This window comes from Heloderma suspectum, chromosome 7 (genome assembly GCF_057233095.1).
Source record: "Heloderma suspectum isolate Gila_16-S chromosome 7, 16-S_ref, whole genome shotgun sequence".
Lineage (NCBI taxonomy): Eukaryota > Metazoa > Chordata > Lepidosauria > Squamata > Helodermatidae > Heloderma > Heloderma suspectum.
Window position 1 is genome coordinate 47,960,376 of NC_139464.1, and position 127,305 is coordinate 48,087,680.

The window sequence follows — 127,305 nt, forward strand, 5'->3', positions numbered from 1 at the left end:
CAGAAGGAAACAGGAAGATGCTATCGTAGGCCAGGGACTGATCCAGCTGAGCCAATTTCCGAGCGGTTGCTCAGATCACATGGCTGAACTCACTAAAGTCGATACATCTAAAAGGCCTGAACAAATAGGAACGTCTTCACTTTCTGCAGAAACAAAAAGGAATAGCATCAAATGAACCTCACTGGAGAGGATGTTCCAGAGACTGGTGCAACAACGGAGAGCCCCCATGTCCAATCACCACCTGCCTTACCTCTGGCGGTGGCGGTGGCGGGAATGAGGTAGGGCCCCAGAGGCTGCTCTTTGCTCTTGGGCAGGCTCACGTGGAACAAGACAGTCCTTTAAATAGCTAAATGGTCCTACGCCATTTAGACCTTTAAAGGGTAAAAGCAGTACTCTGAATTGTGCTCAGAAACAACAGACTGGGAGCCAGAGTAGCTCTTTCAGAACTGGCAATATATTGTTGTGAGATTGCCGTCTTTTAATCTGAATAAGCCAAATGCTGTGGTTTTGCTCTACAACAGGGGTGCCGATCAGCTGAAGGGGTCATCTTCTCTGCCCAGCATTGAGAGAGGCTGGGCAGAATGTATTTATTTAAAATTATTATTAGGCTGTTTATGTATCTTTCTGGGAGCTAATTGCAGGGCTGCCTCAAGGTGTTTTAGCGCCCCAGGCAATGCACAATTTTGGCAGCCTCTCATGCCACCCTGCTAGTTTCTGAACAGCATAACATGTATTCAAAAGGGGAAAACCACAAGTTTCCTGGGATATTGATTTCTCCTATTTTAATTTCTTCAATGTTACATTTATCAGTGTCACTGTATTGTAAGGTGCTTTAAGAATCTGTAAAAATGTATTGTAAAAACTACATCCTACCACTGTGAGAATAGCAAAACTCTATAAAGTCTAAGTATTGTCTCTTTGTGTAACTATCAAAAATAGATTTTATCCCTATCGTGATGGAGCTATCACATTCAACAGTACCACAGTAGGTTACAAACAAACTCATGCCTAACATTTGAAGTTTTATTCTATAATGCTGCAATGACAGTAATATGCATATTCCCACACGTTTTAGGAATAGATTAAGCAACATGTAGCTTGAAGCAAATGTCATTTTAATTAATACCTACTGAACATCTGCATCAAGGTCTACATACAAAAATACATACATATAGAAATAAAAGCACCGAAATGAGTGAGGAATGAAGATTTCCTAAAATAATGTCTTTAAACTTGTAATTGCATATTTTTTCCTTTCAATATAAACTCGATGGGTAACTCTATGGCATCAAAGTGCAAATGGCACTCCATGGTGACCAGCACTACCCTTCAAATCTTGAATACTGGAACAGCAGAAGCATTGAATGATGATAGGACAACAATCTTCTAAAATATATGCTATTAAATATAGCCACTGATCACAGATCAGTACATCTGAATGCAACACCAGCCTACTGAATGAGCGTCATTTAGATTCCAGCAGTAATTTAAACTCATCATTGAAAAGCAGGTGCAAATCAAGGGACACATGCAGGAACTTTTAGCAGGAAGCTAGAGTACCTTTTTCATGGGATAAGAAAGGCTACAGCATTTAGGGCTTTTCCATTTGGAAAAAAGGCATTTAAGGACAGACATGATAGAGGTTTGTAAAATAATTCATACCTGAAACTGAAGAGATTTAACTGCCCTACTACAGATCATGAACCTTTGGAGTATAATGAGCAAATCTCTCCATTTGTTTCAATATTCTCAATCCAAATGAGTATTTTCCCACAACTGATAGAATATGCCTTTTCCCTGCATCACACTTCACTTTAAAATAAAAGTGCAATCTAAGAAACCACATACTAAATCCATACAATTAACGTCATCAGTGTTTCAAGAGAGATATAGGGGGAGGAGCAGAATGTCTTAAAACAGCCCCTGCACCAGCAGCAGACTTTTCTGCACAAAGCCAGCCTGGCTCACCCCACGCCATTAGGCGCCTGCGGCATCTCTGCTGGCTGCCTGGCTCCCTCCCTGCCTGCTCCCATCCCACTGAAGAGTAGTCGCCTAGCCGGAGCGAGGAGTGAGAGCACCGCCTCCTCGCATGCTGTGGCCGGAGGGTATGCTTGAGGCGTCTCCCTTGCCTACCCCCAGCGGCGGCCTGGACACTACAAGTTAGAATATGGTTAGGAGGGTTTTTTGTTTTTTATAACAGAGATCTTTCTAAACTTTTTTGAATGAGAAAAGCCACCAGAGCTTACAAGGCAATGCACCCCACCTGCCATTTAAAAAAGGAGACCACCACTGCACAGAGTAAGCTATTTGCTCTTCACTGGGTAAAAGAGATTATGGACTGTTTTGGCAGTTCACCCCACTGACCTTTAATAAGAAATTGTTTTCTGCTGGACACATCTTGGTCCTGTTTTTTCCTGCTGGCTGGGAGGAAGGAGATCTTCATATCATTCCACTGTCATAGATCATTACCTGGTTAGGTTTATGCTCAGCAGCATCCCAGACTTCCACACGGGTGGGGGGACCTAGTAAGATGGACAACCCCAGGATACTGATGGATTCAAAAGATTTTCTGATGTATCTTGAGGATTTTCCTCTCACGCAAGCTGGCAATCCTACTGAAGCCTTGGTTGATCTTTGGAACTGGGAAATGGCCTGGGCAGGCGATGCAATTGCTTCTGAATGTCCTCTCCCTTAGCATGGAGCTAAGTTAGCTCCTTGGTGGTCGAAGTGGCTGACAGCAATGAAATGACAAGGAAGATGACTAGAGCAACAGTGCTGGAAGTTGGGTGATTAATATGATAAAACGCAAGTTAGAGTCTACACTGTTATGGTGATGGTGGCAACAAAATTGTGCTTTCCCACCACCGTTGCATCTCCTCAAAGACAGCCAGTAGAGCTGTTCCAAATAGTTAGAAGCAGGGGTGAGGAAATAATTCATTTGCTTGGCATTTTAATGTGAACTTCCTTAATTTTGCATGTGTAAATCAATACATGAACCAAAACTCATTATCCTTTGAAATACGCAAGTCTCCAAATTTTGAAATTGAGTTCTCCAATCAAAAAATGTGTACAAAAATGCACATATTAGTGAAAATAACATTCAAAAATGTATTATATAGGAAAACTGCTTGCAAAAGAAGTGTATATTAGGCAAAATTGCATACAAAAACATGTGTATTAGGGGAAATGTGCATGAATTTTCAAATAAAAGTTTACAACAAGACTTCTCAACTTTCAGGATGAACTAAATTTAAGATGGAGAATTTTTCCAAAGTTCAGGATGAGCTGAATTTATGAAAAAACCAAAATTGCCCATCCTGAGTTAGAGGTCTTTTACATCTTGGTTCACAAAGTGGAGGTGAGGTCTGCTTGGTAGCCAGATGTGACCAATTTGTGAGGCATTTTGTGGATAAAGTCTCTCATATCCATTCTGACCTAGAAGTGGTACTGGTGATGCCTTGGCCGTTGGCCTATTGTGTCCTTTGCTCCTCATGCTGTTTAACATCTTCATTAAATCATTGTGGGATGTTATTTAGGGTTTCGGTGTCACCAATATATGAGTGACACACAAGTCTCTCTTTTTTCCATCTTGTTCTAGGGAAGCTGTTAAGGTCCTGAACCATTGCCTGGTAATGGTAATGGACTAGATGTGAGCTAACTGAAACTGAATCCAGACAGAAAAGAGGCATTCTTGATCAGTAGAGTTGACCCAAGAATTGGGGTTCAAACTGTGTTGGATGGGGTGGCACTCCCCTTAAACACACAGGCTTTTAGTTTGGAGGTTCTTCTGGAACCAACCTTGACCTTTGATGCTCAGGTCTTGGCAGTGGTGAGGAGTGCCTTTTCTCTGATGAGTCTGGTGCGTTAATTATACCCACTCTCGGAGAATGCAGACCTGGCCGGGGTGACACATACTTTAGTTATGTCATTTCTGGATTATTGCAATGCACTTTACATAGAGCTGCCTTCAAAGAGCATATGGAAACTACAATTGGTCCAGAATGTAGTGTACTGACAGGGGCTGTACATAGGGAGTATGAAGCTCGGCTCCTCTGTTGAGACAGTTGCACTTGCTTCCAATTTGTTTCTGGGTACAATTTAAAATGCTGGTGATGACCTTTAAAGCCCTTAACCCAAGACTATCTTGCTAATCAGAACCAACCACACAAGACTCCGAAGGTTAAAAACCCAGTAGTTTATTTCAAAGTATAAATCTCAGGCTTGTCAGACAAAACCCCACTACAGTTAACACGTATACAGACACTAATCTACAATGCATACAAAAGTTAGGGAGAACTTGCCATGGCCCTGCTTAAACTGGACTTTTTGGTACGTCCTACATTATTTTTATGTACATGTTTATCTGCAGAAGAAAAAAATCAGAGTGCAAGTTTATAGAAAGGGTTTTGTAGCAGTTTATTTGCCAGTGGCTGATAAATTATTGAAGTCCAACAAGTACCCCAAGATTTGGCTGTCCAGTTATTTTATTTACAGATAAAACTTCAACTTAGACAGCACTTAAAATATATTTTCAAACAGGAAAATCCAGCACAGTAAGGTACGAAACCAATACATGTGCTTCAAAATATTGATTAGATCCAATGATAAAAGAACATATTTTAATTTGTACTCTTATCTACTTGTACATGTTACTCTCCTCAACATAAAACTGGTTACAGGAAGGATGGGATAACCTGTTTGTAGCAATACCAGAAGGCCATTTTCTGTATTGCCAGAACATTGGTGCCCAGTTTTCACAAAACCCAAACACAAAAGAGAAAGAAGTATCTTCAATATATCAAGCTTTCATTTTCAAAATCTGGGTATTTTTGCCATTGACTGAATGAGAATACTAAAGGAGTTCTAAGGTGGCATCATCCCAACTTTGTTTTGTACTGTGGTTGCAGTTCTCCTAGCTAATACTGTGATGTGGTTATTCAGGGAACAAGGCTATTGACACACTGACCCTAAATGTAATGGAGATTATATGGTCACAGACCACTTAGACAAAGAGCCTTAAATGAAAGGATGAACCAATGTGATTTATTGCAATACAACATGTATTCTAATCACAGCAGCTTCCCTCTTTGCTCCCACAGACATCAATAGCTTTGTCACCATTTCCCTCGAGTCCTTTGTGTGCAACGTATACCTTCAGAAGCACAGTAATTGCTGCAAATATGCTGAAATTCAGCCAAATATCAATCCTTGAGACATGCAGCATACTTCCTGATATATTCAAAGTTCTTAGAATATTTGCCAACATGCTTGAGGACCCTATCTTCTGCCATTAAGTTTGCAGTATAGAAAACATGTATTATCCCCCCTCTCCCTTTCAAGTCTCCAACCCACAAGTTGTTCAGGTTCTACCTGAAAAGGCTTTCTAGATGTACTCAGAGAAATAAAATGGAAGATACAAGCAAGTTAACCATGGGGGTTCAACAGGAATTTAGAAGCAACTGTCCCTTCACTTTCTCATTTTTGAACAGTGAACATCTTTCACTTATCCTTTCCTCTGAAATGGAACTTGCTACTAACCAAATAAGGGTAGGTAACCTGGTGCCCTCCAGATGTTTTTGACTACAATTCCCACTAAATCCCAGCCAGCATGGCCAATGGTCAAGGATTATCAGAGCTGTAGTTCAAAACATCTGGAGGGCACCAGATTGCCAACCTCTAAACTAGAAGATGGATTCTCAAGTATTAAAGACAAAGAACACAACATTGATGTAATACAGATGAAAAAACATACTTCAGTTTCACATTTAATAGCAGTAAAAAACAGAATTTTCAAGCATGGGCCAGCCATATACTGCAGTAAGGAAAGCGAAGTGAAAAAAAATACTGACACAATACAATATGGACAAAGAAAACCTATTTGCCCACTCTGTCCTAAGATCTTCAGAAAATATCTCCTCTGCCCAATCTACAATATGCTGAGTGGGATGCACAATTTCTCAATGAGCACAGAGCAGTAAAAACACAACACCTTTGCAGTTTGGTGTTGTGAAATCTAGTTTAGCTTATAATACTTTGATAAAAAGGAAATATTATTTTCCAATATCTGTTGTAAGCAGATGCTCAGATCTGTAAACTCAGATCTTTTCTTTGGAGCAAAAGCAAAGGAATACGGCACCACATACAAGGCCATAAGGTCCCAAAATGTAAGCTCTTGCTGACAGCTCCATTCAAGCCATTATTTCTGACATCCCCTCTCTGTTGCCTTACATAATTTGCCAGGCATATCCATTCCGCTTCATAAAGTGTGGTTCCCCTCTATGCCCCCTACCAGTTTCAGTTCACAAATCTGAAGACAAAACTATGCTGTGAGGTACACTGGTTGGATCTAACTTAACGAAACCTGTAGTTGGCACCTGTCACAAGTTTGTTTAATTGAAAGTGGAATGATATCCAATCCTGGAGGCAGAAAAACAGTAAGCAACTGCAAAGGTGTAGTTGCTAATATTTTCCCTCTCTCGAACAAAGGGCAAGATGTACGAAGCATGTAGGTGTAGTTTTCCCAGCCCAAGATTCACATTCTTTTGGAGGGTATATTTAGGGAATGTTTCCAATTCTGCTTTGTAGCAAGTTCTTGAATGATCTCTGGCTGCCTTGGTTTAAAAACAGGAATGGGGAACCTGTGGCCTTCCAGATGTTGTTAGACTACAACTCCTGTAAGTCCTAAGTATTGGCCATGCGGGCTGGGGCTATTGGGAGCTGTAATTCAACACTATCTGGAGGGCTATGGGTCTTCTACTCCTGGTTTTAAATATATGACTTACGTACCCCATCCAAAAGAGCTAACACACCCTTTGAAACACACGTCCTTTTCAGCTGCGCTCAGGCTTGACTTTATTACCCAAATACAATAAAATGGAAGAGGAAGAACCCATTTTTCCAGCAAGACCCAATGCAGATAGTAAACTAGCAAGACCCAATGCAGATAGTAAACTACATCTTTGGCTACATACAACTGGGATTGCGGGGGTCAACAGCAAAGTGGTAAGCCCCTAGTTTTTCACACACACACCCAAATACATTTTTGTACCAAAATGCTCCACCCATAGATTTTTAGTACTCTTCCAATGGCAGGTGACTTTTTTAGTATTACAATCAACCCAAGTAGAAGTCGCCCAAATATATTCTATAAACTGAGAAAAAAGTTATCTTAGTAGTGGCTCCTCTAGAGAGCTCCTTGGTTGCGTAAATATCAAGCTTCTAGCAAACAGGCAAACTAAACAGTTTTGTTTCTGAAGGTGATAGCACCACTGCTAAGCAAATGAGGCAAACTGATTGCATGTCAGCTGTCTGCTACTTGAGACTGAGAAATTCTGCACAAAGAGCAAGAACAAAATTCATCTGGCTCAAAGATAATTCTTGATTAGAGCTATTAGAAAGATAAGCCAAAAATCCACAGGAAAGACTCCATGTCGCTCAAAAGGAATGTAACGTAGATGAGGACACAAGGTGTACCATATATAAAAGTTAAAGGAATTTTACTCCATGTATGTTCTCACAGAAACAGAATTAAAACCCTGTATTCCCAAAATACACAGTATCAACACGCTCCAGCCTGTCCCTCCCCTGAAACTTATATTTCAGTTTCAACTCTATCACTTCAAAGTAGGACGTTTTAGGAAGTGCTGGACCCTGGGCCAACGAGTGGGAAAAGTTGCCACCCACTGCCTGCCGGAGATGATGAACCAGGAAGACAATAGATGTGCTGCTCTCCTCTGGAAGACGGCATGGTGCAGCTTTCTTCTATGTCCATGTCAGGTGTGGCTTAGCTGTTTGTTGGGCTCTAGCTCTTGATGGGATGGTAGAAGGTGGAGGTACTATTCTGTTGCCTTGACTCAGCCAGTGAAAGAATGAAAGGTTGTATTTGAATATTTAGTTGATTGCTTTCGTCAAGGGACCTTATCAGGTTGGCCTTACATAGCACCCCAAATGTTTATCTGTGTGAGGAGACTGAGGTCTCTTATGCCACCAAGATCACTTCTGGAGAGTCTATAGTGCACACCAACTTCCCAAGAAGAACATGATGCAGCCAAATACTTTCAATGTGACCCATCTTCACAGATTAATCAGAACAAGTAATTTAAACATTGACTTGAATTATTTGGGAATTAACTTAGGAAGGCTGGGTACTATACTTCTTGGGAGTCTGGAAGGAGAGGTTATGACATTCTGGGGCTAGGAAGAGCAGAAAAATGAAAGAGGGCAAAAAAAGTAAGAACATACAAGTGTGATTGTATTTATTTGTGAAATTATTGCTTAAGGCACAAATTAAATTTTCTTTTAAAAGAGAAGGATCATAAGAGGAGGATCAGGAAGCTATTGGAGGAAATGCAAATGTTCTACAAACCTGTTCTGCCTGGCTTCAGAATGCTCCCTCGTTCTGGTGGCAAGCACTCTGTAAACTAGCCAGAGGATTGCTCACTCCCCTCTTTCTCACTTGAGTAAGTAGACTCACATACATTCCTCGAGAATTGAATACACACAAGGTCCTTTGCCTTTAGAAAGCAGGTGATAGCTTGTAAGGTAAGACTGGTCACAGCTACAAAATAAAAGAAAGCAAGACCCTGAATCCTAGCTTCCCTCCTAATGTGACCGTTGAACACTCCTCCTCTGCCCTTGTGTCGGTGATTGATATTCCTGTTCAGCCCACTGAGACAAATCAGTATGATGTCAAATTCCCAAGACTTAGGGTCTCACTATTTAACTGGTAGAGCAGCTTGAGAGGGGAGGACAGAGGACTTCATACTTCAAGGCTTCATCAGAAATACAGGCTGTCCCACTGCAGGCTAGGGATTTATTTTGGTTTTGGTTATAAGTTCTGTAGTGTATGACATAGCTGTCCAAAATAATCCTGCAGAAGGGATTTTACAGTGAATTTCATGCATGAGAACAAACCCAAAACCAGAGTAAGCCACAACTGTGGAGCAAGAATGGAAGCCTTCAAAGTCTCAAGTTTAACTGCTTTGGGAAGCAATCACATCTGTTGACTGGGGATCACAAAAGGGTCCAAACCGTCCATAGATGTCTTTAGCGCGAACTGCAAAATAGTATTTGCTGCCAGACACAAACTGAGTAAGTGTGCATGCCATAGGCAGGGGGAGGGCTTTTACTTCCCCAATCTTTTTCCATTGAGAGGGCACAGTGGCACTGGGGTCCTCATGGTATGCATACAGATGATAGCTATCCACACTGGCACAGCTCCGGTCTACTTCCAAAACACTCCAGGATAGCACTATGCCATTTTGACTTTGTACACGTGCTAACTTCAGGTGGGGCTTCTGAGGCAGAGAGGTGTTGGCAGCTTCAGGAGGCAAGCGTGATGGCTGTGGGGCCTCTGGCAGTGGGGCTGGGTGCACAGGCCGCAATGGCTCCTGAGGAACAGAGAAGAGGTACAGTGAGGGTGGCAGTAGACGTCTCATCACCCTGTTTTCAAAATATGTATTTTATCAACCAAACAATATGTGCATTCCCAAGGCCAAGAACAATTTCCAGATCTCAACAAGTATTGAATTAACTTGGAGCCTAGCAGGCCCAAACAGACAATGATGTACTCTTACGTTTCAAGTCAAGAAGATTAATCCAGTGCTGCTTTTATTGTTTTTATTGGTCTCTTTGATATTATTGTTTTATGACTGTTGATCATATTGAACACTTCAATAAAAGGCAGGATAAAAAAAACAGAAGTAAAATAAATACAAGTATGTCTATTTAAGTAGAGACAGTCCAGTCCGGCCAGTCCTAAATGGCTAAAGGATATTCCTTGTAAGTGATAGTATGTATGACAGAAGATGGACAGAGATATCCTTGTCTGAATGTTCACCCCAACAACTGGATAAGGGTACTTACTGAATGCACTTGAGGTGGCCGATGATGCACTGTGAGCTGAGGCCCTCCAGATCCCAAGGTTAGCCCATTGTTAACAACATATGTTGTTGTCTGAGGCATTCGCACTGTCACACCTATAGAGATACAAAGGGAAAGACATCTGTATAAATATGTTTGTGCCTTATTTTCTGGACAGCTGTTGTTGCAAATCATGCTGTTATAAACAACGTAATTGTCTGATCCTGAAAACGTTGTTGTCTCCCCTCTAAATAAACTGGTGCACCATTTAAAAGTGTCCTCCATCTGAGGGGGTGTGTGTGTGTGTGTGTGTGTGTGTGTGTGAAGATCTACTCATCTTCCTCTCCATGAGATGGTGGAATCTTGAATTGAAACTGAGACAGTCTTCCCCCTCTGGATAGCATGTCATGTTTTGCTAGACCCACCTTCCCTCCGAGGAGTAGTAGTTAACTCTTTGTTACCAGCTCTCAGGCTGGCTGAATACGAAGGAACACTTTTGTCATGAGGGGGTAAAGTGCGTCATTGCTAAATGAGCAGAATGCTGACACTACACATAACTCTAGAACAGGGATGGAGCAGGATTATTTACTCACATAGTAGGCAGCATATTTTAAGATGTTAATATATGATACCCGAACAGGGTCTCCACTCCATTCCATTCATATTTGTCATCTCTAGCTTTTATTAGGGTCATTTCAAACATTACAGATTAAGAGAATATACCACATGTGTGTAGGCTGCACATCATCACAATGTCTGAAGTGGTGACACAGATCTATTCCGTGCATATTTAAGTGGCAGGAACCAGTGGCCACAGTACTGTGTACAGCTATTACAATATGATGGTGCACAGTATGCTCTTATGCCCCAATTCAGGAAAATATACGTATGTACAGATACATATCTATACATGTGCCAAACTTCCATCTGCATTGCAATGTGCATCCAAATTTGAATGAGATTTGGATGCACATTGGTATCTGTATTGCACATTGTTGGCTGGGTTACATTTCTCTCTCCAATTCAATGTCTACTCTCTCACTACCAGTCATACACAACTCCTTTTTGCATATTTGTGGTTTTAATGTTCTATATATTTTAAATTGTTGTATTCTGTGTTGTTTGGTTTTAATTTTTGTGAACCGCCCAGAGAGCTTCGGCTATTGGGCGGTATAGAAATGAAATAAATAAATAAATAAATATGACTACAGTTGGAGATCTATCACAGGAAGTAGAATTAAAGAGTCCCAAGCTTTCAGTTTTAGACATTTCTAGCTACTGTGTTATATAGTACAACACTTCTATAAGGTGTGACTTCCCCAAAACATAATAATAGAAGTCATATGCAAAATATAATCAAATAGCAGTGGATCCTCAGCTGCATGATGTATTCCTGATGTGGTTATTAAGGGTGAACGATATCATCAATGTTACAAATGATTTCATTTCACAGATCTGATGGAAGCTTACAGAGCAGTGCACTAATCTCTATTTGTTGTATGTTCATAATGAATTGATTGTGGTTTTCTGTATTACAAAGACCTTTCAATAAAAACAAAAAACCCTAAGTCATATTTGTTATTAAAGTATTTGGGCTTGCTCAGACAGTCATAAATTGCTCCATGCAAAGTATCACCGAGGACATTGTCATATGGAGGAAACATGTGACCCAGCATATTCACAAATACAGCTGATGCTCCAGGAGATAAGAAAAACCATACTGCTGCACTCATGGATTGCTGCCAGGAAGTGTCAGCTATATTTGAGGATGCACGAGGTCACCTATGACTTCCTATAGGCAGCTGCACTCCTGTGGATACTTGGGATATTTTACATTGTGTGATTTGCGGTATCACAAGTTGATAAAGATGGGGATATAGAAAAGCCATTTAAAAAAGAAAATAAAGACACTAGCAGCATACGATTATAAGCTTTTACATATGTCAAAAGCCTTAGGGAATTCATATTTAAATAAGAAGATCTACACCTTGCAAAAACAAGAACAGAAGGTCAGACACCCTTAGCACAGAGCTTAAGTGACACCTAAAGCCAAAGAGGCCAACACACTGAACACCAGTTGAAATCATCACTCATCTGTCTCCTTTAAAGACATCAGAAGACATTGCTCAAAAGTAAAATGTTTCACTAGCTGCAAAGTAATAATGAACTACATGCAAAGCAAACATGCAGTAACCACCATATCAACATTATCACCACTTTCTAGATAGAGCATTTTTACTAGTCTTGCACATGGTGAATTTCACCCTGTTCTGATATTTTGTATCACCAGAGCTCATCCAAAAATACATACCTCTGGGAAAACAGCAACTCTCTCCCCTAAATTTTAGATCACTATCACCAATGGTTTTTTAAAAAAACTAATAACTTAACAAAAACCTGGGATTGGTCCCACACTTCTGTGATATTTTAAGAATATATCAAATAAAAATCCTACCAGATTCTGCCCACAGAGTACAAAACTATCAATGAGAAAGACTGCTTACCTGAACTTTGTGGGTTGACCTGCCTTAAACTAGGGCTCTGCATGACAGTGGTCCGCACAGGATTCTGCCCTGACGGTGCAGGAAGAGTAGTATAGACCACTTGATGGTTAGCAGGAGCTCTTGGTACTGGGAGCCTGGCAGCAGCCTGAGTCACTGGACGATGCGTTACATTCACAGTTGTCTGGGCTAGAAGAAATGTAAAGTTGCAATAACCAGGAAATATAAATCTGCAATGACCAGGTGTTCTCAGTCTAGAAAGCATACAGTGCAGAAAATGGAAGCATAGCAATTTTTCATAATACTCGACTGCATTTGTCTTTTAGTAATGGAATTTACTGAGGAAAATAAAAAGTAACACAGTAAGAGTTGGCATTCAAATTATTTAGTATGTACAAGAAAACCACTACTGGACTTCACACCATATAGGTCAATTTGATATAGAGTTTTCTCATTAGTGAATGCCCAGTGATCCACCAGCTTCCATCAGGACTAACAGGGTTCTCGCTATAATCCCCCCACCCCTTCACACACACACACACACACACACACACACACACACACACACAGCTTTCTGAAACTTGAACTGTAACTAATTCACTTTAGTAATGAATGGTTAGAAAATCCTCAGATATAGGTGAGCATTCACAGGGTGGGTCACCAAATAATTTTTCTCTCATTATCCCCTTGAGGCAGCATTCCAGTGCAAGATATAATCTTGCATTATACTGCCATGAAAAATCCTGTATTTCTACATTTATATGACTACCTGCAAAATCTGCATCCCAGTTCACAAAATCTGCATTCAAGTTAGCCCTTCTATACTGAACCAACACCTTTTTCTAGCTTATGTAAGTCTATTTCCATAGCTATACACCAGAAGGCCTACCTGGCCTGAGTATAAGAAAAATAATTGTTGCCTCCAAATATGGTCAGAATGATCCCTTGAACAACCCTCTCTTCTACAGCAACAGTGCTCAACAGCAAACTTCAAAAAGCATTTTACCAGCTCAAAAAAGAGTGAGGTTACCTGTGGGGAGAACATGTATGGTGGTCTGCGAAAGGCCACTTGTTGGCGCACCTGCTTGTTGGAGAGGGTTTGTCTGTATCGGCTGCAGGGGACGAGCTATAGACTGAGTTGACAGGGCCATTCCAGACATGTTAGATTGGTTCTGTTTCCTGCCATCTGCTTAAAACAACAAAAAATCAATATACGATTATGGACAACACAAACAAGAAGCAGGAAAAACAAGTCATTTCACATCCTTCTGCCATTCCACTCCAAATGACTTCCTAGACAATGCTTGCTTAAATAGTCTACTCCAACACAGGTTCTCATTTTACACTTTTTTTTTTTTGCTATGCGTAAGGGAAAAACATCCATGAGAGGTTCTTACCTGTTTCATTTTAGAGAGGATCAATAGTGGATTGACAATTATGAGAACCTAGTCTAGAATCTATTTAAAATAACTGAAGTTCTCAAGAAATGGTGTGCCAACTGCCCTACACAGAGTAATAATACAGAACCTAGCAAGATACTTTGGTTACAGTTCTGCATCTAATTATATATATTTAAGCTGGTTGATTTCAGTGGGACTAAAATGTACATTGCTGTAAGACCATATCTGTAAGTATTAAGTAATTCTTATCTTCTTGGATACAGCTCTACATGCGCCTCCTTTTTTTGGGTTTTCTGTTGTTGTTCAGTCGTTCAGTCGTGTCCGACTCTTTGTGACCCCATGGACCATAGCATGCCAGGCCTTCCTGTCCTGCGCTCTCTCCCGGAGCGTGCTCAAGTTCATATTCATTGCATCCGTGATGCTATCTAGCCATCTCATCCTCTGCCGTCCCCTTCTCCTTTTGCCTTCAGTCTTTCCCAGCATCAGGGTCTTTTCCAGGGAGTTTTCTCTTCGCATTAGGTGGCCAAAATATTGGAGCTTCAGCTTCATTATCTGTCCTTCCAATGAGCACTCAGGGTTGATTTCCTTTAGGATGGACTGATTGGACCTGCTTGCAGTCCAGGGGACTCGTAAGGGTCTTCTCCAGCACCACAGTTCGAAAGCATCAATTCTTCGGCGCTCAGCCTTCCTTATAGTCCAGCTCTCACAGCCATACATTACTACTGGGAAAACCATAGCTTTGATTAGACGGACCTTTGTCGGCAAGGTGATGTCTCTGCTTCTTACTATGCTGTCTAGGTTGGCCATAGCTTTCCTCCCAAGGAGCAAGCGTCTTTTAATTTCATGGCTACAGTCACCGTCTGTGGCGATCTTGGAGCCCAAGAAAGTAAAATCTGTCACTGCTTCCATTTCTTCCCCTTCTATATGCCAGGAAGTGATGGGGCCAGATGCCATGATCTTAGTTTTTTTAATGTTGAGTTTCAAACCAGCTTTTGCACTCTCCTCTTTCACCCTCAACAAGAGGCTCTTGAGATCCTCTTCGCTTTCTGCCATTAGGGTGGTATCATCTGCATATCGGAGGTTGTTGATAATTCTCCCAGCAATCTTAATTCCGACCTCTGATTCATCCAACCCGGCATTTCTCATGATGTACTCTGCATATAAGTTAAATAAGCAGGGTGACAATATGCAGCCTTGTCGTACTCCTTTCCCAATTTTGAACCAATCGGTTGTTCCATGTCTGGTTCTTACTGTTGCTTCTTGACCTTCGTACAGGTTTCTCAGGAGACAGGTAAGGTGGTCTGGTACTCCCATCACTTTAAGAATTTGCCACAGTTTGTTGTGATCCACACAATCAAAGGCTTTAGCGTAGTCAATGAAGCATAAATAGACGTTTTTCTGGAATTCTCTTGCTTTCTCCATGATGCAGCGAATGTTGGCGATTTGATCTCTAGTTCCTCTGCCTCTTCGAAACCCAGCTTGTACTTCCGGTAGTTCTCGGTTCGCATACTGCTGAAGCCTAGCTTGTAGGATTTTGAGCATCACCTTGCTGGCATGTGAAATGAGTGCAATTGTACGGTAGTTTGAACACTCTTTGGCGTTGCCCTTCTTTGGAATTGGAATGTAAACTGACCTTTTCCAGTCTTGTGGCCACTGTTGAGTGTTCCAAATTTGTTGGCATATTGAATGCAGCACTTTAACAGCATCATCTTTTAGGATTTTAAATAGCTCGGCTGGAATACTGTCATCTCCGCTAGCTTTGTTGTTACTAATGCTTCCTAAGGCCCACTTGACTTCACTCTCTAGGATGTCCGGCTCAAGTTCAGTGACCGCACTATCATGGCTATCAGGGACATTCAGATCTTTCCTGTATAGTTCTTCTGTGTATTCTTTCCACCTCTTCTTAATCTCATCTGCTTCTGTTAGGTCCCTGCCTTCTTTGTCCTTTATCATGCCTGTCTTTGCACAAAACGTTCCCTTCAGATCTCCAATTTTCTTGAAGAGATCTCTAGTCTTTCCCATTCTGTTGTTTTCCTCGATTTCTTTGCATTGTTCATTTAAGAAGGCCTTCTTGTCTCTCCTTGCTATTCTCTGGAACTCTGCATTCAGTTGGGTATATCTTCCCCTTTCTGCCTTGCTTTTCGCTTCCCTTCTTTCCTCAGCTACTTGTAAAGCCTCATCAGACAGCCACTTGGCTTTCTTGCATTTCTTTTTCTTTGGGATGGATTGAGTTGCTGCCTCCTGAACAATGTTACGGACCTCCGTCCATAGTTCCTCAGGCACTCTGTCTATCAGGTCTAATCCCTGAAATCTATTCCTCCCCTCCAATGTATATTCATCAGGGATATGATTTAGGTCATACCTGAACGGTTTAGTGGTTTTCCCGACGTTCTTCAATTTAAGCCGAAATTTTGCAAGAAGCAGCTCATGATCTCAGCCACAGTCAGCTCCAGGTCTTGTTTTTACTGACTGTATGGAGCTTCTCCATCTTTGGCTGCAAAGGACATAATCAATCTGATTTCGATATTGACCATCTGGTGACGTCCATGTGTAGAGTCGCCTCTTGTGCTGTTGGAAAAGAGTGTTTGCTATGATCAACGTGTTCTCTTGGCAAAACTCTATTAGCTTTTGTCCTGCTTCATTTTGTACACCAAGGCCATGCCTGCCTGTTATCCCGGTGATTTCTTGACTTCCTACTTTAGCATTCCAATCCCCTATGATGAAGAGGACATCTTTTTTTGGTGTTAGTTCTAGAAGGTGTTGTAGGTCTTCATAGAACCGATCAACCTCAGCTTCTTCGGCCTCAGTGGTTGGGGCATAGACTTGAATTACTGTGATGTTGAATGGTTTGCCTTGGATTCGTACTGAGATCATTCTATCATTTTTAAGATTGTACCCCAGTACTGCTTTTCCCACCCTTTTGTTGACTATGAGTGCTACTCCATTTCTTCTAAGGGATTCTTGCCCACAATAGTAGATATGATGGTCACCTGAATTAAATTCGCCCATGCTTGTCCATTTTAGTTCGCTGATTCCCAAGATGTTGATGTTCAATCTTGCCATCTCATGTTTGACCACCTCCAGCTTACCTTGATTCATTGATCTGACATTCCAGGTTCCTAAACAATATTGTTCTTTACAGCATCAGATTTTCTTTTCACCACCAGACACATCCACAGCTGAGTGTCCTTTCGGCTTTGGCCCAGCCGCTTCACTCTTTCTGGCGCTACTTGGAAATACCCTCTGCTCTTCCCCAGTAGCATATTGGACACCTTCCGACCTGAGGGGCTCATCTTCCGGCGTCATATCTTTTAGCCTTGTGATACGTTCCATGGGGTTTTCTTAGCAAGAATACTGGAGTGGGTTGCCATTTCCTTCTCCAGTGGACCACATTTTGTCAGAACTCTCTGCCATGACCTGTCCGTCTTGGGTGGCCCTGCACGGCATAGCTTATGGCTTCACTGAGTTACGCAAGCCCCTTCGCCACAAATGCTGTGCTATATACTGGGTTTCATACGTCTTTGGTATTCACCTTTACCTTTGATTAGTTGAATGCCACAAACACTCTCACTAGAGCCATTCTTAGCAAAAGCCTAAGATCATATGGGGAACTTTCAGGGACATCTGCCAAAATTGTGGTTGCCAGCACATGATTTCATCATCAAGGACAGGGGAAAGGATAGAAAGTTTGTCAGACAAGCAGTAGTACTGTTGAATATATCAACTGATTTTTAATCCAGAAAGTAAGCTGTAACTACTCTTAGCGACTGACTTACTAAGTCCTCTTTTTGCACTTCCAACGTAATGTCTAAAGGAAGAATGCAGCACATCCCCTCGTGCTTGAAACACATGTCCAGGCTGCAAGTACAGAAAACACATCTCACTGCATGGAGATGTGTAAATTCCTGCTTTAAAACATTATACCAGAAAGAGAAGAGCAGGAAATATAAATAAGTACTTGAGTGGCCCTTGCTCTGTCCCATTTCTAGGTAACATCTAAGCTGCCCACGGTATTATGTCTTTATTTCATCATGTTCAACCTCCAGAACCTTAGCCTAAAAATCTGGATCAGTATATGCCATTCGTTCTATTTAAAGCATTTTAAAGATTTCTGCTAATGTCTTACACAGGTATTTCAGAAGGGTGGCCATGTTAGTGTGTTGCAGCAAATACAACAAAGTCATGTAGCATCTTCAAGACTAACAAGTTTATTATGGCATAAGCTTTCATGAATTAGCATCCACTTACTTCATCAGATGAATGAAGTGTTATCCTCAGTACGGAGGTGTGTGCATGCGCACTATAACACGAACACACACGCACACACTCAGTATGTCTACTGAGGATAATACTTCATGCATCCATGAAAGCGTATACTTTTATTCATTCATTTAAAACCCTATATGGTTCCGGCCCAGCCTATCTTAAGAAGCGCCTCCAGCAGCACCAGACAGGCTGCTTAACAAGATCAGCCTCGGATGGCCTTCTCTGTCCCATCAGCCAGGACAGCTAGACTGGTGGGGACGAAGGAGAGGGCCTTTTCTGTGGTGGCCCCCACTCTGTGGAACTCCCTCCCTAGGGAACTCCGCCATGCCCCCTCTTTAATGAGCTTCCGTCGTGCATTAAAAACGTGGTTGTTCAGGCAGGCATTTGGGGTGGGTTAGGGTATTTTAGAAAATGTTTTTACTGTAGAATTTTATTGTTTTAAACTGTTTTATTGTATGTTGTACATCGCCCAGAGTGGCTGGGTGACCAGCCAGATGGGCGATTAATATATTTAATAATAATAATAAAAAAAATATTTACTTACTTACTTACTTATTTAAATTTATATTTATTAATCACCCATCTGGCTGGTCACCCAGCCACTCTGGGTGATGTACAACAATAAAAGCAGTTCATACAATAAAATTCAACATTAAAAGCATCACATTTCTAAAATTACCCTAGCCCACCCCAAATGCCTGCTTGAAAAACCACGTTTTTAATGTGTGGTGGAAGCTCATTAAAGAGGGGGCATGGTGGAGTTCCCTAGGGAGGGAGTTCCACAGAGTGGGGGCCACCACAGAGAAGGCGTATCTGGTGTTGCTGGAGGCACTCCTTAAGATAGGCTGGGCCGGAACCGTATAGAGTTTTAAAGATCAAAACCAATACCTTGAATTTGGCCCAGAAAACAACTGGCAGCCAGTGCAGCTCCTTCAGCACCGGAGTGATGTGATCTTGCCGGCGGCTGCCTTTAATGAGGCGAGAATTTGTCAGTCAACGCAACAGGACTCTTTGTTGTTATAGGACGGGGCAGGCAACCTTTATCAGGCTGTGAGTAGATTTGGCAATTTGAGAAACTGTCCTGGGCACCACAACAAAATGGCTGCCATGGGAGGCATGGCAAAGGACAAGTAACCTGCCCCAAAGACTGGCTGGGTCAACATGCTGCGGCTCATCATGGGTGCAAAGTTGAATATATAGCCCCCACTTGGGTGTTGTTGTGTCATGCGAGCCTGGTGAGCATGGTTTATGTGAGGGTTAAACAAAGCTCCCATAAGTTTACAACAGACTGTGGGTTACCTGAGGGTTGTTTAACCCTCGCATAACCCATGCTCATTGAGTTCACCCAACACTGCAACCCCCAAGCAGGGTTTCCATATTCAAAACAGTGATCGCCCAACCCCACTAAGTACAAGGCAGAGGTAGAGGTTGAGCCTCACCACACAAAAGAACTCCTTTGAACCCAGTTTTCAGCAGCAACAGAAACCATTTTCACAGAAATTGCAGCTGCCAGTAAGAAAACATGGAGGGTGTGTGTTTTAAGCGGGTGGGGGGAGGGCACCTTGGCAGGCCACAAAGGGTGTGGCCTACCCTGTTATAGGTATTTCAGTAATTTAAGAACTAGCACATTGCGTAGATCATATTGCTAGTATCCATGGTAGAACTGCTCTGGAACACATTTAATTTGAAAGTTTAAAACTAACTTAACTTTAATAGTATTTTCTGATAAAATAATTCTATCTTTGGCAGTTATCACCTTCCAATATATCCCATTCATCAGCTCCAACTAGCCAAGTCCCATCATGGCTCAAGCTTATATTCTCACTTACCTTGAGAAGAGCCATCATCTTCATCATCCAATGTAAGATCAATTACTCCTCCTGCAGCACTACCTGTGGCTTTTCCACTCTGAAAGACAACCGCGCCCCTAATTTTTAATTTATGACATTTTTCTGTCCCCTTCCTAACAGAGTGCTAAAAGTGGCATACAGTGGTTTGGATCCAGACTAGGTTACTCATGTTTTAGTTTCAATAGGCCTACACTGTGTGTAACTTAGGGTAAAATCCAACGTTGTACGAGTGATGAGGCTGTCTCCTCCTCTCCTGCCCCCTGCATCCCCGCTACCCCGCAAATCTGCTCCACAGGGTCCCCTGGCCTTCCAGAACGGATTTTAAGGGCGCAAAGGGAAGGGTGTGGTGAGGAGGAAGAACTCTCCCCTCTACATTGTTGACAGAAGCAATTACGTCAGCAGAAGGACTGAATTGGATTCCACCCTTAATCAGGATCCAACCCAATAACACCTAAAACTTTCAAAAATCAGCTTCTATCCATTATCTTCTAAAGAACGGGGGAAGAACCTCATGGCCGGGGGCCAAATATAGCCTACCTGGGTTCTCTAGACCAGGAGTCCCCAACCCCCGGGCCGCGGACCGGTCCCGGTCCATGGCCTGTTAGGGACCGGGCTGCAGTAGGGGTGTGGGAACCCCCCCTTACCTTGGGTCCGTGGGGGGGGGAGGGGGAGGCGATCCGTCCCTCCCCCCCACTCCGGAATCCTCGCCAGCCCTGGCCGGCTCCGCTCCGTGACGAGTCTGCGGAGCTGCCGGCCGGCTCCGGCCCTGTTCTTTGCAGTAATAGCCTATTACTGCAAACAACAGGGACGTAAATGGCATCCGCTATGCAGATGCCATTTGCGTCCCAGCGGCTGGAAGTCCTCCCCCAGACGGCAGCTCTGCGGACTGGCCACAGAGCGGAGCCGGCCAAAGCCGGCGAGGATTCGGGGCGAGGGAGGGATGGATCCCCCCCCATAAGGGGGGTTCCCACACCCCTACTGCGGCCCAGTCCCATCCACGCTCCGGTCCGTGGAAAAACTGTCTTCCACGGACTGGTCCCTGGTCCCCAAAAGGCTGGGGACCGCTGCTCTAGACGGCCATGCCCCTTTCCATGGCCCAACCCCCTTTCCCCCAACCACCATTCACTGGGTGGGTTCCCAACTTTTGTGCAGCTACTCCTCATTCTAAAAGGTTGAAATGAAACTCAGGCTTAGTTACTGGCAGTAAGAGCTTTAAGCTACAATATGCTGGTATTTTTTGTATTTGGGGCCCACCCCTTTTGCCTTCAACCCTACCAAGAGCTTATCTGAAATTGAATTTGGCCCTTAGGCTGGAACAGGTTCTCCACCCCTTTTCTAAGAGGTTATGAATTGTTCAATGCTGCAATATCGAAGGCATTATTATGGTCAATGAAGCAGCCAGTTCTCCTGGAAGCTCAAAACCACAGACTGAACTTGGGACTGGTTCTACGGGGAAACCACGCTGCACTATATCTCCTCATGGAATCCATTAGGTTCTGGGATACAGCTGGGAAGTCCTATGTATTATCCAAGGGGCTGGGTGGGATGGGGAAAAGGGGCATGTCATGGGTTAGGCACCAAGGAGACTGGGCAAGCCCCACCATCACAATCCTGCCTGCTCATGGGCATTTTGGGTATTGCAGCTTCTACTCCTACTTCATCTCCGTTGTTTCAACAAACTAAAACGGCTGTCACCAGGATTCAATACAACTGCTGGTGGAGACCACATCTGCATCTTTTTGTGGTGAGAACTGAACCTACGCTCCCCTTCCCTCATTGCATTACATTGCTCTTCCCTGTTGAGCTCCAGACTGCTCACGCTTCATTACCTTCTGTGAGTTTGTTATTTTAGCATGCACCTTTCCTTATCCAGATGGGTTCCTTTTCCCTCCCTTGCAAAATGCTTGTTTCCCCTCACACAAACATCAATACAAACATATACAATACAATACAATACTGTTGACATTGTTCTGAACATTTTTTTCTTAGAATGCTTGGTACTTCAGCAGGACCAGAAAATTTCTACGGTGTGTGCGTATTCTACATGTAGGTCTCTGTTGTGACTGGAATGGCACTCCTTGCTTTTCTGTCTGATTCTGTTTCTATCACAAGGGTCAGTTTACTGCTGGCTGTAGATTCAAACTCCTGTCTGAGGGGACCACTGGAAGAGATGGCTGTGATTAGGTGTGCTGCAGTCTTTTACTGGGAACATGCTTGTGCATTTTGTTCAGGAGACATGGACTGGGTTTTATGTATGTATGTAATTTAAAACATTTGTTTCCTATCTGCCCTTAGGATCTCAGGGTGGCATACAGATAAAATAAATTTAAACAGTGTAAAACAATAATTTAAATAGCTAAAAACTATTAAGTCATTAAGCTAGCTAATACCAATTTAAAATCTAAAACAATAAAACAGTTAAAACAGTGTACAAACTCAGGGAATCCAATTAGCCCCCAGAAACTTTGGTAAAAAGCCATGTTTTAACTTGGCGCCAAAATGAAACTAGTGTCAGTGCCAATTGGGGCCTCCAAGGGGAGGGCATTCCACAACTGGGGTGCCACAGCAGAAAAAGCTCTCTCCCACGTCCCACCATAGTGTATGTTTTGCACTGGGGGGATGCACAGGAGGGCTTCTCCAACAGATCTCAATCCTCAGACAGGCATATATAGGGGGAGGCGCTCCTTCAAATACTGAGGTCCCAAGCTGCTTAGGGCTTTAAATGTCATCATTAGCACCTTGAATTCCGACCGAAAATGTATTGGTAGCCAGTGCAATTCCTTTAAGAATAGTGTTATGCGATCTTTACGGGATATTCCAGTCAACAGTCTAGCTGCTGCATTCTGCTACAACTTCCAAGTCATCTTCAAGGGCAGCCTCATGTAAAGTGCATTGCAGTAGCCTAATGAGGAAGTTACCAGTGCGTGCACTACTGTGGCTACGTTATCCCTGTCCAGGAAAGGCCATAGCTGGCAGATCAGCCGAAGGTGGTTGGCTGAGATTAAATAAATAAGATTAAATAAATCTTATTTAATGCATATATATATATATATATATATATATCAGTTACATTATTAAAAAAATTATCTCTAAGGGGTTTTGTGATAGATTAGTGCCCTAGCAGAGGCTGTGCACTGATTGGTGGATTCCTTGCATGGGTACTATAAAGGCATTTGCACACAACATCATGATTGGTGGGTGTTGGTGGAATTGCCCAGGATGAAGTGGCAGTGGCTTTTGGTGTTGCGCCATTATCTCGTTTCTACTGGTATCTTTTTGCTTTCTGTTTTGCTGCCAGGAGTGCGTGGGATCATGATTATGCTATGCTGTAAAAAAAAAAAAAAAAAAGCAGGACTGTAAAAAGTCTAAAAGTCACTAACTGGCTAGACCACTTTGCAGAATCTTTCTTAATTTCCAGTGGAACAGTTCTTCTTAAACAAATCCTCACAGTTAACATTATCACCTACTTATCTGAATGGGTCTTTCATATTTCATTTTTTCCACTACATATTCTTATTCCCAGAAATACTGATTTCTTTCAATTAACTTTATAGCCAAATAGTTTTTGGAAAGTATCTGTTAACTTGTTAGTTATATTTATCTATATTGAAGACCGACTAGTACTTTTGCATACACTGTATACCTAGTGTGCAATTATTAATTTTTTGTATTTAGTTACCTTCTTGCATGTATGTCTATGGCTAATTGCTCAATTGCTACAGCAAACTGAAGAATTATTAGCCTCGTACTATCTCAAAATAGTTCCCATCACCAGGATTTTAAACTATGTCGGAGGGAGCAATCCTATGGCCGCTAGTCAGCGGCTAGACGGCCATAGGATATGTGGTTTTCTGGGAACCGACCTTGCAGCCCGCACTCCAAGGTTGGTTCCTAGAGAACCAAACTTCCCCCCGTTCTGTGCTGCCTCGCAGGCAACGCGGAACAGCCTCGTGCTCCGCGCTCGGAAGAGGAGTGTGGAGCGGCCAAAATGGGGCGTTCTGGGGTGGTGTTCCAGGGCGGGGACAGTGGAAATGCCGGTATGACACATCCTATGTGTCGTCCGGCAGCCTCCTCCCCTGCTCTGCCTTTCCGCAGCTATACAGCCCAAATCAACTGTCTAATCGCAAATGCAGGGTAGGAAAGGCACGGAGGGAATGATCCCCTCCGTGCTTCTCCTGCCCTCCACTGGATAGGTGGTCACCTCCGAGTTCGGAGGCAGCCACCTATCCCCACAGGAGTGCGCCCTAAACTTCAAAGAGTAGATAGAATTTTTAAAAATATTGTAGTTACTCTCTACTCAATCAAATGCTTTATTGGCATCAAAAATAAAGCAAACATTTCTCAGCTCCTAAAATACATTACAGAAAGTTGATTAGATCCCATATTTTCCAGACAATGCCTGCATTGGGTCCTCAACTGTATTATCTGAAGAATAATGGTACTATTATTGACTGCTACTCCACATAAACAAAAATAGATTCTGTTTGAGATTAAATCACTGTTATATCTACACAAGTTTTATCACATCATAATATAATTATATATTAGGCACAGCTAATCAAACCTAGTCAGATTCTATTCCCACTTCCTACACATTTTAAATCAAATTCTTTGTAGTCCAAAAGCTAAACATTTTATACCATTTTTAAGGTTGATGTTTGAGACACAAAAAGTTAACCCCTTTAACAAGGAAAAGAATCTTTGGTAGTACACTCGTCCTAATAGTCATTATTTTCATTAGCCAAGATAGGCCCAACTTAACTCTATTTAACTTGACCATCTTTAAATATATATAAACAACAATTGCGGATGTTATGAACTATATTTCACCCCTCTCATACCACTTAAATCCAAATCTTACTGTCATTTTGTTTCATCGCCTCTCCAATTTTAATACTCAATAACTCAAATTTAACAGATATCTAAAGACACTATTCATCTGTAGGTAATCTAATTGCAGGCTTACGTCTCTATTAGTAATGTACAGTGACAACCTGTCTAATTCCTTATAGGAGTTCAATTTTTCCTGTAAATTTGCCATTAGTGAATATTCTCACCATACTTATATTGTAAATGAAACATTTAACCTTTTTTTTTGTTAAACTACTAAACTTTTATGTTCAAAAGGATGGGCCACTCCATCTACTTAAATGCATTCTCTGCATCTAGAAAAATGAAGCAGGTGTCTCCTTTTAATTTGGTATATGTAACTCTGAATGGAAGAAATCCATCTATTGCTGAATTGCAACACTGACAGGGTGCAATCCAGTCAAAGTAAAGGACTTTTAAATCCCACTGATCTTAACTGGAGAGTTAGGTACATGCTGAAATGTTTCCTGCTGAAGTCAATGGAACTTAAAAGTGCTTAACCTGGTTGAATCATTCTCATCCCTGCATATAAAAACCTGTATAATGTTCATGAAGCTTTTTTATGTTCTCTTCTCACCAACCTTGCAACCAAATGTCTGTGAGGCTTATCACCTTTCTCAAAGTATCTATCTCACTTGAGTTTGTTCTTCATTATTATGAATTGTTCTTCAAATTATGAATACACTACAAATGTAATGAGCAACAGCATTCAAATTGATTTGCTGAATTGGAGAAAAGTGAAATAGGTCAGATTTATATTTCTGTGGATAGCACTTTGGATTCGTACAAAGATGAATAAAAACCAACCTACCTGTGAGGCAACCTCAGATGCTTTCTTGCTTGCTGAAATATCTGCTGGTGGCAGTGGAGGTGGTAGCAACCTGGATGTCTGACTTTCTGAAGGGGGCAAGAAACAACTTCATCAAATTGTCTAATTAAACGAATATGCTTTACAATACATATATTAAATTTAAGAGCAATCAGTGCCAACACTTTGAGAGCTGCAAATTGGAGGTACTTTCTAGTTTAATGCCAATATTTTCACTAGAATATTTCAACTAACAGCAGCAGATGAGTGAATCACTTATGGTGAAGAGAATTCTAGTGTGAAACACTCAAATTCAGGTTACTTTAAAATCAACATGTTCCTCTTGTAGTAGAGAACAATTCTCTGTATATATAATTCAAGCACAGTGGGCATATATAACTTACCAACTCTAGGTACAGCTGTGGAGCTTGTTTCAGAAGGAGCCGTACTGCTGAAGGCCGACAAAGGGATCTTCATTTGTATAGAACTCCTATTGGTAGGAGGAGTATACACCCCTGAAGTATTTACAGTAGCCAAAGTAGTCCTTGTGGCTTGTGGAACAGGATGTGCTGTTGAGACAGCCTGCACAGCTAGAGTTGTTCCTATTGAGCAGCCAACACTGGCTGGAGAGTTCCTCTGAATGCTAGAGCTGGGTACAGAAGGGCTGTTGTTTGGTTTTGCTGAATTAGCTGATGACAGAGACAATGGGGTTTTGGTTAGGTTACCAACATTAGATTGGCTTTGTACAGGTATAAATTCAACACTTCCTGATTGCTGGTTAGTAACCAAGGTACCAGTATGGCCTTGTAGGAGCTGAGGCTGGGAGGACATTGCAACAGGTACATGCAATATTACTGGCAAGGATTGCAGTGAAACAGACATTGGCTGTGTGTTGCCACCAGCCACCTGGCTAGTGCCAACTACTGTTGCTGTATTAGCTGCAGGAAGAACAGATGTTGTCAAGGAGCCAGAAGTCAACGGTGCAGAGGTGACTGGTGTTTGCGGTTTGGGATGTCCAATGACTGGTGTCTGAGGAGTGGTAAGAGTAGTTGCAGACACTACAAAAATGCAGAAGATAAATGTTTTACAATTCTGTACCAAATGAGCCATTTCAGTTAACACAGTAGTAAGAAAATGAGATATGCAGTATTAAATGATTATTTCGTCAGGGTAAGCAACACCTATATGGTGCTATTTTTTATTCATACAATATGCTATGTTAAGCCTGAATCAACAGGGCTGGCCCAAGACATTTTGCTGCCAGCTAATGGAAACAGCTGTAGCACTCCCCCCCCCCCCCGCAACAATGTGCACAGTACCCAAGGCCACCCAAGTTATTTTGACACCTGATGCATCTTCAAAAGATTAAAGTTGCATTTCTATATTTTTGGACCACATTGTTCAGTGTAAAACCAGTGTAACTTGTAGTCTTCCAGATGTTTTGGCCTACAATTCCTATGATCCGTCACTATTGGCTACGCTAGCTAGGGATGATGGGAGTTGTAGGCCAAAACATCTAGAGGACCACAAGTTGCCCACCCTGGCAAAATGTAAAACCTGACATTATTTGGTGCCATTATTTGGTGCCATTATTAGACTTAAGTAGGAGAGTGGTATCTGCTCCTACTCTGATACATGTATCGAAGAATTATATCAAGACTTACTTTTATATTTTCTATTTTAAAAAGCATATGATACAAGAAAAAAGTTAAATATGTATCTGAGATGGGAAAAGGGTTTTACCTGTAGTCACAGGAGACTGAAAAGTATCTCCTACGTTTCTCTTGGACTCCAGCATCTGTCTCACTGTGCCGGCATTTCTATGGAATAAAGATTCATGTTAGCTGTACCAATCAATGGAGGTGTAGCAATGAGCAGTACAGGAGTCCAGAGAAAAACTAAATTCTAGATCATTTATTACTAGCCACTTATTCTAGAGTCCCATTCACAATAGCACTGGGCTCCCCAATTTATATAAATTTATATAAATAGGAGTCTTAAGTGGAATTCCTAAACAATACAGAACAAAACTATTCATGGCTCTAAGAACTCATATTCTACAGGAGGGATTACTTTTGCTGACCACACAAGAACTGATAAAAACAGTTTTTAACAGCAGGAGAGAGAGAAGGGCACAATATTTAAGACATGAAAAATAAGGCACTCACCAATCTATATTGTATTTTTAATGCAACATTTGTCATTCCAAGCACAACTAAGGACAGGTTTCCACAGTAGAAAGTGCTGTAGCTATAATCTCAAAGCTTACCGATATGCCACACTGTTGATACTGCCTGTGTCACCCATTGCTTTTCCTGGGGAATGGGGCGTGTTTTGTAGATTCTACAAAGTGACACAAGTAAATGTGAGACCTATGTTCTAAAAGTCATATTTCATACACAATCATTCTATCTACTAGGCATACCCTTCTGCTTTTAGAAACTCCAAAACTTATTCTGTTGCTTTGTTAAGTACATTCATGATGCAATGTAATTTTCTCTCCTCCTTCTTGACCCGATATCCCAATTCTATATATAGACTGGAGAAAGAAATGGCAACCCACTCCAGTATTCTTGCCAAGAAAACCCCATGGAACGTATCACAAGGCTAAAAGATATGACGCCGGAAGATGAGCCCCTCAGGTTGGAAGGTGTCCAATATACTACTGGGGAAGAGCAGAGGGTATTTCCAAGTAGCACCAGAAAGAGTGAAGCGGCTGGACCAAAGATGAAAGGACACTCAGCTGTGGATGTGTCTGGTGGTGAAAAGAAAATCCGATGCTGTAAAGAACAATATTTTTTAGGAACCAGGAATGTAAGATCAATGAATCAAGGCAAGCTGGAGGTGGTCAAACAGGAGATGGAAAGACTGAACATCGACATCTTGGGAATCAGCGAACTAAAATGGACAAGCATGGGCAAATTTAATTCAGGTGACCATCATATCTACTACTGTGGGCAAGAACCCCTTAGAAGAAATGGAGTAGCACTCATAGTCAACAAAAGGGTGGGAAAAGCAGTACTGGGGTACAATCTTAAAAATGACAGAATGATCTCAGTACAAATCCAAGGCAAACCATTCAACATCACAGTAATTCAAGTCTATGCCCCAACCACTGAGGCCAAAGAAGCTGAGGTTGATCGGTTCTATGAAGACCTACAACACCTTCTAGAACTAACACCAAAAAAAGATGTCCTCTTCATCATAGGGGATTGGAATGCTAAAGTAGGAAGTCAAGAAATCACCGGGATAACAGGCAGGCATGGCCTTGGTGTACAAAATGAAGCAGGACAAAAGCTAATAGAGTTTTGCCAAGAGAACACGTTGATCATAGCAAACACTCTTTTCCAACAGCACAAGAGGCGACTCTACGCATGGACGTCACCAGATGGTCAATATCGAAATCAGATTGATTATGTCCTTTGCAGCCAAAGATGGAGAAGCTCTATAAAGTCAGTAAAAACAAGACCTGGAGCTGACTGTGGCTCAGATCATGAGCTGCTTCTTGCAAAATTTCAGCTTAAATTGAAGAACGTCGGGAAAACCACTAAACCGTTCAGGTATGACCTAAATCATATCCCTGATGAATATACAGTGGAGGTGATGAATAGATTTCAGGGATTAGACCTGATAGACAGAGTGCCTGAGGAACTATGGACGGAGGTCCGTAACATTGTTCAGGAGGCAGCAACGAAATCCATCCCAAAGAAAAAGAAATGCAAGAAAGCAAAGTGGCTGTCTGATGAGGCTTTACAAGTAGCTCACGAAAGAAGGGAAGCGAAAAGCAAGGCAGAAAGGGGAAGATATACCCAACTGAATGCAGAGTTCCAGAGAATAGCAAGGAGAGACAAGAAGGCCTTCTTAAATGAACAATGCAAAGAAATCGAGGAAAACAACAGAATGGGAAAGACTAGAGATCTCTTCAAGAAAATTGGAGATCTGAAGGGAACGTTTTGTGCAAAGACAGGCATGATAAAGGACAAAGAAGGCAGGGACCTAACAGAAGCAGATGAGATTAAGAAGAGGTGGCAAGAATACACAGAAGAACTATACAGGAAAGACCTGAATGTCCCTGATAGCCATGATAGTGCAGTCACTGAACTTGAGCCGGACATCCTAGAGAGTGAAGTCAAGTGGGCCTTAGGAAGCATTAGTAACAACAAAGCTAGCGGAGATGACAGTATTCCAGCCGAGCTATTTAAAATCCTAAAAGATGATGCTGTTAAAGTGCGGCATTCAATATGCCAACAAATCTGTAACACTCAACAGTGGCCACAAGACTGGAAAAGGTCAGTTTACATTCCAATTCCAAAGAAGGGCAATGCCAAAGAGTGCTCACACTACCGCACCATTGCGCTCATTTCACATGCCAGCAAGGTGATGCTCAAAATCCTACAAGCTAGGCTTCAGCAGTATGCGAACCGAGAACTACCGGAAGTACAAGCTGGGTTTAGAAGAGGCAGAGGAACTAGAGATCAAATCGCCAACATTCGCTGCATCATGGAGAAAGCAAGAGAATTCCAGAAAAACGTCTATTTATGCTTCATTGACTACGCTAAAGCCTTTGATTGTGTGGATCACAACAAACTCTGGCAAATTCTTAAAGTGATGGGAGTACCAGACCACCTTACCTGTCTCCTGAGAAACCTGTACGAGGGTCAAGAAGCAACAGTAAGAACCAGACATGGAACAACCAATTGGTTCAAAATTGGGAAAGGAGTACGACAAGGCTGCATATTGTCACCCTGCTTATTTTAATTATATGCAGAGTACATCATGAGAAACGCCGGGTTGGATGAATCAGAGGTCGGAATTAAGATTGCTGGGAGAATTATCCACAACCTCCGATATGCAGATGATACCACCCTAATGGCAGAAAGCGAAGAGGATCTCAAGAGCCTCTTGTTGAGGGTGAAAGAGGAGAGTGCAAAAGCTGGTTTGAAACTCAACATTAAAAAAACTAAGATCATGGCATCTGGCCCCATCACTTCCTGGCATATAGAAGGGGAAGAAATGGAAGCAGTGACAGATTTTACTTTCTTGGGCTCCAAGATCACCGCAGACGGTGACTATAGCCATGAAATTAAAAGACGCTTGCTCCTTGGGAGGAAAGCTATGGCCAACCTAGACAGCATAGTAAGAAGCAGAGACATCACCTTGCCGACAAAGGTCCGTCTAATCAAAGCTATGGTTTTCCCAGTAGTAATGTATGGCTGTGAGAGCTGGACTATAAGGAAGGCTGAGCGCCGAAGAATTGATGCTTTCGAACTGTGGTGCTGGAGAAGACTCTTACGAGTCCCCTGGACTGCAAGGAGGTCAAATCAGTCCATCCTAAAGGAAATCAACCCTGAGTGCTCATTGGAAGGACAGATAATGAAGCTGAAGCTCCAATATTTTGGCCACCTAATGCGAAGAGAAAACTCCCTGGAAAAGACCCTGATGCTAGGAAAGACTGAAGGCAAAAGGAGAAGGGGACGGCAGAGGATGAGATGGCTAGATAGCATCACGGATGCAATGAATATGAACTTGAGCACGCTCCGGGAGAGAGCGCAGGACAGGAAGGCCTGGCGTGCTATGGTCCATGGGGTCACGAAGAGTCGGACACGACTGAACGACTGAACAACAACAACAAATATCTGGTTTTTGATGCTGCACTGGTACAGCAGGCTAGTATACACCTATGCTCAGGAGTAACTTGCAGGTGCAAAAAGCAGATAAGAGCTGGCACTGGAATTGTCATACTTTGTATGACACAAACTTTGTGTTAGGAAGTATGCACATTATCACCCATTAGCTAGCTATGGCTAAACACCCACTGAGACCTTCCACTGATTAAGACAGGGGTGTTGAACCTCTTTCAGCATGAGAGCAGAATTCCATTTTGGAGAAGCTCTTAGGGGCTGCATTTCAGTAGTGCAGGGCCAGGGGGCAAAAAACCCACCATATTTTAGCTTAAAGTTCTTTCTGCCGGCAACTAAGCCTTAGGAGAAGCCTTCAATCTTTTAGTATGGGGAAAACTGCACAAAACCCAGGAAATCAGCAAGCAAGTGGTAGTCCCCCAAAAAGGGGTAGGGCCATCTAGGAAACCCCAGAGGGCCAGATTGGGACCCCAAGCCTGAGGTTCCGCAACCCTGGATTAAGAAGTTCCTAAGACTTACTACAGCATTCATATTCTACTCAAGCCCAAGATATTCTGCTTCTTTTAGAAAACATTTTCTAAATGGCTTGGGACCCAAATATCTGTAGGAGTATCTCTATACTAGCCTGTCTGTGAATTAACATTGTTACAGAAGGCTCTTCTCCAAGTACCACGGGTACATTATGTGTCAACAAGGAACCTTCTTGGTTGTGGCACCCCAACGTTCCCATGGAGGTGTGACTGGCATCAATGTTGCAGTTGTTTCAGCACCAGCTCAAAACCTTTTTGTTTACTAAGGCATTTTAATTGGTTGATTTTTGTCTGTTCTGTTGTATTTGCTGTCTTGATCATGATGTGGTGGTTTTAGTGTATTATTTTAATTTATATTTGTACATAGCCCAGGTATCTGCAACAATGAAGGGTAGTTTTAAAATGTGTAAATAAATAAACAAATAAGAGAGAATTAAAGTGTTTCTAGTAGCTTTACTAAATTAACACAAACCCCTCCCCACATAAAGAATCCACCCCTAGTATTTTGTCAAGACGTGTTTTTCATGAGAGATAAGATAACATTTCAACAAAGTCCAAGGTGATCACCAAGATAATTATCTTGTTCTAAATAGTAAATCAGCAAAATAATTAAAAGCTCTATCCTTACTTCTGGTCTTTTCTTCGAGTCCTCTCTGGCTGCTCCAAAACGTTTTGTCAATCTTGCAATTTTAGCCTCAAAACAAGGGAAAGAAGGCAGAGAAATCAGATATGATAGCAGTAAGTCTTCAGTTCAGTTTATTGTGTTGATATGGCTAACTGCCAAAGCAACAAAAGCTTAAAACATCAAGAACAAAAACTGAACAACTACAATAAAGATAAATACAATTTCTCATTTACAATCTTTATAGAAAATCATTTATCACTGATAAGGAACTCAAGTCTTCCTTACTATAGGCCAGTACTGAAGCTTCCTAAAAAGGATGGAGTAACAGTTATTTCTAATGTCCTGATAAAGCAATCAGCTTAGTAAGTACCAATTTAAAGACTTCACAAACTTCTCACTGTAGACAGCATCTCTCCCCATATAGTACTTGCCTGTAATTGACCTTTTACACTTTGCGGAAGTGCAGAGTAAGCGCTTTTTAATTTGCAGTGTATCTTATCCATGACTGGATTTACAATATTAAAGTCACTGCAAAAACCTGGAATTATGTATTTCTGCCATATGGTTGTTAACTTATTGTCTTCTAGGTGTCTTATTTGTAACCAATATTCAATTATCACAACACAGGCCTTTGCAATCAAGGGGCTTTTTTAATTCCTGAGAAAAGGATGATGGAGCTCCCAAGATAAATTTATTTATTTTATAAACTGCGCCCTCCAGCTACAGACGCAATGTACAATACAAATTAAAACTTCTCATAAAGCCACAAAACACAAGGACTCCCCCCCTCCCGCCCCCAATACAATGAAATTTTGGAGTGGCATTAAAATTGAAGAGTGACAAAACATTATTCAGCAATAACAGCCCAATGGAACAGAATGGTCTTTACTGCCCATATAAAGGCAAATAAGGAAGGAACCAATTTCATGACCTTTGGGCAAGCCTTCAATAATCAGGGTGCTGCTACCAAAGTGGCCCAGCCTGGAGTACCCACCCACCTAGCTTCTCTAGGTAGCAAGACATATGGTAAAAAGCCATGTTTTTACTTGCCGCCAAAACGGGACCAATGTGTGCACCAATTGGGCCTCCAAGCGGAGGGCATTCAACAAGTGGGGTGCCACAGCAGAAAAGGCCCTCTCCCATGTCCCACCATAGTGTATGTCACGCACTGGTGGGATGCAGAAAAGGGCCCCTCCAACAGATCTCAGTCCTTGGGCAAGCATATATAGGGAGAGGTGCTCCCTCCAATATCGAGGGCCCAAGCTTATTGGCAGCCAGTGCAATTCCTTTAAGCAGGTGTTATATAATTTTTATGAGATGTTCTAGTCAGCAGTATAGCTAGCTGCAACTTCCAACTCACCTTCAAGGGCAGCCCCACATAAAAGTGCACTGCAGTAGTCTAATCAGGAAGTTACCAGCACATGTACTACTGTGGCTAGGTTATCCCTGTCCACAAAAGGCTGTAGCTGGTGGATCAGCCAAAGCTGGCCCCAAGTACTCTGGGCCATAGAGTCCACTTGGGGCTCCAGTGACAGGGATGGATCTAGGAGTACTCCCAAGCTATGCACCTGCTCATTCAGGGGAGTGCAACCCCATCCAGGACAGGTCACTTACCCACTTCCCAGTCTCAGGAACCACCAATCCACAGAGCTTCTGTCTTGCCAGGATTTAGCTTTAGTTTACTGGCCCTCATCCAGCCCATTATAGCCTCCAGTCACTGCTCCAGTGCGGGGAGGAATCCAATGTAATGCTTTACATTGGATTCCTCAAACAACTTTGAGTTGTAGCCAACGGTAGCCACTCCGCTGATGGAAGACGTCCACCAGCAGAACGGGGAGGGGGGCAATTTTAATCAATAATGCGTCCTTGTTGCAGACCCCGCACTCCCCCAAACCTGATCTGCAGAGGATGTTTGGGGGATGCACAGTGGGATACAGGCGAAGGGCGAATCCCTGAAAGTCACCTCCTTCCCTATTCCACTGGTGGATGTCTTCTGTCAGTGGAGTTGCCACCACTAGATACAACCCTTTATTTCCTTTTGCTGGCAGCAAGCACTGTGTTAAAGCCAAGGAAAAAATTACATCTGTTAATAGGAACCTTATCTTTCAATGATGAAAAAACACTCTGAAAAACAACCCCATGAAGTCTCCATGCATACATACCTGTAATTCGGTAAGGACAGTTTTGTGCCTTTTGCTACATTCAATCTTATCTACTCTGGTTTTCAGATCTGCGAGAGTTTTATCAAACATTGCACACTGCAGGGCACTGAATTTCTCTTCAAGAAACTGATGGATGACCTGCAAAAACACATATCAAGATTCATTTCTAAAATTGCTATTTTACATACAGTATAGTCAATATATAATTATCATCATCCAATGAAACTTTAATATTTAAACAAAACTAACAAGAATTTAGATTTTTGCTACTCCATTATGTACTTCAAGGAATCTATGAAAAATCTGTCTTAGAACTTAATGTTTGCAATTAAATGAGGGCATTTATTGCATTTCATTTTCAATCCATGTCAATGGTTCTGGAGGCAGACCGGCCCTTGTTTTCTTGTGATGTGTAAAGGTCAGCAATCTGGAGAAACATCTAGCATGCACATTAAAAGGATTGCTGTTTAGAGCACAAGATCTTACTGAAGGATAGCTATTTGTATAATAAACCACAATGTGGGTTACATTGTGCTTTACATTGGCTTTGAGACAATAGAGCTGCAGCCCTATGCACATGTGCATGGAAGTACGTATCACTGAACTCAGTGGAACATGTGCCTGAGTAATCAGAGTTGTGCTCCATGTGCCCTTGCAATGATAACTTGTGCAGTCCTAAAACAGATATAGTTAATAATATACACAACTGTAGCATTTGTTATGCTCACTTAACATTCACATCTTAAAACTGAAATGCTCTGATCTGTTTCCATCTGAACTGAAATGCATCTATAAATGAATGGTTCTTCCCCTATAAAGGGCAACAACTTGTAGACCAAGTATTTGGATTCTGACATGCTCATGCTCTCTGGTGGAGCGCAACTACCAATACTGGAAACAGCTATCATCTTGGGTTGATAGCCATTAACTTTAGACATATATACTCTTCCAAATGTTTTTTTTTATTTGTTCGTATGCCTGATTTTAGGTTCCCTTCTGTTTTCACTGAATAAACTTCTTCTTGTAAAAATACTGCCGAGTTGTACCTTAGGACAGTGGTCTCCAAAGTGGGGTGCACAAGATAATCCATTGAGGTGCACACGCTGCCTGATAATTGAGCAGCCTCCTGCTGCCCTGACGAGATGCCACTGTGAATGATGATGGTGCAGGCTGGGATGGGAGCCGCAAGGGAAGCTCCATGGCATTTCTCCCTTGGCTCCAGTCCTATCCTGCCTCTGCCACTGAGAGCAACTGTGCCAGTCTCTGCCAGGCACAGCAGAGGAAGGCGCAGTTGCTTGCTTGGCCATGGCACCAGAACAGCTGCCATCCTGCCAAAGGAGAGCAAATTTTAGCTTTGGTGTTTTAAATCTGTATTTTAAATCTCTGCACTGCTGCTAGGTTTTATTCTGGTTGTACTGTTATACTGTGGTTTTAACCTTTCATATTTATATTGTTTTATACTGTGCTCTGTGGTTTTAATTTTTGTGAACCGCCCAGAGAGCTTTGGCTATTTGGAGGCATAGAAATGAAACAAACAAACAAACAAAATGTGTCCCATATTTGCTGACCTTTCCTGTGATGACAAGTGGCTGTCAGTAGTATGCTACCTAGCAGATATTTTTGAAAAAATAAACACACTTAATCTGCCCCTTCAAGGTAAAGGTGACGTTTTAACCATGAGTGAGAAAGTAACTGCTTTTCGAAAGAAACTTGTGCTATGGAGAGGCCATTTTGAAAATGGAAGTTTGGAAATGTTTCCATCAGTATGTGATTTTGCTGCTGAAACGGTCTAAGTATATCACCTATAAAAACTCTCATATCTGCACACTTAAACTTGGAAAAGGAAACTTCTAACCTGTTTAAAAATGTTCCAAACAAAGTTTTAGTGGGTTTTGAACCCACTTCTTTAAAATATAAAAATGCAACACCTTCCAATTTGTTCGCAAGAACAACTGATTGACATCGGGGAAGATGGAAATTTACTAGCCGCATTTCAAAGAAAACCTTTGCATAATTGATGGATAGTACTGAAAAATGAGTACCATGATTTAATAAGCACAAGGCAATGATGCACTTCTATTTGGATCTATGTATCTTTGTGAGGTGTCTTTTTCAGCTATGATAGCCATTAAAACCAAGTATCGAAATAAACTGAACTTGGAACCAGACCTTCAAAACACTATACCAAAGTGTTATACCAAGATTTTAAAAAATAATGAAGCATATTCAATCTCATCGCTCTCACTAAAAATATTAATAATATTTTAATGAGAACAAAAAGGTTTTTTTATACCGTTAATAAATACATTATTTTTAAAATATTATTTATCTTATCTTTATCTCATCCTTTTTAAAGTTCTATTTTTGTGTATGTTTTATAATGTACATAATACATTAGTACAGTAGTACATGTATATCATTTATAAATAAATATACATATATTGGGGGTGCTTGCTCAAAATTTTTTTATTCTGATGTCTGCGTGATCAAAAAAGTTTGGAGACCACTGTCTTAGGAATTCAGAAGCTTTGGCGTAAACATATGCAACCCAGTGAGAGCAATCCTATGTCCCCTAAACAGTGTCCGGGGGTGGGTGGGTGGGGAAGGATAGTTCAGATACCTGGATCCAAGATCAGAGAGAGCACTCTGACCTTAAACCCAGGAGTCTGAGCTCCCTGCTCCCTCTCAGCCAGTGCAGAGACAACTACACTGGCGACCCTGGAGAGGACGGAAAGGGGGCATTCCCATGGGCGGGGAGGGGACTGCCTCTGTCCCATCTCCTTCCCAACACTTCAGCTAGATGGGCTAGCAAAAATGCAGTGCGGGGGAAGCGTAGAGCCAGTGATTGCCTCTGCCACTCCTCCCGCTCTGCATTGGATGCCCGTCAGCCTCCAAGTTCAGAGGCTGACAGGCATTCAGATAGGACTGCACCCTTAATCTGTTTACTGCAATTTAGATAAACTGGGAGTCCGTAGATTAAACAGAAAATGGATACAGCCACTTCACATCAGTAGTGTTCCCATAGTATCCTTAACATCCTGGAGTTAAATATAGTAAGCCACCCTGAGTGTGGTGCTGGCATAAGAGTGGGTCAACCAATTCCTGTTCTCTTGTGTTAAGTCAGTGTCTGAAGCATAATGGTGTAACTACAGTAGTCCCTGAATCACCGATAGATAGCACTATGTATCAGCAAATAGTAGCCAAGGTAAACAGGGGTGATCCAACTTCAGTCTTGCACGGTCTGCTATTTTCTGAAAATTAGAATCTCCATGGTTCACTGATGAATTTTAAAGGTACAAATCAAGAATGCACACTGAGGATCTCTTAACAAGTCATAACTAGTGTCACGGTATCCTTAAGGAGGCAGGAGTGTGACCACCCCTAAAGAAGCCTACTCTGGACCCAGTGGTATTAGACAACTACCGGCCAGTTGCAAATACCCCTTTCTTAGGGAAGGTACTTGATAGGGTCATGGTGGAACTACTGCAGGCACTCTTGGAGGATACTGATTATAGGGAGCCATTTCAGTCTAGGTTTTGACCTGGTTATGGGACTGAATCAGCCTTCGTCGCCATGATGGATGATCTTTATTGAGAGGGACAGGGGGAGTGCAACCCTGTTAATTCTGTTTGATCTCTCATCGGCTTTTGATACCATCGACTATGGTATCCTTCTAGATTGACTCTGTAGGATGGGTACTGGAGGTACTGTATTACAATTGTTCCAGTCTTACTTGCGAGCTGATTTCAGACAGTAACATTGGGTGACCTTTCCTCGGCCCCTTGGCGATTGAGCTATGGGGTTCTGCAGGGTACCATCTTGTCCCCAATGTTGTTTAACATCTATATGAAGCTGCTAAGAGTGGTCTTTAGGGGTTTTGGAGCAAGTGCCATCAGTATGCTGATGATATACAGCGCTATCTCCCTGTGACATCTGAATCAGGTCAGGCTGTGCAAGCTTTGGATCAGTGCCTAGACTCAGTAATGGGCTAGATGAGGGACAATAAACTGAAACTGGGCAAGATGGAAGCCCTGTGGGTGAGTGGTTCCCAAGTCTGGGAGATAGGCTCTGGATGGGCTTGCACTCCCTCTGAAAGATCAGGTTCGTAGTCTGGGGGTAATCCTAGATCTATCATTATTGCTGGAGGCCCAAGTGACCATGGCAGCTCAGAGTGCCTTTTACCAGCTTTGGCTAGTCGCCACCTATGGCCTCTCCTGGACAGCGATAGCCAGACTGCAGTGGTACAGGCGCCAGTAATCTCAAGACTGGATTACTGCAATGCACTCTATGTGAGGCTGCCCTTAAGGCTGCTCTGGCTTGGATGGCGTTAGGAGCACGTAACTCCTTTGCTGAGGGAACTGCATTGGCTGCCTATTCGCTACTGGGCCAGGTTTAAGGTTTTGGTACTAGTATATAAAGTCTTAGACAACCTAGGACCAGGATATACGAGAGGGCATTGTCTCTCCCATCAACCTACCCCGTCACTGAGGTCATCAGAAGGCATGCTCCTGGTGGTTCCACATGGACCTATGGCCCGATTAGACTCCACCTGGAGAAGAGCTTCAGTGTGGTGGCCCCTTTCTATGGAACTCCCTGCCTCTGAAGGTCAGGCAGGCTCCAACACTGTGTGGTTTGCAGCACCTCCTGAAAACAGCTTTATTCCAGGCCTTCCTTGACTGACCAGCCAAGGTTTTTATCAGAATTATGTTTTTTAAAATAACAATTTTTAATATGGTATTGTATTTCTTCTATCTTTTAATCATTTTATCTTTTATTGTTCACCGCTCCAGAACCTGTTTAGATGTGGAGCGGTATATAGATCCAGTAAAGAAATGAATACAATAAAATAAAAAATACTGTAACAGTTCAAGGTCCACATGCAGTACAATACTATGCATATGGGACTAGGTAAGTCCCACTGAGTTCAATGAGACTTACTCCTTAGGATGTGTACTTAGGACTGCAGTTTTAATCCAACATTCTTTGCAAGAATTCCAGCAACAAGAAGACACTACGCGATCCACCAGAAATTGGCCAGTGATCCATTGTCTACCCTGTGCCCATCCCTGATACAAAGGGCCAAAAAGGGGAATTTACTGCCCAGTCATTAAACAAAATAATGATAGTATTAAATATTGGAGTAGCCCAATATTCTTCTTCTTCTTCAGTGGGAACACAGTAACATATCCAATCAATAGTTCTGTTTTACTCATTCAGCGTAAGCCAGTCACATATTTTAATCTTCTAAACAAAGTATCCTGAGAGTCTGATGAAGCTGGAAAAGAAAGGGAGAAAGTGCTACTAATTAAAAGGCAAAATATCTATAGCAGAAGAGGAAAATCAACGCTACCTTCTCTAGCTTCTGATGAACATCCCCTCTGGCTGTAATTTTTACTTCAAATTCTGCTTCATATTCTTCTCCCATATATCGACGGCGTTTAGAATGGACATTGTCCATATCCTCTGACTTGGAACGCTTTCTTCTTGAGGCCTCACCTAGAAGTTATTTATTTTTATTTAATAGATTTCTGGGCCGTCTTTCACAATTATGGTGTTTCTAAGGCAGATTACAATATAAACACAAATAATTCAATATCACAAACAAATCAGGAAATTAGAAAAAAGCAAAAAAGGTCATGGCTCTCTCTCCCCAAAATGCAGTTGGTAAGATACCTTATTGACCACAAGGATATTCTCTGTGGCAAATAACTAATAAACTGATGGATATCAGGACTGAAATAGTAGGGAAGATGCCTTATAAGACAAGACTTTTGAACATATATGCTCACTAAAATTAAACTGGAAACATAATGGATACAGCAGTAGTTATCCCCAGCATGCTTGGAAAGTTGGAAGTGAATTGTGAGCTCTTAGGATCAGTAGGATCACTAGGAAATGCCTATCAGCTTGAACAAAACAGGGCCATCCAAACATAAGGCAATGGTTTCTACATACTCACAAGATTGCCTAGAAACACAGATATAAGTTCTAAATAAAAAGTAAAACAACCTGACATAGATCTGTGAGATTCCAGGACATATGGAATATTGAAGTGTCAGTTGGGGAGTTGAGAGGGAGAAAAGTAAATGAGCTTATTCAAATCCCTTAGCAGCTTATATGAAGAACTGGGGTGGGGGCGAGAGATTCATAACATGAGGTTGAAAGACCACCCTCCCTGCACTATAGGGTTAGGGCATTTCAGGAGGAAGGAAAGGAAAAAGAACACCATTATCACTCTGGAGGACTCCTGCTATACAGGTATAAAATACTTACATTTTGGGCTGGCAGCTAATCCAGACCTGAGCCCTTTAGTACTATACAGCACAGCCAGGGAAAGTTGGGGGCTGAGGGGATAGAAAGATATGTCCCTTTTTCCTTACCCCTCACTTCACCCCAGGAATGAACAGACTACAAGGCTCCTGTTCCAGGCTGGCTAGGAACCTGGACAGAAGCACTCCTATTAAGGAATGCTGCAACATTTATTGAATATTACACTTAGATATACTGCTTTCAAACACAGTTTGAATACAGGAATAGAGCAATATAATTCCTTTCACAGCAATATGATTCTCTCATCTTTGCCATACATACCTCTTTCTGGAGGCCTCTCTTCCTCCTTGTCATGTTCCTTTTCTTCCACTTTGTCTAGATCTTTTTTTTCCTCCTCTTTATCTTCTGTGAGAAAGACAAACCTTATTTTACCTTATTGAGCAAACCCACCGCCCTGTCCACCCCAAGTTTGTGTTTAAAAGGTCTTGACAGTTACTTCTTTGGGTGCATCAGTTCACTTCCTATCTGTACAGTTGCATGCACAGAAGAAATAAACTGAATTTTTGGTTTAAAAAACTCTATGACATTAAGCAGTTACATTTTAGCATTACTTCTTCGAACAATTAAACCACCACATTTTTGTAATATTTCACTTTTCATCAGCGCTGGCACAAGCTCTCCTACCACCTGAAGCAGGAGAGCGCACACGCCACCTAGCTACCTTGCTGTCATGTTGCTGTCACACCCCACCTGTTGGTATTGCCTAGTTCTGAGGAGTCCTTTCTCACTGCCTGGATGTGGAGTACTGGAGATCACCTTGCTGCAGGTGATCTCCCAGGACACCTCTCATTCAGAGCAGCCGCCTGTCCTCTGTTAGCTCTGGATAAATTCCAGAGGATGGACAGCTGCTTCAGAGGAGAGGTGTCCCAGGAAATTCCCTGCAGGATTCTCAGCACAAGCCAGAGGGCAGGTGGCTGAAAGTAACTATCCATCTTCTGTTTTGCTCTGAGGGGATCCTCAGAGAAAAACAGAGGATGGGCAGCTGCTCTGGTGAGCCCCCATCAGTCGCTCACTCGCTGTGGCATTTGTGTGACGCTTGTTCTGAAGAGCCTGACTTTCCCACTACAGCAAATGCCACAGTGGGAAAGCAGCTAACGGGTTCTCCAGAGCACCCAATGGCGGCAATGGCTATGAGCCCTCCTGGCGGGGGTGGAACAGTACGCAATTAGCCATTCCTGTGCCTCCTGAGGTGGACTGGGCCTGGTTCTCATTTAACACTCAAATTACTGGATATATTCCAGTGCTAATCACTGGGATAATGGCACATTTCTTTTCAAGTTTCAGGTCTCTACCTAAAAGCTTCAGCAAGATAAAATTCCAATTGTGTGTTTATGTTAGTATTTGAGGAAGGATAACACTAAAAGCATACCTTTCACTTGAAACAAAGAGATGGCAAAGATCTGTAGATTTTTTATTTATTAAATCTTATTTCACAATTAAGGATGACCTATTAAAAGAACCCTGTAAGGTCAGGCTGCAGCTACAAATCTAGTTTAGATCCTCTTAACTACCTTGCCTTTGAGCTGCCAAATGTCTTGAAAATAAGACATGCAAAATCCAGAATTCATTCTCCTACATTAGAAGGTCAAGAGAAAAAAGAAAGAGGGCCCTGTCTGATGCAGTACCAAGTGGCCCATTTTGCTTATTATTGTGAAGTATTTGAAGATATGCAAATTTTATGCCCAGCAATAATGCAGTGATATAATCCCAAAGGAAGGGGGAGAAACATGAAAATCACAGAATCTTTTGCTATGTTAGAAGCAAGATGATGATCAAGGGAGGGGTACACCTGGCACTTAGGGAAGTTAGTGAATTGTTAATAGGTGATGGAGAGAAAGCAAAACTACTCAACTCCTATTTTGTCTCAGTCCTCTCCCACAAGGGGAGTTGTGTTCAATCTGGGATAAGAACAAATTATATACAGAGGGAATTTCAGCCCAGAATGAGGAAGGACACAATTAGAGAGCATTAAGCCACTGTAAACGAGTTCAAATCTCAAGGGCAAGATGAATTATATCTTTGGGTGCTGCAGAAACTTGTGGATATTATTTCAGAGCCACTGTCTGTAATCTTTGAGAACTGCTGGAGAAGAGGTGAGGTGCTGTCTCCATCTTCAAGAAGAAGGAAAAAGTAGATTCAGAAAACTACAGACCAGTCAACTGAGGTCAAAACCGGGCAAAATCCAGTCAGTTTGTGAGCATCTATGTGGAAAATACATATCTCTGCACAGAAATAAAGGAGGATGAGCTTGGTACCCCCATCGAGAGCATCTGGATCAAAATAAATGGAGCAAAGAATAAAAGGAACACGGTGGTCGGAGTCTACTACCAGCCACCCAATCTAGGAGAAGACGAGGATGAAACTTTTGAAAAGCAAATAGCCAATGTTTTCAGGAAGCATGATGTAGTAGTAATGGGGGACTTCAATTTCCCCGATATTTGTTGGGAGACACATTCTGCAAAACATGGCCCCTCCAGGAAATTCCTGACTTGTGTGGCGGATAACTTCCTCCTACAGAAAGCAGAGGAAGGAACTAGAGGATCAGCTATCCTTGACTTGATCCTAACCAACAGAGATGACTTAGTGGAGAAAGTAGCAGTTACAGGAACCTTGGGGGACAGCGACCATGTTGTACTTGAGTTCTTGGTCCTAAGGGAAGCAAAAGCTGAGTGTAGTCAAACGCACACCCTGGATTTTAGGAAAGCTGATTTTAATAAACTCAGAACAATGATCAGTAAGGTCCCATGGCAAGCGACGCTAATGAGAAAAGGAGTCCAAGATGGGTGGGAGCTTTTAAAAAAGGAAATTCTCAAGGCACAATTACAAACAATTCCAAAAAGAAGAAAAGGTGGAAGACAACAGAAGAAGCCAGTGTGGCTTCACAAAAAGCTTAGGGATGACCTGAAAACAAAAAAGGACACATAAAGGAAGTGGAAAGGCCAAGTAACAAAGGAAGAGTACAGGCAGGTAGCACAGAATTGCAGGGATGGCGTCAGGGTTAAAGCTGAGAACGAGTGAGGTTAGCGAGGGATGCGAAAAACAACAAAAAGGCTTTCTTCAGCTACGTGCATAGTAAAAGGCAGAGGAAAGAAATGGTTGTTCAGCTATTAAATAAGGATGGCAAAAGGATAACAGATGACAAAGAAAAGGCAGAGGTGCTTAATTCCTACTTTGGCTCAGTCTTCTCTGGAAAGAGGGTCTATGAGCCCCCTGGCAAAGGCGAAGTACAGGCTGATGGAGCAGGACTGCTGCTTGAGATTGAGATATGCTTGAGATGACAGGTATATGGTCAAGGAACACCTAGAGTAATAAAGGAACTGGAAGCCCTATGAAGAGAGACTGAAAGAACTGGGCATGCTTAGCCTTGAGAAGACTGAGGGGAGATAGGGTAGTGCTCTTCAAGTACTTGAAAGGTTGTCACAGAGAAGAAGGCCAGCATCTCTTCTCGATCATCCCAGAGTGCAGGACACAGAATAATGGGCTCAAGTTACAGGAAGCCAGATTCCGGCTGAACGTCAGGCAAAACTTCCGGACTGTTAGAGCAATACGTCAATGGAACCAATTACCTAGGGAGGTAGTGGGCTCTCCCACACTGGAAACGTTCAAGATGAGGCTGGACAAGCCATCTGTCAGGGATGCTCTGACTTGGATTCCTGCATTGAACAGGGGGTTGGATGCAATGGTCTTGTAGGCCCCTTCCAACTCTACTACTCTATGATTCTATGAAAAGAACCAAGGTGTCTTAGTAGATCACATGCTGAATATAAGCCAGCAGTGATGCAGCAGGAAAGAAAGCCAATGCAATCTTGGGTTCCATTAACAGGAGCATAGTGTCCAGATCACAGGAAGTAATAGTTCCACTCTATTCTGTGTTAGTCAGGCCGCATTTGGGACACTGGGTCCAGTTCTGGGTGCCCAATTTTAACAAGGATACTGGCAAGCTGGAATGTGTCCAGACAAGAGCAACCAGGATGATGAGTGGTCTGGAAATCAAGTCCTCTTAGGAACATTTGAAAAAGCTGGGTATGTTTAGCCTGGAGAAAAGAAGATTAAGGGGAGACATGATATAGATCTTCAAATATCGAAAAGGCTGTCATGCAGAAAATGGAGCAGATGTTCTCTGTTGCTCCAGAGGGCAGGACTAGAATCAATGGGTGGAAATTGCAGGGAAGCAGATTTTGGCTTAACATTAGGAGAAACCTCCTAACATTGAGAGTTGTTCAGCAGTGGAACAGATTGCGTTAGGAGCTGGTGAGTTCTCCTTTGATGGAGATATTTAAGCAGAGGCTGGATAGCCATCTGTCAGGGATGTCATAGCTGCAATGTGCAGTACAGGGCCTGCACTGAACAGAGGGTTGGACTAAATATTCCCAAGGTCCCGACCAACTCTATGATTCTATCAAATGCCTTCCTTTTCCATCATATACAGTAAGGCAGGGATGGGAATAATTCCAGTAGCTGCTTGAAGTGCACTTATTATCAGAAAGAAATTCTACAAGTCCAGAGAGACTGGTCCATATATTAGGGACATAGTGGAACAAAACAGAACATGCCTGCCTTGTCACCATACCAAAGAAGTTACTTGAGAGAAGGGAGGCCTGGACCAATCTGTACAATCACTCCCCTTCCCACAGAGGTAGAAATAAATTGGGCAAGTTGTGCATATGTTTGTACACACATATGTCTGTCTCACATATGTTTCCCTAACCAAGGAGGGTGAGCTAATATATAAAGAAAGCGATGCACGTCTGCTTAAGGCTGGAGAGACTCCCTGCCAAGAATCCTAGTAAAACAAAACTAAAAGAAGTTGAGGGATAGACTGAAGATTCTGTTATTATTGCCCAACCCCAATCTCCACTCCCCTGGCTGAGATAATTAGGAGGACCTTAGGTTTAGTTTTAAGGTTATTCAATTTTTGGGTATTTAAAAAGGGTCTGTGTTGAGAGTTCTATATGGATCTGGCAGTGATTAAATGACTAACAAAGTAAAGACTTGCCCCACAGAGTGATGAATTTGTAGGTAGGTCACACTCTGAATTGTTATAAATAGCTACTGCCTTGAAGACAGCTGCCAGAGGGGCAGCAACAATTTGGGTGAATCCTATGGTGGGAGCTGAGGCCAAGGACCAGAAATTCTACTTGGCTGGCTGGATCCCTAGTTAATCTATAGCAGAGACACCAGTGGTAGTTGGAAATGCTGGGGGCGGGGTGAGATCGTTTACATCCCATCCAGCCTCTATGTCCCTAAGAATAGCCACAAAAGGAAAAAAGGACTGAACTGACAAGTTAAGCTAAGGAGCCCGAATTCTGTCATTCAGCTGAGGTGAGGGCAACAACACCTGGCCACAAGTATCTCTTCCCCTTTTTGTCACTTAGGAATGTAAGAGCCATGCTAGATCATGCTAGTGGCCAACTAGCTGCCTGTGGGAAACTCACAAGTAGGACATGAGTGCAATAGCGCCCTTCCATTTCTGTTCCCCAACAACTGGTATATATATATATATACGTGTACTGCCTCTGATCCTGGAGTTAACATATAGCCATCAGAAATTGTAACCATCATTAGCCTCATCCTCCATGAATTTGTTTAATTCTCTTTTAAACTCATTCAAATTGGAGGCCATCGCTACATTTTGTGGTAGGGAATTCCACAGCTTAACTATGCGCTGTGTGAAGTACTTCCTTTTATCTGTCCTGAATCTCCCAGCTTCATGGGATGAGCTTGGATTCCAGTATTATGAGAGGGGGAACACCTTTCCTTGTCCACTTCCTCCACACCATGCATAATTTTATACACCTCTGTATATATACTGTATACTGTAACCTTTCCTCATAATGGAACTACTCCAGCCCCTCGATCATTTTAGTTATCTTTTTCTGCACCTTTTCCAGCTCGACAATATCCCTTTTTGAGGTGCAGTGATCAGAACTGTACTTAATATTCTAAGCACCATAGGTTTGTATGAGGGAAGTATGATATTGGCAGTTTTATTATCAATTACTTTTCTAATTATGCCTAACATGGATTTTGCACTTTTCTCAACAGCGACACACCGGGTTGACATTTTCAATTAACTGTCCACCAAAACCCAAAGATATCTTTCTTGGTCAGTCAACACTCATATCCCATCAGTGTATATGTGAAGCTGGGATTTTTTGCCCCAACATGCATCACTTTACACTTGCTTACACTGAACTGTATTCACCATTTTGATACCCATTCTCCCAGTTTGGAGAAATCCTTTCAGAACTCTTTGCAGTCCATTTTTGTTTTAACCGCTCTAAATAATTTTGTGTCAGCAGCAAAGTTGGTTACCTCACTGCTCACTCCTAATTCCAGATCATTTATGAGCAAGTTGAAAAGCATTGTCCTCAATACAATCTTTGTGGGACCCCCCTGTTTACATCCCTCCATTGGGAAAATTTACCATTTATTCCTACTCTCTGCTTTCTGTTCTTTAACCAGTTACTGAACTGCAATAGATCAGTTCTCTTATTCCATGACTGCCAAATTTGCTCAGGAGTCTTTGGTGAGGGACTCTGTCAAAGCCTTTTGGAAATCCAAGTAAACAATGACTACCAGATCACCCCTGTCTACATGTTTACTGATACTCTCAAATAGCTCTAAAAGGTTATTGAGACAGGATTTACCTTCGCAGAAACCATGTTGATTCTTTTTCAGCAGGGCTTGTCCTTCTATATGCTTGCTAACATAATATTTAATAATGCTTTCAACCAATTTATTGGGAACACATGTAAAACTAACTGGCCTGAAATTAATCCGTTTCAAAAATCCTTTTACACTGGCTATTCTCCAGTCCTGGTACGGAGGCTGATTTAGGCATGTTACTTACTTTTGTTAGAAGATCAGCAATTTCACATTTGAGTTCTTTAAGAACTCTAGGATTAATAACATCTAGGCCCAATGATTGATTAGCTTTCAATTTGTCAATAATGTCAAGAACGTCATCTTTGTCACTGTGATTTGCCTCAGTTCCTCAGACTCCCATCCTGAAAACATCAGTTCAGGCACGGGGATCTGTCTTATATCTTCTGCAGTGAAGACAGTTGAAAATAATTCATTCAGCTTCTCCACAATCTCCTTATCCTTCTTTAACTCCATTATCATCCAATGGTCCAACTGCCTCTCTAGCTGGTTTCCTGTTTCTGATATATTTAAAGAATTCCTTATTGTATTGTTGGCCTTGATGTTGTTAGTGATATGCTCATCAAAATGCTTTTTTTGTACCTCTTATTATCTGCTTGCCTTGCCTTAGTGCAAGCTTGTGCTCCCTTTTGTTTTCCTAACTTGGGCAAGATTTCCATCTTCTGAAGGAAGCCTTCTTTTATCTAATAGTTTTCTTGACACGGCACGTTAACCATGCTGGTGACCACTTGGACTTGATACTACCTTTCCTAACCTGTGGTATACATTTTAGCTGAGCTTCTATTATTGTGGTTTTGAGATTTAACCCTCTTGGCTCCCTCCTTCAACTTTCTTTTTACTAGTCCCCTCATTTTAGAGATGCTTCCTGTTTTGAATGTGACTGTGTTAGACTTCCTGGGCAATTTTCCACTTAAATATATATTAAATCTGATAGCACTATGGTCACTGTTTCTAATTGGTTTGACAAGAGTCACATCTCCCACTAGGTCCTGCATGTCCACCACTTAGGATTAAATCCAGGGTCACCTCCAGTCTGGTCAGTTCCATGACCAGCTGTTCTAGGGCACAGTAATTTACACCACTGAGAAACTTAAAACTGTTGTTACCGTAATATGCATTTATCCAGAACTGGATAGACCCCACACCCCTGATGGATTCCTACCTCTGAAACTGGTTATTTACTAGGGGAAGAGTCAGCTGCTCTGGCCTCCTTGCCCTGTTGCTAAAGTTTCATGGTGCTTAACTTGCTTGTGTGCTAAAATACTTTTTTTACCTTGATGCTTTGTCACTAGGGCTGAAATGCTTCATCACTGGGGCTCCTCACGCTCAGTGAGCTGGCACTTCTGGGAGAAAAAGATATTACCTGAGCTAGACATAGACAGCAGGGAAGACACAGAGAGGATTACCACTTTGGGAGCCACCTCAAGTGGTGCAATAGCAGCATGGGAGTATTGACCACCAGGTGGTTTATATGGTTTCTGAAAACTCCGTAACTGTATCTAGTAGATGAATGCCCAAGACTGATTGCGGTTGCATACTCCTGCTTGGTACCTCACGCATAATATATTTTATTTAGCTGCTGCTAAATTATACTTTTATCTAACTTGTTGTAGCATCCTGTCTTCTATGTGTCCAGGGACCCCAATACATTATCGTAGGCATGGGGAGATATGATGTTGGGACTTAGGAATTGGACCAGGTGAGAAAAAGGGAGATCAGCCACTTAAAACTTGTTCCCTCTTCAGTTACTTTCCCCAGCCCCATTGACCAAAGTTGCCCTGCCAATATGCACCCTCACATCTAATAGCTTTGGCTATTAGGCAGTATAGAAATATAATAAATAGACAAATATTGCTTAATGCCAGGTTGGTCCATAATAAAAACAGCCATCCAAGACTTGACTGTAGATTAGGGTGCTGAACTTGAGTTACTAAGACCTGGATGGATCAGCTCCACAACGCTGGTCTCTCTCACTGTGTCCACTTGGTTTCTCAGTGCAGTATGAAAAGACTTTATGGTAGGGGGAGAGGGGGTTGCTCTGGTCTACAGGAATTCCTATCTGCACCTTCTGTTGGGCACTCAGGGCATATTGGAGATTGTTAGTGTACTGACTACCCCTACTGTCTAACAATCTCCCTACCTGAGCTGACAGAGGTGATCTCTAACTTAATACTGAGACCCCCCACCCACCCGGTTTATGGCCTTGGAAGATCTCAGTGTTCAAGCCAAGGCTGCCTTGTCGGAGCTACTCAGGACTTCACTGCTACTTAGGACTGTCCCAACATGTCATCTGTTCAACACATGTTGCTGGTCACACTCTGGACTTGTTCTGCAATGGATAGGGAAATTGTGACCTGGTTATGGGAGAGGTTTCTGCTTCTCTTTTGTTATAGTCACATTACTGGTAGTTTAAACCTCAACAGGAAGAAGCTATTCTCCTTTGCAGGAATGGTGGACCTATCAGAATGATCTGCCCTCAGAGGCTGATGGAATCTGTTGGAGTTTCTATCTGGCATGGCTTGCACTTCTGTCAAAACCCTAGCCACTCTGTGGGATACAGAAATGACCTGGGTAGTTGATATGATCGTTCATAAGTTCCCTATTCTGCCCACCTGTGTCCTTGGTTTACCAGAGAGCTAAGGGTGATGAAGCAGGTAGAAAGACAGCCAAAATGCAAGTGACGTAGAACTTCATATAAACCTTCATATAAGATCACAAGAGCTTATTGGCAAATCTACAATCTGATGGCAGTGAAGTCCATGATGACAGCAAAGCATTACTTTTCTTCTACCATTGCATCTTCAGAATGTTATCCAGCAAACTTTGAATAAATGGTTCAGGGGTTTTTTTACAGCTTGGTCTACAAGTGAAGGAACTCTCAGAGGCATGCTATAACATGCTTGCTAAACTCTATGAGGACACAAGTTACTTTTATCTTCCTTGATTTGGGTGGAGCTAATTCTGCAATGCAGTCTAGGGAGATGTCCGTGGCTCTGTCTGGTTGTGTTTTATTAAGAGAGTTCCAGTTGTTATAGCCCAACAATGTAGACAAGATGCTTGGAGAAGTACAGTCTATGCTTTTTAACATCTACATGAAGCCACTAGAAATGGACGTTTGGAGATTTGCAGTGAGGAGTCATCAACATGCTGATGACAAGTATTTGTCTTTTAGATCTGAGTCACATGATGCACTGAACTGGTACCTAGACTCTGCAATGGACTGGATAAAAGCCAATAAACTGAAGCTCAATACAGACAAGACAGAAGTACTATTGCTGGGTGGTTTGTCTAACCAGAGAGATAGAGTTCTGAATGGGATTGCACTTCCCCTAAAAGGATAAGGTACACACTTTGGGGATGTTTCTAGATCTAGCTTTGTCAGTAGAGGCCTAAGTGATGTCAGAGTGCTTTTCACTAGCTGAAGCTGGTAGATCAGCTGCAGCCAACCTGAGACAGAGATAGCTTGACTGCTATTATCCATCTGCTGGTAATCTCCAGATAAGGTAACTACAATGGGTTGTACATATGGCACCTTTGAAAACTGCTTGGACACTTCAGCTAGGACAAAAGATGGCTGCAACACTTCTTACTGGGACTAGTGAATGGGAACACCACCCACTGTTTACAAACACAAATTCCAAGTGCTGTGATTATCTTTAAAACCCTACAGGGCTTGAGGCTACCTCCATATCAGCCTGACTTTGCACTAAGATAATAATCTAAGGTTCTCCTCCAGGCACCCCCACCACCAAAGTAAGACGGCGACTGGGGAGCTGGCCTTCTCAGCTATGCCATCTCATTTATGGAATTCTCTCCCCAAGTTTAAGTGGTGTCTACTATGCTATCTTTTTGGCACCATGCAAAAATCTTTTTATTCACTCAGGCTTTTAAAGCTGTGTTGATTTTAATGCTGCCAGTTTTATCTGTTTTGACTTTTAAATTGTTGATTTTTTACCATTGTGTTGGTTTTTATTGTATTTTGTCTTATTATGAGCTGCCCTGAGAATATTTATATTGATAGGCAACACAGAAATTAACCAAATAAATAAGGCACTGGCCTTGAAACAAGTACTCTGGTAGTTGAGGCATTAAGGTCTCTTTCATCACAGTCAGTTTGTTAACCGGTCAATGAATAGCTATGGCCCATATCTCCCGAAATTCTTTTAACCAATTAAGATGGGTTGCTCTCAGAAACTGATGGACCCTAGTGATGGAGATTTTAAAAATTTCAGGGCAGTATGTGTCTCGTTCAGTGAATGCTGTCAGTATCTGGTATGTCCTTGGAATGATAGGCTAGCCACAGCCATTGAAATGGTGAGCCCACAATGCTTGTGTCCTGATGTTCTTTGCAGTTTACATAGTGAGTGGCATTCAGCTTGGAATAGTGTCCATTTAAGAAACTATGCCATAGAAATCACAGTAACAAAGAGCAGTTTCTTCTCTGTTGTTACTACAAATGAAGTAAGAGTGAATATGGGTTTTAAACAGCAGGGCAAAGCCAAAATGCTCAATTCTAGTGACTATGAATGGCCAGATAGATAATTATACAAAGGAATAATTACCTAGATCCATTTCAATCCAGTTTCTAGCCTTGATTTGGGACTAAAATCGTCTTGGTCATTCTAGTGGATGATCTGCACCAAGGGGAATCCAATTCTTTTGATTCTCCAGTTCTCAGCAGCTTTTAATACCACTGACTATGAAATTCTTCTAGGATGCTTCACTGGGGGGGGGGGGGCGATGACACTAAGTATGTTGTGCTGGTTATTCTTGGAGGGTGATGGCTCAGAAGCTGATACTTGGAGACAGCTGTTCCACCCCATGGCTTCAGGATGCTGCAGAGACCAAGCTCATCTCCCATGCTGTTCAAAATCAATGTGAAACCACTAGGAGAAGTTGCTCTCATCCAAAGATTTGAGCTGAGATGTCATCAGTATGCTGAAGATATCCAGCTCTCTGTCTTTTTCATCAGATCCTAGGGAAGCAGTGGAAATTGTGAACTGGTGCTTTAGATTAGCAATGGATTGGCTGGGGAAAAATAAACTGAAAATTAAGCTGGACAAAACAGAAAGACAACTGGGGGTGGGGGAAGCTGATCTAGGAGGAGGTGTACAACTTATTCTGAATGAGGGTGCATTCTCCCTTAAAGATCAGTTTATAGCTGGAGAGTCCTTCTGGATGTCAAGGTGGTAGCAGTGGCCAGGAATGATATTTACTAATTTAGGTTGGTACGTCATCCACATCCTTACCTGGAAAAAGGAGACCTTGCCACAAGGATTCATGCTAAGATCCAGAAAAAACGTGCTGTACATGGAGCAGTTTTTGAGAAGAGTTCAAAAACTGCCACTGGATCAGAATGCAGCAGCCAGACTTTACATGGACTCACTAAACAGAGCATATAGCACCAACACTATTACAACTTCACTGGTTATCAAATTTGTATCAGGCTCCAATTCAAAGTGCTGACATTAACCTTAAAGGGCCTTAATCATTTGCAGCCAGGATATCTGAAGGGCTGTGGTTCTACTCCATGTTCGTTCATCTTCAGAAGCAAGGCAGTTGGGCATGGGAGATGGCAGTTGGGCATGGGAGATGGCCTTTGTTCGGTTATGGTGCTATGCTGAATGACTCCTACAGAAGGAGGCCTGCCCAGCTGAGCTGCTACTCGCTGAAAGCGCTGTTGGCTGAGAGGCAAGCTCGGCTTAGAGGCAAGCTCAGGAGGAGATGTTCAATCTGTTCTAGATGGGGTCGCACTTCCTCTTTAAAAAGATCAGTCAAAAATTTAGCAGTTTAAGAGGTTTGGGGAGCTTTTGTTGTCTGCTGCTGGGTATTGTTTTTACTGTAATTCTACTGTTTTCCAGTATTTTCATTTTATTTTTATGTGATCTCATTATTGTTTATTGTTTTTGTATCTTGCTGTTTTTAATTCACTTTTTAAAGACACCTTAACCCCCCCTCCATGTTCAACCACCTTCACAAGGTGAGAAATAGCAAGCGATTAGCAAAATAAATAGACTACTAGCAAGGGGTGGGGGGATCCCTTAGAAAAGGCCTTTCTAGGATGCTATTAGTTTGAATGCAGAGTTTAAGCAAGTAGTGCTACATGTGAATACCACAATTTTGCAAGAATACATAATTCAGCTGAGAATCTCAGCTCACTTTTCTTTACAAGCAAGTTTCTGGCCCTCTGGCTGTGAAAATGCTTTGAAAGTGTACAGGCAATACTTGCTTAAGTTTGATATATACAGATTTGAAGCTAGATAGTTAACAACCAAGAGTCGGACAAGACTTAACGACTGAACAACAACAACAAAGTCAACAACCTAGGGTCTAGATTCAATTTCAAGACTCAGCTGTTATTAAGTATGTCCCTAAAAGGATTCAATGGCAGATAGGTCCCTCACCATTGTGTCTTGAAGGAATGGATAACCACATTTTCAAGTCAGAAAAGCTGAAGTTTGAAGCCTTTCTGGCCAATACAAATTGGTTCTTCTGTAGAAAGTCCTATGTCAGAACTTTCCTAATAAGAAAGCAAAGTACCACAAGCACCTTAACACAGAATATGATGGCAATGAAGTATAAGGCAAAGCTGCATAGTAGCAGAACATATTCTTTCATGAATAATTATATCTCTTCCATGTTCTCTTAGGATCCATTCATAAGATAAAACTGGTGAAAAAGTCCTCTTAGTAGATTCCTGTGGCGAGCCTTATTTAACATAGGGTGCAGTTCTTCTCGGGCCCTATAATTTTAAGAGTAAGGATGTTGCTGGGTTTTGTTTATGGGAAGGAGAGAAGACTTACTATAATTTGAGTGGTTGACTGAAGTATGTCCAGACATGTCACAGTGGGTGGGAAGATGCAGCAATCCAATTAAGATGGGGAAGGAGATAGGGTATTTATTATAGGCTGCAGGAACAGCTCAGGTAAGAGGAAGGAGACACAGCCTTTTCCTCAACGCTGAAGACACTGGATGCAATATTGGTGGTCTCCCTAATCCTCACTTACTGTTGGCTAACACCATGTTGATGTCCAATTACACATTCATAACTTAATTAACGGAGGACGCTCTGAACCCTGCTGGACAGTGAAGAGTGGCTCAGTTTGGGGCCAACTGGCTCCAGCAACAGCCTAAAGAAAAAGGGGTGTTGCTGTAGTCCAGAAGTAGGCAACCTTTTAGGGCCTTGAGCATATCTGAGTAACTGTCCTGGGTACCACCACAAAATGGCCATGATGGGAGGCGTGGCAAAGAACAAGCAACCTGCTCAAAAGACTGAGTACAAGGCAGAGGTGGAGTCTGAACCGCAACACACTGAACACCTCCTTTGAACCCAGTTTTCAGCACCGACAGAAACCCATTTCACAGCAATCCGTTCTGCTGGTAAGGAAATGTGTTAATTTTTTTTTTAAGTGGGAGTAGAGCACCTTGGCAGGCACCAAGAAAAGTGTCTGGGGGTGCCATGAGGACCACACTGCCTGCTCCTGCTGTAGTCTGTAGGGATTCCATCCTTTTTGCCAGGTATCCTCTATGAAACACAACCAACTGTGTCTGCCTGTACTTAATGCTGGGTGCCAAGAGGGGGATGGGGATCCTGTTAGCATACTGTCTGTCTTGTTGCCTAGCAAACTCTCCAGATGTATCAGATGCGATATCAAGCTTGATGTGGGGGGCTCACCCAGATTAGCAATTCCAAGGGACTTCAACATCAAAGTGCAGACTTCAACATCCTTTTTGAAGTGTTTAGATTGGTATTTCATAGTTGCCATGGCAACCATGGAATTTTTCCAAAGTACTTATGACAACAAGAGTACCAAGGCACGCTCTGGATTTGTTTTTCTGCACAGGCCTAGAATAAGGTGATTTGTTGTTGGAGTTGTGGGAATGATACATTTGTTACTGACATTATCTGGGACATGTTTAGATCTCAGTAACCCTTGACAGATCCTCCACCCTTGGAAGTATTCAGGGTGATCTGCCCTCAGAAATTCATGGATCCAGCTGTGTCTAGAACTCTGCTGCATTTCTCATCCAATGTTTCTTGATATGATCGTTCATAGGTGCCCTCTTCCCTAGTTGAAGTCAGGTGGTGCAATGCCTAGGCTGAATCCAGTCGAACAGAGCATAGAGCACATTTGGCTTAAGGTCTTGTGGTGATGGAAGCTCAGGTGTTCTTTTCTGCCCCATTGTGTCCACTATGTCATTCTGCTGATCTCTTCCAGATACAGTAAGACAGGCTGTGTAAGTCCTTTAAACAGAAAGTATGTTGTCACTGGCTAACTGTTAAGAACTTCCTCACAGCTCCTTCGTCAGCCCCCCCGCCCACCTTTGGAAGGGAGGAGGAAGGTGAACCAAGATTGGGTGCCAAAACTGAAAAGGCTCAGACTCTGGAATGCTCTTCTAGAGCAGAGTTTGTTGTCTTTTCAGCACCAACTGAAAACGTTCATTTGACTAGGCTTTTGGAGTCTTGTTTTAGTTCGTATTTAACATGACCTGTCACAGACATTTTTCTTGGCTGTTCTAGTTTTTTTTAATGTCACTTCTGTTATTTTGCTGTCTTTAAATCATTATTAGCTGCTCCAAGAGCCTTCAGACTAAAAACAGGACAGAAATGGCTCAATCAAATCAGTAGCCATCTTTACGGATAAAATTGTTGGTATGCATCTAAGCTAGATGCTGTTATTGAAGCAGAGCCTTAGCCAGAGATATCCAGGACACCAGCTTATCACCAGTGCTTGGACCAGTTTCCATTTTTGTTTGTTGACGACAACGAAAAGTTCTTGGAGAGGTGCAGTTAATTATCTTCCCACTTAACTTTTGTCCTTCTTGATTGTGTGCATCTAATCATGAGAGTCAGTTCCAAGGGTTAGGGGAATTATCAGTACTATTCCTGGAAGAGGCATGTGCCAATCTTAAAAGAAGCATTGACCACTACTGCAAAACAGGTGAACTTTAGATCAGGAAGACTGTGATGATTTGCAGCCATCTCTTACCGTTTGGGGCACAGACATTTTAATCTGTTATTGGTTTAAGGGTTTTAATATTTAATTCCTGGTCTATTATTGTTTTATTGTGACCTAATTTTAAATTGTGCCCAGCCCTGAAAGCTAAATAGGGTGAAGGATGGTATATACATGTCTCGTGGTGCAAAAATAAGCAGAATTTCAACATATCCAGTGTTCTGTTTAGCCTCAACTAAAGCACTGTAGCTGGCAGAATGGGGCAAAATAAGCAAAATTTCAACATTTCAAATTTTCTGTTATATGATGTCCCTGACATTCCCTATGTAAAATGTCATTAAATATATTTATCCCTCTCCAATAGATGGAAGGAGCAATCCTATGTCCCCTAGACAGCATCTGAGGAGCCACAGGGTATTTCGGATTCCCACCTCTGAGGTTGGGGACAAGGTTCCGACCTCAGAGATGAGAATCGAGCTCTGGCCTCCCTTCCCCTGCCTTGCAGCCAGTGTAAAATAGCACTGGCTGCCTCTGAGGTCAGAAACACAACCTCAGAGAGGGGGGAAGGGGGGTGTTTCAGTGGGCAGGGAGGGGAGCAAACTGGGGAGGCCAGGATATGAGCTATTCTGGGGGCTCTCCAGCCTCCTTCCTTCCCTCTTTAAGAAGCTTTCGCTAGAAGGGCAAAATAGCCCATCTAGCAAAGATGCAGGGCGGGAGGATGAGGAGGTGATCACCTCTGCCACTCCTCCCACCCTCAATATGATGTTCATAAGCCTCCACGTTTGTGCAGTAGGATCAAACTTGGTGAATGTAAGTACTTCCTCCAAAGTACTTCCCGAACACCCAACAAAAAACTACTCCAACAATTTTTAAAATCAGAAATAGTTGGCAGATTGTCTATTAGTGAGGTTCTATAATAGGAAAAAAAATATTGATGAGATGTGGCCTTTCCCAAATTGTACTATTCAAAGTAGTTTACACAATAAGCAGATTTGGGAAGCAGGTGAAACTATAAGTAGTCTAATGTTGTCAACTGGTTGCACTCAAATATTATACAAACTGAAGAACGGCCTTGCTGACAGCAACAAAATGAAACTTCTTCATATGCTGCAGGTGCAGGTATCTCTAAATAAGACACAGAATTCAAGAATCACAAGTAGTCACCAATAGTTTACAGTGCACATGTTGAGGATAACCTTCAGGCTCACTGCACTTGCTGAAGGTAGAACCTGCTCCATGTGATCTGGAAGTTTGCTCTATAAAGATTTTGAAACAAACAGGCCTCTTGAGTCTTGAGGAGCTGGTCACCTGTCTTCCAATTCTGAGCTCAGTATAATTACATGTAACTTATTTTAAAATGTTTAGACCTTCCTTGGCATTCCAGCATGAAAGCACTGGATACAATTAACATTTATTCTAAATTTGTTTATTTAAGTTTATTCTTAAACATCATTACGTTGTTTATTTCATTATTTCAGTCAACTACTTTTGTATAATTAGCACCTATGAAATACTAATCTGTTGTTCTAATAGGTTTATGTGTTACAAGTGCATGACTACTATTTTTCTGGAGAATACCACATTCTGTACAAAGCGCCATAACCCTAAGTACATACCTGAACGCACACAGTTTATACTAGCTCTAATTATTTTATTCAAGGGATGCATCAAAATCCAAACGCACCATTGTAATGAACTATTTCTTTAAAAGAAAAAGGATATCACTAACCTGGAGGGCTTGCATGATTTGGCATTATCACTTCGGCTTCCTTGTCACAACAGAGTTCCTCCTCATCAGAAAGCACCAAGAAAGCTTCTTTGGGCAAACTTTCACTGTTTTCGTGTTTCAATGGAGAATTTAATGCGCTTTCTACTTTATCTTCTGCATCTAAGTTAGGATTTTCCACTGGAACCAAGATGGATTTGGAGAAACAGTTTACTTCATTTGCTGGGGCCAGTTTTTCTAAAATTGGAATAATTTCATCTGTTTCCATGGTGCTTACATTTCCCAATATGCTCTCAGTTGGTTCGTCTTCAATAGCTTTTTGAGTGCTGGTCTCTACAAGGTCTGTAGATTGGACATCTTCGGCCTTTGGACACTCATCCATATCCAAACTACTAGATATTGCTTCCTCACCAATGTTCTCTTTTACTACAGCTTCATCTGCACTCTTTTCTTCTTCCATAGGCAGATCAGAAGTAAGAGCTAACTCTTTTGTTTCTATTGGCTCTACTGTGCAGTCATTAACATTACCGCTTGCTTGACTTTCCTCTTCAGGCTGGTTTGGTGTAGCTTTCTGATCCAAATCATCTTTTATACAAGTATCTTTATGGTCCAAATTATTTTTTATATGGACCTCTTCCTGGATGTCATTGTCTTTATTAAAATCAAGTGCCTCACTTTCAGGATCAGGGCCTGAAGTAGAGCTACCATCTTCATGATCTTGTTCAGAAACAACATTCTCAGGAGAAGGTATTTCAAGTTTGGGAGTCAGGTCATCAGCCTGGTTCCCTTTGACATCTGGGCTTTTGGCATCAGTGATTTCTTCAGAGTCTATTTTTCCTTCTTCAGAGTCAAGGCATAAATCTTCTATGCCATTCACTTCTTTGTCCTCAGTGCAGTCAGAATTAAGTAAGGAGGAATTGAGATCCGAATCCCCATTTTCATGTTTCCCATTCAACAATTTGACATCAGTGGTCTTCAAAAGCTCCTCCTTCACCTTATACACACTCTCAAGCTGTTGTCGGTCACTGGCTCTCATGGTTTTCCGGGCCTTAAACACTTTTTTTTGAGGCTCTTCATTGCTTTCCATCTTGATCCTGAAAAAGTACATATTTTTAAGTTAAAAAGGAATATAATACATCACCACATGCACTATAAATACTACCTAGCCCCATTTTTTCAAAGTAGCACTGGCATTAAAAAAATTGAGCAACTGAGTGTGGATAAATGGATGCAACATTTGCGGACACTTCTAATTCAGTTTTCTTAAGTATTTCCCCACATGCTTTGGCCTCTGAAGCACAAGTAATTTTGTAGTTAATTCATGCTTAAATATGTACTTCCATAAGTGTGAAATGCTTACATTTTAGTGTCAATACACCAGCATAAATGGTTATCCAGATTTTAAAAACCTGTAAAGAAATGTAGTCTATTGTACAGGGAAAAGGCAATGGAGGGAGCAATCCTATGTCCCTAGACAGCATCTGGGGGACATTAGGATTTTTTCCTGGCTCCATGATCTTAGACAGGGCTCTGAGCTGGGAAACTATGCTCCCCTTCCCCTCATAGCTGGCCCGGAGAGAACTGTGCTGGCTGCCTCTCTGCACTTGGTAAACAGAGCGCAGAGACAGGGGAAAGGAGGTTTCTTGGGGGCGGGGGGGAGAGGCCAGGGGGTTGGCTTACGCCTTTTCCTATTGCCACCTCAGCCTCCGCTAGACAGGCAAAATCGCCCATCGAGCTAAAATGCAGTGCGGGAGGCACAAGGTGCCTCCCTCTATGCACAGAATACTCATCAGCCTCAGAGTGCAGGGGCTTATGAGTAGCCAGGGCACAACCCATTGAATTGCGCCCTTAAATTCTGTGAATTGCAATGTAATCACAACTTGAAACTGTTTAATTTAAATGATATTATATCTAATCATTATGTTATTAATTTTATGAAAAAGTTTTAGACATTCTACATTTTCGACAAAAACAATACAGCAGCAGAAAACTGACAGCACATCACTGTCAACAAGAGGGACGTATTATTGGCGGATAGTCAATCTGACTATGGAGGAATTGTTCCACCAATTCATGGTGGGCTGCACCTTAAGGATCAAGTCTGCAGGTCTGAGGAGCTGTTATATTCCCATTTGCTTTAGATGCCCACATGGCATCTGTGGCACAAAGTGCCTTTTAGCAGCTTTTGGTGCACCACTTGAGACTTCTCTGAGACAAAAACTGCCAGGCCAACAAGCACAGGTGACATCCAGATTAGATTATTGCAATGCATTGTAGATAGGTCTGCTTTGAAAACAACTCAAAATTCAACTGCTTCAGATTACAGCCCTTAAACAGTACTGACTGGGACTGGCCATTCAGAATATCTAATGTTAAATAATCCTTGCTGGCTTCTTTACTGTCTGCTTGGGGCACAATTCAAAGAACTGCTTTTGACCCACAAAGACCTTCACAGGTAAGGACGAGAACACTCTTGCAACCAAATGGATGCTAGTTATTCTTATTAATAAAAAGGCACAAGTGTGTGATCTTGTGTTTGATACACTGTATATCACAGGCCAAAATTTCACACACCACGTAGCCTTGGCAGTTCCAACCAATGTGTAATGGTGTAAATAGACAAAATTAGTTTTCACTGTATACTGATTGCTTGCTTGAAACACAATAGCTCTTAAACATCCAAGATTTAACTGGAAAGTTTGATACCATTAGCACACTAATGGTCAATGCATAAAAGTATACATTTATGTAATTATATATCAAGACTTCAAAAGCTTAGGGTGAATAAAAGTAATTTAAAGCATTTACAAAAATTCAGCTTCATTAAGTGTCCCTTAAAAATAGCCTGGTTTATAATGATATCAGAATGTAATATTAATATATTAAGGAGTCTACAGTACTAATCTCTTAAAACTAAATCTAAGACTCTCCAAAATACATTGAATTAAAGCTGGCTTTTCAGTTTAAAGGGTATGGTGGAAGGAGAGAATTTACATCACTTTCATGGTAAAGCATTACAATACAATAGGCAATGTATTGTATTAATTACTTTTTAAAATATGCATATTCAGACCATCAAACGGCACCTTTGTTTTCAGTCTCATGGACAAATATGATTTGCTGAATAACGACCAATTCTTGCTTCTGGAAAAGTCTGAACTCTGCAAATCTTCAAGTATGCAATCTCGCTTACTCTCCTTATATCTCTTTAGATAAGAGAACAAACAAATATCCTTAAATTCACAATTGCTCTTCGAAGTACACATATATTCTGTAGCACAAAATACATTTGAGTTCCATGACCAGACATTTTTGGTTATGCCTCTGTATAGCATAAGGGCTATACAGCCCTTATGAATTAGAAAGATGGAAACTTGATTTAAACTTAATGATTTACAAATGGTCCTTCTCTTGATGGTTTTTCATCATAGTGACTTAAAAAACAATCCACAAAGTATACTATACAAATATGATTAACTGTACAAAAGCCTCACTATGGAAAGTATGAGATCTACACATGCAACTTCTAATTTTCTCTTCTGTAAAAAAGTTGTCTGGTGTATGTGTAGGAACTTTGTGCATAAGAAGACTTTATGAAGTGTTTTTAAAGGGTTTTTTGGTTGGGCAAGCCCCAACCAAACACTTAAGTGTTTTGTAATAACACATGTACCATGTGTCAAATTGTTCATCTCACAGTTCGCCAACTTTTTAAGAAACCCATATTCATCAAACTTTATTCAGCAAACAAATATTAAAATACATAATGCCAACTGACATTACATTCCCCATCAGCTCTTTAATTTACTATTTTACCCTGCACCCCAATATGAACTAATAGTTTTTATAATAATAAATACATAACCTTTCTAACTGAATGCAGGATGAGTTAATGCGCCACCATTTTAGAAGCTTTCCTGAAGAACAGTATCTAGAAATTCTGTCTGGCTGCCTATCTGCCTCAACCTTATTTAAATTTACATTTATCATTAAGGAGATGCTTTGACTGCAAGTAAATATTTAAGCCTCATAATGAGAGTCATATGATAAAGTATGTTATTGATAAACACAAAAGTGGAACGTTTAAAAAAATGTTATGTGGACCTCCATTTTGTCAGTAAGTAACACTTGCTGTTATCTAGAAATTTTTATGAAGGACGGGTAGGTAACATAGCGCACCCTCTAAATATTCTTACCTACAACTCCCATAAGCCCCAGCCAGCAGAGCGATGGTCAGGGTTTATGCAAGTTGTCTTCTAAAACGTCTCTAAGGCACCAGGTTGCCTACCCCTGGACTTTATCTTGCTAAGGATCCAAAACTCAGCTTAATGCTTGCATGCACACCCACTAACCAAATATACAAGATTTAAGTAACTAGACATAGTAAATTAAAGGTGTTTTGGAAAGCTACTTAAATATTTCATATGTAGTAAAGACTACTTAATAGTACAATTTCATTCCATTTCCACAAGGGTGCACACTGTAGCCACTTAATAGATCTCTGTTGACAATGAAGGGAACAAGAAATACAAAGCAGTAGGGAATAAGATCACAATAAACCCATTTAGGTAATCTGTTTACATCTGTGCAAGCCAATCAGCAGCCCTCTTTCACATGTCTTCTAGTTCTTGAAGAACAGCGTGGCTGTATAATTATTTTCTTACCTGCAGATAGGCTTATACTTATTTGGTTTTGGGAGCCCACACTTGTGCTATCAAATGTTTCTCAAAATGGAATTGCAATACATTTGTGTTTCTTAAATATCACATGACCAAGTTCGTAAAACAATTAAGGGCATTTCTGCATGACCGACACTTTAGATCAAATATAGGCAGTAGCATATATACTGCATATATGTATTCTGAATCTCTTCCAGTATGGACTACGACACTCCACTGTCCCACCGACTACAGGGATTTCAATGATGGTTGTGTTCAGATGCTGTTTGGCGTGATTTGATGCAACCAAACACACTCACACCTGAAACACCCTTACTGGCTACGTACCAAACTAAGAAACACCACTTGCTAGAATTCAATAGTTTTGTTTCAAGAAAAGGAAGTTATACAGTACAAGTCCAAATGATTGCTTTAGAAAAGGGAAGTATGCATGTGTATTAGTAAAAAAATAAATGTTTTCCTTCCATATTAAACCACATTAAAATGGTAAATATTTTATCACATTATTCCATAATATAAAGTCACTGCCACCAGAAAGGATTCTTCAAACCATTGCTTATTTTTTTCTTGGTAAGAAATCACATTAACAATGCTGTAATTCTCCATGCTTATTTGATAAAATATGTGTACCAGTGGATTTTTAAGTGATCCCCAAAAGGATCCTTGCCCTCCCAATTAGGCAGTTTTCCCTTCCCTTCCCTCCCCTTTGTTTTTCCCTAAGGAGAGATCACTGCTGCGTGGCAACAAAGGAAGGTATTAGCATAGCTGCTATGGATTAGCCTATAATCATAAACTCATGTGAGCAGCTCTTGAGTTGCTGAAAAGCTTAGCCAATCAGCCGCCAGTTCTTTGAGTTTTGCCTGGCAACAGGGGAGAGAAAGAGAGAGACTGAGAGAGGTTACTGGAACTCAGCAATATAAGCTAGAATCCAAAATGACTGTGCAAGTGGTTCTCTACATAATACAAGTACTCTAGAGCAGCATTTCTATTAGTCACAAACACACAAATATAACCTGTAAAAGAAGAAAATTACATAACCATACCATGTTCATTGTAAACCTGCTAGCAAAATCTGACTTGCATGTAGTGTTGTCTGCAAAGTAATTAACACCAGTCTTTGGCCATGGTTTCTTGTTCTAGATGAAGGGTCTCAGATTCCAGTCTTGCAACATACAGAATAAAGAACAGAACACTCCTTTTCTAGAACCTGGCTGGAACATTCCCAAATAGCCCATTAAAATTCAACTGCATGTGCAATTAACATTGAGTTTTTGTGTGAAGCGCCACATGGAGGAATGTATTATGCATGGACATCAGTGTTCTGGCTGAACAGGCAATTCTCATACTGGTATTTTATTTCATCAAATTTTGCATTAACTAATTTTTTTCCTCAAAAAACAAAAATATACATGTTTAAAATATGGTTTACTGGAGGTTTTAAAATTGTGTATAACCCTTTGTTCATTTTCTATAAATTAACTTACATGCTACATTTATGTTCCCTACTACAAGTTAACAAAAATTCAGAATGTATCTTTAACAGAAAAACAACATGCACATTGCTCACACAAAATGAATTAAACATATATTGAAAAATTTGTGTGTATGTTGCTTATTTTAGTTCCTCAGCATTTAATTAAGAAAACTGGGCTGTTTAAGGCTATTGTACATAGAACTTGTTTTGCTCCTTTATACAATGATCAACATTTAGAAATAGCATGAATGAGGAAAAATAATAATGAAACCATAGCACGCCTCCTCCCCCTAATCTTGAGACCTTGTAATTTCTGAAACATACCCAAGAGGGAGCCAGCTGTAACCACACTTAGTTTGCGTGATCGTCACACAGGAAAAATAAATCGGCAGCTTTGCTTCATTGTTATCAAGTCCTTTCCCAGTACAATTTTACCTTATCCGATTGGCTTGAGGAATCTGATACTCAACCACCAATCAGAAGTATGCACTCTTAGTTCTGCCCAGCAACAACAAAAAGATATAAATCACTACTAAACAAGAAATTAAACTGCTGAATATTTAGAAAACTTTAAAAGCATAATCCTTTATTGTTGTTTAATTGACTAAATTTAAGATAAAAGCTTCGATTGTTGCTTTAAACACATAGGTGTCAAGCTGTGCAGGGAGGCATGGAATTGGAGGTTTAACCTGTAACAGGTTCGCAAACGGTGAAACAAACAAGTAGCCTAACCCACATTTGAACTCACGCATTTCCTATATTGGCAAGATGTGCATGTTTCCAAGAAGAAGACAATTTGCACATCTCCGTTGAAGAGAGCTTCACTTCAGTCAATTAAAGGGGAAAAAGCATGGAGAACAAACAAGCCATACAAGTCATTTTCATTTCATGTTACCTCCAAATTCAGTAACATACAAAGCTGCTTTTGAACACCTCAAATATAAGTGCCTGCAGAAAGCTATCACAGGAACCAACAACTTAAACAATTGCAAGCTAGTCTACAACCTGCGCAAATTAATGGTGCCAGACAAATCAGAGGACTGTGATGGGTTATTGTTCAACTGTGGGGACTGCTTTTGTTAAGGTGCTTTTAGCTCACTGACCATTTTCAGTGTCCCTCCTTCTGTGGTTTGAATTGTAAAATATAAATACATTATGATCCCTCTCTCTCGCTCTCCCCCATGGCACAGGATCTGTGCCAGTATGCAATCCATGTCAGCATGTGCCTGCCCACATTTTTCAAATGTACTTTGACTACAGGCCCTGGACTATGGTGGAAATATTGCCCCTAGCGCAAGAAGCGAGTAATACCTCTTCTTGTCATGACAGTTAGGATTGCACTTGGAGTGGTCTCTCGTGTCCTGCCCCTACTGCTCACATCTCTTGTGTGTGCAAGGCAGGGAATGGGGGCGGCAATGGATTTTGTGCTTGCAAGAGAAAGATGTTTTTAATACAGCACACTAATCAAGAGTTAGATCATGCAAAAGCAGCAATGTGACACTGTTCCATTTCAAGTTAAAATTATGAAGCACCCCACAAAACAGCATGTGCAAAACTATCATTTTCACAGAAACACATGCATGCGGACATCAGCTCCTAGACCGGAGGCATTAAAAGCCATGGGTTTTAGAAATTTAATATGAAAAAAACTTTGATTTAGAGTTTCAGCACCTAATGAAGACATCCATTTTGAAGCAGCAAGTTAATATTTATTTGATACTTAAGGCTACACATTTAACATTACCAAGGATGGCAATGTGCCAATAGAAGAGGAAACCCTACTAGAGTCTGCATGCTTACACTTGTAACTGCTTTCTTTTGTACAATCCATGAACTTGTACTATAAGCTGAGATGATGAAAGTGTGACCTTTGTACCTATGTAATTGTATTTAATACCTCCTCTCACAACAGTCTGATGTCATCAAGAGCAACCCTCTGAGATCACTAATATAATTTGACAGAAATGCACCATAATCATAAAGAACTTTAAAATACAGAGATACAGCATTAAGAAACTAGCATTTATAAAGTACCATAAAGCACTAATAATTTAAATATTCTATTACAGAGACTTTAATGTTCATTATCAAAAAGGCCAATCTGAAAACCTACCTAAGCTGTATCCAACTGATTTCTCAGAAACAACATATTGTTTGCCTACTTCTTCTTTCCTCTTAGAATTTCTTTCTTCAGGGAAATAAAATGCATCTGCTTGCATATGCACAGCCATAGATAAGAGGTCACTGCCAACCTCATATCAAAGTCATAAATGTGGATCAAGTAGGCAGGACTTCAAGGTTGGGAGGAATTACAAATTACAGCCTGGATACAATGCTGAATTAGCTTCTCTTCATGATACACTTTACCTTTACATTAAAAATGACAGTATCTTTTGCATGTGTAGAAAAGATACCCTAACAAGGAGTCCCTTGAAGCCATGTTGCCATCTTATCAGCAAGCCGAGCAACAGAAAGTATACTTCACTAGTCTGATGTCAGACAACTGACCGAAGATTTGCATAGTCACGCTGGTTGGCTGCTGAAGATCGGTTTGTATAATCCCATCAATACCAGAGGCTGAGAATCAGCAGGAAGCACGGAAAGATCTGCCTGGCAACAAGGCTAAAAATAGAATCAGACCAAGCACTGGAACGGGTGTGAACACAGGCGAAGAGTATGAATCAAGTCTTCCTGCCTCTATATGCAAAGTTATACAAATAAAGAAGCACGCTCTTCACCAAAGATTAATACCATAATGCTCTCTGAGTGGCACATACAAATCAGCAGATATCCTGCATGGACAACAATTCTTAGCATACAATCTTCAAATAATGTACCCAACACAAATGTTAAATGGCATACTTTCTCATGTTATTTCCTTGTTAACATTGTTTTTAGGGTAGGAGATACAGCTCAGTTTCAGGAATATAGTTATTAAATTCAACTATTCTATCATTTTACAAGTTATGACAATTCCATTACGTTTTCATTTGTCATGATCCAGTATCAGATATGAACAGTATTACAGTCATTTATAATTTTTATATCTCATGTTTGTATTACACCTTTCCTTCAAGGAGTTCAAAGTGGCTCACGAAAGGCCCGATCCAGTACACTCCAGGTGCAGGACCCACCACCAGAGATCCCCACGGGGCATAACAGGTCCAGCAACCCACACACATAGCCTGCACAGATATTTACTGCACCAGGTCATTATGGGTCAGGCATACAGGCCTTCCATTCCTCATAATAACCTGATATGCTAAGTGCCCTTCACTGGGTATGTGTGTGTTTGTGCATATGCAAGCCAAATAGAGCAGGAGGGTGAGAAATGCCCTCTACTTGTGGTGGACTGGATGAAGCCCATGCAATTTCCCCCTTCACACAGTGAAGTAGGTTTCCTGAGAGATCGTGACTGGTCTGAAGTTACCCAGTGATTTTCCTGGCCATGGGCAAACGTAACTTTGAACCCAGGCCTTCCTCCTACATTTAATGGATCATGGTATTTAAAAATAGAAATGTTATCCCTGGCTTTTTGTCATTCTCCTAAATGCACAGCTAATGATCGCAAATGAAGACCAGATGTGTAGGAGTACCAGAATAAAGGGATGTTTAATAATTTGTTACAGACACTTACTGCTCAATTAAGCAGCGTGCAAGCTTTAGAATTCTACAGGTATCAGGCAGAATCTAAATAGCATTTTATTTTTTCTAAAAAGCTGGTGCAATAAGTGATATCCACAGAAAGAGCAAGCGGCAAGTATGATTGTCAAAACCTACCCTACTTTTTTGTTCCCTCAAACCAAACAAGCTCCACGACACAGATCAAATGCCTCCTATAGCACATCCAACCCCATACAGCCTATTGCCCCCCTCCTCGCTACCCCAAAATGGCATCAGAAGGGGAAGGAGCAATATGCTTCCTGCCCCCATGACCTCCTGTTAGCAGAGGAAAGACCATCCACCACCAGGGATGCTGGGCAGTTTTGTTTCCATCCCGCCTTTGTCATTACATGCAGCCCTTTACTTTCTCCTATAGAAATAAATAGTAATAATGGACCTAGAAGGGAGACAATAAAAGGATGCAGACAAGGATGGCAGTAAGTCAGTTCCTTACTCCTGGTGTTCCTAGCCAACAACAATCAAGCATGCTTCCATTTGCAAAGCCCAGTTCTGGAGTCTGTTCTTGGTTACTTTATAGATGGCAATAAGAGGACCTAGATAGATAGATAGATGGATGGACGGACGGACGGACGGACGGACAACATACATGGTCCTCAATTACAGAAATCAACATTAATTTGAATCCTAACTAGGCATCTGTGAACAGTAGGAGCCCTTCTGTTTACAGACAGGACCAAGTTGCAGCAGAGGATCCTTGCTGGCAGAAGGAAGGAAGTCAATTTCCACAGATACCCCCTCCCCTTGCAACTTCCCTCCCACTATTACAGAGATTCCTCCCAAACCCTCAGAGCAATGGGGGGGGGGGAGTGAAGCACAAGAGGCTGAAGGGGGAAATTGTGAAAATTGACAGGATTGTTCTTGAATTACTGCGGGAGACTAGTATTGAGCACAACGGGACACTTCGGACAAAATGTTTTTAAGATACAAAGTTTGCTTGCGTGAATCATACCGCTGTCCAAGAATGAAAGATGGCCAGCCATTGCAGATTTCCTTCTCCTGAGCCAATCCCACCTATCACCCACTGCACTTAATCACAGTTCAATGAAGTTGATCCCAGTGTCACACTGGTTTCAAATCCTGACTAGGAGTGAACTCCTATGCTTAATCACGGTTAAGTCCAGCATTTAAGAGATTTCCACCATTACATGTGACAAGCCCCGTGAAGATGTAATGTGCACAAGAGAGACAAACAGAAATCCATATTTTAAAGAGAAATACAATGTATGTTGGTTGTATGTACATGAACTTCTAGTTAGTATTCTAGCACAGCTAGATGTAACTGAGCAAGTAAGTCATGAAATAAGCAATTTTCTCAAATAGTTCAAATATTTTTCTTATCTGGGAAATATATACTTCAAATGCACCCTCGTATTAAGCATAAAGGCTCTAAATATAACCACTAAAAGTTGAATGGTAAAAAAAAATAGGTTTACAGAGATATACTGTCACATGTAGATCCACCAAAGTCTCAGATGTCCTTCTGAAATGTGCTGTTATAATACAATTTTCAGGAAGACCCTAGTTCCATAAATATTATGTTATACATGTATCACATCGCACATGATATCAGTTCTAACTCAAGAACCACACAATTCTCATTCGTGCTCAAGTTTATTACTTATTATGTTTGAAAATACAATAAAAATAAATTTGCTACAAAAATCCTTGCTGATTTGCATAAAGGAAGCAACTAGTATGTACTTTTATTTAGTAAATATCAAAACAACAAATGGAAAGCTTGATAAAAGTTGGCCTCTTCTGTTGGTGACAGGGTGGATGAAAACAGATTATTAAAAAACAATTTAAGAAATTAAAATCAGTTTTTTAAAGTTATATTTCCCTTTTAAGACCATTCATTCATTCATTCATTCATTCCTTTTCTATACTGCCTATTAGCTGAAGCTCTCTGGGTGGTTCACAAGAATTAAAATGATAAAATACAACATAAGATACAATATAAAAATTGGTAAGTTTGAAACTTCATATTAAAAAAACCTAAAAACCAAAATAAAACCTGTCAGCAATGCAAAGATTTAAAATAGAGTAACAGTTTTAAAACAGAAACTGCAAGATTAAGATGCCGGAGAAAATAAAAAGGTCTTCACCTGACTCCAGAAGGAACACAATATGGGTGCCAGGTGAGCCTCTCTGGGAAGCTCATTCAACAACCGGGGCGTCACAGCAGAAAAGGCTCTCTTCTTAATAGCCACCCACCTCACTTCCTTTGGCAGGGGCTTCCAGAGAAGGACCGCTGAGGACCATCTTAGGGTCCAGGCAGATATATATGGGAAGATACAATCTTTCAGGTAATGTGGCCCCAAACCATTTAGAGTTCTGAATGTTAATACCAGCACTTTGAATTGGGCTCGGCCATGGACTGGCAGCCAGTGGAGATGAAAAAGTACTGGCATAATATGATCTCACTGGCCAGTCCCCATTAAGAATCTCACTGTCCTATTTTGGACCAGCTGAAGTGACAAAGCTGGATCCAAGAGCACTCTCAAACCTGATCCTTTACAGGGAGTGCAACTGCTTCAAGAAAAGGCTGAACGTCACTTAGCCAGTAAGACAAACCATGCACTAACAGTACCTCTGTCTTGTCTAGATTGAGTCTCAGTTTATTTACCCTCATACAGTCCATTACTGTGCCCAGGCACTGGTTCAGAACAGCCACTGCCTCACCTGGATTTGATGAAAAGGAGAAATAGAGCTGGGTGTCGCCCTCATATTGATGACACCTCAGCCCACACCTCAGGGTAACCTCTCCCAGTGGTTTCATGTAGATGTGAAACGCATGGGGGATAAAATAGAACCCTGTGGAACCCCACAGCTTAACTGACAAGGCACAGAGCAATAATCCCTCAGCACCACCTTCTAGAACTGGCATTCCAAGTAGGATTTGAAACACTACAGCACAGTGCCTCCAATTCCCAATATCCTGGTTTAAAAAGAAATCTTAGTTTAATAACGAACAAGTCTACATCCGTAACTTCTTAAACTGAATTCATGAGCCTCCAATTTGAGACCAGCCGTTATAAATATCACAACAGCCATTATTATGGCAAATTATGAATATTTACAAAAGTACAAGCTCACCAGCATGAAAGCTTACTTTCCATCTCATGGGAAAACAGTTATGCCAAGTCTACATGCCCCACCCTGACTTCTGGAAGGCTCTGGGCTGGGATCCCAAAGAGATGGTTTAGTTCACACAAGGGGCATACACTGGTCAGTGGAATTTACTTTTAGCACCTGACCCCATCCACACCAAGTACATGTAAGAAACTGGTTTTAGAAATGGGGGTTCAAAAGTAATTTGCCATATAGCATGGGGGGGCAGTGATGTTTGCAAAAGAATACCCCCAAACCAAAGTCTAAAGGCCCCTTCAGTTTGTGGAAAAAGCATTATGATTCTTTGGATTCTGTCTTAAGTCCTCTAACAAGTGTTTTACTTCATGTCTTTGTATGTGTATAGAGAGAGCCAAACTGAGGTCTATCGTTTTATAGTTGTCCCCTTGTCTCTAAGTAGACAGAATCCTGTAATGCAAAAGGCCTGTGGGTTGCATGACCAATGGTTCTGAAGTATACTAGGTAGTATTTAAAAGGCTCCATTCAGTTTAAAACCAGTATGTTTTAATTATTCTAGCAATCAGTTACTAAGCATGCATTACAAAGTGGATCATTTGATTTACATCAATCTTTTCTTGACTGTTCAAATCACCTCGATTTAGATAGCAATCTACCCGTGATGCTTTAAACCACCTTGATTAGAGATGAACAGGGTAACACTCCCCCTAAAATAATAACATACAGTCTTGGCGTACTCCCTCCTGGACCAAGCTCTGTTACTAAAAAAACAAGAAGTGACAGCGAGTGGCTTATTAACATTACACCAAATTTGCGAGCCTCATCCTACAAAACAAAGCCTCAACTACTGTCATTCATACTTCGGTAATCTCAAGGATGGCTCTAGACCAGCGGTCCCCAACCTTTTTGGCACCAGGGACCGGTCTCGTGGAAGACAATTTTTCCACGGACTGGGGGGTGTGGTGTGGTTTCGCTGGTGGACTCCCGGCCACTGGGATGCAAATGGCATCCGCATAGCAGACGCCATTTGCGTCCCTATTCTTTGCAGTAATCAGCTACGTGAAGATTTATGTAGCCTATTACTTGAAGAACAGGGACGCAAAAGGACTATGCTGCAAGTCTCTTGGGCTGCAATCCCATACCCACTTACCTGGGAGGAAACCCTACTGAAAGCAGTGCAACTTACTTCTGGGTAGATATGTACAGGATTGCATCACTAAGCTGCAGCAGTTCTAACACCAGAAATAAAAGTCTAACATCCACAACAACTACTGGCCATGCCCCAGAACCTGCTTGATTAAATAATTATGAATCAGCATTATAAAAGCTTTTCAGGGCTGACCTTTGACATTAATATAAAATAATTGACATTAATAACATAAAGTTATTATTATTGCCCACAAATACGTCCCACTGTGATCAATGTGGCTTAACTCCCCAGCATGTTTAGGATTGCATATGACTATTATGGAATTACTTTAACTTTCGTCATCAATAACGCCAAAGGTAATCTCTGCTACGTTTTTATGATCCTGGTTTGTTATTTCTTTAAATGAGGAGGCTCCAGGCGCAGCCGTAGCACAAATGGAGAAGCCCAGCAGCGGCGGTGGCTTTCCCAGGCTGGCTGCTTGCTGCCCCATGAACAGCCTCCTTAGGAAGAGGCACGCCGCTCTGTCCCTTTAATTCATAATCGCATTCACACGTGCGCAGGGGCCGCCTTTGGTGGGAAGGCTTTTCAGCCCTGCTTCTCACCAGCCCAGCCTGGCCCCGGAGGAGTCACTGAAGTAAAGCCTGTAGTCCAGGCTGTTGGGGCAGCTGCGCTCCTCCATGCTGTAGTTGGCCACAGTGCTCACTCCAACCCGGCTCTGTGAAAGTGTGGGGTCGCGAGAGCAGAGAGAGAAGGAGACGCGCCCTGGGAAGCGCCACCCCACGCCAGCCACTTATTAGCCAGGGCCACACCCTCCTCTCCATCCATCGCTGCACTGCGCAGGCGCACAGTATTCTCACGCTTCGTTTCATCAGCCACACGCCACGCTGGGTACAGCACTGCGCAGACTCAGAAATCCTAATCCGTTTCGAACACCCCTACTGCGGCCCGGTTGCTAACAGGCGACGGACCGGTACCGGTCCGCAGCCCGGCGGTTGGGGACCCCTGCTCTAGACCATATTGAAGCAGCAGTAGCTAGTATACAATGTTGCAGCCTGTCTATTGGTGATAGATCATTAAGAACATCAAAGTTTTCATTGGCTGTATCCCTACAATTCACAGTAGTGATTATCTATAATAATATATAGCTTGGCCACAGCATGCCTGAGAGTTTGCCTCCCCGCCCCCAAATGAGTATGCTTGCTCATAATAGTCTATAGAAGACAGGCCCTATTCCAGGTAACTTCTATCCATGAAACAAACTGTTATAGGACACAGATTTTTTTTTATTTGTGGTATTCTAAGTGTGAACATTCCTTCTTAATTAGGTGCACCAAAGCCCAACCCTATATTCTTTATGAAGTGGGGAAAAATTAAGCACCTTTTTTCACCCACTCCAGCTACTCAAGACACACTCAGACAATGCTGCCCTCCTGTGGCAGGGCTGAGCCTTCTCAGTCGCAGATTCTGGGTTGTGGAACTTTCTCCAGTGAGAAACACAGCTCCTTCTCTTGAGGCTTTCAGGCAAATACCAAGTGTTCTATTACTTTATGATTTTCTGCTGCTGGCAATTTTATAATAAATAAATAAATAAATAAATAAATAAATAAATAAATAAATGGTAATTGCAATATTGCTATTCACACACAACGTAACAAAGAATTACAAACATATACAAACTGGCTAAAAAGTTCTATTAAAATTTAAATGGGAGAGAAATTAAGCATTTGCATAACCCTCATATGGAGGTCAGTGAGACATAAACAAACTTAACTTTGGTTGGATTGTGTTCCTATGGTTTCTATGTGGAAATAACTGTTTCAAGATTTCATGGCTGTCTTCAAATGATGAGGCATAAGAAAGGCTGAATCCTAAGCAATGGAATCATTCTTGTATTTCAGAATTTAGTGGAACTGAGGAATTTGTGCCAATGCTTCTTCTGCTAATAAGAGATAATGGTTTGAATCCTAACTTCCATGAGCTGAATTTCAGCCAGGGAATGGAGCTTCCCTGCCTCCCCCTTCCTGTTACAGTTCAATGTTCCCATCCTTAGGATTAGGGAACCCTCTGAAACAACATGGGATGTGTCATGGGGGTGGGGGGAAATTGCAGGAAGACTAAAGAATAAAAAATCAGGGACCTATCTGATCACACAACACCATATTTCAATCCAAGCCATAGTTAAAATAGGTTTAGTGCACATTTTGAGCAGTATACCCTTAGGGTCCTTATGTTTGCACAATGATATCATTAAGATTTTACGTTCCCTTCAGTGATTGTTCAGATCCTGATAAAAACACTGCATACTATTTTTAGAGTGTTGGTACCTAAGGCCCATTACAAATAGAAGAACTAAAGAAGCTGGGACAGGGGCCACAGCTCAGTGGTAGAACACATGCTTCCCATAAAGACGGTCCTATATTCAATCCTTGTCATATGCAGCTGAAGGATCTCCGGTAGCAGGACTGGCAATGACATCTCTGTGCTCTAGACCCCAAAGTTTTACTGACTGTCAGAGTAGACAGTACTGGAATAAATGGGCCAAAAGTCTGACTTAGTATAGACGTTTCATATAAGCATCTTGATGATGCCCACTGTTCCAATACTACTGATAATTATTATTTATTCAATTTATAACCCAACTATATTCAAATACTCTAGGTGGTGTACAAAGTTAAAAACAATTTAACAAAAACCTCAACAATATAAACAATACAGCAAAAAATCAGTATATAACCATCAACGAAGAGGAATGAGATATCTAAACAGGGAAGGCCTGCCGGAATAATAGTCTTTAATTCCTGCTTAAAAACTTTCAAAGAGGTCGGCAGGCGCATTTCAACCAGCAGGTAATAAGTACTAGAACCTCTATTTTTAACCTGATTTGGCCACACTGGAACAAGGATTCCCCCCAGTCCATTATTTCATATATTATTGCTCATATGCTTTAATTCACCAGTCCTCTTGATTTATTCATGCTTGTATATTTAGAGCCAACCTTTTCCTCCTTCCTTAACAATGATCAATCATCAAATAAAAGAAAGGTTTAACTTGACAATAATTTGCCTTTAAGATGAATGATTCAAATGAAGACATTTTGACATATGCATGCACAGAGAAAGGGAGAAAATATACTGAAATCCATATACTGGGCTATGCACAGCAGGAACACATTGGCCCAGTTTGCATATCACAATAACTCAGAATTTAAAAAGTTCTGCATTACAGGGAATGAGTGAGGATGCTGGTGTACACTGCCTGATCACTCCCACTGCAAGGTGGAGTGGCTAAACAACTCAGGGAAGCTCTGTTCCTGGGCTGTTTATCTTGTCTCATGACCCCAGGAACTCTGGCTTGTCTCTCCCCCAACAAACCTGGGTTGTCGTTATGTGTGAACTAGGCCAATATGATGGAAAGAGAACAACTAGTACTAAACGCCACCCTCATAATCCCTTTGCCCCAATTGACTCAGGTTGTACAGAGCATCTTTATTTGCCCTTAGAGATGGAAGGATTCACACATTTGTAGAAACAAGCAACATTCTGAGTAAGATCAAGCTATTTCAAAATACAATTTTAAGAGTGGATATTGTTTATCCACCTTTTGTTAGTGCAAGCCTTTAGTTTGTACTCCCAGGTAGAATAATAACAAGGAATTCTGCCCACAATCAACACCATAATCAGGGATTAAAATGCACACTGCTAAGATGGGGCCAACAGAATTCATCAATTTGGTTCTGACTATGTGTAGAGCTTGCAAAAGTTTGTTATTCTTAACTTCACCTTCTTAATGCTACCATAACACCTGTTTCTTGATGATCCAACAGCTATAGTACAAGAAAGCGTCATATTATAGTACCCACACATGTATCAATGGTGGAGAGTAAAATGAAAATTCTAGAAATAAAATTATTTGCTTTAAGTAATCAACCTGGAGCCCAGCCCATAAAGAAAGTATTGATGCAGCAATTAGGGCAAGCAATTTGTACAGCATGTAGGTGTGTTGCTGTAAGCGCTCAACATTTACACTTAGTAGTCTATGAGCTATAATTTGGTGGACTTATACTACTAGGAGGTGGTAGACAATTGTTACCTTCAAGTGTGAGAAGGTAACTCAACCCTCGAACATCCTTGATAGGAATTGCAATAATTAACCTGGGTTTCTTCACTTGTTTTCTGATTGTGATGGCAAAATGCTAAAATACTTTCAAAATTTATCCATGCAATCTTGAGGACTAGAAACTTCAGTATAATCTCTGGATCTCATAATTGTCCTCAATATCTAGATACTGAACAAATGCTTTCTTGGGGGTGGGGACAGGTCAAAGGTGGTTCATATATTACCAATCATGTCTGCATGTCAACTCAGATTCCATACCATTACCGTACCTTTTATCACATTTATAAAAACATAAAGAAGTAGATAGAAAAAATCCCCCAGTATTTACTGCTACTTATTTTGAGGGACACTGCAGATTTTCCCCGAATCAATTTACAGTGATAACAATAAGGATTAAAATTAAAGCAAAACCCCATTTATTACAGGACCGCTAAACTTCCTCAGACATCCCATTTCAGAAACATCATTGTGAACTGCTCTAATTAAAGAAATAATTTGTGGTTTCCCCCAACAACTCCAAGAGCCCAGAAATATATCCTCTTACAAAATAGCTAAAGCACAAACCTTTTAAAACTCATGAAAATACTGTATTTAAACTATCTTTACAGTAAGATCTTGGCAGGGCCTGTGAAAATTTTATGAAGGAACTGGTTTTCTTACCTGGAGACAGCTTGACACGCATCAAGTGAACTTCCTCCTCAGCTCAGCTGCTTACATATAAGAACAGTATAACACCACTTCTAGGTCGGCCATCTTGAGAACAAACCTTATTTGTCTTCACACAAGCAAAATATACTGCATTTAAACTAAAACCTGACTACTGCATGACCTTTAATTTAGTCACCCACATCTGTGGAATAGTACGTGCTGAGATTTTTATTCAGACAACAAATGCTCCTAGAAGAATCACATTAGCTCTTAGTCTGCAAATGCCAGCTGCAATGGAAAGTCTTTAGAATGAGACTATTCGTACTGCTTGCTGCAGTGCTAGCAGTTGTCTGCACAGACGTGTGTGCAGTGCGATACCTCCCTTATGCCATGCAGTAGCAGAAAAATGCATATAAGAGCACAACAGAAAGAAGCACATGCAACCAGATAGCAGTTAGTAATTTAGTGTTTGCATACAAGTCTAACATCTGGATACTCTTTGTACTCCTTTTAATAAGGTATTGTTTTAACAAGATATTCACTTTAATAGTTACAATACTTTTTCTTCAGCACAGAAAACAAGTACTTGGTCATTCCAGACAAGGTGGTCTATGACATAAGCCAAACCCAAGCCAGAATAAAGTAACAGCTAGCTGGTGCCAGTAGAAATATACATAAAGAGGCCTTCATTTCATAAAATAACTGCTGCAGGATATTGCTGAGCAAAACTTTCTCTATCTTCCATGTCCTAGAATGACTGGTTCTGAATATATAATTCAACCGTTCATTGATCAATAGCCCAATCAAGAATGAGTTACTCAGTATTTTCACATGGCTGTGACAATGAAGGACTAAACAAATAAGGTATTTAACATGCCTTTTGTAAAAGAGTATTTTCCCAACTTATTTCTTTAATTCCTAAATCCCTGCATAAATTTCTGTAATAAAGTATTATTTGTCAGTAGATTCACAGTGATCCCAAACCTATTCCATTAAAAAGCTAGTTTGAACGTAGATATTCTTGGTAAAAAATACAATTCAGCTTCCTAGAATGTACCTGTCCTCATTTTTCCATCTCTCTATTCTGCTATACTCCATATGGTTGATGGAAGTACTGTTTTTCTTTTCTAGCTATAACTTCAAATTGCATACTATTTGAACTATATATCCCTCTGGAACGTTCTTATAGTGCAACGTTATCAAGCTTATGCTTATTTCAGTTAGTGGGTACCTTTTTAAAACCATGACAATTCCCCTCTTCACAACTCTATGAAATGAATTCTCACTAAAACACCATTGTAATTTGTAAAAAACAAACAAACAGCCAAATTCCTTCAACTGATTTTAAACATTTATACATTTTCTGGCCAGTGCGTTACAGTTTAGCCACTGAACACTTCCTGCAATTTGTTAGGGCGTCTCTGTGACATCTCAATGAGGTAGTGGGTGGCTAGGGGAGTTGCCAGCTGAGCCTGGGATCCTTCTATCCCTGTTTTACATTAAGTTTTACTTTATAGAACAGTTATGTGAAAAACTATCACTACTACTGCTAGTAAGCTACTATTACCACTATCACCACCAGACAGTGTTCCAACTTTCAGAATTTTGGAGGTTTAAATCTCTACTGAGCCAGATTACAGCAAATCATTATATTTGTACCTCATTTATGGAAAAATAACACCCAACCTCTAAGAGGATTTGTTATGAGACTCAAAACTGAAAGAGCATGATTCTTTAAAAACATCCTTTAAATAATTATTGAACTATTAATAAATAGCTCAGATACATTGTATAGGGAGCAGAGAAACTTCATATAGAGGGACATCAAACATGACACTGGTGGAAGAGAGTTCACAGAAGCTGACTAACCTGCCCCCTCCTTCCCATAGCAGCCTCAGAGCCCCTCCCTATAAAAATTCTAGAGTTGGGGAACTCTCCTGGATGTAATGGGTTGTGGCACATGAGGCTGAGGGGAACCCGCAAAATAAAGCAGAGGCACCTACCATGGGCCACAGCCCTCCCAATTCAGGAGGGTCCCCCAACCCTCAGGGAGCTCTGGAGGAAGGAGGGGTTGGGAAAGTCACCTTCCACAAACTCCTTTCTACCAGTGCAATGTTGGATATCATCAATATTGTTTTCTAGCTCTTATGCATTGACTCTCAGTAGAACTTCTCTAATGGACAGAGCAGATATTGTAGGTTGTAGAAACGTAAAATTTCCTGAAATTTTGAGGCCATGGGAAAAAACTCCCCCCCCCCCGTTTCTTTGGGGGAAAAGAAGAAATTTGGGGAGAAATGGAAAAATAAGCTATGCTTAATTTTTTAGCATTCTTTACAGATTTAAAATCATTGTGTTGCTTTCGGATAGCATTCCCCAACCTGGTGCTCTCCAGATATTTTTGACTTCAGCTCCTGTCAGCCTCAGGCAGGATGGCCACTGGTCAGGAATGCTGGGCATTGTAGTCTAAAACATCTGTAGGGTACCAGGTTGAGGAAGGGTGCTTTAGAAACACAAAGCAGCCTTTATGTTCCTAAGGGCACAACCCTATGTAGATATGTGGCCGCCTCCAAACTTGGAGGTGACTGACTATCCAAAGCAAGGCAGGAGAAGCACAGAGGAATCGTTCCCTCCACGCTCCTCCTGCTCTGCTTTTTCTGCTAGACAGCCAATTGCAGTTGTCTAGCCACAGGAGCATGGAGTGGGGAAGGAGGCTGCTGTATGACACATAGGATGTATCGTACAGGTAGCTACTGTCTCCCTGCCCTGGAATGCCCCCAGCCATGCCCCTTTCCAGCCGCTCCGCGCTCCTCTTGTGAGCGTGGAGGATGGGGCTGTTCCGCACTGCCTCCAAGGCAGTGCAGAAGTGGCAGGAGGTCAGTTCTCCAGGAACTGACCTTGAAGCGTGGGCCCCAAGGTTGGTTCCCGGATAACAGCATATCCTATGACCATCTAATTGCTGTCGAGCGGCCATAGGATTGCTCCCTAAAGTAATATTATGTATAACTTGGTTTGGTCATAAAATTATCGTTATATTTGAGAACTAGCAGGAAGAACTGGAGGCAGAGGAGGAAAAGTCCAGAAATACAGGACTTTTGTTGAACAAAACCCAAACTATCAAGAATGTACGTTTTCTTCCCTATGATCATATGGTGACTGTATTCACATGTTGGGAAGCTGAGCATGACTTGGAGCTCAGTATGTTTATCAGTAAAAGATACTTTGGATCAATAATTTTAATAAGAAATGGAAGAAATAACTATGGTGAGAAACTTACAGAGAGGATTAAAAAACATTTTCCCCCATGGCTTCATTATTTCCAGACATTTTACATCTCTAGTCTTTCTATAAAAGTCTTCTTACGTAGTATTAGAAATCGGGGGGGGGGGGAGAGTAAAAGCTTAGTAACAATATCTAAACACCTTGTCTTAAATTCTAAAAGAAAATATTTTATAATCCAAAGCTGTCCAACTTTTCCATTTTTTCGGAAAAAAGCAAAAACGTCCTTGGGGGGGAAAAAAACCCTTTCCCTGAATTTTTCCATTTTTTCCCCTAGGCCTTCACATCTCTAGTAGGTTGCCCAAATGATAATATACATGCACGCACACACCCTTCCCCACTTCCAAACTTTCAAACTGCTCACAAAATGTCCTTAATTTGCTATTTTCAACTGTTTGTGATAAGCACTTAGCTAGCTATAAACATGTTTTCTACTAAAAACTGTGAGCAAAGAGTGCAGAAACAGCTGTTTCCCCCTGCCCCAAAAGGTCACATACTTTTCCCACCCAAAAAAGGCCTTGTTTCTAATAGAAACATAAAAAGTAGATTTAATAGCTGAAAGGATTATTTTGCCAGGATATTGAAGAGGTTGATGGCGGTGTTAGTCCAATTATTTTGGACACGAGAGAAAAGACAGCGATATATACAGAGTTCGTCATATTTTCCTTTAGCTGGACCTTATAGTTGTCTGAACAGTAAAGGCAACAAATGCAAACCATGGAAGCTGATTTGAGTATTTCCTCTCCTTAAACATGAACTGTTGTCATACTGCCTTATAGAAACACACAAGGTATTTATATGAAGTACCTTTTTTAAAAAGCAGCATTTTTTTTCCATTTGCAATCCATTCCCCATCTATGAAAAGGCAGTAATGTTGCATACAGAATTTAACATGTACACTCACATTTACACATGTATCATGGTAAACTAAACTCAGCAAGAACCATCATGTGCTTTCATCTAATTTAGGCTGCAATACCATACCCACTTCCCTGGAAAAAAGGCCGCTGAAATCAATGTGAGTAGACACACACAGGATTGCACTGTCATTTATTTAAAATATTTACACACTACTTTTCTGAAATAGCTCCAAGCAGTTTGAAGAAAGACAATACGACCATAAACAAAACAAAAATAAAAGCCAACCCCACCCCCACCAATCTATGTCACAGAATAACCACAAGGTGGCCCAATTCAGCCAAATGCCAACTGAGAAAAGGGGGGTTGGAAAGGCTTTTGAGACTAACAAGGAAGTAGCTTTCCTAATTTCTTCAGGAAAGAGTTTTGAGGGCACAATGGCAAAAGTCTGGCTTCTAGCTGTAACCATCCTGACTTGATATAAAGGAATGGCCTCAACTGGCTGATGGGCTAATAAAGGGGGAGTGCTAGTCCCTAAGTTTCAGGCTGTGAAGGGCTTTGAACACTAAAATTTGCACCTTCAATTGGGAATGGAAATAAACCAGTAACCAGTGTAACTCGCACAGAATAGGCTCAATAAATGCATGCTTCCAAACACCTCTTGGTAATCTTCAAGGACAGTGCTAATCAAGCCTGGAAGTTACAAAAGCATGGCTCCGCATAGAAAGGTCTGCCTTATTCAGGAAGATACAGTAGAGAAAGGCACCCCAAGGCACAATTCCAATCTGTTTCCCAAAAAGCAGGCTTGGGTCCAGGAAACGTCTAGGTTTTTCAGCTGTATTACAGCCAGACATATCCCCTCTGGACCAAAATCATTCCCTATCCATGACCCAATTTCATCCTGCTTCGCACCATATACTTGTAAATGTTGATATTAAATCATACAGGCTGTGAAATGTGCCGTAATGCTGTTTTTCGATCTTTTCTAGTCTTGTTGTAGAGGCAGATAGTTATGCGCACCACTGTAGCAAAATTTACATCAAATCTCTGGGAAGCGGAGTCAATTGGCCACTTCTGCTGTTTTCCAGGGCAACACTAAGCCACAGTAAGGAGGGTGCAGTTTCCTTTTCTTATAGTAGTGCTCTATGCCTTCTTGTTCCTGCCAATACCACACAAGTGACCCTGCACAGAACAATACGACCACAACAAGGACAAAGATCAAGCACCAACCAATCAACAGCAATGGTGGAGTTAAGACCAGATGTAATTATAAACGCATCAGTTGTTCCTTGTTCTGATGTAGAGACATTAAATCCAATCCTAGATTAAGTGTTGCACCAGCACAATGGTGTATTTACATAAAATATTTATGACTATCCTTTCCGCCTGGCAGGAGACAGCTGACTATATGTGAAAATTAATACTTAAACATATGATTATTTCTTAAATACAGTGGTGACTTATGATGACTCTGAGAGAATGGTGATGAAGAATGTCAACTCCCAAGGCTTTAGATGTTGCTGCTGCTGAGGCTGTTCCAACAATGGTTCAGAGGACTGGGTCATAAGGCCCTGAACAAGAATAACCTGCTTGTGCTACGGTCTTCAACATGGTGCCTGTGGACATTTCCCTGCCCCTCCTAATTTTTATTTCCTTAAGATTTTTAAAAATTATATTATTTTAATGAAAGGCTGGTATGCTGGAAAGTGAAGTACTGCCCTCCAGTGCAGTCTCCATTTAGGCTCAAAAGATGTGTTTTGGAGCACAGACCCCACCTCTGCCTTCTACTTAGGTTCTTTGGCAACTTAGTTATTTTAGTCTCACCAGTTTGCATTCTGGAAAATGAATATTTTATGACCAGCCATGCCCACGACGGCAGCCATTTTATGAATCGGCAAGTGCCCCATGGCAGCCATTTTGTGAGAACATCCACAACTCTCTCTCAAAGTTCCGAGTGTGCCCAATGTGCTTGGGGATCCCTGTATGTTTTATTGTAGTACAATGATTAAATATTTTGATAAAAACACTGTTAAAACGGAATGTAATTGTTCCACTAATATATGTTACTAATAAAACCTGATTTGTTATTTGAAGAACTGGTTTAATTCTTATTCTGTTTATTAAGAGGATTTACATCCCACCTTTCTATTGCCATAACAATGTCAAAGTGGCTTACAGAAATTTTAAAAGTCAATCAAAAGTGATTACCAGAAGGCCATTTGCAGAAGGTAAACAACTTTTAAATCAAGGGATCAAATAATTAAAACCACTCAGCAGGTTAAACACTGCCCAAATAAGGAAGTATTTGCAGAACAACAAGAAGCCAAGGGAGAGGAAATGAGTTCCATAATGTAGAAGCAGCCACAGAGAAGGCCCTCTCCTGTGTCCAAATGAACTGTGCCTCCATCCCTGTTGGAAATCACATACCAAGTAGTATGTGATTTATTGAGAGGGTTTTCTTAATCTCTTAACAACTAAAGTGATCAATTTTTCATTCTAAAAATGTTCTAGAAAGAAAAATTGTGTTTTGAGTATTTGTCAACATAGCTACAATGAATTTTGAAGTGTTTTAACACTTTCCACAAAGTCTGAAAAGCAGTTAATAATAGTGTGTATTTCTTAGCCCATATTTGCAAGTGTAAAATTTACCAGTAAATTATGGAATATGATCATTAGTCAACAGTGTGATTAAATCATACCCCATACAATTCTTCTTGCATTTAATAAAATTTTAGTTGTTTTATTATATATATAATCCCACGTGTTGGTTTGATTTATTAACGATACCAAATAGAAAAAGTCTATTTTCCTGTTACTACTCTTGCATTGGTTAAAGGAAACCAATTAAACCAATTGTGTCAAGGGACATCTATTGGATGTCCCTTGACACAAAATTAAAGGACTGAAACTTTGGGATTCAATGAGGAAGACAACTGACCGAAGCCAAGACAGATGTCCTGTTTTTTCCCCCAATTTCAACAGGTGGAAACTGGAGGGAAAATAACCCAGAGCAAGAATGTCACAGGCTCGCTTCTGCTCAGACCAATTCAGAGTTGTTCCGCTTCAACTTGGTACTGAATCTGAGCCAAGGCTCAGAAATCTGATGTTCCATGCTTCCCAATGACTATCATGAGAAATACAAAAAACAGCTATAACCTTTTCTCCCTTGGTCAGAACTGGACAATATTTGCATTCACAGTAGCCCCTTCAGGAGGGGATTACACCTGAATACAAAAAACAGCTATAACCTTTTCTCTCTTGGTCAGAACTGGACAATATTTGCATTCACAGTAGTCCCTTCAGGAGGGGATTACACCTGAATACAAAAAACAGCTATAACCTTTTCTCTCTTGGTCAGAACTGGACAATATTTGCATTCACAGTAGCCCATTCAGGAGGAGATTACACCTGACAACTCTCAAGAGAAATAAGTGCGCATGTATGCTATGCACCTCTCTTTCTCCCTCTATATATAAAAAGGGAACTACCAATAACTTTTTTTGTTTCTGGGCAGGACTGGATGAAAATTGCAGGGATCGCTGCTCCTTCTGAGGGGATCAAGTCAGAAGAAATTCTGCCAAATTTCAGAATAGTGCAGCTATTTTTATGCAGTAGCAGCCTTGACATTTTGAGGGAACATGCTTATCCTCCTATGTTCCTTGTGGACCATTGTTCTGAAAATGACAGACAGCCTAGAGGTGTCCCTGAGTAAGAAAATCACAAAGTGAAGGATAGGTGCAGAGATTCATGTGGAAGGGGAGCTTCCCCAATTTGGGGAGGGGTGGGGAGAGATCAATTTACCTTATCCCAGCTTTTTTTGAGCAATTATATAAAAATATTACACATCCTAAAGGTGTCCTCAGGAAAGAAACCTGCAACATTTCAGAAGCATAGATGCAGGGGCTAGTGAGTTATGACTGAAAACTAGTTTAAGCCTAATGGTGCTGAAAGAATGGCCATGTCATGATCCCATCCTTGCCTTCCCCCAAAACACAGTGATTAGAGCCCCTGGTAAAACATGTGCTACAATTCAAAGGTCGTCCTGTCAGTCACTCAACCGCACTCCCTTCCCCTGCTACATTTAGAGAACCAAAAGCGCAAGGCGCTATTTGTAGACAAAGTCTAGCACGTCTAATAAACACAAGATGCTGAAGTAGCTTCATTCCTGGGCAGCTTTGGTTCTGATGGTTTCAGAGGGAAGCCCACTTCACCTTGGGACCCAACAGAACCAGACCAAGGCTGCCTGCTTCTGCTCAGGCTTCAGACTTTGTCTAAATTGGATGCATATCCCTACTAGTTTCCATGGGACATTTTGGGCTTGCCAGAGTGTGCGTCTTTCCCTCTCTCTAAGGCCTGTATGAGGAACATGGCCTGGAACAATTTCAGACAAGCCAGGGGTAACCTACAATGGGATAACCTACAAGTCATGTGATCACTGGCTTTGTAAAATGCCCCGAACAAAGGACTTTTTAACAGCACAATCTTATGCCTGTTTGGAAAGAAAAAAGTCCTGCAACTCCCAGCATTCCCCAGCTAGCTATGGGAGTTGTAGGTCTTTTTTTTCTGTCTAAACATGCATAGGTTTGTGGGACTTTGTTTAGTAATTCAATTTTAGCAAAGCAGTAAAGAACAGCAACCACCCAAGTAATCATTTATCTGGCTACTTGTCCTGCTATCCTATCTTGTGGCACTTTAAAGACTAACAATTCTTTTTTATGACATAAGCTTTCATGGACTAGAGCCTGCTTCATCAGATACATCAGATTTTGTTTTAAGGAGAATTCTGTCTGGAGGGTATTAGTATTCCACCCATGATTTACCAAATACTGTTTCAGCTGCTTGGTTGCATGTTTTCTTGAAAAAGGCTTAATGTGCCTGGATTAACAAATGAAACGCATAACCTCAGGTGGGACAGACAAGAGCAGTTCTCAACCACAGCAAGATCACTTGCTTGACGACTTAAAATGATGAGAACCTCCCAGAAACAAGGGGTAGTAGTTACTGAGAAAATCTTTCTCCACGACATGAAAAGCAAGAGGTCCATAAATTCAACTGACAGTCTCTAAACATTCGTAATTTGCACAATAATAAATATGATGTATTTATAGTGCTCAACCTCAACTAGGTCACATTTTGCCTCATTATCATTATTTTACCTAGAAAACCATGCTTTAGATCAGTGTTTGATAGATGGTCATGCATGCAATTTGAAGAGATTAAGAATTTTCTGGAATCAAGTGTTTAAGAAGGCAGGGGAAAACAGAGAATAGAGGTTTCCCCAGCATTTGGGTTTGCTCACAATTTATGAAGGCAGGATCACATCTCAAACATAGGGAATTAATTGCCTTTTATGTTGGTAGCTGTGCATTCAGAACTAGTGGTGAAATGCAAGGTTGAGCAAGAATCATCTTTATGCAGTTGGATGTTGAAACGTTGAGACACTGCTTTAATGGAAAAGCTTACAAAGCAAATATGGGCCCAATGTACAGCACAAACGGATAATTTTTATACCAACTGATTTCCATTCACTGAATATGCAGCACAAAATGACCTGGACCTAATTTGACCATCTACTCATTGCAGCTTGTGGAAAAATCTATTGGGGTAAAATGCTGTGATCCCCTACTCTATTCTGAAATCTGTCTTTTCTTCAGTGTACCTTTCATATGTATGGTCAATCACTCTGTACTGACGGGGGGGGGGGGGGTTGTTATGTGTGTTGAAAAAAACATTTTTTTTAAGAGACACGTGTACATTCAATTTTGTTTGTATTACCTACAGATATTTTAAATGAAGTTATTTTAAGAGACCCATAATACGACTGTTTTTTTAAAAAAAAATCTTTTAAAAAAATCTTCTCAATTCACCCTACTTTTAGAAGAGTGATCCAATAATGAATGTTTGGAAATCAAGAGCCATGTAACATTTTGGCACTGCTGCTTTCAGTATTAATGAAATGTTCAGAGACAACAATAAATCGGCATGGTTTCTTCTAAATCCATTCCCAGGCTGGTTCTAGCAGGATTTCCTGCCTCCATAACTGTGCTTCAAAAGGAATATTGTGGAGAAACATAGAAAAAGTCATCAAAATGAAAAACCCTTGTTGATTGTGCTAGAGTAATCTAGGAAGGATAGTTTCCTGCCAGCACCCACCTGCTTACAAAACCCATAGATTTCAAAATATCTAATGCAGAATAAATCTGAAAACTATTGAAATGATGACAATTTCATGTTTGCGAAAAACAAAACAAACAGTTTTAAGAGAAAGTATGATTTTTAAAAGTTGACTCCATCTCATTAAGAAATCATGTGGAAGTGATCTTTTAGACTGCTAGTAAGTTCAAACCATCTTGCAATGTTGATGCTGGATGCACCAAGTCTCAAGAGGAAAGGAGGAGAAATAATATAAAAACCAAGATCAGACTGAATGCACAGCTATGAACTGACCCCAAACTGGCTACAATTAACTCTAAAACAATCATGTCAGAGAAAAACTTATTGTCCCTTTATACTTGCAAGTCAGTTAAATAGCAAGGATACAATCATCAGTTTGGCTCCAAGTCATCATAACAACAAAGTAAACTGTTTCAATAATTATATTCTATTTAACAGTGAAGATTGTAATTGTTATGCCTGTTTTCCCTGGAAGTGTGAAGTTATAACATATAAAACCATTTTAAAAACTAAGTTAAAGCAGAGTGGGATGGCATAACACAGTGCAGTTAGCACAATTGGGAAAGTGAAGTCAGGCAATGAGTACAGAAGTCTAGGTAAAGGTGTGCCTAAGTTACAGCTAATTATACTGGGCACAATCTAGCTAAAGTTAAGCATTGCTGAATTCTATTAATTCCAATGGGGGAGTTAAATACAAGTTGAAATCTCTCTCACTGAAATCAATGGGACAACATGCTTAGCTTTGGCTGAATCTTTCCAAAAATTTGTAAATAAACACAACTTATTTGTCCCATAGAGTAATAATTGAACTAGACCAATATTTCTTCCACATATTTAAAATCCTCTCGTAAGGCACCTCTTGCTATAGAAACTTAGAAAAATGAATATAGACTCTAGAAAAAATGCTACAATAGCTGTGCATTGTCTTCATTAACCTGAGATAGTACTGAGAGCAAACAGAAAATGTAGAATTGTAACATGGAAATATAAAAAAGAAAAACCATTCTGACATGCTCCCTGACCATTATTTATTCTCTTTGTTTCCATTAGCTGGCGGATGCAACAAAAAGTTCTAGATTTATGCATCAGCAAAAAAGAATATAAACTACTGTTGGCATCTTGGATAGCGCTGGCAAATGAAATCTAGCTAATTTTTAAAAGATTTTTCAGCATAAGATTTTAACGATTTAGAATATTTCACAAAGGAATCTAAGAGGCTGAAGTTTACTGAACACTGGATTTAGTGAATAAACGGGATAAGTTGTTTTCTCTTTTTATAGAATAGTAGTTCTGGGCACCTCTAAAAAAAAGACTCACATGAAATATTCAAGACAACTGAAGTGAGATCTATAAGAGACCTGTTTTACAGTAATATTTTTATGGTTTCAATTCTACTACAACAATAAAATTTGCCAAAACAGACCATTATTTCCTTTTTAAATTAATAAAAAGACAAATATGTGCTTAAGTCACAAAGTAATATTATACAGAGAAGGTCAGTATTAGATTGAAACATATACATAATGGTGTGCGTGTAGTTCTTTGGAAATCTGCCCATTGTACTACATGTGATTTATAAGCTCTTGACTTCTCTAACTTAGCTTCTTAATTAACCATCTAAGAATGAATAATACTAACAAAAGGGATATCAGTTTTGAATGAGGAGGCGGAGGAGAGATGGCTTGTTTCCCCTAAGGTGGCGGGTATGCAAGCATATTGCCTCCTCCCCTAGAACTGACTCCAGAAAAGGAAGAGGAGACACTGCTGCCCACTCTACCACCATCATGGTGCCCCTGTCACTGGAGGCAAAACTGCACACTGTCTAGGATGGTGAGCGGGTTTTTCTCCAAGTGAAGTACTTTGGTTTTTCCCATAGGATTAAACAGCAGCCATTAACTAATAGAAGATACGGGCAAAAAGGTGCACTTGGGGATACCAAAGGTATCGGGCTGAACTGGTCTGTTGTGATGATACCTGCCATTAAGATTCAGATCTGCTGCAATCTGGATTGTTTCTGGATTATGCTAGAATGTGATAGAATGTTTGGGGCTGTCTTTTAGATAGATTTAGAAAAGGCATTTTCAGAGAAACATAGCACTTTCCTTATTTGCTGTGGTGCATCTCCTCAGATAGTAAGCCCATGTAACATTAAACTATTTTTATTTAAGGAGACATCATATATGGAAGACAGGCCTTCTAATATCCTTTTGATCTAGATGCCTTCTCATGAGAACAATTTTTTCTTGGCCATTTAACAACACTCTACTTGTGTGTCCTGAGTTCAGGAACAATATCAACTTTCTGTTCCTAATAGAAAGAAAATCAGAACATAACCGTTTAAACTAGAAACCCTAATGCTTTCTTTGAGAATTTGTTCTGTCACTTACCTTTCTTAACCAGGTCCTAGGGCACTGAAAGTCTTCAGAATAGCATTACCAAAAAGAGTATATCAAGATAAGAGCACAGGCCATAATTCTTGTGTGTATGTAACTCCCTTATACTACAATTTGCCTGTCTTAATCATATCCAAAACGTACAAATGCCAAGGACTAAATGAACTTACTTTTAATTGTAGTATCACTTGCAATTCAGCAAATTCTAAAATTTAGAAGGTTATATTTCTGACCAATAATACAATGAATAAATGCATCATGTTGTCAGGCAACTGTTATTCATAAATGCTATGTAGTTCTACGTTCTTCCAAGACTAAATTTAGATTAGACAAAATCTAAATATTTTAAGAAATTAAGAGAAAATATGCTGGTGAATGCCCTACTGCTTTCTCCTTTCTATGTCCTTGTGCATAGAGTTACAGATAAATGGGTTTAAAATATAAAAGAATATAAGTCTAGCAAATATATGCCTAGTTTGTTTTCTTAAAATCAGCTGGTCCCAAACTCAAAATGGGGGCAACACACAACTATGGCACTTCTACAAGAATATGACCTTTGACCCAAGCAGAATCACTTCTGCAACCCTTGTGAAATAGTTAAGTGTGTAAAAGCCACCTTCATCAAAAGTTGGAAACCAAACAAAAATATTTCTGTGTCATTAATTACTTTCCTCTAACATTTATACATACACATATCCTGAACTACTTGTAAAATAAAAACAGTTGTTACTTACCTCTGAATCTGTAACATGTGACTCCACCAGATTTGCTCATTAGCATACAGTCAGGCTAAACTGCTCCAGAGAACATTTCGTCAGCCATTTTGAGACTGCACTGTTTCAGCTGCACTGAAAGTGTGACTAAGATGGCTGCAGTGTGTGTCAACATCAGCCAGTAACAACGTAGCAATGTGTGAAACATTTGCCACAAAGCACCTCCTTCCTTATGGAATAGTACACACACGGTGGCTATTAGTGCACATGCTGAAGAGACTGCAGTTTCTGGGAGCACAAGTGCTACATACAGAAAAAACTCACAAAGCACAAAAGACTGCCTCTGTGAACCAGTCGGTAGCTCAGAATATAATACTCCAGTCCTGATCTGAATCCAGGCAGCTGCAAGTCCATGTCACATATTACTGACTACAGGAATGAAGCCAGATATTACTGGCAGGCAGGGAATGCTACTCAGGAGGAGCCTGATTTCAGTTCTTTTCCCCCATTAAAGCATTAGAAACTTTAATGCTATTTATACTGTCAAATATTACAGGAACATTTTTCAAAAGCTGCTATAAAGGGAAATAAGGTAACTACATTTTTCAGCAACCAATCGACTAGGCCATCCCTAGTATGTGTTTTGACTGAAAGATCCACAATAAGTTTCTGGTCACATAAGATAGTTTGCAAAGATAAAAATTTGCTACAACATAGCAGAAGTGCATATGCAAAACAGGTTAAGGATTTGCAGTAACATTTGACCTATCATCTCAAAATAGGCAAAATACCCTCCCTTATACTACAACTTGCCTGTCTTAATCTTAGTTATGCCAAGGGCCTTTCCTGTTAACAGGTTTTTAAAGAGCATATATTCTAGCAAGATTATGCATATCCCATCTGCAATAACAAACATTTGGGAGGTTTGTTCCTCAAGCCAAGTAGTTATTTAAGCAAGCTTTTAGTGAACAGGGATAAATCAACATTTTACCAAATATAATTTTACTATACTTGTGTATTTCACTACCCTGTGCAAGAAGGTGAACAACTAGAAATTAAAAAAATTATGATCCTTAACAGCACAAATGAATTCTACTATAATTTATATAGTGAGTTTTGAGCATTCAAAGCACTGTCATATAAAAAGAGAGAGAGAGGGAATCTCAGTAATCCTAACACTTACTATCATCCCTGGGAGGGGCTGGGCCTTTCCTAAAATCGCCTAGTGGCTGATGTAACATTTGAACCAGGGACTTCCTTGCTGCTAGCTCACATTATTTTCAAATATGCTACATCAGCTCTGAAATACTATGGCACTTTATACTGCAATATGTAAAACCTAAGCAACAAGTGCACTAATACATAGATGGCAATATATAAATAACAGACTAATAGAAGCAAGCAGCAAAGACCTGGTCAAATTTTATACTGAAATAAGACAGCAGAGCAAAAAGATCATGAAAGTCTCTTCAGTTAGTAAACTCAGACAGAAGCAGAAGATAGTTCTAACATTCCAAATAGTTCCTGAAACAACTTCATTTTTACTAGAATTCTAGACAAGGCTATCCAAACTTAAAGCCAAGTTTTAATTGGAGAGTGCTAATCTTTTAAAACCTACAAAACTAAGCATGAGGGAGTCCAGGTTTCAAATACCGTATTTCCAGGTTGGAAGATGGAGATGAAATGAAAAGGGTGCTTAACCAGTAACCTGCCTGCCAATTCTCCCCTGCAATAATACCCCATTTGCAGTTTTTAATCACTCCCCCACCCCCTCAGGTGAGATCCAACACCCAAACTAAGGCCAGCTATATGAAAACACAGCTTCAAGAGCATACACAACCAAAAAGGAGTGGACACAGGAGTACAAACGCTGCCCACCTCCCCTTCCTGCATGTGCCACCCCCACCCCACATTCTCATTATCTTAAGTAAATATGGGGTTAGGGCCACACATTCGCCAAGATGCCATCTAGTTTTGCCCTACTGATATCTGACTCTAATTATCCTCCCCACTTCCCCTTGGGGAGATTCAAACATGCATTTGTTAGCAGTGTTCCTGATGGTTTCACATTAGACTGTACTGAAGTTGGACGGGAATAACATGTTCACATGCTTTCATGTTTGATTTTAAAACCAATTCTTCCAAATATGTCAGCTTACAATGGACTGGGAAAATGTCTTTATAAAATGGAAAAGCATTCGAACATGGAGACAGAAGTTTTGCCCAAATTTGTTTTTGAGCTGGTCATGGTGCACATTAATTACAGATAGCTATTAAATAAGATTCACATGTTCTGTCCCCAACAGCTTTCTGGAAGGTGGTGAAGAACTTAACACCTGATTGTCCCCTGCATTGTGAGAATACTGTGCCGATGCACACTGCTGCTTGCACATCACGGAAACCTGAAATCAGCACTCAACTCCAGGCATGCCCATAAAAGGCAATTCTAAAGCAGTCTGCAGACAATCCAAGAGGCTTAGTGTAAACTCAGGGGGAGGGGGATCCTCTGTTCTCCAATCAGCAAGTAGCAAAATGCTCTTACCCAAATGCTCAGTGGGGTTTAAAAACATGCCCTCCGTGGTAAGGAACACAAGCACGAGGCAATGAAGTACTATTTAAAGATATATTCAGCAACTGGCACCTTTAAAATTATCTGCTACTAGCAAAGTGCTTTCAGCCCCGAGGTGCTATTTTCAAAAATACATCTGTAATTAAGTTATATGGGTTTACCTAGTTTTGCTTAAAACAGCGTTCAGCTTCATATCACATCCAGTACTAAGTAGCAATACTTTATTAACCAATTAATATTGCTTTTTAAACATCGATATTTATCACAATATATGTGGAATTTAATTTTATTGTTTCTCTAAAATATGTGATCAGTGGCTTTAATATTTTATAAAGCTTATACATCTGTCCTTCATTTGCTATTTCTACACCATAGTGCCAGGCATTAAAAGCAGACCAAATCTTACTGAATTCTTGGCCCGGAACAGGGTGAAAAAATACAGGTAATGTCTAAAACACACAATTCACTTCAACATGGAAGCATGTTCATAAAAAACTTGCTCTGCGAATACAGACTGTTACCAAGCCAGTGGTTTCTCTGAATCAGATTCAAGGCAGCTAGCGCTATCATGCAGGCTTGCCCAGAGCACAACAATCTGAATGTAATCAAAAATATGGATTCAAGTACATTTGCAAATACATAAATGTTTATTTTAATCTTGTTTCTAAACACAGTAATTACTGATACATAATGCTAGTGTTCCTCAACAAAAAGGTTTTATAAAACACACAAAATGGCTACCTTGTTACAAAATGAGATTGTTCGCTGCAACAAGCTTCCTGAAACATCCAGCAGATGCATCACAGAACTGCTTTGTATTAATCAAACCCAGCTACATTGGGAGAGTTGAGAAAGTCAACACAGTTCATTATGGAGGGAGAGTTAGGGCCAAACTAGATATAATAGGGCAAGCACATGTGTTTTATTTACTAGTCTGCTCCACTGGTCATTAAAAAGTAGTAAGAGCCTGTGAGGGAAGATGGATAATAACCATTTCCCCTCCACCACCTTACCTTAATGTGCTATGCTACTTCAAGCAATTTCAAACCAGCCCAGCTCACTTCCAGGGTCAGACTCTGGTTGAGAGAAGAGTGTTTCAAGCAATGCAGCACAATGTGCTAAAGTGGGGGAAGGGAATGGTTTCACTCCCCTCCCCCATGTACCATTTCATGAAGAATGAGAGACACTCCCAATCATACTGTATAAATGAATGGGACAAATAAATAAATACATGTCACTACACGTCACTTCTAGTTCAACTCTTAAGACTTGAACCAAGGACACCGAGTGGCCTTGGGCATGTCGCTCTTTCAGTATGACCAGCTTCATAGAATTGTGCGATGAATAAAATGCGATAATCCCACAGATGCCTGAGCTCCTTAGAAGAATGGACAAATATGATAAATAATTAATAGGGATAAATATTACATGAGGTGGTCAAAGAGCATAGAAGAAATACCCCAAAGGATCCAAATAAACACAGTGTGTTCTTTTAATAGATGGTGGGCCAATATTGGAGAGGGCTCATTTTGTTCATATAAGCCATAATCTTAGGTAAGTGCCATCAACAAATGAGGTTTTAAAACTTAACAGATCTGTTTAGATCTATATAGACAATTTAAAACCATTTATTTCTTTATGGTTGTTCTACCCCTCTTCCTTTCAGTGGAAAACAGAGGAGATATTTTAACATGGTTCATCACTTATGTAATTAGATCCAAGGGCACACAATACACTAACCTTGCTGAAGGTAAAAGTACCCAGACAGGAGACTGTCTGTGTGCCATCTTAAGCACCGTGAAAGGCAGAACATAAATGTAATGATTAGAGAGACTGATTGTGCTTCCAGACTGAGGGCTCCTAGCACTAACAAGCAAAATGCACTGTGCAGCTGTTCAGTCTTTTCTTACTTAACGCATTTTTTGGAGAAACTGAACCTGTGTCACTAAAGAATTTAACACCACTCTAGTGCTACCTAAAATTAAAATTCAACATTGAAGAGTATACTTTATACTTTTGCCTTCTTTTGCTTTTAGAAAAATACCAAGAAAGCACCACTTCCAGGATGGTCAAAGTTGCATCAACTTTCAAAACAAGACAGGGCACATATTCTAAAGTTAAGCGATGCAGGAAGAAATACAATGACCACACTAAGAGTCGATAGATATTTCTGTCTGGAATCATTATGCCCTGGATTAGGGCTAATAAACTGAAATTCAGTCTTGACAAGTTGGAGGTTTAATCAGTTCAGAGCGATGGTGTTCAACGTGTTCTGGATGAGGTTACATCAGCTCATGGATCCAGCTTTGTCACTGGAGGCTCAGCTAGGCTTTGTGGCAAGGAGTGCCTTTCATCAGCTTAAGATGTCTGCCAGAAAAAGTCTAGGTTAACCATGGGTTAAATAAACCACGGATTAGTGTTACATGAGAATCTGTGGTTTGTTATACTCAAACTAATTCAAAGATTTATTTGGAAATCATTTTTACTGGAACACAACATTTAGCCTTTAAAATTAGGTATTCTAAATGTTTTATTGTTTTAAATAGTTACGCACTACCTTGATGGCTTTTTATCGAATAAGGCAGTATATAAAAATAATAAATAATTTAGTAACATGCATTTCCCTTACTTTGTTTAAAATTAAGGAAAAAGTGAAAGGGCTGTAAATGGTTAACATACTAATTCTGGCACATCCAAAGGGATTTCTACTGACTACCTATATACTTTTGGAGATATGCGGTGCCAGGCTCATTCCACAGCCTTTTGGAATATTCAACCCCCGACTGAGCCGATTGGCGGTTGCTAAGTGACATCTGAACCTGGACACTACAGGTTAATCATGGGTAAAACAACCCACAGTTAACCTAACTACCAATTGCAGGTTATCTGTGGGTTATTGAACCCACAATTAACCTACAGTGTCATGGTTCAGACGTCATGTAGCAATGCTTGATTGATCCAAACAGGTGTTGAAATTCAAAATGGCCACAGAACACACCTGGCACGCACCGTGGCAAATCATACATTAATTTGCTGCCGTTATGTGCAACCATAAAGTCATCTTTAAAAAGTTAATTCTAAGTTTGAAACTACCGAATTTTACTGGTATTATATTCATTATGTTACTAATTAATTTTATCAAACAATGCATTTTTTGAAATAGAACAATTTAAATGAAAAATGTAACAGCAGAAAATTTTCTGGAAAAATATTAAAGTGTTAGGGAAGGAATGGAGGGTGCATGAGTCAAGACCAAGGCTGTCTCCTGCTTCCTCCAGGATAATCCTTATAGCAGAAGCGATCTATGATACTCCTACTGATGATTACAAGATTTTAAATATTTATATTCTATCTCTCAATCTTGATTTATTTATGTATTTACAACATTTATATACCTCTCCATATCTAAACAGATTCTGGAACGGTGAACAATAGAAGATAAAAAGATAAAAACTATAAAATACCATATTAAATATTTTGTTTTTTAAAACAGAGTTGCTACCCCCCAAATGCAAGGAAGGCTTCTCAAAATAAAGATGCTTTTAGGAGGAACCAAAAACAACACAATGTTGGTGCCTCCCTGACCTACAGAGACAGGATGTTCCAAAGAAAGGGGGCAACCACACTGAAGGCACTTCTTCAGGTAGAGACTCCTATTGGGCCACAGGTCTATACAGAACCATCTGATGACCTCATTGACTGGGGAGATTGTTAGGGAAGAAGGCTCTTCCTCATATAAGAACCTAAATCCCTGTTATTTCCCTACCTTGGCCTTAAAAATTTCCAGGTATCAGGTTGTCTGGACTCATAAGAATTTGATACTAGTGCTTAAGAAATTAAATATTTTCTCAGTTATACACTGGGTTAGTTCTTGAGTATTACCTGTGAGTGCCTAAAAGAGATCAATCGGGGAACTTAAAATGGTCTTCTAACATTACCTACCTAATTTTTACTAATCTATGTTTTTATTATTTACACACACACACACACACACACACACACACAGAAGTGTTTGTATGTCCTCGATGGACTCAAAAAACACACATCTGATTGTTATTAAATTTGTTGTATCTCTGTCTGGGATGGTTTTAGGCATAGTGAGACTTTTGTCTGCCATCAGATATTCAACCTATGTTATCAGATAGATACTGCAGGGGGCGGGCGAAGGGAGCAAGCTGCCCAGTAACAGAAGAATATTGTCAGTTGATGTGGTTAGAGGGGGAGAGTAGGAAGAGTGGAGAAGGGAGTCATGGCTGACAGAGGGAAGCTCAGGACAGTCTTCAGGAGATGAAGAACAAAACAGACCCCTTCCTCAAAGGGCTATGGGGGTCACTATGGCAGAGGCTGTGCCTAGGAACCAGGGCAGGCATAATGTGTCCAACTCTGGCACCTGTGTAAGTTTGATTGAAGGCTTCACTGTATCCAACTCTGACAGGTGTGCAAGGCTTTGCTAAGGGCTCTTCCCAACCCATGCGAAGCTAGATCTGTTCACTAGTGAATTTTAAAATGGCTTTTCCATGAAAGCAATGATTTACTTACTGAAGGCAATATTAGAGACACAAAGACTAGGAAAAAAAGACCCCAAAAATATTCATGAAGAAGTTGGAAATTGATGGAAAAATGAAAAAACTTTTGGGAAATTTTCTCTTACAGCCATTTGTAGTATTTTTTTCTACAAATATATTTCTTCCATCTATGCATGCTAATATTGACATCTACATACTATTTCTAAACCCAAACAACATAACCTTTCTTTATCACAAGGCTCAAACTATTTTCAATCTCTTTTCTTCCTATTTGCAAACTATCGATAGGTTTGGGTTAACACTATCTCTAATAATGGGTATAATTCTGTCTGAATAAAAATGAAGGGAGCAATCCTATGCCCCCTAGACAGTGTCTGGGAGACACAGGATATTTTGAAGTTCTGGATCCAAGGCTGGAGACAGCGCTCCAACCGTAGAGCCAGGAAACTGAATTCCCTGCCCCCTCGCAGCCAGCACAGAGAGAACTGCGCCACAAGCTGAGAAAAGTGAACTCATGGAAGGGTGGAAAGGGGCATGAGCAATCCTATGGTGGTTTCAGCATTTTTTGGCAGAGCAATCCTAAGGTGGTTTCAGAGATTCTGCAGGAGATTCTGTGACTACCACCACTTCCTAAGCCCTGCTTACTTGCTGTGACCATGGTGAGTGGAAGGGGGGGGGAGATTTTAATCCAGTGGGGATGAATTACTAAACTGGCATAGCTTGGGGCACTTTTCAGGGATGCATCAGAGGAATAAGGGGGCTTAAGATCCTGTAAATCGGGGTGGGCAAGCCCCCACCCAGTCCCTGCTGCCACCCCCATCCCCCAAATCTCTGCAGAATATGGCTCCCAAATCAGGTCAGGATTCTGATGGTGTTTATGCTGCTTGGCCATCTTGTAGAATATTTATTCCAAACAATTTATATACGCAGCCCTCCAAAGTTGTCGACCCCCACTGTAGATCCTCGGCTGCCACTGGAATGCTCCATTTTGGGTCCCAGTGCTGGTGTAACCTATGGGGCTTTCTGTGGGCATACTGAGGGGTCTCTGGTGGCAGACGCTGCACCACCAGCTGGCTTTCCTTGCTAGAAGACCAGCACTTAAGCCACTCTTTCAGCTCCCTGTACTTTTCAAGACTGAGATTGGCACCTGAGCTATCAATCTCAGCCTGGAACAGTAGATAGAGCTGAAAGAGGAAGTGGGAAGTGTGTTGCTCTTTCTCACGTTCCACACTCAACACTATATATTTTTTCAGGGACAGAGTAACCAAGCACTAAGGTGAGCAACCAGGAGGGACAGCACCCTTTAACAATGTTTAAAATAATACAGAGGTAAGCTTGGGATGGTGATGGAAAAGTTGACCGATCCAGCAGGGGTGGGGAGAGAGAATGAAGCAAAGCAAATGAGTGTGGGAAAGGGAGGAGTGAGGTGTATCTGCCCCCCACCCCCAGGTTGGTATCTGCCTTTCTTCTCTGTCAGTTTTCCTTCCACTATCTGTCAGTTCTCCCCCACTTTTTTTTTTTACTCCTTTTTTTCATCTGCTTTTTCTCTCTTTTTGGGTGTGGGTGACAACAATTAGGAGGAAGCACAATAGATTCTATGATATTATCTTCTCACGAATAAGAAATCACTCCAAAATGAGTTTAGGACAGGCAATCCACTAAGTTAATACAAAACATGCCACATTCAAGTTGAAGCACTACACTTTTGGTGCATAAGATCTAAAAAAAGACCTGCTGGCTTTTCCATTGTGGGATTTTCAATGGAAGACTGATATAAATGGAAGACCTGAAATGAAGTGTTGCAATGAGGAGTACTTCTACTCAAGGTTCCAGCCAGCCATGCCCTTTTTCAAAAGATATTCTATTGTATCTCACCCCCCTCACTCTGCCACCCCCACTCTCCAAATAGACAGCCGGTATGCCATGGCCACTGAACATACTCAACTCTCATTTAGCCGTTTCTAAAAGGGGGTGGGTATTTTTGGTACTTCTGCAGACATTGGGGTTCCCGCAAGCCTGCCAGTATCTCCCTCCTGTGTGTGGATTACCATGGTTTGGCTACATAAGGACTGGCACTCAGAAAACTGAGTTCGAGATAGATTATGCATAACATAACACAGCAACCAGGTTCAGATGACATGCCGCATTCATTGTGGGAGTTGTGGCACTTGCAAGTGCCAAATTAGATATGCTGCCACTACTGGAAGTCATCATGTCATGCAAACCAAGCAAGTGTGGGTTAAACAACCTTTGCATAACCCTAAAACAGATTATGCATTTCATCCATTATTATAACATCATAATAGATTAGTTAGATCTTGAATCATGTAGTCTGCTATCTACTGAGTATGATGGGCACAACGTATCAGACCTTCAACATGCTGTATATTTGGTTCATAGTTCAGCATTTTCGTATTTATTACATGACACATGAGTTTTTGATTATATATTTATTTATTTATTATTAAATTTATTAATCGCCCATCTGGCTGGTCACCCAGCCACTCTGGGCGATGTACAACATACAATAAAACAGTTTAAAACAATAAAATTCTACAATAAAAACATTTCCTAAAATACCCTAACCCACCCCAAATGCCTGCCTGAACAACCACGACGGAATGCACGACGGAAGCTCATTAAAGAGGGGGCATGACGGAGTTCCCTAGGGAGGGAGTTCCACAGAGTGGGGGACACCACAGAAAAGGCCCTCTCCCTCGTCCCCACCAGTCTAGCTGTCCTGGCTGATGGGACAGAGAGAAGGCCATCCGAGGCTGATCTTGTTAAGCGGCCTGTCTGGTGCTGCTGGAGGCGCTCCTTAAGATAGGCTGGGCCGGAACCATATAGGGTTTTAAAGGTCAAAACCAACACCTTGAATTTGGCCCAGAAAACAACTGGTAACCAGTGCAACTCCTTCAGCAATGGAGTGATGTGATCTCGCCGGCGGCTGCCTGTAATCAGGCGAGCCGCCGCGTTCTGTACCAGCTGCAGTTTCCGAACCGTCTTCATGGGTAAACCCACGTAGAGCGCATTACAGTAGTCTAAACGAGAGGAGACCAGGGCATGTACTACCGATGGGAGCAGATGGTCGGGAAGGAAGGGGCGCAGCCGCCGTATCAGATGGAGTTGATACAGCGCTGTCCGGCTCACAGCTGACACCTGAGCCTCCATGGACAGCTGGGAGTCCAAAATGACCCCCAGGCTGCGGACCTGGTCTTTCAAGGGTAGCCGTACCCCATTCAACACCAGGTCCACATCCCCCAGCCTCCTCTTGTCTCCCACCAAAAGTACCTCGGTCTTGTCAGGGTTCAGCTTCAGCTTATTCCTCCCCATCCAGCCACTCACCGCCTCCAAACATTTGGACAGGGATTCTACGGCCAACCTTGGTGAAGATTTGAACGAGAGGCAGAGCTGCGTGTCATCCGCATATTGATGACACCGCACCCCAAACCTCCTGATGATAGCCCCCAGCGGCTTCACATAGATGTTAAATAGCATCGGGGAGAGGATGGAACCCTGTGGCACCCCACAAGTAAGTGGCCACGGGTCCGAAACCTCCTCTCCCAGTGCTACCATCTGGTACCTGCCGGAGAGGAAGGACCGGAACCACCGCAATACGGTGTCTCCAATGCCCAACCCCTCCAGGCAGTCCAGGAGGATACCGTGGTCAACGGTATCGAAAGCCGCTGAGAGGTCGAGGAGAACAAGGAAGGAGCATTCACCCCTATCCAGAGCCCTCCTCATATCATCTACCAAGGCGACCAAGGCCGTTTCTGTCCCATGCCCAGGCCTGAAGCCCGACTGAAATGGGTCTAGATAATCAGTTTCTTCCAAGTGTGCCTTCAACTGCACCGCCACCACCCGCTCAATCACCTTGCCCCAAAATGGCAGATTTGAGACTGGGCGAAAGTTGTTCAGAACTTGAAGATCCAAGGAGGGCTTCTTTAAGAGCGGTCTTATCACTGCCTCCTTGAGAGCTGATGGCATCACTCCCTCCTCAAGGGAGGCGTTCACCACCGCCTTGATCCCCTCACCCAGTCTCTCTCTGCAGCCCATAATGAGCCAAGATGGGCAAGGATCAAGTAAGCAGGTGGTCGGCCGTACAGATGAAAGCACCTTATCCACTTAATCAGGAGGAGGAAGCTGGAACCGATCCCACAAAACCGGTTTGCCACAGGCCGCCTCTTGCTCACTAACTGTATCCACAGCGTGCAGAGTAACACACCTAATCTGATCAATTTTATCTGCAAAGTGCCTTGCCAAGGCCTCACAGGAGGCCTTAGAATGCTCCAGTGGTTCCGGAGCCACAGGACCGACCAGGCTCCAGACCACTTGGAACATCCTCCTGGGACAGCACTCTGCAGACGCGATGGAGGCAGCATAATATTCCTTTTTTGCTGCCCTCACCGCCACGTGATAAGCTGAAGATACAGCTCTAGCCCGTGTCTGATCATCTTTGGAGCGAGACTTCCGCCACCGGCGCTCTAGCCATCTCACCTCCTGTTTCAGAGCTCGTGACCGTGGATTGAACCATGGTGCAGTCCGAGCCCTGTTCAGGGGGAGAGGGCGTTTCAGAGCCACCTGATCTAATGCCCCAGTGATTGCGGTATTCCAGCCACCCACCAGGGTCTCGACCGAGTGGCCGCTGGTGTGCCCCAGAGAATCCCCAAGCGCGTTCAGGAATCCATTTGGATCCATAAGATGCCTGGGACGGACCATTTTAATCGGTCCTCCACCCCTGTGGAGGGGTTGTGGAACCGAGAAGTCCAACGTCACCAGATAGTGATCTGACCATGACAAGGGGGTGGTGGATATACCCCCGACTTCCAGATCACTCCTCGCTTCTCCAGAAACAAACACAAGGTCTAGTGCATGACCGGCTACATGGGTGGGCCCAGTTAGAATATGGTGCAGCTCCCAGGAGGCCATGGTCTCCATGAAGTCCTGAGGTGCTCCTGTGAGGATGGCCTCTGAAAGTACGTTGAAGTCCCCCAACACCAATAAGTTAGTGGACTGTACACACACATCAGAGACCACCTCAAGCACCTCGGCCAGGGAGTCAGTCGTGCAGCGGGGTGGACGTTACACGAGCAGAATCCCCAGACTGCCCTTCGGGCCCAACCTCCAGTACATGCACTCAGCAACCTTGGTCTCCCGGAGAGGAGGTCTGGTGAAGACCAAGGACTCTCGGTAGATAACAGCCACTCCCCCTCCCCGATCCCCAGCCCTCGGCTGCTGTGCACACGAAAATCCGGCGGGACACATGGCTACAAGGGTTGGAGCAGCAGCCTCGGCCAGCCAGGTCTCCGTAATACATGCCAGGTCTGCACCCTCATCCAGGATCATGTCATGGATGAGGGAGGTTTTCTGGGTAACAGACCTGGCGTTGCAGAGCTGCAAACGAAGGCCAGAAGATGGGGTCACGCCTCCCCCAGCCATCCTTTGGCTCTGGACAGGCCCGGAGCAGGGGACAGATACTACTCATTTCTCCCTCATGATGAGCAACCACCTATATGGTTGCCAATAGGCAACCTGCTTTCTTTTTGACTGCAGGAGTATTGTTAACAATACTATAAATGCTTTATTTTTACACTTTTAATAAGTTAAAATTATAATAACCAAAGCTCAATAAGCACTCTTTTGAGGATAGTAATGAAAGAGTAGGGATCCTCAAACACGTACAATCATGACAGCCACCCCAGCAAGTTGAAGAGGACTTATCACAGGAAGAGGTCATCTCTCACTTAATGCTAGGGCTTGGAAAAAGATAATAGCTGTAGTCTGCTCTGCTCAGAAGACACTCCAACTTTTTCTTACCTTTTCTAAACTATCTACCTGCCCCCCCGCCCCGTACACTTTGTAAGGGCGGGCAGCTTCAGAGAGGGAAAGGAGTTACAGGCAGCCACAAATAATGGCTAGTTATTAAGCCAAACCAAAATTTGTGTTTCCTTGAAGAGGATGTGAGAAAGTACTTACAATTTATGGTCTTTGAGGATACAAACGATAGGACTGCACCCTTGATGACCATAAGCCCCCGAACTTGGAGGCTTACAATCATCCCATGCAAGGTGGATCTTCGCCTCCCCATCTTCCTGCCCTGCATTTTTTGCTACACAGGGTTTTTTTGCCTATCTAGTGAAAGCATTCCAGAGGGTGAGGGAAGAAGGCTGGCAGAGACTCAGGATAGCTTGTATCTTGCCCTCTCCAGTCTCCTCCCCTCCAAGCCTACTGAAAATCCCCTCTTTCCCCTCTCCAGTGCAGTTCTTTCCATGCTGGTTGGGGGGAGCGGTCTAAAAAAAACCCCTTTTCCGAGGTCAGAGTGCATCTCCAACCTTGGAGGGAGAACTCCAAACAATCCTATGGCCCCTCAGATGCTGTCTAGGGGCAATATAATTGCTCTCGTAGCAAACTAAACCTATTACTCACTATTAAAGATAGTATTTTCTTCTCCCCACCCACCACCCCTATTAATTGTGGAATCCAGAAAGACAACAATAGTAACACTGATGGGTCAAATGTGTGCGAGTGTACATGCATGCGGTTATGTTTTTAAAAGAACAAGTTCAAATTCAATCAGTATTGTGGAATATCTAAATCAGAAGACACTTATTCATCTGAACATGGTCAGCTTCAACTCCCTCTAGAAGGAAAGTCACATTGTAGTTTCACTTTGAAATACAAAACATCTGAAGCTCTAGATACAACAGGAAGTCTGAATTGATAGATTAGTTGACTAATGAATTGGTGCTTGCGGCCCTTGACACAGAGATCAGAAATGACCAAAGTACAATGCATTGCACAAATTAGGAAAAATAAATAATGGCCATCTCTGCTCAGCCATGTAGCTCAGTGTGCCTATATACCCATCAACCTAACTCACAGGGTTGTTGTGAGAATTAATTTGAAAACATTCCATGTCTAGTGCTCTGACCTCCTTTAAGGAAGGGAAAGATATAAATGTGGGAAATAAACCTTTTTCCATAAGACAAGTTAGCAGTCTTTACAATCGGTATTTTCAACTTAGTTTCCTTTATTTTTGCATTAGATGCATGTATACCTGGATTGTTAACATTGGCCTTCACCAGGGTTGATACATAACATGTACAAATGTACAAACAAACAAGCATAAATAAGTGATAGTGTAACATAACACCTGCTACAAATAATAATCACAAGCAACACAAAGAAGCCACGTTGCACAGTACAGAAACATGCATACAACTGAAAATTGAACTGATATATTTTGTTGAAAGTTAACTTTGTACAGTTCGTAATTACAGAAAAAAATCCTTAATTTAAAATTAAGTGTCTAATCAATAGAACATGAGGCATGACCTTTCCCCATCCAGATATTGTGTACACTCATGGAAGCATCCACATGGGACTGTTCCTTCTTCCCACTTGACGTGTACACACAGGCACCAGGCCATTGTGCGGAAATGGGAGGTCTGTATACATCACCCTTATTTCCATCCAGTCTTCCTCCTGTTGTTCCATCAAGGAATGAAAGGGGACTAAATATAGATATGGGAAGTACACACAGAACTCCCATTCCCCCATAACAACTTGGGGCATGGCATGGGGGTGGGATTGATCTTTTAGGCCCTATGGGGATCCACATATGGACACTGTACAACTCACATAGCGAAGGTTTGTGCCCATACTTTGAAATTTCAGAAGAGATAGTATTTTCAGACCAAACTCCACTGTATTTTGTACTAGAAAAACATGCACCTGGCAATATTATCTACCCCATTGCACTCTTGTAAGTTTAATGTTAAAAGTATATTATAAAAACCACAGATCTTTGCCAAAAATACAATGTAGTTTTAAAAAATAGATATCGAAAAAGCCACTCAAGAACACAGAAGTAGAAAACAAGGGAAGGAGGACTTCTCTAGTAATGCCTGTAAATCATTGACCAATTTAACTTCGGCTAATAGTGCAATCCTATTCTTGTTTAGGCAGGAAAAAGTCCTACAACTCCCAGCATTCCCCAGCCAGCTGGTTGGGGAATGCTGGGAGTTGTAGGACTTTTTCCTGCCTAAACATAAATAGGATTGTGCCTTAAAAATGCAATCGTGTGACGAAAAAGAAATTCCATATGCTTGTTTAATACAATTTTCAGAGTGAAACAATATTTTTCTATACCTTTAATTATGAAATAGTTGCCTAATTTTTCTCTTAAAACAGTTCTGAGTAAACTACACTGATATAAGATTTTATATAGTACTTTCTAGCGTTCAAAGACTTTCGCACACATTAATCTATGGTATAAACCAGGGCAGATACTTCTCTCTCCTAACATTCATTTACTGATGAGTGGTACCGTGCTGCAAAATATACTGATTTATTCAGTAAGTTAATATGAAAATTAATGTGCAACAAAGCAGAGTTTTCCTTTAGGAAGCAGTATTTTTCTCCTGGCTTTGCACAGCATTTATGTCAACAGCATCACTGGGTTATTTTTCTTTTGGAAACAAGAACAGAGTAAACCTGTACTTCCTAATGAAACTGCACTCAGCAGTATTATGATGTCAGGCCAACAAGGCATAACTCATAGCTATCACTACTTCTGTAATATAAATAGTTGCTCCAGCATGCATGTACAAAAGAATGGAGCAACGGGCATATAAATTAATACAGTATTACATGGGTGTGCAGAGGCCATGCAGATCCACAAAGTGCCTACTCTCCATGTGGATCCTACTTCTGACCTGTATGAAGCCCTAACTTGTCTTACATGAACAACCAGGGTGGAAACCTGGTAGCTCATAGCCCAATCAACTAGATGGGCAAAAAGCAGAACACTATGTTCTCATTATTTAATACTACACGAACTGACAGTAGGCTATGAAAGAATTACTGAACTAAATTTTTAAGGAACAGAATTGTCTTAGTGCAGTGTTTTGTTTGTACTCTATGTATTGCACTTGTGTACTGTACTTTCCCAAGGAGACTCTAAAGAGATTACAACATTTTTTGCAGGAGGCCAAAAAATTAACCCACACTTCCTGTGTTTTCTCCACTTAACAAAAATCAAAACTGTTTAAAGGACCTTCCCACAATCCATTTTCAAGCGAATTTCAAATGAACACTTTAAAAAAGTTGACAAGTCCCATGAGAACTCCCTGATTAACTTCTGAGTAAACATACATAGGATTACTCTTTAAAGCTCTTAATTATAGACTGCTTGCGATAAGAGGCTCTAGACTACCCAACCCGCTTTCACAGACTGCAGCATTAACGATAACTTAAAACACAGAGCGATACTAACCGATTTCTCCAGAGGCAGCTTATTCGTCGTCGTGTGCTGAAAGGCAGTCAAAATGGCCGCTTCCTCGGATCGACAGCTCCTCGTGGCCAATAGCGACTCCTCCTCCGCGCTCAACAAAAGCTAGAAACGAGGGCTCCGGGCGCGCTTCTGCACTGCGCATGCCCCGGCACAAGTATTTCCTGTGACCATAGAGAAAGCTGCCACCCGGCCAGACTAGCAGCACGGGAGGGGAAGGGATACTTCTATCACCCGAGAACAGCGCACAACCCGCAAGAACCCTTCAGCGCAGCTGCAATTTTGAAAAGGCAAGTGGGAGAGAGTCGAGTAAGAAAGAGAAAAAGCACCTTTCCCCAAGAAAACGCTGCGTGAGGCGACTCACTCCAGTTGCTTTGTAGTAGTAAAGTAGTCGCCGGCCGCCGCTGTTTCCGACACGAAACCTGACCTGTGCGCAGAGACCCCGCCCGCTCGCCCCCGGTCTCCTCCCCCCGAGTCTGAGCAGTACCTGCGTACGCGAGTCTCTTCGTCGCCAGTGCTTCAGAGCGCTGCCCACAAGCGCTTCCGTCTGCCTCCACTGCCGCCGCGGATTCAAAAAAAAAACACAGCCTACAGCACGCGCTGGGCCGTTATGCAAATGAGCTCCGATCTCTCCTCCCACTCATTTTTGGCCACACCTCTTTCGGAGAAGCGGGGGCTGGATGTGCGAACTGCTTTTTTCGCCGGCCAATCCGTATATCGGCCATTTCGACGGTTATGCAAATGAACCTCAATTATTTAGCATATTTTGTGCGTGGCTCCTCCCCCTCTTAAGGAAATTATTGGCCAGAGCATGCGGCAGATGATAAGGGATTTAAGGTGGAACGGGAGGGAGTCCTTCCCTCTTGGGGTGGGAGTGAGGGCAGGGACTGGTGCCGGTGGCCGAACAAGGCGGTTTATACAGCCGGAGGTGGCAAAGATGTCCCCGCCCGTGGCTCAGCAAACGTCTGTTGGCTGTAGCTGTGTACGTGTAAAAAACAAATGTGTGGCTGGAGTGTAGCTTCATCTTTTAGACCATATCGTGGATGAGTCACTAGTCCTCAATGTCTGTCCTCAATTGCCAGATAAAACGTTAACAGTAAAATAGAGACTGATTATTATGTGGAGGCTTTCTTAAACGTGTTTCCTGTTGGCTGTGACGTCCCTCAATAATAAGCAGCCTTTAAGTCCTCTAGCAGCACTCTTCCTGTGATCTGCCTATATTGTCCCACACGTTCAGCACAAATATTTTGTGTTGGTGCCACTAGGTTGCTTATAAATATTGATACCACTAGTTGGAACATTTTGTTTTCTTACAGTACAATCTTTTATGTGTCTACTCAAAAGTAAGCCTGGTTGAGTTCAATGGGGCTTAGTTCCAGGTAAGTGGCTATAGGATTACAACTTCAATTACTTCAGAATTACTTAATATTTAATATTATTTTTAAGTGACCTTTGTCCTTGTTTACACAGAGTGTTGTGAGTAGAATATGTTAGGACATGGGCTTCTTTTGATAGTAATTATTTCAGTATGTACCATGTTGTCCTTGTTTTATTTACTGGCCCCCAAAGTGACTATTTTGAATGATAAAACCACAGTTGTTGTTTCAGGGGGTGAGGGGATTTTGATATTTTTGCTTAAGCTTTTGTCTCCAAGATGTCATTTACCCCCCACACTGAAGTACAGTACTTAGCGCTCAATACTCCAGTATTTTGTTGCTGAAAGAACGTGCTTCTTTCAATATATAACATTCTTATTTCTCACAAATTATGTGGACTTTGTCAACATTTTAAATATTTCAATTCTTCCTTGTCCTAAGTGGACAGACACTCCCATGCTATACAGGTTTAGGAAAGGAGTACTAATTTGGCATTTTTTAAAAAAGCGCAGGCTGGGAATTTAATGCAGCTCAGAATTGCTCGATTTTGTTCAGTCTGGTGGGGGAGGGGGGCTAAATTGCACAGTTAATTCTCTACATAAATGGTTGGCTTTTCACCACCCTTTTTCTAGCTCTCCCCACACTGATTTTCCCATGTGCCTCCTCTTAACAATATAAGAGCCATGCTGGATCACACCAAGGGTCCATCTAGCCCAGCAGTTTGTTCTGTTCTCCACACAGCTCACCTACAGAACTGCCCTATAGCAATACCACTGTCATAAAATATACTGAGAATCATGTGGGAATGGGTACAGCAGAGTTAGGAAGTTGGGGAAGTACACAATATTAGGAGAAACTGCAGTGTGGGTACACAGTGGTCAGTCATCTGGAAATACTTAAGAGAAGCATAATTCCTGCCAGGTTCAGTATCAGATCAGCACTCCCAGCTGGACTACTCTATTATTGTGTACCAACAAAGGAATGCCCCTGAGAATAGTGCTTCCTTTTGTCAACCGTTAAGGGTTGAGTTGATCAGGGACTGTAGTGTATTATGCTTTATGCTATGGCCACCATATAGAGAACTGCAAGCACAGCAGTTTATTCCTGCATTTGCAATCTTCGCAAAGCAATTTGATATGGAGACCAGAAGCCTCTTGCAATAAATTATCAGGATGGGCAAGAACAAAGCACCTACCAGATACTTCCTTCCTGGTCCACATGACAAAACGAACTGGGTTGGTTTTAAATATGCATTTATGATTTGTGTTGCGGTTTAATTCAATGAATGTTTTCATTTTATTTATTTAAAAATATTTATATACCGCTTGTCATTTAAAAAATCCCAAAGCAGTTTACAACAAATTATAAAATACATCATTATGGAAGTACAATATTGAGACAAGTTAATGGTTGGGAAAAGCCAGGATAAACAAGTGTTTTAATAATAATTGAAAGCACATGATCACTGGTGTCTCATTTATTGTAAAGGGGAAATCAATCCAGATAGTGGGTGCCCCCACAGAGAAGGCCTGTTGCTCTGCAGGATGTGGCACAGACAAGAAGACTCCACTCCCCATGATCATCATGGTCTAATGGGCCTATATGGGGGGAGGCTATTGTTCAAATAAGCTGGTCCTATGTTGTGTAGAGCATTGCATGGCAGTAATAAAAGTGTATATTTAGATCATATTTTTAGAATTCTGTTGGTCAGGATTTTAAGTTGATATTTTACTGGTGGTGAAAAAAACTTTGATTCTTGCACCTGATTAGCAGAAGTCTTACACTCAAGCTTGGAAAGCCCTTTTAGAATCCTGGGCAAGGTGGGGAGAGGAGGAGTTCTGTTGGGAAGTGATAGTTGAAGAGGGCTAGGGGAGACAGAGTAGGGGGGGAAAAGATGATTAGATATGGAAAGGGGGTCTTAATGTTAAAGGAAAAGTTGTAATAGCTAAAATGGTTAAGATTATAAAAACAAAGTAACAAAACCTGCTACACTTAGAGTGCAAATCCTGTACTGGAGTTAACGCCGGCTGAGGGGTTTTAGGATTTGGCAGAAGCTTCTTATGTCTGAACCCATACCTTCAAATTGCAGTCATGTCCCTCTCAATGGCACAGCTTTGCTCCAGCCTTAGAACGAATGGCAGGAAATTTCCCTCCTATTGATTTCAGTGGGAGGATGGGAAATGAGAAAACAGCTGTAGCCATATCAGTGGTCACTCTATATCTTCACAACAGAGGATAGGATATGGTATAACTCAACACCCAATCATCGCATACCACCACCAGTATGTAAACTTCACAGTAGGATATCATAATGCAGATGATGGGGCGTGTAACATGGGTCTGTATCTCTCTGGCCTCATTTAGCATCACTATTTCGGTTATGAGAAATCATTTATATTGTCAGATATGGAACTGTGGCCATTTTTCCACATGAGATTTAAAACTATGTAAATGTAAAACGTATATCAACTAGGAAGACTACTTAATTTCTCATCCATATGTTTTCATGTATTAACGGTATTGACAAGTGGCATGAATAGTGTTGAGAAAAATTCAAAACTGCTTATGATGTTTATTTTGGGAAACTTGCCCAAGGCTACTGATGAGGCCATAGATGAGGCATTGAAATTAAGGATGTCTAGATTTAACTCTAGCATCTTGTGCGCTTGATAGCAGTGGCTCCAGTGCTGTACCACATCTGATGTAATTACTTTGAAGAACTTAATATAACATTTGTCCAATTTACAGAAACCTGGAAGAATAGCAGGCACTTAAGTAGAGAGGCCATTATTGATTGGTGAGTGGGTGAATAAAAGAGTGAAATTGCATTGTCACTTTAGGTTAAAATTGAAAATGCCACATTACTGTGTATAAACCAGGGGTGCAGAACTATATTATGGGGGGGGGGTAAACTGCCCCCTACCAGGCTCTCTGTGAGCCAGATGACATCAGCGGGCATGTCATCACCCGCTTCCCAGACATTTTGCCTTTCTTCATGCTGGGAGAGGCATAAAGTTCCCTGTTTCTCCCAGCACAGAGAAAGGGACTCAGCTGGCACTGGGAATAGCAGCTGATACACGGACATTATCATATTACCAGGCAGATCAATCCAGTTTGTTAGAATCTAGATTGGCTTTGGGTGGTGTGCACCTCCCTGTGTTGCATGCATCATGCAAAAGGGCAGCCAGCACCACAAGGAGCATCCTCTTTTCCCAGCACTAGCCAATTCCCCGGTTCTGTGCGGTTTGTGCCGTCCCCATGGAGGCATGCTCCACGTGCAAGGACTCCACTGGCACCAGCAGGAGTGGCCGATCTTCCTGTCTCCAGTTGATTCCCTGGCCAGAAGTTCCACATCCCTAATATAAACAGAAGTGTTATTTTTAAAGCTTTAGGAGTAACAGGGCTATTTTAAGTGGCACTGGTAAGATTATGTACAAAAACAACGGAAACATTCAACATGTACACTGAAGACAAGAAGAGACAAATTCAGGTTGTTTGGGGAGGCTAGATAATTTCTTACTGTGGTCTAATAAAGCAGATACTTAATCATTAGGTTTATTTACTACTAATTTATATGTGTATTTAGGAAAAAGCACTAGTCTCATGTATTTTATTTATTTATTACATTTCTATACTACCTAGAGATATAAAATATCCAGAAATTTTGAGGCACAGGGAAAAAGGGGTTTTTTGGAAAATGGAAATTTGGGAAAAATGGAAAAATAAGCAACACTTATTTTTTATCATTCCTTAGATCTGTACAGTCACTTTGTTGCTTTAAGACAGCCTTCCCCAGCCTGATACCCTCCAGATATCCTCCAGATATTTTGGACTTCAGCTCCCATTAGGCTTAGCTAGCATAGCCAATGGTCAGGAATGCTGGGCACTGTAGTCCAAAATATCTGGAGGGCACCAGGTTGGGGAGGGTTGCTTTAGGAACATAAAGCAGCCTTTCTGTTCCTGAAGTTATTTTATGTATAGCTTGGTTTGCTCATAAAATTATCATATTATATTTTTAAAAGTAAGCTCACTTAATAAATTTGTAATTGTCTGATTAGATTAGAGCTACTTTATATGACTCTGGGAAAGATTGAAGGCAAAAGGAGAAGGGGACAGCAGAGGATGAGATGGCTAGATAGCATCACCGTTGCAATGAATATGAACTTGAGCACACTCTGGGAAAGAGCGGAGGACAGGAAGGCCTGGCGTGCTATGGTCCATGGGGTCTCGAAGAGTCGGACACGACTTAACGACTGAACAACAACAACACTTTACATGACTGCTATAGCATCAGAAACACAGGACTCTATAGAACAAAACGCAAGCTGTCAAGAATGCACATTACTGTCAAGAGTACATGATGGTGATGCTACTCACATCTCGGGAAACTGTATAAAATGTCCATCAGTAAAATATACTTTAGGTCAATAATTTTAATAAGCAATGAAAGAGCTAACTATGCTGGGAGGATTAAAAAAAATATTTTTCCCCATGGCTTCATTATTTCCAGACATTGTGTATCTCTAGTCTTTCTATAAAAGTGTTATTACATAGATTTTAGAAATCATTCTGGGGGAAGTAAAGGCTGGGTAAATATTAATACTTTGTCTTAAATTCTAAAAGAAAATATTTCATAATCCAAAACTCTTCAGTTTTTCCAATTTTTTGGAAAAGAAAAATGGTCCTCAGGAAAAAAAAAATGCCCCCCCCTTTCCTAATTATTCCCGTTTTTCCAGGCCTTCCTATCTCTAATACTGCTCAATAGCTTTCTCGGCAGTTCACAACAATTAAAACCACAAGATACAGCAAGATATTATATATCTAGATCCATTTCAATCGGGCTTCAGGCCTGGTTTTGGAATGGAAACTGCCTTGGTCGCCCTGTGGGATGACCTCTGCCGGGAGAGGGACAGGGGGAGTGCGACCCTGTTGATTCTCCTGGACCTCTCAGCGGCTTTCGATACCATCGACCATGGTATCCTTCTGGATAGGTTGTCTGGGTTGGGAGTTGGAGGCACTGCACTACAGTGGTTCCGCTCCTACTTGGATGGCCGATTCCAGAAGGTGGTGCTGGGGGATTATTGCTCTGTGCCATGGCAATTGTGCCATGGGGTTCCACAGGGCTGTATTTCATCCCCCATGCTGTTTAACATCTACATGAAACCGCTGGGGGAGGTTATCCGGAGGTGTGGGCTGAGGTGCCATCAATATGCGGATGACACCCAGCTCTACCTCTCTTTCTCATCAAAACCAGGTGAGGCAGTGGCTGTTCTGAACCAGTGCCTGGGCACGGTAATGGACTGGATGAGGGCTAATAAACTGAAACTCAATCCAGACAAGACGGAGGTACTGTTAGTGGGTGGTTCGTCTGCCCGGCTAGGTGATATTCAACCTGTTCTGGAGGGGGTTGCACTCCCCCTAAAGGATCAGGTTCGTAGTTTGGGGGTGCTCTTGGATCCAGAACTGTCACTTGAGGCACAGGTGAACTCAGTGGCACGGAGCACTTTTTATCAGCTTAGGCTGGTATACCAACTACGCCCTTATCTGGACAGAGATAGCCTAGCTACAGTGATCCATGCTCTGATAACTTCTCGTCTGGATTACTGCAATGCGTTATACGTGGGGCTGCCTTTGAAAACGGTCCGGAAACTTCAGCTGGTCCAAAATAGGGCAGCAAGATTGTTAACAGGGACTGGCCTGCGAGCTCATATTACGCCAGTAATTTTCCAGCTGCACTGGCTGCCAGTCCATTTCTGGGCCCGATTCAAAGTGCTGGTGTTAACATTCAAAGCCCTTAATGGCTTGGGACCAGGTTACCTGAAGGATCGCCTCCTCCCATATGTGCCTGCCCGGACCTTAAGATCATCATCAGCGGCCCTTCTCCGTGAGCCCCTGCCAAAGGAAGTGAGGTGGGTGGCTACTAGGAGGAGGGCTTTTTCTGTTGTGGCACCCCGGCTCTGGAATGAGCTCCCTAGTGAGGTTCGCCTGGCGCCTACATTGTACTCCTTTCGGTGCCAGGTGAAGACCTTTTTATTTTCCCAGGCATTTTAGCTTTCTAAATTTTTATCTTTGCTGTTTTAAATCTGTATTTTAAACTCCTGTACTGCTGCTAGGTTTTATTGTGGTTGTATTGTTATATTGTGGTTTTAATGTTCTATATATTTTAAATTGTTTTATTGTGTGTTGTTTGGTTTTAATTTTTGTGAACCGCCCAGAGAGCTTCGGCTATTGGGCGGTATAGAAATGAAATAAATAAATAAAATAAAATTGGTAATCGATACAACAAACCTGTAATATGGGCAGTATTGTTATCCTCCCATTATAGATGGGGTGGAAATTGAGGTTGAGAGATTGGCATGCATGAGGCCTGCCAGTTTGACCTGGGCATGATTTGAACTAGGGACTTATGCTCAAACACTATACTGCAGCAGCTCCAGTTTTCAAGGAAACATGCTGGGCTGCTCTAGCTATATTTTATCAAGGCACATTTAACAATTTGATTATCTCAATTTACAGGTTGAGCAGTTATTACAAAGACTTAGAAGTAAATACACCAACAGTATCAGATTCACAGCAAGATCACTCCAGTTTCTTAGAATCCGGATTGGCTCCAGGAAAAATAAAAATCCACTTGAAGTATTTATTGCTGTTCCCATACACTGCTCAGATTGAACTTTTCTAAAATAATTTCGGCCTTCTTGCTCTCAGAGGTTTAGACTGGGCAACTATTTTATTAGTATCAGTTTTTTCCTTAGGAAGTCCAAGCCAAGCCCAACAAAGACAAAGCGACTGTCTAGCGAAAAACAGCAAGGCAGGAGAGACATGGAAGGAACGAACCCCCCCCATGCCTCTCCTGCCTTGCTTTGGATAGGCGGTTGCCTTCGAGGTCGGAGGCGGCCGCCTATCTTGTTAGGATTGTACCCTAAGCGTGCAATCCTATGGGAATAGCCATAAGCCTCTGAACTTGGAGGCTTACGGCCATGGAAGGAGAGTGGGAGAAGTGGCAGAGTCGCTCCTCGCCTCCGTGTTTTCCCCACTCTGCATATTTGGTAGACGGTCACTTTTACCCATCTAGCTGAGACACCGGGGGGGAGGGGGCAGGGCTGAGGATGGGGAGGCCAGAAGATTCCTCGTATGGAAGCTTCTCTGGTCTCCTCCCCTCCCCACCAACTGGCACACACCCTTACCCTTCCCTCCGAGGTCGCCTTTGCGGTTCTCTCTGAGGTGGCAGGGAGCTCAGACTCCTGGGTCCAAGGTTGGAGCACTGACTCAGATTCAGGAATCTGAACTATCCTACAGCCCCTAAGACTCTGTCTAGGGGCATAGGGTTGCTTTCTAAACCAGTGTCTTGAATTCAGCTTAGAAGCAAATTAGTAACCAGTGTAACTACAAAACGGGCTGAATAGATGCAGTGACTATACCTGTTAGGAGACATGCAGAAATGTTCTGTACCAGTTGAAGACTCTGAATTGTCTTCAAGAGCAGCCTGACATAAATCACATTGCAGTAAACAAACCTGTAAGTTACAGAAGCTTGGATCAGCATACCAAGGTTAGATTTGTTCAGGAGGGGGGAAGCCTTCATATTAGCCTTAGATGAAAGAAAGGACTGCTAGGAACCACTCCAAACAGCTTTACAAAGAGTAGCAGTTGGTCTAGAAGTATATCCAGGTATATCCAAGTAAATCTGCATAAGTGATTTACTCCAAGCTGCTGCGTTTGGAGGTTGTTAGGGATACATGACACCATGGCCTGCCACAGCCACTTATTGCGGAAAAGCTGGATTTCCTGAGACTGCTTAAAGTCCAATTCTTTTCCTTAAGTCCGGTTGTTCTGGGTATAGTTGCTGTGTGCCCCAACCCCTGCATTTACCTTGGGTATGCTAGCCCTGCCTAGGGGTCTGCCTTTTATCATGACCCTGGTCAAGAGACGTTTCCTGTCCCTGTGGCTCCCAGCACAAACCAATTAGTGTCCACTCAGAAGTAACTCCCATTATGGTCAATGAGTCTCGTCTCCCTGAATGCGCACACCAGAGATCCCCCTCAATTGAAATAACACATTTTAAAACAGTAATTCCCTAAGACTGTAAAGCGCTTTCCCCAAGCTGCGATTCTCCCTTGTTTGGTTTATTGCCTTCAGAAGTAACTAATTCAGACCTTCATTCCTGTGCAGCATCAGGTTAGAAAGGCGGCTAGTTTCCCCTCCCTGTCTTTGCCAGCACAAACATATGTGGATCTACTCAGAAGTAACTTCCATTGTGGACAGTGAGGCTTGTCCCCTGAATGTAGGGAGCCTCTCTTATTCTCAAAGGAGAAAAGGGGGAGAGTCTGGAGGGGGGGAGCCTCTCTTATTGGTTGAGCAGCCCCTGCCAGTCAGAAGATGTTCACTCGAACCCCCACCCCCACCCCACCCAGAAGTATGTTCTGTGAAGCGACTTTTAGTGGTGGGATACACTCGCTTGTGGAGCCCTGCGCACAGCAAAGCTGGCTCCTTGAAAAATCCAGGTAAGCTTCTTCCATTGTCATGGAGAAACCCTCTGTATCCTTTAGCAACCACCAGTCTTGTAATGGAGCATTCTAACTTAAGCATAGATAGCGTTGTTAGCACAGTGAGTCAGCATAAAGAATGCGATTCAGTCATGGAAATCTAAAAAAACATTGCTTCAATCTCCACAGACCTATTGAAACTCTGACATACCCCAAAGTAAAACCCTTATTTACAACTAGTCACACAGGATGTAATATGTTATACTGAAAACTGAAAGTAGCTGCTGTCAGATCACCTCTATTTTCATACCACATTTCCATTGTACCTCAGCTTCCATCTTGTATGTTTATAATTGCTAAGGTCAGAAAGGGTTGACAACCGGGACAAGGATGCTTGACTGCCAGAACAAAATGCCACCCTCAACTGACATGGAAAGTATAGTATCATAACCCTAATTCCCTGAACTGTGAAACTCTTGGACACTCCCAAGACAAAATTCCCCACATCCTAATGCAAGCAGGACAACACCCTGCCACTTGTTAATATTGCCAAGAGCTCTGCATTCTTCTAGGGCCATCCGCCTTGTACGAAGCATGACCATCTAGTGTCTAGCACCTCTCTTTTCAGAAAAGATCCTAGACATCTCCCTTGTGTTCCCTTGGAAAACCCCTTTCAACAGACCCCCTGGTTTTTGTTTTCTAGGACTATAATTCTTGAACCCCTGAACTAAGCATGTTTTCTAAGAGTATTCCTGTCTGCCTGACTCCTGGAAGCAGTGGGCTGATGCCTGCTCTTGTACCTCTGGCTCCTGCAATCCTGCCTCATAAAAGTTCTATTATGGCCTGGGGACACCTGCTCTTCATGCATTTGGATTTACCTTGCTGCTAAACATCCCCTGCTCCCTCCCTAATGTGCATCTCAGCAGACACAAATATAGATAAAACCTATTTCACTGATCTTCCTCCTCCTCACCTCTACTCTCCCCGCCCCCCAGGGGTGTTCAGATGATCAGCGGGGGAAACAATGCAGTGTTGGTTATTTTCCCTGTTCCAACATGTGCTGGTTGCACAACTGAGATTACCCTAAATACCTCGTGCCACATCATGGGTTGCTGTGTCATCTACCCTACAAACACTACTGCAAGCCAAGGGTGGATGAAAAGTCACCACGGCTGTGCCGCGTGCTGGGTTCAGGTAATTAGGGTAATCCTGGTTAGGCAATCAGCACACATGGGGGTGGGGAAAACAACCCTTCATTGTTGCCCCCACAGATCGTCCAAACCAGGTCATAGTCACATGCTTTCTCTCTGCTGGACACTGCCATTCAGCCTTTGGCTTGCTGCAGATTCCCCACTTTGTCTCTCTCCCCTCTGGGATAGCCTTCAGTAAATCAACTGTGATTTTTTTTTCTCTTACCATTACCTTCTAATAAAGGTAAATCCCCAAGTTGTTGTTTTCCCTCCCACAAACCTTATGGTCATGCCCCACTACTTGTTACCCACACTGTGCTCCTGTTAATTTGGAAACCCTGCTAGTTTTGAGGCCAGCTCCACTGGACTGCCAGCCACATGTCCTCTCGCAGGGATATAGCCAGGGGCCACTGAGGGAGGAGATTACCCTCGCCCCCTGTCTAAATTACCCCAGTCATCCATTGTTTCTGAAGGCCTTACTCCCTGAACATGGATATGAAACATGGAGCATCATGCTGCAGCTCTATAATAAGCATGCTTAACATTGTCACCTTTCAGAGTAATCTGATAGCCCTACTAGGCTAGTAGCCTGTTAACACTGCTGTAGCATAGTTGGTATCCCATACACCCAAACAGCATTGCAAATGAGAGACCCTAGTACCTCCAATAGGCCCCCAGTGTCCATGGTTGATGCAGACCAATCATGGAGTGGCATGATGAGAATACCCTTGTGGTAACCATGCATGGAAGGAACCAGTCTGTGCATGATGATGAGAGAATGCTCCTGTGACATCACCTTATCCTACCACATACAACACCACAGCACCTTTAACACTGTAGCACAAAATCCAGCAGCTGGTACATTAAGGAGGTACCTCTTACACCACTCCTTTTACATCACTGTCTCACACAGCCTGCAAATAACTACTGTATTGAGTGCCCAGCACATAAGGAAAGAAAAACATACTTGTTATGTCTCCTCTGTTCACCAGCCTTCCCCAACCTGTCTCACTCCAGATGTTTTGGACTACAGCTCCCATGATCCTTAACCATTGACTGTGATGGCTGGTTCTGATAGAATTTGTAGTCAAAACATCTGGAGGGGCTCAGTTTTGGAAAGGCTGCTATTCATTGGTTGTTTATCAAAGTATTTCAAACCCACCCCATATCAACAGATCCCAGGGCAGAATACAATAAATAAAAACAATTCAACAAAACACCATAAAACAATCTAGAATCCAATATATAAAATCAGCAACAGTAAATCAGGATGAAGCTATGGTCAATGAGACCCAAAAGCTTGGGTAGTTGGACAGGTCTTAACTTGGTGCTGAAATGAAGCCCGCATTCACACCAGCCAAGCAGGACGCTGCAGCTGAGAAAGCCCTCTGGCTATATGCCTCCATGTGGCATATAGCTCTGAATGGTGAAACAGAGGAGACAACACCCCACCCGCCCTTGGCAGTTCTTAATACTTGGTCAGTGTATACAGGGAGAGGTGCTTCCTCAAATACTGAGGTCTCAAGCTGTTACCATCTTAAACATCATCGCTAACATCTCAGACTTGGTCCAGAAGTGTCCTGGCAGCCAGCGCCATTCCTTTAAAACCAGTCTTACATGGTTTCTCTATGATGTTCCTGATGGCAACCTACCCACCACATTCTGCACAACATTCCCCAAGTAGAGTGTTTTGCTGTAATCTAAATAGGACATTATCAGCACATGAACTACTGTGGCCAGGTTATTCCTGTCCAGGAGTGGTTGTAGTTGGCAGGCCAACCAAAGCTGGCCAAAAAGTACTCTGAGCCACCAAGGCTACTTGAGCCTCCAGAGAAAAAGAAGAATCTAGGCATACTCCGAAACTATGTAGCTGCTCCTTCAGGGGAGTGCATCCCCATCCAAGGCAGGTTGCTTACCCAGTTCCTGGACCTGGGAACTACCAATCCATAGTCTCTCTGTCATGTTGGGGATCTGTTTCAGTTTATTGGCTTTCATCCAGCCCTTTACAGCATCCAGACATCAGGCCGGCAATTTCACAGCCCCACCTGACTCTGATGAGGGAAAGAAATTGAACTAGGTATCATCAGCATATTGATGGCACCTAACTCCAAATGACCTCAACCAGCAGCTTCATATAGATGTTAAACAGCATGTAGAACAGAACGGAGCCCTGTGGCATCCCACAGCTTAATAACCACAGGGCTGAACATAAATCCCTCAATGACACCCTCTGGAACTGATGCTGCAGGTAGGAGCAGAATCACCATAACACCACACCTCCAACTGCCAACTCGCAGAGCCAGTCCAATTAGATACCATGGTTGATCGTATCAAAAGCTGCTAAGAGATCTGGGAGGATCAAACAAGAACATAAAAGAGCTATGCTGGATCAGACTAAGAGTCTATCTAGTCCAGCATTCTGATCACACAGTAGCCAACCAGCTGCCCATGGGAAACCCACAAGCAGGACATGTGTGCAACAGCACCCTCATGTTCATGTTCCCCAACAACTTGTGTAAATAGGCAATACTGGAGGTAGCATATAGCCATCAGGACTAGTACCCATTGATAGACTTCTCCAAGGATTTGTCCAGTCCCCTTTTAAAGCCATCCAAATTGGTGGCCATCACTACATCTTGTGTGAGTGAATTCCATAGTTTAACTATGAGCTGTGTGAGGAAGTAATTACTTCCTTTAATCTGTCCTGAATCTCCCACCAATCACCTTCATGGGTTGACCCTGGGTTCTAGTATTATGAGGGGGGGAAATGTCTATCCACTTACTCCACTATAGATTTGTATAAGGAGAGTATGTTTTATTTTAGTTTTGTTTTTATTGCTTTCCTAATTATGCCTAACATTGAATTTGCTTTTTTCACTGTCACACACTGGGTCGACAATTTCATTGAGCTGTCCACCACATTCCCAAGACCTCTTTCCTAGTCATTCACTGCTAGCTCAGATCCTATCAGCTTATATTTGAAGCTGGGATTTTTTGCTCCATGTGCATCATTTTACACTTGCTTACATTGAACCACATTTGCCATTTTATTTGTTTGTTTATTTATTTCATTTCCATACCGCCCAATAGCTGAAGCTCTCTGGGCAGTTTTGATGCCCATTCCCCCAGTTTGGAGATATCCTTTTGGAGCTGTTCACAATTTCTTTTTTGTTTTAACCACCCTATATAATTTGATGTCATCAGCAAACTTATTGTTTAACCATTTACTGATGCATAAGAATACTTCTCTTATTCTGTTAAAAAAAGGAGCACAGCATGAGCAACTTTCAGTTGTTTAGGCTAGGTAGTAGAGTGCCTACATAAGGTATGCAGTGAGTAACACAGACAAGATCAGAATGTTTCCAGAAATTGAGTTTTATTCAGAAAGAACAACAGCATTGCAATTTAGTAATGGACTTTGAAGATTGTCATAGAGATGGGGGGGGGATAAAAAGTGATCCTGTACTGAGGTTGTGTGATGGACTGCTTCAGTTTCCTGAGAAAGGGAGGGACAGTTGGAATTGGAAAGCTGGTGTGTGTGTGTGTGTGTGTGTGTGAGAGAGAGAGAGAGAGAGAGAGATTAGCTTAGTTTAGTTTAGCTTCCTTATGCTCTGTGCAAACATAGTGTGAGAATATATTCCAAAAGAAGATAAAAACTTCCCTCTGCTATGGGAAAGCTTAACCAGACTTAACCAGGTGTCTATTGAAAGTGGAATGCAGAAAAGGAGGATTTAACTCTGGGGTTCCAGAGACCCCAACAAGGCTTTTCTGGAACCATCTGGAGTTTGATTCAGCAGTGCAAGAGCAGGCACCCAGCTGGGAGGTCCAATATATAATCAGCAGAGTGTCTGCCAGTAAGGCTGTTTCTGAAATCACAATGCTTGTGTCATCTTGTAGGGAGTCTCTGGGAATCTCATGAGAATCTTGGAAATGAAGACCCACCCTAGTCTTTAAAACAAAGGTTACAAAAGAATAAAGTGGTCCTGTAAAGGCAATTTCCTAGGTGTACTAAAAGGAGAGGATTGTCTTGTTCCTGCTTAACGAAGGAGTCTATGTTTTAGGTGGAGTTTAAAGTACATTGACATCTTATCACTTCATACAGCTCTCTGGCAAAAAAAGTTGCCCATTCCTGCTATAGCCAATTGATAGGTGATACAGAGTTGCTTTGATCAGATTTTGACTGGAGGAAGATTGAACATATAAATGATTTTAAGAAGTTCCATACAACATAAAGAGCAGCATCCCGAAACCTAGTGACCTCCAAATGTGTTGGACGACAACTCCCATCACCCACAGCCAGCACAGCCAGTGGCATGTTTCCTGGGATGGTGGGATTCACCAGGTTGGGGAAGGATGATACAGAGGGTCTGGATACTCCTTTGTCCAATTCAATATAGGGTATTCAGGAAACTTTCAAGTGCAACTTTGCTTGATTCTTACTAGCTCATTTTCCCAGACACAAGGTAACCTTTTAAGTTAAGATGGTCATGAGGAGACACACAAAATGGTGGGAGAATAGTACTCTCCAGCAGCAAGCAGAATTCATCCACAGCGCTCACCTAGGAGGAGGCCTGCATAGACATCACACTGGCTGTCTTGAACAAGGATTCCAGTTTCGCTGGGGCAACAACTACCCATATCAGGAGTAGTCGCTTAACAGGGAGGGAAAAGGAAGTACCAGGACAAGTAACCATAAAGACTCTAACTGCATTCTTACAGCATTGGTGGAGGGGAACCTCTTTTGGTCCAGGGACTGGATTGACCCCTGGATCAGGCCTAGCAGGCCCCATGACATTGGAGGTGGGGCCCTCCCCAAAGCCCCTCCTCTCCCATGACATCATTAGTGCTGCCCCACCCATTTCCATCCTCCATGCAGAGAGAGGCATGGAGCAAGTGACTCAGCCAGCGCTTTCAGGAGCCATCGCCTGCAAGTGCTGCCCAAGTCGAGCACCTCCTCCTTGTGCTGCTCATGGCCCAGTCAGGGCGCAAATGGCATGCAAAGGGACTTGCCTGGGGCTTGTAGGACCCGGTGAGTCAGGTGTCTCCTTCTAGTACCAGTTACATCCCCATCAGGACATGAGCGGTGCAGGAAGAGACTTGCCTGGTTCTGCAAGCCCCAGCTGAATAGGATGCCTTCTTCCCAGACTGCTCGTGTCCTAACCAGGGTGTAAGCACTGTGGGAAGGGACTTGGCAAGGGTTTGTAAGCCCCAGCTGAGTGCAGGGGACTCCCCATGTTATCTCCTACTTTTTTTTTTGCCCCAGTAGGGCTCCTATATCTTGGGTTTCTTTACATACAGGTGTGCAGCTGTGGGGCAGCAGTGTGGGGGAGAGAACTGTCTTTTCTAGGGATACTTTCCACTCTTCCAGTTCCATCCTATGGGGTTGAATCAAATGTGTTGGAAGTTGTTGTATGGTTCTGGCAGTAATTTTCCAAGTGGAAAAGAGAAGAAGGGGAGAAACAGAAGGAACAGAAAAGCAAGAAGCTGCTTGCTTTCCAAATATATGGCTAGTCTACAGAATTTTACCATCATTTTCTCTGTGTGTCACTTTTGTGTGTTTCTGCCTCAGTTTTATTTGCAAGTATTGTATGCTTGCGTGGTTATTTTTATTTGCCTGGTGAGCTCACAGTGGACTCTGTGTCACCTCTGAACACTGTGTGTTCTGCTTATATGCCTTTCCTACCCCTACTGCTTTCCTGGATAATTCTAGCGGCAATGCATATTTGTTGTTTGAAAATCATATTGAGTGCTGGAGCCTTATCCACTATTCTTTCTCTGTGTGCACACACATATAAAAACATACTACATAGCACTTGTTCCACACAGCCAGTGATGTTCCCCACATTGGCAACATTTTCTCTCCTCTTCAGTTAAGTATTATCCATAATTGGCTGGGACACAATTTCCATGTAACATAGCCACAGATTGGTACGATCTGCTATTGGTGGGAACTTCTTTCCTAGAGTTCTATGGTAGTTAATTTTTGTATTCATGCTGTTTTTTAAATAATTGTTACATGGATTGTTTCATATCACAATTTTAAGCAGCACGATTTTACAGCACAATCCTAAATGTGTAGGTAGGTAGGTAGGTAGGTAGGATTGCCATCTTAAGAGGAAGTGTGTGTATTCTGATAATGCTGCTCTTCCTCCGGTACATGGAAACATGCTTACTTAGCTCCTTCTTTTCTCCCTCCAAAAGGCCTTGACCACACAAGGAGGAAAAGGACTTCTCTAATGTGTGTCACTTTGATGCATATCTAAATATATTGGACAATAAATAGTAGCTTCAAAATTGGTGTGAGAATAAAAGTTGATTCAGGGGGCAGAGTTTGAGCAGTCGTGTCAGATCTGAAGTGTTCATATTTACAAAATTTAATTTAAATAGTTACGGATTATGAAAAACTGTGTAATTACATGACTTATTTTTTCATTTTGTTGTTGTGTTGATTGTTGTCACCCTGCAAATCACTTCATAATTAATATTTCTATTATATCATTCACAGAATATTAGCTAGCTGGATTTACTGGGGTGAGTATTGATCCTAAATCTGACCAAAGTCTAGATCAGCCATGAATGGTGTTGGGGCATTCAGAGTTCCCCAAACTGTGAAATGGGAATAAAATTTACCTGCTTCCCAGAGTTGATCTGAGAAGGAATGAGATAGGAATTGTAAAACACTTTCCATATACTATACATGATGATGCCTGAAGCTAATTAGAATAATCAACTATGATTGGAGAGCAGCCAAAAAATCACAACATTTTTAGGCAGAACTAGAAATGGAAAAGTATTCCTGTTTGGTAATGGTTGCAGCTAAACTTTTCAGACACTTTGTTGCAAAACGTTGGAGCAAGATGAAAATGGAATTATTCCATGGTGGGTTTTGGCTGCTCCCTGCCACAGATGGTTGCGTTGACAGGGGTGCTATGGTAGCGAACAGCTGAAAGAAAGGAAATGGGGAGATGTTGCCATGGAAGTTAGCCACATGGAGAAGTGAGGGATGTTGCTTAGCAACTGTGAGGGCTTCAAGGCATGAGCATTCCACAGAGAGCTAGGAAAGCAACAACTGGAATGGTTGGGGGAGGGGAGAGAATCAAGTTAAAGGACACAGAAATTGTGCTTGGTATGGAAGCAAGGAAAAATGGAAACAATGGCAAAGAAAAAAATATTGACAGAGAAAAAGCAGATTTGCAGGGAAACAGTTGCACTATAAGTAAAAGTGATGGTGGCACTTTATGAAATGTTGCCAGAGTGTTTTAACTTTACAACGAACCTTTGATGTAATGTATTAAAAGTTCACATACATTCAAAATTTGTTTGTGGTGTGTGATGGCAGACATTCTACTCCTCCCTAAGAAATAACCAGGGGAAAGGGGGTGGGTGAGAAGTTTGCTTCCTTTAAGCGTTTTTTTTTTTTTTTAATGGATTTACATAATCCCAGGCCATTCAGCAAGCTGAGGCAAGAATTGTGTTCTGAAATCTGCATATTTCTGAGCTTTCAGATGCAGCTTATCTCAGGACAAATGTACATAAAATGCATATATTAGAACGTGAATATTTGAGAACTGTGTACATACAACTGCATTTCAGCAATGTAAAGCACTTGGAAAATGCATACACTTAAAATGTATGCATATATTAATATATACATTAGGGGGAAAGAACATATAAAAACATACAAATTTCCATAGATATTTTTTTAAAAAAATAATAATTGTAGGCTCATGCAGAGATGGGATAAAATGAACTTGACCCCAAAACAAAATGAAACAAAACACAATATTTGCAAGACCAAAATCAGTCTATTTCTAGTTACAACACCATAGGCAATTCCTCATACGCTGCTTTTTAAAGGCTTTTCATATGATCCAACAAAGCGTGCCAAACTGCATTTTGTCTTTTCCATGATACTTGTGCAAGTCAGAGCAGCCCAACAGCAGAAGTAACCCAAACAATTGCTTGGAGTAGAAATATGTTTAGACACAACTTCCAGAGCCCCTGTATCATAGCAAGAGATCCCAAGGCACATATCTCTAACTGATCCATTCCAGTCCAGTTTCAGACTTAGTTTTAGGATGGAAACAGTCATGGTCACCTTGGTGAATGATTTATGGAGCTGGGGGTGGGGGGAGTGCAACTCTGTTGGTTCTCCTGGACCTCTCAGTGGCTTTCAATACCATCACCCGTGGCATCCTTCTGGACTATTTATCTGGGTTGGGCTTGGGAGCAGGGGTGGTGCTAGATACTGAAAAGATCAAGGATTCAGGCCCATAGGACAAAAAAAATGCACAAATTTGCCTATGATAATTTACATTTGCAAATATATGTACATAATTAGAAGTAATTACTATAATTTAAATTTTATAGAAGGCAAGCGAATGAACCGCTGCCTTACTTTCAGGACAGAACTGTCCAGTGTCCTAAACTGGGCTTGTTTAAAACTTATCCTCCAAGCACTCACACTTTTCCCTGGTTTTTTAGGCCCAAATCTGGATGGGGAGGATGGAGTACCACGGACAAGCAAAGAGCTGTATGGCACCTTAAACATTTACAGATTAATTGCAAAGTGAACAATTAGGGTAGAGTGTGGGAATGTATTGTAGACTATAATAACCCATGCTCTTAAGCTGCAAACTGACACAATTACTAGGGAGTAACCCCCTTAAACATAGTGGGATTTACTTAGTAAATCTTCACTCACTCTGCCCCCCCAAAACTAACAAGCACAACTGCACCAGACAGAGACTTTAGAACTGGAGGATGTCGCCCAGGCCAGGTGAGGATGCAGAGAGGGCAGTCACCAAGGGTGGCTCCTCTTTTTATTTCAAATACTTTATTTTGGTCATTTCTGGGATTCTGGAACACATTTTGTTTTACAATTCTTGGGTTCCAACTTCTTGAAATCCTAAATTCTATACCACATGTTGCAATATTAAGTTTCTAGCAATCTCATCATCATACAACTATTAAAGTACCAAAATGTATAGTTGGTTACCTTTATTAAGACCAACCAAAATTCCTAAGAAAGGTATTACCCAACTGTGAATTTTGGGTTTTTATTTCTCATGGACCAGCATGGCTACCTTTGCTTTTGGTTGTTTGTTTGTTTGTTTGTTTTAATTACCAGCGTTATCAATCCCCAGGTTTCTCTCTAGATCTAGATACTGGAACTATCTTCAGGGTGGGTAAGGCAGGTTGCAGCTCTGAGCATCTTTACTAAGGAATAAGACTCCAATCCTACATGCACTTACCTGGGAGTAAATCCCATTGAAATCAGCATGACTTCTGAGTAAACATTTTTAGGATTACACAGTAAGTTTGATGTAATCCTGAACATGTTTCACCCTTCCACAGATCTCTCTGTACTCCCAATTGTTTCCCTACCCCACATAATTTCCTATACCGTCTCAGCTACCTTTTCCCAC

At 41.7% G+C, this 127,305-nt stretch overlaps 1 protein-coding gene across 6 annotated transcripts; it reads right to left on the reverse strand.

Annotated features, from left to right (window-relative positions):
* Positions 1-4,180: 4,180 nt before the first annotated feature.
* Positions 4,181-107,398, reverse strand: ATF7IP (activating transcription factor 7 interacting protein). Of its 6 annotated transcripts, none has more exons than XM_084810059.1 (16): positions 107,314-107,398; positions 106,812-107,100; positions 58,194-59,284; positions 41,103-41,186; positions 39,862-40,007; positions 34,512-34,649; positions 32,353-32,418; positions 27,825-27,898; positions 27,299-27,375; positions 25,960-26,613; positions 25,559-25,644; positions 19,858-19,936; positions 13,393-13,548; positions 12,366-12,551; positions 9,865-9,977; positions 4,181-9,389 (listed from the first exon to the last, which is right to left on the reverse strand). In XM_084810059.1, the coding sequence occupies exons 3-16, from the start codon at positions 59,275-59,277 to the stop codon at positions 8,973-8,975; spliced, it is 3,360 nt and encodes a 1,119-aa protein (XP_084666185.1). In that variant the 5' UTR covers positions 59,278-59,284; positions 106,812-107,100; positions 107,314-107,398; the 3' UTR covers positions 4,181-8,972. The 6 variants fall into 6 exon arrangements, with proteins under 6 accessions (XP_084666185.1, XP_084666181.1, XP_084666182.1 ...); XM_084810055.1 differs by having other exon boundaries at positions 90,461-107,100; XM_084810056.1 differs by lacking the exon at positions 106,812-107,100.
* Positions 107,399-127,305: the final 19,907 nt, after the last annotated feature.

What these genes read in the sequence shown, in the direction of transcription:
- ATF7IP (XM_084810055.1), bottom strand. An exon ending in AGAGAGGCCTCCAGAAAGAG is followed by an intron (nt 40,008 to 41,102) that starts GTATGTATGGCA and finishes AATAACTTCTAG; the next exon opens with GTGAGGCCTCAAGAAGAAAG. An exon ending in CTGTCCTTACCGAATTACAG is followed by an intron (nt 32,419 to 34,511) that starts GTATGTATGCAT and finishes CCTTGTTTTGAG; the next exon opens with GCTAAAATTGCAAGATTGAC.